General features: G+C 39.9%; 6 protein-coding genes, 1 non-coding gene and 1 pseudogene across 7 annotated transcripts in view; 5 read left to right on the top strand and 3 right to left on the bottom strand.

The window, feature by feature from the left end:
* The first annotated feature begins 26550 nt into the window (after window positions 1-26550).
* Window positions 26551-26657, top strand: LOC134495092 (U6 spliceosomal RNA). The gene has a single exon (XR_010067768.1). It is a non-coding gene; the product is annotated as a U6 spliceosomal RNA (small nuclear RNA).
* A 13118-nt stretch (window positions 26658-39775) lies between these two features.
* Window positions 39776-54053, top strand: LOC134494349 (calbindin). The gene is made up of 11 exons (XM_063299467.1): window positions 39776-39978; window positions 40583-40659; window positions 43718-43792; window positions 45187-45270; window positions 45377-45433; window positions 49009-49086; window positions 50327-50382; window positions 51232-51271; window positions 51361-51414; window positions 51542-51613; window positions 52890-54053. Exons 1-11 carry the CDS (start codon window positions 39897-39899, stop codon window positions 53001-53003), a joined length of 789 nt encoding a protein of 262 aa, XP_063155537.1. The 5' UTR covers window positions 39776-39896; the 3' UTR covers window positions 53004-54053.
* A 2444-nt stretch (window positions 54054-56497) lies between these two features.
* Window positions 56498-67873, bottom strand: LOC134494348 (2,4-dienoyl-CoA reductase [(3E)-enoyl-CoA-producing], mitochondrial-like). Its single transcript, XM_063299466.1, has 10 exons — window positions 67766-67873; window positions 64527-64726; window positions 63649-63706; window positions 63439-63525; window positions 62027-62174; window positions 58826-58925; window positions 58531-58603; window positions 57486-57632; window positions 57072-57134; window positions 56498-56640 (listed from the first exon to the last, which is right to left on the bottom strand). The coding sequence occupies exons 1-10, from the start codon at window positions 67835-67837 to the stop codon at window positions 56581-56583; spliced, it is 1008 nt and encodes a 335-aa protein (XP_063155536.1). The 5' UTR covers window positions 67838-67873; the 3' UTR covers window positions 56498-56580.
* Window positions 67874-72488: 4615 nt separating this feature from the next.
* LOC134494727 (calbindin-like) lies at window positions 72489-82144 on the top strand. Its single transcript, XM_063299973.1, has 6 exons — window positions 72489-72502; window positions 72772-72811; window positions 72901-72954; window positions 73082-73153; window positions 74429-74867; window positions 81427-82144. Exons 1-5 carry the CDS (start codon window positions 72489-72491, stop codon window positions 74540-74542), a joined length of 294 nt encoding a protein of 97 aa, XP_063156043.1. The 3' UTR covers window positions 74543-74867; window positions 81427-82144.
* Window positions 82145-86621: 4477 nt separating this feature from the next.
* Window positions 86622-98230, bottom strand: DECR1 (2,4-dienoyl-CoA reductase 1). The gene is made up of 10 exons (XM_063299465.1): window positions 98123-98230; window positions 94886-95085; window positions 94005-94062; window positions 93795-93881; window positions 92372-92519; window positions 89173-89272; window positions 88878-88950; window positions 87834-87980; window positions 87193-87255; window positions 86622-86765 (listed from the first exon to the last, which is right to left on the bottom strand). The coding sequence occupies exons 1-10, from the start codon at window positions 98192-98194 to the stop codon at window positions 86706-86708; spliced, it is 1008 nt and encodes a 335-aa protein (XP_063155535.1). The 5' UTR covers window positions 98195-98230; the 3' UTR covers window positions 86622-86705.
* Window positions 98231-98942: 712 nt separating this feature from the next.
* Window positions 98943-134548, top strand: NBN (nibrin). Its single transcript, XM_063299464.1, has 16 exons — window positions 98943-99068; window positions 103218-103351; window positions 104259-104407; window positions 107293-107452; window positions 109695-109798; window positions 117864-117981; window positions 119458-119648; window positions 120578-120675; window positions 122425-122575; window positions 123315-123581; window positions 123916-124360; window positions 125777-125845; window positions 126742-126894; window positions 128482-128595; window positions 130841-130890; window positions 133042-134548. Exons 1-16 carry the CDS (start codon window positions 99032-99034, stop codon window positions 133067-133069), a joined length of 2268 nt encoding a protein of 755 aa, XP_063155534.1. The 5' UTR covers window positions 98943-99031; the 3' UTR covers window positions 133070-134548.
* Window positions 134549-135255: 707 nt separating this feature from the next.
* On the top strand, window positions 135256-137024 carry LOC134494726 (growth factor receptor-bound protein 2-like; annotated as a pseudogene).
* Window positions 137025-142544: 5520 nt separating this feature from the next.
* The window catches only part of OSGIN2 (oxidative stress induced growth inhibitor family member 2), a 10476-nt gene continuing 8841 nt past the window's right edge, over window positions 142545-144179 (bottom strand). The window contains exon 6 of the mRNA XM_063299463.1: window positions 142545-144179. This exon is cut by the window's right edge and continues 578 nt beyond it. Coding sequence (XP_063155533.1) covers window positions 143740-144179 — 440 coding nt within the window. The 3' untranslated portion in view covers window positions 142545-143739.

The raw sequence follows: 144179 nt of genomic DNA, 5'->3' as shown, positions 1-144179 counted from the left end.
CATCAGTGGCCTTTAAATATGTAAGGCCAAGGGGAGAGTTGGTATTAATGCACCTTGCTCTATAGTGGTGGTCAGTGGAAAGGAACATGAAGATTAGGCTATGTATTAATTCTAGGAAAACTGCAAGCAAGTTGTAATACTGGATAAGGCATGTTATGGTAAATTGTATCTTCCTACCCTGTTCATATAAAATTTATTCTGACAGTTTTTGGAAACAGTGAGCAGCAGGGATGACCATTTCCATCATCCTCTGCTTATAGGAGCTCTTGGCTATCAGTTATTAGGAACAGGGTCTTTCAACCTGCTTTATGGTCTTTTGGCTTATCTAGCACTACGCCTGCTGTTTCTTCAAGGCATGAAAGTAGATTTTAGTCAGTACAGGTGAATAGTAATAATGGTAACACTGACTTGTTATTTCTGTAAGTTTCCTACCTTAGCACAAGGACAAGGAAACTTTCTTTTGATGAGGTATGGTTGAAATCTCAACCCAAGATGTTTTGATGAAATCACATTTATCTATCTATCTATCTATCTATCTATCTATCTATCTATCTATCTATCTATCTATCTATCTATCTATCAAATTTGTCACTGCCCATCTCCTCCCACCAGATACATATATAGTTGTGAGGTATGCTAGGCACTTTTATTCCCTAACTGGTACAAAGTTTCCTCCATCAATAACCTATTGATATATAAAATATCCCAATAATTGAATTTCAGGAAAGAGGTGCATCTAGAGAATAATGATTGACACTTGATCCATGGGATGGAATAAGTCACTCCATTTTAGGAGAAAGATAATTCAAAGAGCTTTCAATAACTAAGAATGGACCCTGGATTAGACTTTTAGTACTTGTAGGCATTTTCCCAGCTTCCCTTTCTGGTATGTTCATAGGGTTTTATACAATCAGAAATACTTCATCTGTAGGCGATCCTGATCATGTGCAACTCTCTCTGCATTGGCTTCTGTACTGAAGGTGTCCACAATGTGTAACATAGGGATGGAGGTAGACAGTTGTGCAGCATTGCAACTAGGTTATGTGAATCAGCACCACTTCCCTTTCAATGAATAAATTCCAGTTCTCAAGTCAGTTCATACAATATTCTAGGCCCAAACAAATAAATTGTCGTATTACTTAATGTGATAGCTTGGTTTATATGCAAAGGTAATGTCTACATTCCAATAATGCATTGGGTCAGAGGCTATCCAACATCATTTTAGCCTAGTCTGGCATGTTGTATGAACATTGCTGTTGTGTAGGCATCCTGCCAATGATTGTAAAATAGTGCAAATGGGACTGTTGGCTATACATGTCGAGCAAATGAAAGTGTAGGACCAACTCCTGGTAGGCTGATATGGGGTTAGTTGAAGCATATGTGAAAATATATTAAATAACTGAAATTCATTTATATGAGGAGGAAATCAGAATTTTCAGAGTAGAAGTACTGAATAATAAAGAGGAAAGGAATCTATAATTTACTTTTAAAGGAAACCAAATAGCAGTGGACAAGGGCCAGCATGGCTACGCTATTACACTATACTCCAAACATAGAACCTTTAGGTGTCTTTTCTGCATTATCTGAGATGCCTTTAATATAAACTTTTAGTGCTCTCTTAGCCATACAATACCTTTAAGCCTAACTGTAAATATAGCATCTCATGGTATTACTGGAAAGGGAGAAAACAAGGTGGGAAACAAAATGCAACTACATCAGTTTCTTCGATATTAAATGTTTAACACTTTCTCCATAGCAAGATGGCCAGATTTTAGAGTGGGAGGGGGGAAGGAAGTCAGCCTGGGCAGGTTAGACAAAAAGGAATGATGCACTGATCTTGGGATTGCCAAAATAATGCAGCAAACAAGTACAAAAAGAGACTGCCTTCTTGTGTAATTTGTTCAGATTTATTCCTTTAGCACATTTGCTTTGCTAAGATTTAAACACATAGCTACAGCAAAGTTTACCCCCACCCTCCAAAAGAGGGAGAGGCATACTGCATACATCAAAGAGCAAAAATGTATATAAAATGTGCATGAAAACAGAAAGCAAGCTTATGAATTTGCATCATAATGATCATCCTAACAGCTAGATTTCAACCAAAGGGTTCATTCTATCCTTGTTGCATATGTACTTCCTGAAATTAAATACAACAATGCTTGAATGTAATTATTGTGAAAGCTGGGACTGGAAGCAGTATATTCAGCTGAGGACTTGAACAAATTACTGCTTATGTATATCAGGGTCAGGCAATGTGATATCCAGATAACAGCATACATATAGATGCTCCCTTGATACCTGCCAGACTCCCTGCTCCATCTTTTTCTACATTCTTTTAATTAAAAAAAACAAATATATAGCCAGCTGAAATGCAGCAAAGCAAAGTGTCAACCTCTACCATCATCTTTATTAACTGGAATTCCAGAGTTCGGTTTTCATAAAAATGCAAATAGTGGATGGTTGCAGCTTGAGGCTGTATTTGGAAATGTGCTTACAAATAAAATTTACAAAGCTGGTAGAGAATATCATGAGGGGATGGGTGAGTGGCATAGGGTAACCTGCTTATGGTAAATGAGCGCTTTCTGCTTTGTGATAGGCCATGTTCAGCATGATAACTTTTTGCTAAAATGCCCTTGACATGCTTTCAAAATCCCAAATGTACCTACTAGGGGAAAAAAAGTTACCCATCCTTGACTATGTCATCCATAGTCCTTATACTGTATGTCTCCAAATTTATCAGTTCTCCTATTTATTAGACTAAATTGTAAGCTGATGTTTAGCTAGTAGGGTATCCTAATATGATTTACTCTCAAAACTACATTCAGACCTGTTGGAATTATTGATATAATTAGTGAAATCCTGACAAGAAAAAAAATCATGTTTGTATAGTAACATAAAGATGGTACTGTGATTAGTCAGCCTGTGTTCACAGTGTTGTAGACTCCTAGCCAGCCTACTTGCCAGATTGTGTCTGAGTTTGAATATACACCTTCTCTCAGATATGAGCTTTAGTAAGGAGATTTCCTTAATGCTTCCCCTTTTAAATAAAGAGGGGAAAAGATTCTTTTAAAAGAGAAGGGCAGAACTCTGAGAAAATCAGAGAAAATCTTGGGTTTCCCAAGATCAGCACATGTCACCCCTTTGCTCTGCGAGTTGCATTGGTTGCCAGTATGTTTCCGGGTCCAATTCAAGGTGTTGGTCATCACCTTTAAAGCCTTATATGGCACGGGTCCAGGTTACCTAAGGGACCGTCTCCTCCCCATCACATCAACCCGTCCCACCCGGTCGTGCAGAGAGGGCATGCTACAGACCCTGTCTGCAAGAGAATTCCATCTGGTGGGGTCCAGGAGGCGGGCCTTCTCTGCAATAGCCCCTACCCTTTGGAATATCCTTCCCCCAGAAGTGAGATTGGCTCCCTCCCTCCTGGACTTTAGGAAACAGCTAAAGACCTGGTTCTGTAATTACACCTGGGGCAGGAGAAAAAGTAGCCATTCCTGGGGACGGTTAGTTTCTTAGAAGGACCCTGCTCTGCTTGCAAATCATAAAGAACTTCCAGCCATCAAGGTTTTTATTATATTTATTTTATTGTGTATTATAGTGTTTTACAGTTTTATATTTTTATTTATGTTTTATTGTAAACTGCCCGGAGTCCCTTTTGGGAGATGGGTGGTGATAAATTTGATTAATAAATAAATAATAAATAAAATGGAACAAGCAACTTTTGTACCTGGGCTGGGAAAACAAATGTGGTATAACCATCTCTCCAGCAGCTCTGATAAATATCTGAAATTACCCAAGAAGTCATTGGAGGTCCAGGGGAAAGAAGCAAAGGACTTTGTTTTGGAATTCAACTTATCTATAAGAAATTGGCAATTGTTTTAATCAGATACTGCATTAAGTTTTCACTTCTTTTGTCTGTGTGTGTTAGTTAAGTCTTACTGTCTCTTGTTCCTATTACTCTGCACAAGTAGAGCATTCTATGTAATTTCAGACTGTTTTCTAGAAGATTTATTTTCTCTTTATTAACTTTTTGTCAGCCAAAATCTAATTTGGAAGCAGCAAGCTTCAGCTTGCCCTAGCTCACCAGTTATAGCAGATCAGTACCATATTAAGGTCTGGTAGGAACACTGCATGTATTTTGAGTTTCATATGTCATACCTTTGAATTTCTTTTTTTAAAAAAATAAAGTTTGATTTTATTTACCTCTTGAGAGATTTATTTATCTCCAAGCGTAGGGAAGAAGGCCTGAAACATTTAGCCATGTAGACTGGAAGCCTCATATGGAAAAAATCAAATTGATGATTTCAGGATTTGGGGATTAAAAAGGATAAAGAGGGGAAAAGTTTAAGATGAAAATTACTCGATAGAAAGAAGGATAGAAGGAATAATTGTATGGTTTTTTTTCTTATTTCTATTTATTTATTTATTTTCTATAGCTGCCCATCTCAGCAAGTGACTTGGGGCAGCTTACAATCATAATTTTTTCTCTATTTCTTATATTCTATCTTTGTTTTTGATCTGTATATTTTACTACACTGAAAAATCATATAGATGGTATATATATAGAAAGAGAGAGAGTTAGCCGTGTAGTCAATACTACATGGAGAGCCAGAGTATGTTGACCTAGTGGGCTTTGTGAAGTGGTTTGGGACCTCTAGCCTTTTACCCTATGAGCTAGCTATGTTGCAGCAGTTAGTAATCTCATTTTATGGGTGAGGAAGTGACATGAAGAGTCATTGGTTGCAGTATACCCACTGAGTCCATCCCTGTGCATGGTTAGGAATAGGCTATCCTAATCAAAGTCATGTAATGAATTTCATGACTGAACTAATAACTATCTCTTTACCTAGTCAATCTTTTAGTGTTGTGAGAGTAATACAGAAGGTGTTATCCAGTTGGTCCAGGAGATAGCAGATGTTTCATTAAGAGAGGGAGTGTGATGGTTGCCCTTATTCCAATAAAGCACAGACTCACTAGCCTGGGCTAAGGATTTCCGGTTTATTGAGAATAGAATGCATACACTGAGAAAGACGGGAATGAGTACATGGCGTGCGAGGTAGCCTGTAAATACCCGCGGTGCGGACGTGGTCCTTCCCCACCCCCCATTGTCCCAAAGTCCTGCCCGATGGTGAACCCGGAGTCTTGATGGGCGATCAGGGGGCGATTCAGGAGCCTCGATGGGCGATCAGGGAGATTAGCGCCGATTACTCCTGTCCTCTTCCTGTGTCCGGAGCAGGTGTGTCCCCCGTGGTAATGCAGAGATGTCAGGGAGATAGGATGATGGCTTCCCGGGTCAGGGCAAAGGTATGTTTCCTTTGTCCTTTGTCTTGTATTGTCTTTCGGTGCTTATGGGATTAGCCCTGATTCTTTCCTCCCCCTTCCTCTAAATCGGTAAGGCATGTTCCCCATTGTGATGTATGTATACATCGCAACGGGGGACATGACAGGGAGCAGTTCCAGCCTCTCTAAAAGAGGCAGTGACCAGGCCACTTGTAAAGAAACCAAATCTGATCCCAGAGGATGAAAGCAACTGTAAACTAGTGGCCATATTCACTTCCTCAGCAAGGTGCTTGATTGGGTGGTAGCCAATCAGCTACAGGCTCCTTTAAATGAAACCTATTTTCTAGAACTATTTGAATCCAGTTTCAGGCCTGGCTATGGACAGAAGCTGCCTTGATGGCCCTGTGGGATGAACTGTGCTGAGAAGAAAATGGGCGTGGTCCTCCTGGACCTCTCAGCAGCTTTCAGTAGCATTGACAGTAATATCCTCCTGGATAGGCTGTCGGAGTTGGGATGTGGGGGCACTGTATTATAGTGATTCCTCTCTTCCTTAGATGGCTGCTTCCTGAAGGTGGTGCTGGGGGACTATTCCTCTGCCTCATGGTGGTTGGGTTATGGAGTACCTTAGGGCTTCATTTTATCTTCCACACTTTTTACCATCTACATGAAACCATTGGGAGAGGTCATCCAGGGATGTGGGCTGAGATGCCATCAGTATGCACATGACACCCAGCAATAACCGCCCAGAGTCCCCTTTTCGGGAGAGATGGGCGGTGATAGAAATTTGGAATATAAATAAATAAATAAATATCTCTCCTTTTCATTTAGCACAGGTGAAGCAGTTGGCATTCTGAAGCAGTGCTTGGGCAAGGTAATGGACTGGATTAACTTGAAACTCAATCCAGACAAGATGGTGATGCTGTTCGTAGGTGATGCCTTTGTCCATTAAGTGGCGTCCTGCCTGTCCTGGAAAGGTCTGCACTTGCCCTAAAGGAGCAGGTTTACAGTTTGGGGGTGCTTCTAGATCCATCATTATCACCAGAGGCCCAGGTGGCCTTGTGGGGTGGAGTACCTTTTATCAGCTTCAGTTTATTAAACAACTGCAACCATACCTGGGCAGAGACAGCCTTGCAACAGTTATTCATGCTCTGGTAACTTCCCAGTTGGATTATTGCAATGTCTTGTACACAGGACTGCCTTTGAGAATGTTTTTGAAACTTCAGTCAGTTCAAAATAGAGCAGCTAGACTGCCCACTTATCACTGGCTGATAACAACATATTATACCAGTATTTTGTCATCTACCTTGGCTGCTGGTCTGTTTCCTGACCCAATTCAGGGTGCTGTTTTTGACCTTTAAAGACCTACATGGCTTAGGAGCAGGTTACCTTAGGAGCACCTTCTTCCATACCTACCCAGACCTTCAGATCATCTAATGAGGCTGTCCTTCATGTCCCCTCACCAAGTTATGGAGTTCCTTCCCCAGACACGCTTGGCTGGTGCCCTCACTGGGATCATTTCAGCATCAGGCAGAGACTTTTCTATTTTCCCAGGCTTTTAAATTAGGTTTTCATTATATCTTCATTGCATTTTAATTTATATTAATTTAGTCTTTGAATGACCTCTTTGCAGTTGCAAAGTTTATATGGTATTTTTATTTTGCATTTTAATGTATATGTTTTTATTCAAACTGTATTTTTAGAGAGTTTTCTTATAAACCATCGAGAGAGCTTTGGCTATTTGGCAGTTTTCAACATTTTAATAAAACAAGCAAACAAATTAAAGGGCTGTGTATAGTATTTTGAAGAAAACAAATATAAAAATGGAATAAAAGTATTCTTGGGGTGCATCTAATATTTTAACATTTGCCCTGTTTTGCAATTAAATTCTAGAAACTGACATGCAGCAATTAATTCCTCCTCCTCCTCCTCCTCTTCCTCCTCCCTTTTTTTTTTTTTTTGGTTGTTATTAAAACCAAGGTAAAAGATTATGTCATTCAGCAAATGAATAGCCATTGCTTCTCTCTGTATGTAAAGCACACAGTGGAAAAAGAGCAGGGCTGAGTAAAGAATACCTGTCACTTATCTCAGAGACAATGTGTGTTTTTGCCTTTAAGTAGTTTGCTCTTTAACATGGTAGTATAAAGTGTCTGGACCGGGCTATTAAAGCTAATTATTTTCTAGTGTTCCTGCTAAAGTCAGCAGGATTGTCTCTGCAGTTTGTGGTTTTACGGGGTTGAGAAGCCATAAACACCACTACAGACTTCAGCTCTGGGATTTGTAACCATTAGCTTAGCAGCCATGAGACATGAGAAAGCGATGACTCATGTCCAGGGCATCCATGCTATGAAAGGCTGTGCTCTTTGCTCCCTGATTCCACATGGCCCCCTGCTTGCCATGGACAGGCTGGCTTTACGTGTAAGGGAAAACTGCTGGATTTGCACTACCTGCATTGGTGGAGGGCTTTGTATGAACTTGTCAAAATCACAGCCCCATGCAGGCATTTCCATGCACATGAGGGGACCTGCTTGCTTTCTGATGGGGAGACTCTTCAGCATGTTCAATCAAAGAGACTTACATAATCTGTTGCAGGTGATGGGGCTAAATGTGTGATGGTTTCTCACTGAAAGCAGACATCCATATCTCCTCCCCAAGTCATCTCCTTTTGGGTGCAGGCAAAAGATTCAAAAAAGGTGTCCATGGGAGGAACTAGAATTTGCCCTCTCAGGAGAAAATCAGGGGGGCTCTGAGTGAGATTTTTTGAGAGAAGCTCTTGTTTTCTTTCTTTCTTTCTTTCTTAAATAATAAATCTGTACAAATTTACATTAAAAAACCCCTACCATTTGGCTTCCAGTCACCTTCTAAAATTTTCCATGTATATTCCAAATATATAATTTATGCCCAAAACAGATACAGAAAACATCCAATTAAATACAGATATAATAAGATAATAACAATCGGGTGTATTCATTATTTGAAGTACATGTCATGGCCACAAGTACATCATGTACTGAATTCTATGCTTATTTGTTGCACTGCTGTTGGACCTTAACTTCAATAGACTAAATGAGGCTAAATATTTGCAATTTCTTTCCCTCCTTCCACTGTCAACAAAATTAAACTTTCTCTCTAGGGAAAAAAACATATAGAAGTGCAAACATCAGAGGCTGGATCCTTTGTAAGAGAATGAAGAAATATAAGTCTTACAGGGGTAGTGTGGCAAGTATGATTTCTGACTACAGACAATGACTACAGTACCTGTTCTGAATACACCCTGATAGAAAATCAACTATCTGCAAGGCAGGTAGGCAGGAGAGAGAGGGAGAGAGAGAGAGATTGAAGCCCATCCCTCCCCAATCTGGCATTTATTATATGTGGACTGCAAGCCCCAGAATTTCCAATCAACATAGTTAATTTGTGTTATACTGTAATTCCAATGTATCTGGAGAATAGCAGATTGGAAAGATTCTTCTTTGTAGTGAGTTTTTCGGATTGTCAGGTCTTCAAAAATGGATTTTCCACACATGGTATCTGAAATTATTCCATCAGTACTACTATGCCACAATTTCACCATCTCATGGTCATTGCATTCCTACTTATCTTACATGCAAAGCTGTTATCCCCAGCAATTCTATCAAGTTCATTTTAAGATTGGGAGGTGCAATATAAAGAATCCACATAGGTACTCTTGTCCCTTTTCTTTATTTACTGAATCCTCTGTTAATAATATACTGCTTTCTCCTTTGTTTTTTCTTCATTGAAATCCATATCCACTAAACAGGAATGAGTGGGGAAAGGTAAAAATATTGATAATTCTTTGTCTTTCTTGCATGACCTCAAGATGTCATATATTTCTATGGGATAGGCTGAGCTGAACAAGAGAAAGATGGTTCATTCACATGTCTGTAGTTGCTCCCTTGCTATTCAACATCATTTTTAAGCCTCTGGGAGAGGTCATCCAATGGTTTGGGGTCTGCTATCATCAACATTCTGATGATACCCAATTTATATTGTAACCCCAGACCAGGCCAGAGATGCTGTGGAAGGCCTGTTCCAGTGCCTGGAGGCTGTACAGCTATGGATGGAAGAGAACAGGCTTAATCTAAACCCCAGCAAGATGGAGCTACCGCTTGTACATTGGGTGTGCTCTGCGCTCCCTGTTTTGTCTCTGGATGGGGTGGCACTGTCCTTGAAGAAGCAGTCTGTGCTTTAGGGTTCCTTCTGGACTTGTGGCTGCTGCTAGACCAACAGGTGGAAGCTGTGGCCAGGAGGGCCTTTACCCAGCTACAGGTAGTGTACCAGTTGTAGCCTTTCTTGGAGGTAGAAGATCTGAGGATCTGAGCTCATGCCTTCACTACTGCCTATTTAGACTGCTACAACATGCTCTGCATTGGGCTGCCTTTAAAGACCACCTCTTAGGCACGAAGCCAGCTGGGTGACCTTGGGCCAGTCACTCTCTCAGCCCTAGGAAGAAGGCAATGGCAAACACCTTCTGAAAAACCCTGCCAAGAAAACTGGAGCGACTTGTCCAGGCAGTTTCCAAGAATCAGACATGGCTGAACAGATTAAAAAAAAAAAACCCTGTCAAGCCCATTATGGCTTGGTGCCTGCTTAACTGCAGGACCACCGCTCTTCACTGCAAGTAGCCTGACCACTTTGTTCATGCAGGGAGAAGCAGCTGGTGGTTCCCCATTTTTGGTAGTTTTTTGGTGATGGGGCAATCTCTTTGGAATGACCTTCTTTTGGAGATCTGTTTGTCTCCAACATACTCTGCATTCCAGAGGATGCCACATAATTTGTTTTGGTTATATTGGTATTACTTTTTATATTTACTGCATTTTAATACCTTGTTAGCCAAGAGTTTTGTGATTGTGGAGACATGCAAATTTGATAAATAAGTAAATAATTAAATGTCCCACTAACTAGACCATGAACACACCATAGAAACCCTTTTTCTGTGCCATCTCCTTATGATGTTGCTTTTGTCACTCACTTCTGCCAACCCATTTTTTGCAATGTATACATTTTAATGTCCTTCATCAATGATGTGGTTGCTGATGTAGATAGGAGTGTGATCTGCCCAACTCCCACTGGCCACTTTCTGCACTCCCCCTCCCCTCTGACCATTGGGCATTGTCCTCCATGGCCATTTTGGCTTGGGCTGAAGGACAGAATGGATACCTGGCTTCTGCAGAGACATCTGTCCTTGTAAAGCCTGGTGGGCACTTCCCAAAGCACTTGCCAAACTTTATCAAAAAGGGTTTAGTGCTTTATTGAAAAAGTGCTAGATCTGTTTTTTAAATACCTCTAAACACGTTTTGAAAGTGCTCTAGTCCTGTGCTGCATACAAGGTTGATTCAAACCAGGAAATACAGCAGAGTGTCTTGTTTCCATTTTGGATGATACAGATGCAAGCAGGACAACAGATAGAAATAAATTTCACCCTTGAAGGGTTTTGTTTATTTCTTGACAGTTACATAGGTAGGGCTTTAGCTTTGCTGTCATAAATTCTTACTTCTAGCTACGTTCTACTCCTAGCCTAACTTACAGTTCTTTTCAATATTTTGCTTAGCATTATGAATTGAGTCCAATGATTATACTGTATAGTCTCTCCACAGAATCCTTCAGTACTTTCTGTATTGAGGTGATTTCTACACTCACTCCAACTTGCTTTCACTTTCGGGGTCAGCTGTCTACACCATCTTTTTCCTATCAGCTCTGAGCTAGTCTGTTTCTTTCCCTCGAAATTCCAGATGGAGTCAGTCACTTGATAGCTGCTTCTTCTGGACTTGTTGCTTCTTTTATGGCAAGTCCACTTCTCATTCCCAGCAGCGCACTCTCAGCTTCCTTGGCTTGTCTTCCATGACTCTTCTGGGCTGTCCCATCTCATCTTCCCAGACTCATGTTTTCTCTCTTCTTTAAAACGAAACTGTAGTTTCCCGACACATACGCATATGCCAGCTCCAGAAATAACTTCCAATTCTTCCACCTCACCTGGCTTCTGCCAGAGCCCTAGTTATCAGTTAGTTGGTTAACAGGGAGGTAGAAAATTCAGATATTCCTGTCATTTCTAGGACAGTTGTGAAATGTATTGTACTTAGAAGAACGTGCATTTTCTAGAGGTTCTGCGTTAGCTTTTAACCAAAAAAACAAGACAGAAGCAAAGGTTAAAGATTGCTCTTCTCCAGCATGTTACAGCTATAGACATACAGTATACGCAAAGAAAAGTTTCACATTTTTTACACTCTTCTATAAAAGCTTCCTTCCACACAGGGTTCTGCTACTTGTGTGTTCCTTGTGCTGTTACCACAGGGGGCATTACAGGTTTTCTGCTGCTTCTGCCAAGAAGTGGCTTTGTGTGGCTCTACTTGTTATTGCTTTTATCACTGGGAGTACAGTGGGGAGGAAGGGACTATTTTGCCTACTTCATTCCAGCTCCATGGAGGCTAGTTGTGGGTGTCTACCTACAAGGACAGAATTGGACTTGTTGCTAGCACTGTCATTCCCTTGCAACACTACTTAAGAATGGACCTCACTTGTTATTGACACTCCCTCCTGCTTCACCCTGTGTCCCTCCTCTATGCCTGAGAACTGTCAACCAGGCTAGTTTTGGAGACAGGTCTACAATTCTAGAAGAGTGCTACACCCTTGTTGAGAAACAGCCCAACTGACAGATTGTAGTACTGGAGCAGCTCCATGCATACGACCAAGTCAGATGACTCGACAGGTGTTTAAACTTGCCATTCTAGTTACAGCTATATTTGCCCTCTTCTGCTCTACTGCACATAAAGGCAAAGCATGGTGGGAAGGATACAAAGCAAGGAGAATCCACGAATTGCTTTCCTTAACTCGTTAATTGCATTAAAATTGTAATGTGAGCAGCAGGCACCAGCCTCATTACTTTAAATGATTAGGGCTCAGCAATCAAGGTAGCAAATTTTATTCCAAAAAGCTCTCTCAGTTAGACAACACTTTAACATGGTCACCTGGTGGTGCCTAGAAATTGGCTGAGTATCAGTCAGCACAAATGTACAAATTAGGACAGTCTTGAACTAGGTCTTCCCAGGCCTAAATTCAGCACCTTGACCACTACTTGGTGATTCACCACTACATGATTCACTCTCAAAATACTGGAATACTTTTGCTATTATATTTTAACTGATTTGATGTACTGCCTCAAATGAACACTATCTATACAGTTGATGACTTGAAAACCATACTCTGAATGAAGCGCCCTTCATCTGTGGGACCAGGGCAATGCCTCGTTTCCTCCTTAAAAATCTCCCTGAACTCTACTCTTTAAAAGGCACTTGATGCTAGTGGTTTAATTGATGCTAATCTGGGAAGAAATTCCACTGAGTAGAATAAGGGCTCCTAAGAGTCTTCCTAAGATTGTACTACTGATGTGTAAAGCTAGCCTTGGTCTGGAGTTGCTCCTGCTGTTATTTTCCTCTCTAACTCCCTACCAGGGCAGCTCTTGTAAAATTGACATTACGTAGAAATTAGCAATCTTATTACAATTTATACGGAAAGATAGAAGTGCTTTGATTCATGCTGAGGTGACCCTACTTAACCCCATCATAAGTACCTACAATAATTGTATCAGTGTTAAATGCAAACATTGAACATTTTCTTAATATAGTGTTTAGCTGATAATCTCCCCCCGCCCCCACGTCCTGTGCCCACATTCAGAGGCTTTCAAAACTGGCAATCCACATGCTGATTTTAAATAACACACTTCTTATTTTGACCTTATTATAAATGCGCGTTTCTTAACCATCTCTCCTGCAGTCAGCGAGGCAAGAGTTGAAATTTGCTCTTACTTAGAGGGAGAGTTGACTGCTGAATATAAATTGGAACATCAGCTGTCTATCCTGAATAAATACTTCTCCAATTAAAATAATTGCCCTTAGTTACCTCTTCAAAAGCAACAACTCTGTATGCTGGGGCAGTTTGGGCAAACTCTGGTGAGAAAAACAATGTAGAAATGTGTTTAGATGTTTAGATGGACAGGTACACATTTCCAACTTGAATTACTGGACAGTTAAATTGTGCTAAAAATAAGTACAGGGCACTTGTTTTGAAAAATGAAATTTCACTGCTCAGAAAAAATATTATTGTTGCTATTCACATTTTCTTTTCCAGATAATATGTTCTGTAGGTAAGAGGGCACAGTAGGGTGTCCAAGAGTACCTTTGCGTTTCCCAGGCTCCCTTCCCTAAGTTTAATTATTTAATATTCTTAATTATCATCATCATCATCAATAACAACAACATGAAGGACGTGACATGTTGCAAAGCTTCAGTTTGTAGCATCTCCTTATTTACTAGAGTGCTCTGATCCCATGGATATTCTTAAAATTAAAATCGTTAATGGCTGTTATCCAGCAGTGCAGCTTTGTTTGAAAGCATACCTATCTATACAAGAAAAATGGAAATAATAATCTGGGAAGATAGCAAAGTAGAATGTATGATAGAAGCATTGTTTTGCAACTAGTCATGCCCACCACAGCAACTGTTTTGTGAATAAACAAGCCATATTTTGTGACAGTCATTTTGTGAGAGTGCCACTGAGAAGCTGTCAAAATTCCAGATGTGGCCATCATCCCGAACTGAACTTGAGAATAGACCTGCTGGGTCAGGTCTAGGCCCATCTAGCCAACATTCTGTCTGACATGTGACCTACCAGATGCATCTAAGAAGTCCACAAATAGGAGATCCTGTTGTTTCTGTGCATCTAGTATGTAGTGACAAACTGCTCCTGTGCCTAGAGGCAGCACCTAGCCATCAAGGCTAGTAGTCATTGATAAAACTGTCCTCTAGGAATTTGTCTAGTCCCTTTTGAAGTCATCTAAGCTAGCAGCCAACTCCACATCTTGTGGCAGCATATTTCACAGGTTGTTTACATGCTAGGTAAATAAATGCTTCTTCTTGTGTTACTAATCAGCCAATAGTTCTAGTATTATAGGAGATGAATAAACACCTCCATTCACCCTTAATTTATCATACATAGTGCTATAAATCTCAATCAAATCTCCTTATATGCATTTTTCCTTCTAAGCTAAACAGCTCCAGTCACTGAATCCTGTCCTCATATGGAAAGTATTAAACACACCCCCACCCAGTCATCTTGGTTACCGCTCTCTACATCATTTCCAGCTCTACAATACCTCTCTTGAGATGTGGTAACCAGAATGATGCAGAGTATTCTGGATGTGGCCACACCATAGATTTGTATGGGGGTATTGTAATAACAACTGTCATGAGTAAGGATGGCGAGCAGGGGGCTCCCATCCAGACTGTCAAGCGCATGCGTAGCACTGAGGAATTGGTCAGCCATTCAAAGAGACACAGATCGGGACCGCCTTAACCCTTGGGGTTTATATGTCTGGGTTTTCCCACGCTTCTTCAGTTTGTTAGGATTCCTGTTAAGTACTAGCAATAAATATTAGAGACCAGTTCCTTGTCTCAGTGTGTTTCCTGGCTGTTAGGACAACAACAGACTTATTGTCTATCTGTTTTCTAATGATCCCTATTATAGAATTTCACTTCTTTATGGTCACTGCACACTATACAGATGATTTCATTGAACTATCTACAGTGACATCAAGAGCTGTTTCTTGGTTAGCAGTTAAAATGGCTATCATTCACTATCATTTTATAAATGAACCATGGAATCCTAGCTCCAATATGCATCACTTTACACTTCCTAAAGTGGTTGTCAGTACCTGCTGACAAGGAGTGAGTTCTGCTCACTACATTCTATCTACCAAAACAAAATTGGTCCTATCATTAGACAGTGCAAGGTGATTCCTCAGGCAGTTAATTTTTGGTTGTTATGGAGAGCATCAAATTCTTGTTTAATTATTATTGGTTATTTAGATTGCAAGGATTTCAGCCTAGGGGTTTATGACGTATCAAAATAATTTGGCTCCCCTTGCAGCAACCAATGTACTTGCCTGCAGAGAGCCTCATTTGCTATTCAACCTCTGGCAGTAAAATACCTTTTGCTGGCCCTGCACCAGATTAATCATGGTCAATATGACAATATGTAGTATTAACAGGTAAGAGATAATAGAGGAAAATTCACAATTCGGTTCCTATATATAGGAAGAAGTCCTCTGTATTTTTCAGATTAATGCCTCAGATCAGAAAATGTCTTTCTATTGGGTTTCTATCTTCAGTTACATTTTATTCCTAGGGCAAGGTTGTTGTGGAAGAGAAATCAGAATGTATCCAGAAACTCTCACTTAGATGTGGAAGCTTGATAATGCAGTTAATGATACACATCACTTTGATAAGGGCTTGCACATAGCATGCAAACTTATCAGTTTATTTTTCTTCCTTTCTCCTTGAATCTATTAGTTAAAAGTCAAGTTGATTACTCTCCAGGATTATAATTAAATTCAAGGTTAGCCAGTCTATCCATGATACTTATGTATGTTTTAATAAGGTGACACACTTAACTCTTTGGAATGGAAGAATACTTTCAAGAATGCTGCAGATAGAGCTTTATATTCCCCTCTCCAACATATTGCTTGTATTATGTTCCCATAGACAAATTTTGACTCATAAATGAATGAGGAATACTTACATAACTTTAACATAAATACACTAGCACAAGAGTGTTTGATTAATCTGCTCTTCATTAATTTGCATGGAAATCAGCAGCATCAGACCCAGCTGCATTTTCTTGAATTGAGAGTTGTGACAACATTTAATTATCCACTGACAAATGCTCCTTGTTTGTTTATATTTACCCATCTACTTTAGGCCAAACATGATAATCGCTGTACATATGCACAGTCCTTGAAGAATGGGCAATTTGATGAAAAGAGCTTGCCAGGCTAAAGCCAAGAATAATAGCCATTGGGTGCATGTTAAAAGTTTGATCAACTTCACAGTACACATGAGCTTCTAACTCTTTAGATGTGTCTCTGTTATAATAGAGATGCAGAAAGTTGGGAATGGCCCCATCTTCAGAACCAGTGGAGAATGATCAGAATGAAATCAAAGATAGATAAAACTGTCCTGATGGCTCAGTGTCACTGAAACCCTGAATAATTCACACAAACAGTAGAACAAGCGCTGAGTTATTTTTACAAGAGGAATTTGCTGTTTTAAAACTCATGTCCATTTGATTTACTTCTCAATGCTTTTGGATGATTAATAGTTAGAAATCTAGAATTCAATAACTAAATTTTTAAAATTATCTGTGGGAGTTGTAATGGTAAGTTCTTTTGATTCCACTCCAGCTAGAGTGCCTGCTTTGCTTTCTCTTAGATGAAGGGTTAACAATTAATTTACTCTGAAACTAGTTTTTTCCATAGTTTATGACTGCTGTCCCCAATTTGGAGTTCATCAGATTTGCTGGACTACAGTTCCCAAATTCCCAGCCAGTATAGGCAATTGCCATGTTAACTGGAAATTCTGAGAGTAGTGATCCAATATATCTGAAAGGAAACAGATTGGGAAAGGCTACTTTATGCACTATGGGCTGGTTAATCATATTTATAATCATATATATATATATATATACACACACACACATATACATATAATAAAATGGTTAATCATTTATATATATTTTCAGAAGGGTTATTAGGAATATACAGATCAGATCAGACTGGATTTGAATAATTTAGATTTCTGAATCAAATTGTTAAATAAATGTTGAATTGGTTCAGGAAAAAAAACTTTTGTGTGCAAAAGATGATTAAATCATCAGCTTGATTTATAAGCTAATTCATTCTGTCTGAACCAACTAGCTGCTTAGGAAAGGCAACTGATTTTGGAGATTCATTCAAACTGCTTTTGAATCAAATGTCCTAGTAACTATATCAAGCTATTACAGAAGAGCAACAGAGAGACTTGTGGTACCTTAAATATACACAAAAGCTTATTCTATAAGAGAATAAACTCTGTAGAACTTGATCCCTCTGAAGTCTTTCCACTTTCTAACTTAAACAAACAAGCAAACAAACAAACCAGGTCCCTGTGTGTCAGGGGAAATGGCGAAGAGAACCATGCTGAGACAGATGCAGACTCTAGTTTCTTTATTATTCTCTACCATACACAGAATCTTGCCATACTAAAGGACCCTTAACTGAGCTGAAGGGGAAAATCCTCTTGTGACTCTAAGGCAAGTCTAACTTTCTTCCTCGGCCCCTCCCCATTCTCCAAGGAAAGCAAACTGCGAGAACGCTTGTCAGCCTGGAACGCACTCGCCTCTCCCCCTGTTCTGATCTCCACCTCACTGTGTTTGATACAAATTTCACAGGATATTAAATGCAAACTCAGTTCCTTATTCACTTCTATGTATGTGCCTATGAAAAAAGAAAATTGTTGTGTTTCTATGTGAAACATGCTCAGTGAAAAACTTAACTGATGGGTTCCAGTTCATCCATATGAACTTTTTATTTATTTATTTATTTATCTGTTTGTTTATTTATTTATTTATATTTAGAATTTCGTCACCGCCCATCTCAAAGAGCAACTCTGGGCGGTTTACAATAAGTGACTTTGGGCGGTTAACTATACAGCTATTCCTATGGATTATAAGTATTCATGTTACATATGTTATATGGGCCACAATTATATGGGCCACAATCCATAAACAGAGCATTTTAATGTGTAGCAGTAGTGGTAATGGTGTCAGTCTAATACTTAATTTCTCTTAGAGCTCTAAAATTATAATACAAGGTCACACAATGTAAAGATCTACTTTGTTGTTCTATATAACTTCCTTACTGCATGCAGGTAAGGAATTTTTGTTGGGCTTCCAGAAGTATTTGGAAAGAAAGAAGCCGCATACATTCAGTTTTCCTATATAGGGCTCCTACTCTGTGCAGATTCATTCTGCATCAAACCTATTCTGATCTGATCTGCTGTTTCCATTGTTCGAATCTGCAAAACTTGTTTTACTTCTGAATGCAATGAAGTCTGGAAAGTTCTGAACACGCCAGATTCAATTTAATCATCAGGGCACTTCCAATACCATTGAGTTAAAAGGAAAATGTTTAATCACTTGAGCTTCCCAGTGCTTAATTATGGACTCAGTAATGTCACTAACTTTACTTCAAAGAGTTCTGATGCTAAGTAAGAGCGATAGTTGTGTAATGTGCATGCATACACATGCACTCACATTATTCTTTTCAGGCTGCTATAGTTGCTATGAGACCAGAGCAGGTCTGTGATGCCTTAAGAGAGAAGGAAGCCAGTTTATGGGGGAGACCAAAACTGCATTTGATTGAATCTGTGGTTTATATCTAAAATGCAATTCTAGCAACCCGTATACAAACTGGCATTTTGTGGAGCAGGCAGCAATGATTTTTCATATGATGTAGCTCAGAAACATGCACAGATGAAGAGTTTCCATAGCAATGCCCTGTAGAGTGTTCCACTAAGCTCCATATGCCAATCATTTTTATTAGCAGCAAGCCAAATGTTGCAAATGCAGGGCTCTTGCAGAAATGGCAGAAACAGTGTTTTGAAATATTATCCTACTGAGGCTGTGTCATAAATTGCAGGCAAAGTAATATAGAATCAGAGTATACTGTACCACTACCACTGTGAATATCTGCAACGTAAATAAAAATGGATGAACTTAGTATTAGCCTACATACGCACATATAACATACACAGACACATGCACTTGCTGAAGCCAACTCATATGATGTGCTTTATTTATCATCTACTCTTTCATAGCTAGAGGGCCTTATTGTAGGCACTACTTCACCAGCACTATAGCAATAAAAATTGGGTTACTCCCATGGTATGATTAGAGGTATTCTGCTGAGCATCCCAGCAAATGCAGCAATGATCTTGCAATTGGCAAAATAAAATACTCAGTACAAAAGGGTTGCTTCCCAAAATACCGAAAGGGCAGACTTGATCAAAAAATATTAAGAAGTTTACACTTTCCCCTTCTCCATCCCCAATTAGTTGCTTCTTTGGCAGTACCATGATGCATGGCATTGCTAAGTTGGAAACAAAATACTGGATGAGTCCATGAATGGTGACGTAGTATGATTTGTTGGACTTTGGTATACTTGGTGTGTGAACATTATGGGTTTGTAAACTATGGCTCTTGGCTTAGTGTGATGTCAGAACCAGGCCACTATGGCTTGCTCCATAAACCAGGGTTAAAAAAATATGACTTAGTGCAGCAGCAGGAAGTATTTTGGCTTCTATTAGGCACATTCAGCTGTACAATCTAAAAGGTTCTCTGAAGGCTGCAAAATGGAACTAGAGGCTGCATTTGGACCATGGGTTGCAAGTTGCCCATTCCTTGGTAAGTTTGGTATTCAAATCCCGGTTTTCAGCCAACCTTCCACTTATTTCAAGGCCAAAAAAGTCAATCAAGGTAGCAATCTAATTTATTCAAGCTATATATCTACTCTGAAAAATACTATAATTAACTTCTTTAATTTAGAGAGACAGTTTTAACTTTTGTTTATTATAAGGATAAAATCCTTAGATATACTCTGAGAAATACATATGTCTCTTCTATAACTGTATAGTATTCTAGTGAGGAATAACTCTTTTTAAGATCCTGTGCAGGAGAAAAGTACACCCACAGTGAATTCTGCAACAACTGTGTCACATGGAAACTGATCCTTCAAGATCCTTATCTGCAAATGATGGGATATTTTTTCCATTTTACGTCACAAGGATAAAAGTAGTCTAAAGTCTCAGGTTAGCCACTGGCATAGGATAAAACCTATAAAGCTGAGGAAGGATTTTATTGGTCATAAAAAATAAACAAGGCTGCTGTTCCTTGCTGGTTATAACAGCAAAATACTTTTAAATGAAAACTGTTAGGTTAAAATCTACCTGATGTACACTTTAGTTCTTTAACCTAAGAACTACTTCCTATCAGGCACTTGTAAGTTATGTATCAGCAACATTCACATTATATACAGTATCTTAAAAAAAATTCACTTACATTCAGTTTGCTTTAACTCTGAGGTGCATAAATTAACTATATTTAATTTTAATTAAATGTAAATATAAATGAAATAGTAAAATACCTTGAGGCTGCATATTTATTCTCATGTTTCACTCACAAGAACAGGTATGGTTCAGCTCAGGAAGGTATCCCAAGCATGAGAATATTTGGTCTACAAAGACTGAAACAGAAAGTCAAACATGTAATTGGGGCAGTATTACCATATCATCCATTCTTCATCACAATGACATCAAAATGACAAAAGTACATTGTGACATCACATTGCAAACCCCACCCTTTGATACTTACATCACAATGTCATACATAAGGGGCAATGTTTGTGTTGTCCACGTTTCATCGCTTCCTCCAGCCCATGGCTATAAGTGTTCGACACCCTGAAAGGACAATCTGAATTCCATTTATAAGGGTGTCACATTCTGGGTTAAGTCTGCTGTCCAGGCTCATAGGCTAAATCTGACACATAGCCAGAACTGATGAGATCATTACCACGAGTCAATATCCAAGCTCTGGTTCAGCCCTTAAGACACTGCATGTGTCCCCACAGGACATCCATGGACTGTATTAACTATCCTGTTACAATCTCCAATTCAACATTCATTTGACAATTCAGCTGCAGTCCTAACAGAAATATTCAGCATTGCCAGTGAACCACGATCAGCCTTCAAAATCAAATTAATTTTCTCTGTATTGACAGGAGATAATTAATTTTGCTTACAAAGGAAAGAGACAAGGTGGAGCTGGTAGAGTCAGCCACCAGTGCTATCTGTGACAATTAGTTTTTTGCTTTAAGAGTTCGGAATTATAATGAAAGTAAGGATGCATAAAGTCACTATGTTTAATATGAAGTGTTATAACTTCTTATAGCACAATGATTTACAGTGAAACTAATGCACTTACAAAACACTACTATGGGGGCAATAGGTTGAAATTTTGCTTGATGAGGATAACCCTAATCAGAATAGGAATGCATATTTAGATTTCATGCTTGGTTAATCTGTGGGCAGTGAAGAGCAACTGGTGTTAACCAGCTTGCTGGTATATTGCCTACAGTGCTACTAACTTGTTAATCAAAAGTTAAAAATAGATCTTGCACAGTAAGTGAAGTGAACTGTATCTGATCTGGCTAGCTAGATCCATTTCTTTCTGCTTTTAACATACAGTAGCACGGAATGCTGCAGATGGCCTCAGTTTGGTTAAGCAGGAATAATTTCGTGCACATATAGAAAGAGATATAGAAATACAGAATGCATGAATTTTATTGATTTATCTATTTCCTGGGGCTTGTCTGCTGCTCTAGTCCAACAAGGTTACAGTTGAAAGTGATTCTGGAGATCACCTGGTCTGGCTCACTAGCTCCACATCATGCAAAGGCTCATAGCCTCACATTCTGTGGTTGCATAGATGCCCCAGAAGCCCTCAAGTGTGATCCCCAAAGTCTTTTAAAAAGTTATTATCAAATTGTAATTTTACAACAGAAGAGGAAAATATTATTTGCACAGCAGGAAAGTAAGCATCTTCGCTATATTTAATCCAGTATAAATAAAATAAACCACTTTAAAGTTTTTGTCCAATCTCACCTACCATTTTTTGGGAATGTGGTCCCCAGCACATACTTAAAAGATATGTCCAGCATTCAACCCAGAAAAAACTTGTGCACCATGGATGTAATGATCATTTTGTTGCAGAAAAGTGAATTTGTCATAGGAAATTTCAGGAAGAGGCTGGTAAAATTCTTGATAGATTAACCTGTAGGATTTGTGACTCACCAACTCAGAGAAACAGCTACACCCCACCATTTGTGCCATCGGTGGCCCAATTGTTTTTGTGGTCTCAGGCAAGCATCAAGACTGAAGTTCATTGGCACTCTGGTGAGCATCTTCCATGCACAGTCAGTGGACTACATTCAGCTTGTTAAGTGGAAGTGGTGCTATGTATGCATTAAAGAGATGAAATGCCATAATCTTTTGGATAATTAGTTCATGAAATATACTGAGCCTGGTTAACAACCTGCATCCATTTGTGTATGGATGTCTGCAAAACTGCAATTAGCTAAAATTAAAAATTAGCTGTCTAAGGTATAGCATTTCCACAGTTTTAACATACCCTTGCACTATTCTTGGCCTAATGTTGCACTGTCTCAAGGTTATGAGAGATAATGTGCTTGAATCTTCCCTTCAGTGTTCAGTGGCTTTTTATAATCTAGTCCAGGGGTTTTCAAACTTTTTCAGAGAACAGAATCTATTAGTTAAATTAAAAAAAAATAAAAATCTCAGAACCTTCATCAAGAGGCTGTGTTCAAGTGAACTTCTGAAAAAATTATTTATTGATGATAGTCTCTAATGGAACCCATTAAGTTCTTGCAAAACCCTAGGTTCCATGGAGCACAGCTTGAAAACCCTTGATCAAGCCTATAGATGGTGATTTCCAACATTATAAATGATCATAAACTTTTAAAAATTTTCACTCCTGGGTGATTTTTTTTCACACTTGTGGAAGTGAAACCTTACACATATTTATAAAATGTATCCCAGGAGCCATTGATGTCACTGTATCAGTAAACTACTCAGGAATATTTGGGAGAGAAAGACAATTAAGTGTATACCCACACTTAGTGTATAAGCTGCTCCTGTCCTGTCCTCATGGTGCCTTGATTGTAAGCCAGTTTAAGAAAATACTGTCCCAAGTAAGACACTTTAGCAACAGTCTACAAAGTTTTTAGTCTGACCTTCCAGAGAACAATTTCCTTGGTCCTGTGCCTTCCCACTTTCTATTCTGTTTTTATGGAAAATGTGGACTTAAATACACACAAACACACACACACAGATACACACACAGGGAAAAGTGGGAATCTCGGGAAAGAAAAATAGTAATTTTAAAAAATCTGTTAGGTTTCGAAAGAACAATCTTTATTTGCAAGGAAAGCATTAAAGCCATTGTGCTGTTACAGCAGATGATGATGATGATGATGATGATGATGATGATGATGATGATGATCCTGAGATCTTGGTTTCACAGTGACAGGGGGATTAAAAGAGGGTCACATCATGTGTTTCTGTTCTGCAGAAATGGTTGCCTGCCTGTTCTAGTGATGGGTAACTCCATAGCGCAGATAAGCCACAAGAAGGTCAAGGCAGAAGTTCTTTGCATAGTGAATGATGTAAAAAAGCAGATCATTTTTGTTATTTTCTCATTCTTAGTATTAGAATGTGCTTTAGAATAGCTATTGGGACAGCAGCTTTATACATTTTCTCATATTTTTCCTACTGCTAATTACTGTTTATTTTATTAAAGTTATTAACTTCTAATTAATTTAAGTTGCAATCCACCCAGATAACTGTTGTTATTGAGGGGATTAAAGATACAATAAATAAATAAATCATAGTTTAGTTCAAAATTTAACAAGGACATCTTCATTTAATTAAATCTTAATGCATAAATCCAAGTCAACTTGTGCATATCAGCTGCTGGAGGATAAATAACAGAGGAGGTCTACTTGTGGGCTTCCTGGAGAAGAATTCCTGTAATATTTCAAGAGTATAATGCAACTAATTGTTATTTGTAGATTCTCCTTTTTAGACATTTTCAAATATAGGCTGAATGATTATCTGTAGAGATGATGTAGCTGGGAGTTCTTAGATTAGAATGAATCTTTCTTGTATCAGAAAGAATAGTTGAGAAACCTTCCAGAACTGTGATTATATTATTTGTTTGGCTTGCTGCCACTGAAAATAAAACAACGTGATTTGTTCTATTTTCTTAGAAACTTCACCTTTAATTTTGAGTTTTGTCCTCTTTCACCCCTTTACTTCCAATGCCCTCCCCCTTCTTTGAATAAGCTTAGGGGTTAGACTGTGATTCAATTCATGTATCTAAAACTTAATGGAATAGGGTGCAACTTGCACATGGTGTCCTAAGACTGATCATGAGATATTATCCCATATCTTGCAGCAGCTTACTGGACTGAAGCAAGGAAGTGTGTATATATTTAGATGGAGCCATACCTGAAATATTCCCATTCATAACTCGAAATACTGTACCAGTAAAATACAGTGCAGGGCAATTAATTCTGAGCCATGATGAATGGCAAGGACTTTATATGCAGCACTATATCTATCCTGATATAATGAACAATAAAGATAAACTTCTTTATGAATATTGAATACTGAGTCTAAGATACTACACGAGGATCCAGATAATAGTTGCCTCCATAACTTTGGGAGAAAAAAAACCTTTCTCACTAGATTCTCTTGGTTCTAACACGTTACTGAAATTTTCTGTGCCAGTAATGTTGTAGACAGCATTTGTTTCCATTAATGCACTGGACTGTCTTGAACTTTGCTTGCAAAGAGTTCATTACTGCCATTAGTTTCCTCCCCATTTCATTTTTGTATATATTTTAGTATATTGGAGAGGGGGGCTGCATTTATCTGTTGCAAGAAACACACTAGATTTTGAACTTCAGCACAAGTAAGGAAAGGGAAAAAGATTAAGCAATTCAGATGAATATGTTGTAACCTTTACAGTGCAATAGTATAGATATACTGTATCTATGAAGAAATAAGTTCTTTGGAGTGAAATTGTCATTCTCAGTTAATTGGCTATAATATAGTAAATTAAACAACCACTGCATGAGGGTCCCAGAAAAATAAACCCTTTTATATGATAAATGCAATAAAATATAACAAACTTTTGAAAAAAATTAATCTTTTTATTTATTAATTATTTGCATCCTAGACATACATACTTTTCTTAAAAATAGTAAATAGAATTGCAATCGGGTTAATCTTAAATTCATTATTTGCTGTTGATGTCCTGTCCTGGTGCCTTGAGGCTGCAAGAGTCTGGATGGGGAAAGACAGTCTTCTGCTGAACCCCTCACAAGACTGAGTGGTTTTGGGTTTTAGCACCTCCCAAATTTGGGGCTTTGCCATCTTTGGTACTGGATGGGGTGGCACTTCCCCAAACAGACCCTGTGTGCAACTTGGTGGTCCTCCTGGACTCATGGCTCCTGTTCGAGGAGCAGGTGGCAGTCGTGGCCAGAGGAGCCTTTGCACAACTTCGTGTTGTGTGCCAGTTGCACCCAATCCTCGATTGTGAGGTTCTGCTCACCGTTACTCACACCCTGGTCATCTCCTGAATGGACTACTGTAATGTGCTGTACATGGGGCTGCTCTTGAAGAGTATCTGGAAGCTCCAGTTGGTGCTAATGCAGTGGCGCAGGCAGTTATCTGTGCCTCTAGAGGGACACATGTTATACCTCTGCTTCATGAGCTGCATTGGTTACTGGTTTGCTTCCAGGTCCAATTCAAGGTGCTGGTTTTGACCTTTAAAGCCCTGCATGGCATGGGACCAGGTTATCTGAGGGACCGCCTCTCCCCAATTACATCTACCCATCCCATTAGGTCCAGCAGGAGAGGCATGCTGCGGGTCCCATCCACTAAAAAATTCTGTCTGATGGGACCCAGGAGATGAGCCTTTCCTGCTATGGCACCCACCCTTTGGAACATCATTCCCCCTGAGGTGAGGTTAGCCCCAACCCTTATGGCCTTCCAGAAAGCTCTCAAAACATGTTTTTTTTTCATCAGGCCTGGGGGATCCCCTGACAATACAAAGCCCGCACGGTGACTACATCATGCGTAACAGTCTGATTTTGACCCTTTTGTGATCTTGGTTTTAATAATGTATTAACTGATTTTAATTGATTTTATAATATGTGTAAATTGTTGGTTTTGTTGTACGCAGCCCAGAGTCACCTTGTGTGAGATGGATGGCCATATAAATTTAATTAATTAAATAAATAATTTATTGGCTGGGTTTATATTTCACATTAAGTCATGATTTTCTTATCTACAAGTTGCTAAACTAACCAGCTTAGTCCATAGAACATGCTAAGCCATTAACTGTGTTTTACAAGCCCCAATATCTGAGTTCACATAATCTATGATGAAATTAAACAAGCAACATAATAATTTTGTAGAATGTGTGAACCCAGCCTGGATCAAACAGCTGGTATGGCAGCTGATCTATGACATCCTATTAATATTTTATACAATGATTAGCACCTTCAGTGGATCAGAAAAAGAAATGCCACATCAATGTTGCTACAAGATTTGGGAAGAGATCAGGCAGGATGATAGGGTATTTTTCAGTTGTGTGATTCTATGGGGTAGAATTAGAGGTTAGATTGCAAAATATAAATCTTAATTATACACAAAATGTTAATAAATAGTCCAAAGTGACAATGGCTGGGGCATGTTCTACAAGGAAAAAGACATTTTAGAGAACAAGCCATGTCTTTATCTCATGCTCGCTTCGGCAGCACATATACTAAAATTGGAACAATACAGAGTAGATTAGTATGGCCCCTGTGCAAGGATGACACGCAAATTTGTGAAGTGTTCCATATTTTTTAACCGCCCAGGAACCCCCGTGTGGGGGAGATGGGCGGTGACAAAAATATGATAAATAAATACATAAAATCTCCCTTTACCCTGTCTTGGAACAAGTCATAACGTTAGGTGTATAACAATTTTTCAAACTTGGCAACTTTAAGATGTGTGGACTTCAACTCTCAGAATGACATAAATTGACACACCTGACATGAATCATTATGAATGATGTAAAATTAATATACATGTAACTGCTTCATCCAGATTATTTGAGATGCAACAGACATGTCCGTTGCTTCAGGGGGATGTTCAGATAGGAATGTAGTCTGTGCATCTGAAGCCTGCTAAATGAAAGATCTGTTAAATCAAGTTTTCACCACATTTGTAATGCAAATATAGTAAGTTATGCTCAGCCTACAGAAAATTGCCAATCTCTGGGGCAATGGAGTGTGTATAATAGAAGTAATAACTTCTAGTATTGAAGAGTTTGCATCATGTGTGGCAAACTCAGATCCTTTGCTTGCACAGATTGTTGGTGCTGATGGTCACATAATGGCAGGACCAGAGAGTATCCATTCCCCTGGCTTCCATCAGCAGCTTCTGATGGGAGCTAATCAGAGGGTATATGAAAGGGAGCAAGTAATGTCCAGGAAGAATGGAGCAGATAGAAAGCTGCTTCTTTCTGGCCCAGATACTGCCCGTGAATATGAATAAGCAGACCTTCTGTTTCTCTGGCATGAATTATTTTATCTTGTGGAATAAAATAGTTATCCTTCTCTTTTAAAAAAGCTATCTGTAGGATTGACAAACTAAAGTAGGAAAATATGAAACTTGGTCCTTAATAACCTACTCACATACAGGGGAATTGAACATTATTCTCTCTGTGTATATATGTGTATACCGATACACACTTTTTGTAAGAGACTATATAGTTGAAAATACATACAAAATAAGTTTATACTGCAGTAACAGAATTCTAGGGCAGTGCACAATCAATAATTAGTCATGAAAGCTGGCTGGGTGACCTTGGGCCAGTCCCTCTCTCTCAGTCCTAGGAAGAAGGCAATGGCAAACCACTTCTGAAACCTTGGCAAGAAAACTGCAGGGACTAGTCCCGGCAGTTGCCAAGGATCAGAAATGACTGAACAACCAAAAAAAAAAAAAAAAACCTATAGAGCCACTGTTCACACTTTTCTGAAGGTTTTCGGGTCTTAAGAAGCACTTTACCAGGACAATTTACAGAAATTTGAGGATCAAGGGTTTAGGTCAAGATTGTGGAAACATCTTGACAACCCCCTGAATCCATAACTATATAAATGTCTCCAAGCTGGGTTTTCCAAATATACTTTTAAACATTCAAATAAAATGGGCCTTATTCCTGTAAATCTTTGCCAAACCAACTGCCTGAGTGCCTGCAGACTTTATAAGGTGTGCCTAAAAGCAATCATATACATTTCCATCTCTACAAGTAATCCAGTTTTGTTGAGAATTAGCAGCTTGTCTAACTAAGACTCTAAGAGACTTTTATTATAGCAGCATTTACGACATTGTGCTGAATAAGAAGTTCAGCAGTGTTATAAGATGAACCTATTCACCCATGCAGTCTGTTTGCCATAGTTATTGGTTTTTCCATATTATGCTTTATTCAGACTTTAGTCAGGTAATTATGCTGTTTTTATGTCACACCAGTTGACCTGTAATAAAAGTATTTGGGATGAGATAACCCACTTTTTCCATTATTCTCCTGAGGGTGGAGAATATCTCTTAAAACATCTCACCATACTCTATAATTCTGCTTGAATGGATAACTTCTTAAACAACAATTAAGCAGTAATAAAGTGGATTCTTACAGTGTAGAGATTGTCCTGGACTGTACCGGCAAGAGTACAAAAAGGGATAAAATTCAATAGGTTACTATTTTTATAATGGAAACATATTTCTAAGGCAATAAATTTTATTTTATTACTCCATAGGCCACAGTCTTATATTATTGATTTTATGTCCTAGGAAGCTATAATAATTAGTATTAGCAAAGACAATCCAATACATGTTTTCTAATTCTGGTTTTAATCAGTCCAGTACCTGAAATTCTCTGTGTAGACTGTACCTGCTTCTCTGCAGTTAAGTCCCACTGTATTCAGTGGGATTTATGCTCTAGTAAGTGAGTTTAGTTGTGCAACACAAATCTTTCATAATGATATGTATGTTCTATTGCCATTAAAAAAAAAAAAAACTGTTTCCAGGGGTGTAGTGTATATCATGGCTTAGTTTTCTTTAGAAGCTGGGATAACTGGAGGTTTATGGCCATTTCTTCAAATCTGAAGATTTGATATAATGGAGGCAAAGATTAACACTTGAGTGGTTGCTATAAATTGCTAAAAAGTATTACGGAAAGGGGTAGAAATACAGCTAAAATGCAATAGCTCATGGGAAAAGCCATGGTTAGATAACTGTGTACTACTTGGTCTGATACCCAAATGCTATTGATTAATGAGCAGCTTTAGGATGGTAGATGCTCCTCTGGTTACAGATATTTTATTCTTAAACTGGTCTTGGCTGCAAATCTCTGTTTCATCTGCAGCTGCAGCTCTTTTAGATGTTTTATGATGAAAGAGAAAGAGGAAAAAAACCATGTATAATAAGATGTGTTAAGAAGAAACTTGCAAAAGGGTGAGGAAGCTGATTGGCACATCTGAATTTTCAGGTTTCCTTTCACACTAACCATGTTCATCTAATACAGCTGTAGAGTAGAGTTAAATGTGTCCCTCCAAGCTTGTGTTTTCTGGAAAATAGCATTAGGACAATGACTACACTCTAGAAGTCTTTATTTGTTTATTAATTTATGGACTTATAAATCACCTTTCTGCTCTCCCCCCAGATGAGGAACACTGAAATTTCTACACAATACACTTACAACTCATTATAGTATATAGGATTCAGATCTTTGAAACTCTGGAAGATTGTCACTTGGAGAATCTTTTTCCTGCATTTGCCCTGTGATTGTGTGTTCAGAGAAGATGCTGTCTACTGACACATGTTAGTTACTGCCAAACTCAACTGTAAAATCTTAGCTTTCCAGACACTTAACTCTTTATTCAACAATTGGTGAGCTTGTCAGAAGACTCTTAGGCACAACTTGGGTAGTTTGGTTTGTATATTGCAGACAAGAATAAAGCCATATACACACAAAGGATTTTGTCTCTACAGTACACATAAATCAAAAGCTTTATATAGGTCTATGCTCCAGGGTTTAAATTCCACACTTTTTCTTCCCACCTTTCTAAGGCAACAGATACCTGACCATTCTCTTGATAGCCTTGGAAGACACCTAATCTATGCTGACATAACATTTTCTCTCTAGGAACTAATTTCTGCCTTGCCAGCTTTATCCTGTACACTTATGAAGTATTTTTCTCTTCCTGTTGGTTCCTGTTACAGCTGCTCTTCAGTTGGTTCTCAATGTCCAACTGACAACTGAACTTTCCATGAGATCTCCTCACTTTGAATTTACTTTGTATTTGGAATTTATTTAAACTTCAGGTTCTAATTATTTAGGTACTGATACTGAATGTATCAGTAAATATACCTTCAGCTTGATTCCTGGTGACTATGTGGTCAAGGCATACAGTTTTCTTGGCAACAGTATAGAAATAATTTCCCATTGTTGTCTTTGGAGATTATTTTAACCTTTTGATAAAAGCCCTGGAATTTCCTTATGGTTTCCCATTCAAGTACTAGCCAGGCCTCATCCTACTTAGCTTCTAAACCCAGGCAGCATTTTTAGCTTGAACAATCCAGCAAAACTGTTTGGAATTGGGTAAAGCAACTTTCTTCATCTGGTGCCCTCTTAGAATCCCTGCCCAGCAGGCCCGTCTGAGAATTATAGTCCCAACAGTTCTGGAGGGCACTAGGTTGGGGAAGATCAAAATAAGGGAACCGGTATACTGTATAGTAAATCATTTGGCCTTTTTATATGTCTTGTACAAAAAGTGTAAATATGCTTACACATTAAATCACTGCTCAGATAAAAGGAAATATGAATCAGAAGTAATGAATAGCTTATTTTTCTTTATGCATTCCACATAGAAATGTTAGCTGTATTCATGAATCAAACAACCTTGAAGTTGCCCATGGAGGAAATGGAAATGCAGACTCCAAATGCATCTATTATTTCTGCCTTCAGTAGATTGGTGTCAGAGCAGAGTTGGCTGAAAAGAACAGCTTGTATGGAGCGCCTTGATGGATTCTTGCCTGAGTTGGGACTTGCATTTGGGATTCTGAATATTTAGCATAAACATCTAATTGTTATGTTTGCCAGATTTCTACTGTGCTAAAGCAGAATGAACAGCAGCCCTTCCTCTTGATTCCCTTCTCTTATATATAACCATTCCTGAATTTATGGAACCTTACTCTATATCTTAATTTTCCAGTATATGAGGTAAAGAAGGAAAGTTAACTCTGGATACTGCAAAGACTGACTTCATAAATCCAGGTGAAATATACTGTATGTCTCTGGGAAAGTAACCCCTGTGTCCCTCTAGAGCAGTTTGTTGGCTGAAGAATTCTGGGAGCTGAAGTCCACACATCTTAAAGTGGCCAAGTTTGAGAAACACTTCTCTAGAGGATGCTGAATTATAATTCCCAGCCACTCAAGCCACCAAAGTTACTGATGAGGGATGCTGGGAAATGGAGTTCAGCAATATTATTAGCGCCACAGGGGATACTTTATGGATGAAAAATGGATAAAACTCAACAGTTAAGAATGCACACTGGTGTTTTTAATAAAATATTTTCTCTTTGTTTTCAAATCTTCATTGTTAGGATGACATGACAGACTCACATCCCCACAATGCTCCTGAGATAAAATTAGGCTAAAAAACACTGGATGGCCCCAAGTCATCCAGCAAGACTAATGGCTCACCAAATCTTGCAGTTTGGCTCTCTGAAATCTGTGCTTCATATTTTACCCATAATTCCACACACTTTTCATTTCATTTTAACAACAGATAATCCTCAAAGATGAAGAGAAAGATAATACAATTTCCCCAGAAGGGATCTCTGTCTGAACTGTTTCTGTTCTCTTAAAAGGAAATGCATTTTTGCAGCTGCAGTGCAAAACTAACAAGAGACCAGCAGAGTCATGGAAGTGAGTTAATCTAGCCCCCATCCTGTTTCACAGAGTGACCTTTTAACTGCTTTTGGAAAGCTCATATATAGGGCACCACACTCCCCAGCAACTGATGTTCAAAGGCTTTTAATCCTAGATGTAGCAATAACTATCATGCCATATCCAACATCATAAACAAAGTGTATTTTAATCCAAGATAGGACAAGAAATGGCATCTGCGTAAAAATGGAACTGTGTATATTGAAGATCCAGACTTCCAACACAGGCTGAACATGACATCTGTGACTGCTGTATGATATTTTTCTCAGATAAACATTCCTATGGCTGTTTATAATGAAATAATAGATGCAGATGTTATTATTGGAAAAGGAATGAAAATAAGTATCAGGTAGTATCAGGGTCAACAGCTTTATCTCAGATAGACGTATTCCTGCTGTACTTCAAGTCCAGTTTGCCCTACTCCATCCCCAGAAGAAAAAGCCAAGCTACAGTTGCCTAGCAACCACAGGATAGATTCCTATTCATTTATTAGAAACTTTATTGTAAACATGAGGCCCCTCCTCCCCTATATATATATATATATATATATATATATATATATATATATATTAATGATCTTTTAATCAAATATTTATTTTAGCCCCCCTCAGTCTGATGTCCTCCAAATGTGTTGGACCCAAAGGTAAAAGGTAATGATTGCCTGGTGATTTCTTGGATACTGTATATGCATGCATTTTTCTTGGCAGCAATAGAGAAGAGATTTGTCATTGTCTTCTTTTGAGATGTGTTTAGGATGTTTATAGTTTAGCCTATAGCCCATGCAACTCCTAACCAAACTGAACCCTGTTTAGCTTTTTGAGATCAGCCAAGATCACCCAAGTTCTGCTGTGACTACTACTCCCATAAATTTTAAAAAGTTGTAGTCCAACATTTCAGGAAGACACCACATTTAAGAAGACTAATTTGGGAGGATTGGTGTGTTGAATTTAATGATATTAAGAGAATATTGTTCATGGAATTGAAAATTGGGAAAAATGTAAATAGATGTAATGTGTAGTACATTTCTTCACCCTTAAATGAATCACAGTGCTATATAAACTCTGCATATTCACACACTATTATGGTTTGAAAATATTTCAAGAAAAACCAACTTTTTTGCCAGCTCAGATGATGATATAATTCACCACATTTCTGAACTTCTTCTTTCAAGATTTATTGGAAGATTTATTCCACAAATTATTTATTTATTCCAGCAGGTTTATTCTGGAAGATTTATTCCAGAAGGTAGCTGTGAAGCCAAGCTTCAATTCTACAGATGTTTTATGTGCATGCTCAACACCAATTCCTTAAAAAAAACCTACAGTAAAATCAATAAAGTTATTCAAAGAAAAAGTCAAGCTTTGATGAAAATTAAGGTCTTTTCCTCATGTCCTTGAATTTTACAACCCAATTTACAGAGATAAAAAAACCTAAATAACTTCTGAAATATTCTGTATAATCAATTCTATCCCTCCCTATGTATATTTATATGATCCCTATACTGAGACATGGGAACCAAGTTTACATTTTTATCTTAAATAAAAAGCCACTGTTATTTTTAATATTGCATAGTATTTTGCCCTGCAGAGCTTAAAGGTATGATTTCCAGCACACAGAACTTTGCATCTATTATAATGGAAAAAGGGATATAGAAGCTTTATAATTTAGTTAATGTTTTCTCTACTTTTGAAATTGAATTTGTTACAAGAGTAACCCATAATTGAGCCATTAATACTTATGCAAAAATTTGGTATACTGTATGTTAATTGTTTTCTAAAAATAGATTGTCTGCTTTGTGATAATCCTTGCTCTCAGAGAACTTTTCCAGAGATCTCATGTTTTTAGATGCCAAAAGATATATTTTATACACAGGTTCTAATTGCTTTTTCCATTGTGAAAGGTAGGTATAATTACCTAGAAATATCTGTATCTATATATATTTTAAAGATCTGGGTTTGATTAGTTGTTTGCTAAAGCAGACAAAAATGGCAGAAATCCTGAAAGAAGGAAATTCAATTTCTTAATAAAATGTTTAAGTAATGATTTTCAGGCTACTTGGCTTTCTTGTAAGAAAGGCTATGAAGTTTATATAAACTTTGCTGAATTCTCTAAGCTAGGGGTGGGCATTCTTCTACCTCCAGATGTTTAAAAAGTCCACTTCCTGATAGCATGGCCAATGGCAAGAGATGGGAGGATCTGAACATCTAAAGGATGTCAGAGTGTCAAGCCCTGCACTGAGCTTACATTAATAATGAAATTCCAAAGTTTATGATGTGTTGTACAAAGGTATACTTGCCTCTAGTTCTCCTTATATTAGTACTAGTTATTTTTATTGGATGCTTCCCTATCCCAAGCTGTACAGTTATCTGATATAATTCCTATGCAGATATTAGATAATGGTCATAATGTTTCCTTTCTATCAGCTGCTCCGGGCATTTATAAACAGCCAGTAGACTGTGAAAAATATGATGGAATTTGTGGTTTCATTTTATTTGCTGTCCGTTTATTAGTTACATTGATCTTAGTGATGTTCAGTCTTTAATGTTTTAGTCTTTGCTACTTTAATCTTATTATTATATGCCTGGGTAAATAAATTTTTATAAAGGATGGGATGCAATGTGGGATGGCATGAGATACAATAAGTAAATAAATGCCCCACAACTGGCCTCGAAGTATGATAAATGGTACACTGTTAATTTATAGAAATGAAGTAGCACTACAGGGTTTTCCAGCCTGTATTGAATGACTAATTGGTCTTGTTTGGCTCTGTGTTAGATGGAAAGTTAGTACTGTAATATTGGTCTATTTTGTAAAACCAAAAGAATATCAAAGGTTCAATCCTATGAACATAGATTCATCAGCTGTGAATTATTAGGATGAGGTATTCATGGGCATCTCTACATGAGAGCTTTGATCGATGCTTCCTTTTTATAACAATTGCAGTGCCAATTGCAAAACTGACAATATTCTATTATTTTGCCTTTGCAAAATAAAGACAAGGGGATTTAAATGTAACTAGGATTGGTGGGAAGGCTGCTTGCATGCTTCTTTGTTTTTAATTTCAGGATGGATAGTATCATGGGTAGGGGTGAGGTATGGCACTGACTGTGTTGTTGTTGTTTTGTCCTATTGGTCAACTGGAAGGACTGCTGACTATGATAAACTCTCCATGTTCTCAGCATTTTGAGATTGGCAGGAGTGAAAACCATGATGGATCAGTTTCAACTATTTTGGAGAGGCTGTGGAATGGAAATAATAGTAATGGAATTGCCCCTGATACTAATGGAATTATACACTGCCCATGTATATGCATTGAAGTTTCTATGGCCAGCTGTTCCTGACAGTATAATACCAGCTGTGGAATCCAAAAATGAGATGGAATTGGGAGTAGGTTAATGGATGGCACAAACATGAATGAAATCTATGCAAAGACAATGTGAAATACAATGATATAGATAATTTCTCCCCATTGACACCAGTTGGGAGCCACCATTCTAAATTGTTCACTCTCCCTCTCCTAATCCATCACATTTTTCGAGGGTTATCTTTTTGAACACCTTTATCTAGTGCTTGCAAATTTCTCCCAGATAGTTTGGATGCCTGGATCTTCCATGGTCCTAATGGAAGTGGAACCACTCTCCATGGAAACATTACTATAGAATAGCTCAGTCCATGGAAACAGATAACCCTGAGCTTTTGCTATTTGTAGAAGATAATTATTTCTCTCTGTGGGTACTTTGCTCTCTTTTGCTAGCTAGAAAAATGAATGAAAGACTATTGCTGAAGAATGGAATAAAGATACTCAAGATAGTATACTAATCAAATCATAGATCATATAGCACCCCCCCCACAAATCCAGCTATTTATTCTAGATCCAGCGATGCAGAATAATTGCTGTGTCCACATTCCAAACTTATGATCCCTAATGAAGATTAAGGTAACATGATACAACTTCTAATATGTAAATTTTCCAATAAGCATAGTAACAGCTTACAAATAACCAATGATACTGTTTTATCTTCCTGTTTGCCCTCCATTGCCAGTCAACCTTTAACAGCTAGTGTAATTTCTGTTGGGGAACTAGCACAAGGGAAAAAGTTTAGTCATTTCTTAGTTCTGTTCCAAATTGGAGCTTGATTCTGCTCCCTCTCCTTCCCATGCATACTCTAACTGTGTTTAAGCATGAATATTTAGTCTGCTCTCAGAAGCTTTGAAACCATGGGTCTGCTCCGTTTGGATCCAACCCATATATGTTTTTATTCGCCTTTCATAAGCGTTTGATGTGTTTGCTCATGAAATACGATACAAATTGAATTTGCAGCCTTACAAATATTATGGTTTCTCTCTAAGGAGGATTAAAAGTTATTTCAAAGTTTATTAAAAATGAAGATTTGGAACAGAAACAATTATTTCTCCCATATAAATGCCTGGTTCCTTTATGTCCATGAGCAAAATTAGTTTTAATCCAGCAACAGTGCACTGGTTCATCTCTTTATATGGCTCTACAAGGAACATCAACACGATTTCTTTACTCGGCAATGAGAATGTGCACATGCATGCTGGAGTTCAAGAGTTGTAATTCCCACAATATGAGACAACTAGTACAGATTCCTTTTCATATGCATGAAAGCAGTGATTCATCTTTGGGGTATCATTATCCCTAACATTTCAGATGGATTAAACTACATCATCCCCACCCAGTAGAACTTAGCTAGATACAAATGAGCTGTAGGCGAACTCATATGTACATATTTGTTTGGTCACACTGATGCACATTTTTATTTTTGTGACTGCAACACTTCTGTTTTAATTTATTACCAACACATTGCATAAAGAAATATGTCTATTTCTGTAGAACATACACAAGTATTTTAAACTGCTAATCCTGAAGATATATACAAATTTAATTTTAAAATTATCAGTACTCTTTGCAATGCTATTTGAATATGTTATTTTCCATTTCTTCCTGTACTTCTACAATAAAAACAGAATTATTAAAAAATAGACAAAAGCCTAACCCCATCAACATTTACCAATAAACATTGAACTCAACAGGTTAATAGACTATAATTTGGGTTGCTTAATCTAATAATTAAACTAATAGTTGTACTGCAGATCAATCAAGTATTCAGTCTCAGGAAAGGAAAAAAGACCATCCAAATATGTGAATTCTGGAGGAAAGACTATTACAGTTAGTTATTACCTATGACAAATAACTTATTCTGAAAAATGTTCACTGTTCAGTGTAGGTCTAATTAAGAGTAATTGATCTGAACTCATCCAGCTTTCCCTGAATAAAGGATCAGAGAGACCAATGGAAGAAAATGCATGCACTGTGTTAACTGTGCACTGCCAGTTGTTGTTGTTTATTCGTTTAGTTGCTTCCGACTCTTTGTGACTTCATGGACCAGCCCACGCCAGAGCTTCCTGTCGGTTGTCAACACCCCCAGCTCCCCCAGGGACAAGTCCGTCACCTCTAGAATATCATCCATCCACCTTGCCCTTGGTCGGCCCCTCTTCCTTTTGCCTTCCACTCTCCCTAGCATCAGCATCTTCTCCAGGGTGTCCTGTCTTCTCATTATGTGGCCAAAGTATTTCAGTTTTGCCTTTAATATCATTCCCTCAAGTGAGCAGTCTGGCTTTATTTCCTGAAGGATGGACTGGTTGGATCTTCTTGCAGTTCAAGGCACTCTCAGAGTTTTCCTCCAACACCACAGTTCAAAAGCATCGATCTTCCTTCTCTCAGCCTTCCTTATGGTCCAGCTCTCACAGCCATATGTACTACGGGGAACACCATTGCTTTAACTATGCGGGCCTTTGTTGTCAGTGTGATGTCTCTGCTCTTAACTATTTTATCGAGATTTGTCATTGCTCTTCTCCCAAGGATTAAGCGTCTTCTGATTTCCTGACTGCAGTCAGCATCTGCAGTAATCTTTGCACCTAGAAATACAAAGTCTTTCACTGCTTCTACGTTTTCTCCCTCTATTTGCCAGTTATCAATCAAGCTGGTTGCCAGAATCTGCACTGCCAGTAGCTACTACCAATTATCAACAGAAGGAAGATGACAGTGGAAACCGATTCAGCCTTGAATTTCCACTAAGATGTACTGCTACAAGATGAAAGTTTGCACTGGGCTGAGAAGTTCAACTTACTTGGCAGATATAAAAGGCCATCACATTGGGAAGATCCTCATCATCCAGTACCATCTCTTAGCCCTCTAACTTTCTATCTTTCAGGCACATTGATTGGTCCCAGAAAGCCTTCTGACAAACATGATTTCATCTTTCATTGACAGTACTCCTCTCTTAGGCATTGCTGGGACAGTTGACAGCTAATTCCCTGCCATTTCTGTGCTTCTGTGGAAACCAAAATGCCTTTTAATCAGCAAATATGTGGCAAAGTTTCTTAAGGCACCTATGGATTTAAACACTTGTTAGCCACCAATTTCCTTCAAGTTTTCTTAATCAGGTGTCAGAAATTCTCCTGGGAAAGCTTCTATACTGGGGAAAGTGTTGTGCTGTATCTATTTAGTAGCACTCTGCAATGCTGGAATGATTGTTAAATATAAAACAAGCAGATTTACTTAATGGTTTTTGGAGATTTCATCTCAGGATGATTTCCAATTTCTTCTTTTACTCATGTGTGGCAAATTTTGTGGAATACATATGTATCAGCCTTGAATTCTTATGGTTCAGAAATTATCTGAGATGGCATAAACTTCTTCCTGCCATTTATCCTGAATTAATCATTGTGGGATAATAGTTCCTTCCTGGTTTCTCACGATGAATCAGTGTTTTACAAATAATGATTTGGGGAGGACAAGGTTGGGAAGAGCTGCTGCCTTAGATCGTTTTTTTTAACTGGTGGTATCAGCCTTTTCCAAACTTGTACCCACTAGAAGTATTAGACTTCAACTCCCATAAACTGAGAAAGTCCAGCAAGGTCACTTAGCTGGCCAAGGATAATGGGAGCTGAAATCTAGCTCATTTGGATAACACCAGATTGGGGAAGGATAGATTACATAACTCATGGAGAGAACTATATCAACAGCTATTATCTAAAGTACAGTAGGGAAACTCCAGGTCCTATTCCCCTCATTTAAATTCTTGGCTCACTGGAGCAGGAATGGCCAAGGTTTATATATTCTGAGTGACAGGCAAATAAATTGTCCTGTGTTTTCATTCAGTCTGCAGAAAGAGAATTTGCTTTAGATTGCTTTTCAAAGAAGTGGAAAATTTTGAAGAAAATCCCATGGGTGGAAGGTAGAATTCTTTAGATATGATGTAGCCAAGCTATGCACATGTAATACTGCAGTTAAATCCTGAGGAATGACGTCCTGAAGGAATTTCTCTCATGGATCTTTTTCCATTGCAGTGCTGTTCTCACCTCTAGTGGGAAATCCTGCCCAAGACAACTCGTTGGAGGATTTCTCCTACCCTTGAAAAAACAAAAATCAGATAAATTGCCTGCTCAATTCCTCTGTCCACAGACTGGATGGAGAACTTTAAAAGGCCTCTTACTCCTGGTATTCCAGAAGCATGATCAGTGGATGTATTTAAATTCACCCCAGCCTGGCCAACAAATGTGGAAGTCACATTCTCTCACATCTGGAAAGCACCAAGTTGAAGAGATGTTGGGCGACATGGATCTTTGTTCTCATTTATTTATTGAGGAAAATGTGGTTCTGTAGGGAGGAGGGTGAGGAGACTCCCAAACTGGGTGGTTTTCATTACTTTTTTTTAAAATAACAATAGGATGTAATGGCTACGGTTGAGTCCTTTGGACTCGAGGGGGAGGGGATTTGACTTTATGGAGGCGCTCCCGCTTTATCGTCGTTTACGAGCAGCGAAGCGCAGGAGAGGAGGACCAACGGGGTGGAGGGGGGAAGAGAGAGAAACGGGGGAGAAGGGAGGGAGCGCTCCAAGGGCGGAGCTCGGAAGGCAAAGAACTAGATAAATAGAGAGTCCTCGGCTGAGAACGAGGAGAACTTGTCCGGGCAGAGAGCAGGTCAGCACCGCGGACAGAGGCACCCAGCAGCCACGCCGTCGCCCTTCCGGCTTTGCTCTCGCCCCACGTCGCCCAACACTCGCGCCATGACCGCGGAGGCTTACCTGCAAGGAGCGGTGGTCTCGGCAAGCCAGTTTTTCGCGATCTGGCGCCATTACGACGCCGATGGTGATTGATTGCAGCATTGCCCCATGCTTCTCACCCCGTCGGGCTCGGAACTAAAGGCGGGGGTGGGCGGGGGCGGGGGTGGAGTGGAGGAGGTCTGAGAGCGCTCAGCTGCCAAGCTAGGCGAGGGAGTCGGCATCCTCCAACTTGCTCTGCTGTAAGCAGGAAACTTTGTCGGGCGCCAGTTACAACTTTTACCTCCTAGTCTGAAACGAAGGGAACGTTTGAGATACCGGCATTTTCGAGAGGACGGGAGCGGACCAGCTTCCGAGCGGCCGGTCGCTCGCTCCGGGGGCCTTGGGACTCCTGCCGTAGCCATCGCTCGGCGGCTGGAAGCCTCTAAAAGTCCAAAGCGCCTCCCATAAAACCCAGTCACGCAATCTAGAAGGATACCGAGCATTCTTTTTCTCGGGGAGGATGAAACCAAGCCTGCACCCTCCAAGTATTTTCCCAAGTCTCGTTGCACTCAATGGGACTTTGGTCTAAACACGGGATTGCGTTGTTAGCCTGCTTAGACAGGTCGGGAAGTATCGCTGTTTACCAGCAGGGAGGAAGGAGAGGAACCCTTAGAGCTGTAATCCCTATGTTCTCTCTCTCCGTGTTACAGGCAATGGATACATGGATGGAAAGGAACTGCAGAGTTTTATCCAAGAGCTGCAGCAGGCACGAAAGAAAGCTGGATTGGTAGGTAAAGATGGGGCTTTTTCCTTCTTTTGTAAATATAATAGTAATAGTAAAACCGCCCAGAGTTGCTGGGAGTTGGGTGGCATATAAATTTAATCTAAAAATAAATAAATTATTATTATTATTAATAATAATAATAATAATAATGAATTCCAGTAACCAAGCTCCAGGAATGGATGACTAGGACCATGTACATATTTGGCCATGCACTTATCAGCTTAAATGCAAATGGCTAAAACTGGACAAATGCAAAAGTTGCGGCCCAAAATTCTGGACTCAAGCTAAATCATCCCTCTACTAGAGCACTCCATCTTTGGGTTGATATTATAGACCTTACTGCATTGGTTGTAAAGAAATGTTCACTTGCACTTTGTGTTTCAGTGTGGATAAAGGAATAGGTAGCTGGACATAACCTTACTATGTAGGCTGAAATATGTTTCTGCCCCTTGGTGGCTGAGAAGCAGATCTGCACAGTATACACAGACACTCATGCACACGCAGAGATTCCCATATGCACACTCTCACACACATGCACATTTATTTGGTGTTGAAGAATTGGGATCATTAGGACTTCACCTAGTCTAAGGTAGATGTTGAAAACGCTTTCTAGAAAGAAAAATTAGAAATAAAATTTGGTGTTATTTGATATTTTAAAAAGTTGTTGAAGTTATTGACACTAGGAGCTTATAATATGTTTTTATGAATATTGCTGGGAATTATTCTTTTGGGGCAAGGTTTATCTGCAACAGCTCCCCTCATACTGAGACATCCTAGAGATGAGTTAGGATTACAACTCCTAGGATGAATATCTTGGCTGAGAATTGTTTGTCACTGTCATATTATAGCTAGATCATGGTGTCAGTTTAGGGAAGGAGGCTTGTTGAGAATTCACTTTCTGTTGGAGTTTATATCTAATTAATAAGTGCCCAGTAAAATGATCACAGTATGAACATAGCTTGGTGTTAACATTTAATCATTAGCTAGTTGCATGGCTGCAATTAGTTGCAGAGTCAATTTCATTCATGCCTCCATTCATTGCTCTAAGATCTGGATACCTTTGTCCCATTTCAGATTTTCTTAAATTATAGGGAGAATGGAAAAAGCTCCCTTCACCTCCTCCTCCTCTTCTTTTTGTTTCACTTTCCAATACCATGTGTACAAAAATTCAAGTGCAAATGTATTAAGAAGCCAAGCACTGATAACTCCAAGTGCTCACCATTACATTGATAAATAAGATTATAAGTGAGGATATATAGATTATTCCATATTCATAAGACTTAAGAAAATTTTGCAGGACCATCAATACATGCTCATCAATTGTACTAATTTTATACCTCCCGATAGCAATATGTTTCTCTTCAGGATCTATGAGAATCCTGTGTCATTAATCTGCACTGCACATTTAAACCATGATTCTTTAGTTCAACTGAGTATGGATTGTTGATTGAAAAGTTACATTAATGATTGTATTATTTTTATTTATCTTGTTGCCAAGTATATTTCTGCATAAAACTATAAACAGCTTGCAAGTAATAAAAAAGAAGCACAATAAAAACAGTGACATTAAATGTTAACATAAACCAAATAGCATAAAATAATAGTAATAGTAATAATAATAATGAAATCTTCCTGTATTGGGTATCCTGTATTCCTGTATTGCCTGGTATTGTGCAAGATTTGTCTTAAGTCCCATAGAATTTAGTGGGATTTAGTTTTATATAAGCTTTCACAGTAGTGCACGCAACTTGTTTGATCTCAGGCACACTTTGCTGGGAATCCACTCCTTAAAACCTAGTGGTCTATCTGGAGTGAGTATCATTGGTTCAGGAAATATGAGTGGTAACATTCACTGATCAAGGAACAATTGCCCTATATCGGAGGCACATTTCATTTATGCCAGGAGTCTTAGGGACACCACAGACTATGCTGACCTTTAGTTACAGTAAATGGTCTTTCAGCATTCACATACTCTCAGTATTCAGTACTGTGTAACTGACAAGTAAGGGTATTACCTGTTTTTATATATTCATGTCTTTGTCTGAGATTGTCAGCATTCACATGCATCATATGTTGCTCATTGGTAGTAACATATACTATAACTACATGTCGACTCTAAACATAGTTACGCCTAGGGCTAACCCACTAAAATCATAGGGAACACTAACCAGCTTAATGTAGCATGGCTTAATGTAGATTCACCCCAAGGGAAAAAACGAGCTTTTACAGTGTACCAGCCGCACCGAGTGCAGATTAAACCTTCCCACTGCCCCCATTCTGAACAGAAAGGAAATAAATGTTTTCCCAGGAAACTGGGTGAACACTTCTGATTGTACTCTGCTGTGCTGATGGTTTCATCGTTTCCTTGTGCTTCAGCATGGCATAACTTGTGCCAATATCTGGTTGTGGATTGTGGATGATTAGTTTATGCAAAAGAGAGGATCATTTGGCAATGGGCTGATCCACCCTCTCTGGGTTACTTCTATTGCTGTGTGCATTTAGAAGTAGGTCTGAATGGATATTCTCACCCACCTTCTGCATACTTAGTTGAACACATACGGCTGAGGGGGTCTAACTCCCTTTCTGGAACACTCATCATAAGGGGTCTGTCTCCCTAACTGGAACACTTTTCACACATTTTGTCAAGAGACGCAAAGCTCTTTTAAAAAGGAATACCTTGAAAATGTGAAAATGACAAGACTATACAGTAGTGACTACTATTCATTATAGCTAGATAGAACAAGAATCCTGATTTTGTTGTTGTTTGTTTATTTAAATCTTAATCTGAAATTTAACCGAAATCTGAACAGAGATTATTCACTTCATAAATTAATTTCTCAGCCATTCATGAACTTAATTTTTATCAAGATACCTCTGACTGTGACTATTCTTGATGAATTAGGCTGCACCTTTTCTTTTTTAATGAGGTTGGCCTCAGTCTACTTTGCAGAGCAATAATTCATTGCTTTGGAATTTGGGCAGACCTTTCTGCGATGGATTGTGCTCTTGCTTCCTATTTGACTTTTCTTAAAAAGATAACCAACGTGCTTTATATTTACAGGGCTTAACCCCAGAAATGAAAACTTTTGTGGACCATTTTTCAAAGAGTTCTGATGGAAAAATAGGAATTGTAGAGGTAAGATTGCTTCTTTTACTGCGGTAATTTATATGTATCAGTCACAGCTGATTATATATATATGTATGTATGTATGTATGTATTCTCCTTTCTGTTCAGAATGGGGACAGTGGGAAGGTTTAATCCACACTCAGTGTGGATAGTAGTGAAAACTATATACAGTATATATTAGTGTGGTAGTAGTGGTTATCATTAGTGAAATACAAAATTATACAACCACCTCCTTTGGAGGGGAAGTCTTGAGGCTGCTAGTATGAGGCCCAATCAGATTATAATTCTCTAGTCTGAGGGTGGAAAGGAAGTGGTACCATTCATATCATCTATTTTTTTTTTCTATTCAGCTGTTCCCATTCTGAAGTGAATTCATTTCTCAGTTGCATGTCATCTTGAGATGATTTTATAAAATAGTAGTGGGGAGGTGGTGGATTGAATTTGTCCTGATATACTGTATATTCAATCAATATTTCTGAGCAATCTCTATGAACCCTTAGCTGTGTGTCTCTACTTGCCATTCATGAAAGTTGACATTAGTAAGATTTCATCACAAACTAAAAGAGGAGAGAGTTGATACCATTTACTCCCTTTCAAAATATTAGTATAATTAAAGCTTTCATCATATCTTGATGAGCATAAATTTAAATCTGTGTTCCCCAGTCCAGTATGGTAGCTTGCTTTGGGATTTGCTTTGTTCAAGCAAAAACAGGAAGTATGTTTTTTGAAGAAATCCAGAGGAGAGTATTTAAGAGGATGAGAATTATTTTCTGATAAACCATGGAAAGATATAAGACCATTTTAGTTAGATATATATTCAGGGTGCAGTAATAATCAAGACAGATGATCTTCTCGGGACCACAAGATGGTTTGAAAGAGACCATCTTACAAAGTTTGTGACCTTTCTTGGGGATCTGTTTCAGACAGTGGAGTTTCATCTCTTGGCCATTGCTGCATGACAAAGTGAGGTATCTGCGTTCCTTCAGCAGCTGATGGACCACAGTAACTGTAGACAGAGTAGTTAGGCTGATGAGAATTTGAGTCCAAAAACATCTGAAAGGAAAATAGGCTTCTGACCCTTGCCATACAATAATGACCAAGGATTGACCAACTATTCCATGACATTTATAAAATGAAAAGGCTAAATACACATATTGTCCCAAGTCAAAACAAAACCAATCACATTAGGACTCCTATCATTTGATACTTCCAGTTTAGTGCTGTGATAGTTCAATATATTAGATACAAAAGAAATTACCCATGGATTGTACCTGGTATTCACAGACTACTATATAGGTGTGTGAACTTTTTCCTGTTTCCTTCTGGGAACCTAGTGCAGTAAATCCTATTTTTACTTAGAACAATAAATTTAAATAGAATTTAAATGTTTTTTTTTTCTCCAGCTTGCTCAGATACTGCCAACAGAAGAAAACTTCCTATTATTCTTTAGATGCCAGCAGCTGAAATCTAGTGAAGACTTCATGCAGGTAATCCATATAAATCTTCTCTTGCAAAAAATTACGTTGCCAAGGTGGAAAACTTTGCATATGGATATATGCAATTTTTTCCCAGTAGTTACTTTCTCAATTCCAGACATGGCGAAAGTACGACAGTGACCACAGTGGGTATATTGATGCTGAAGAGCTTAAGGTAAGGCAATCTTTATAATAATTTCTTAGATGTATGGGCCATTCTATATCAAAAGTATTTGCAGGAAGAAGCTGTGAAAACAACAAAACAAACAAGTTTTAAAACATAGAAGCCGTACAACACAGATGTACTGATTTATTTTCCCCACCCAACCACTCAAAAGAGTTTTTGGAAGCATTGGCTTTTGTTTTTATAGGTCTGAAGAGTGAGTAAATTTATTGATTTTGATAGTAGCAGGGATCTATCAAAGATGTTTCTCTTTACATCTTTTTCCCTGAACCTAATACAAAGAAAGCATTACTAGGCTGCATTTTGGGGCATTTCAGGGAACCCACACTCCCATTCCCCAGCTATCCTAGCTAGTTCAATCAATACAAATAATCATGAAGGAATCTAGAAGTATCTGGAAGGCTACGTGTTTTGCCAAACACTGTTGCAAGAGAGTTCATGGGAAGTCGCTCTCTTTGAAGTAGATGGTCTGAGCCATTGATGTTAGACCAAAGAGTTTATATCTATGCTGTGCTGTTTCTGTCCCCACTATACAATACCAGCAACAGTAAATGTAATAATAATTGCAAAAAGGAACACTTGCACAGAATTCAACTACAAATTGCTTTAGTGCTGAATGTTTGCCAGCATCACTTCAATGTCTCCAGACAACTGTTTCTGGATTGTACCATTGTTCTTGGACTGACTCCTTCTGAGTGGATTGCAGAAATAAATATTGTCCGCACGGGAAAGCAATAAAAAACAGAAAGCTGAACACCAGGGAGATAGGCCTTAGTTCAAATTTCTTAAGAAATGCTTCTTTCTATATGAAGGTAAGGTATTCATTTGTGTAATTACTTCTTCCTGGCGTCTGAAGAAGTACAGCCTAGGAATTTATTTATTTTTACTAAAGATATTTTGCCTTTCAGCCAAATTTAAAACCATAAACATATAATAAAGCAGTGATAAAAACAATATGATATAAAATTAACAAATAAAAACACTACATGCAGCCTAGCACTTCTTAAAGTCCTAAGCCAAATAAAGCCAAGATATATAAATAAGTTTTTCGTATACTATAGTAGATGTCAAGAGAGCCAGTTTGGTGTAATGGTTAAAGCTTCTGGCTAGAAACCAGGAGACTGTGAGTTCTAGTACCACCTTAGGCACAAAGCCAGCTGGGTAACCTTAGGCCAGTCACTTTCTCTCAGCCCTAGGAAGCAGGCAATGGCAAACCACTTCTGAAAAATCTTGCCAAGAAAACTGCAGGGACTTGTCCAGGCAGTCTCTGAGAATCAGACACAGATTGAACAAAAGGTGATGTCAACTGGTATAAAGTTCTACAACAATGGGTGACTACTGTACTAAGAAGGCCTACAGCCAAATTGCTTTCCCAAGCATAGACACACAAGTATCATCAGATCCCATCAGATCTTCCAGAAGAGGTATGCTAAGGAACTCATCTGCTAGGGAGCTACACTTGGAGGGGCCCAGGAGGTGGGCCTTTTCTACCATGGTGTGCACCTCATGGAACATCCTATCCCCGAAGTGAGGCTGGCTCCATTCCTATTGATTTTCCAGAAGTCCCTCAAAACCTGGTTATGCTATCAGGTCTGGTGGCCTAAGGGACCAGCAAGATACTGAGGTGGCTCCATTATTGTTAACATCTGGTGCCCTCTCTTAGCCTTTAATTGCAATTTTTAATTTTTTTCTGGAAAATAATTGTTTTTTATATATTACTGTTTTATAGTTTTATTGTATGCTGCCCTGAATCACTTTTTCATGAGATGAGCAGCCATATAAATTTGATAACTAACTAACTAAATACGTAGGGCATTCACTATTGATTGCAGAGGTGGACAGATTATATTGAGTTATGTTTTGAACACTGTCGGAGACAATCTAAGGAAATCCTCACAGATTATATGCTGTTTTTGACCTTAAAACCTCTCCAAAGTTTTCTCAGATAGAATAATCAGAATATTCTTGGCTTCTGTTTAGCCAGAACATGACCAGCCTAGAACAGTCTGGATGAATTTCCAACACATTTTCCCATTTGTGCACATTCCTATCAAAAAGCAAAAACACTCCCAAGAATAATACTAAGAAAGAAATTTAGAACAGGCACATGTGTTTTTTGTGATAGCCTTCATAATTCCCCAGCTCTCAAAACTTCTAGCTTAATAAAGAATTTTATCATGTCACTAAAGTAGGGCAACTGGCTGCCCTTCTGGGAAATAAAGTTTTCTTGCAAGGTCAGAAAAGCAACTTGTGCTTTTTCTTCAGCTTACTAATTGATTATGGAACCTGCATTTAAAAGCACAGGCACTGTCAGAACTGAGTGATCAGGGATGGGAAGCCTGTAGCCTTAGGGTCACACAGAGCCCACGGCCCAATTTGAACAAACTTTTGAAGGGCCAAGGCTTCTCCTAAGAGCTTGATGTCCCTTTCCCAAAAGCTGTTGCTTGGAAGGGGGAGAAGCCAATACCAGAGAAAAACAGGAGGGTTTGATGAGAAATGGCCTTATCCACATTAGCTCTGACCTCACCTACTGCTTATCTCAGTCATGCCCAGCCTACAGCCATGGCTTTCGTTACCTAAAGGGATTCCCATCCTTACATAAAGTTCTATGCAGAATACCAAACTCATTCAAATGACAACATTTAGAAACCGAAGAAGCACTGTGTTTAGCAAACAAAATTATACCTTCAAGTTGAGGACCAGTTGATGGGGAAGCACTAAAGCAGGGCTCAGTAGCCCATGGGTCACATGCCCCCTTCCCCTAACATTTGGCTGCAAAATGCTCCTGAACCTACATAATCCCTGTTGATCTGATGTGTTTTTCCCAGCCCGGTGCTCTTCAAATGGTTGAGAATTGTGGGAATTATAGTCTTATTATATCTGGAGGCCACCAGGCTGGAGAAGGTTATCCTGTGACCAGCTAGATTTGATGGTCTCTATTCTCCCTAAGTGGAGCTCAGTTCTCTGTGATTTCAGGGATGCATTCCCTGAAATTTGCAACGTACAATAACATAAGTGGTTGGGAATTGCATTTTTCCAGGATGTTTTTTTTCAACTTCCCATTCTAGCCCAGAATTATAGTATTTCCTGGGGGCCTCTCACACATGTACTAACCAGGTATGACCTTGCTTAACTTTTTGAGATCAGGTTTAGCTATATATGGCCACCTGCTGTAGATGAAACTTTTATAAACATTAACCCAAAGCTTTTTCTAAAATCTACTTGAGCTTAACCCTAACCATACCTCCCAATCCATTTCATGCTGCATTCATTGCACCAATATTAATTTATATGTCTTCATCTAATTTCATTCTCCTCCCTCCCTTCATATGCCAATAAAACACAGATTTATAGGGAAATTCATGATTACTTAGAAAGAAGACCTATTAAGGTCAATGATTCTTACACCCAAGGAAGTATGAATTAGGATTGCAACCTTTATGCTTTAATAGAAAAAAAGAAAGAAAATGTTATTTTTCTATTCATAATTAACCAGAAGAAAAAGATCTTATCCTGCAAGTGGATAGGATAAAGCATTGCTTTTTGACATATTCATTTTGTTTCAGAGCTTTTTGAAAGATTTGCTACAGAAAGCAAACAAGCAGATTGATGATTCAAAGCTATCGGAATACACAGATATTATGGTAAGAGCTATACTATTACTTTCTAGGAATAAATTGCCCTTGCCCCATTTTAAGATACACAGAACCTAAAGTAATATCTCATCACTGTATTTGGACCCTGACACCTCACTCTTCGAGTTACGATTTAGTTGGCCCCATAGGGTTCATAAACTCTGGGCAACAAAAGAAAAACTCAGATGCCCAGCTGAACAAAGCCAGCTAAAGAAATCTAGCAGGCTCATCTGTAATGCAGGCCCATTTCACATGTACGAGAACAGTCCTCTACCACCTTACTGCATTTCAGATGCATGGATTCAACTCCCAGAATTGTCTGCAATGGCCATCCCAGCTGGGAAATCTGGGAGTTGAGGGCACCCGGTTAGGAAAGTCTGCTCTAGAAGTCTTTTGGAGATAAGAAATTGAAACTCAAGAGTTTCATGCCATGTATTGCATACACATAAAATAGCTCCAGATGTAGTAATGATCCATGGCTGTACCAACTGCCATTACCTTGGTAAAATTTTGGCATAACCAGCCTCAGAAGAGTGGGCTTGGGGAGATGGGGGTGGGGAATGCCATTGTAGTTACTGTAGAGCAGTTATTTTGAATCTCTATCTTTGGTTTTTTTTGGGGGGAGGATAAATAGTAAATTTAGTTTCAACCATTTAATTCTTACATTTATGCAGCATTTAAATTAATTTTTATCCAACTTTCCTTTGCTGACATACACGTAAAGTGGCTCACAATTCTTAACTAGTAAGAAAAACTTCTTAGAAAAGTCAGACTAAAAGATTGCATTGCAAAGTGTTTTTCCCTGAAAAGAATGAGCTTGGATCTGATGGAGGCTTTGAAGTGAGAAGATGATAGCCAACAGTTCTCCCTGCATAACCCCCCATGCTTTCCTGGAGATCTTCCAGGCTTTCAGAAATGGACCCCAAGTGTGCAGAACTCCAACACTAGGATTTTGGATCCAACCTAATCAAAACAAAATGTAAAAGGAGATGTAAAAGCTGCTGCAGAATAAGATATAGTAAAGGGTTTTTTTAATCCATTCAATTCTGTCTGATTAAATTAAAATTAAATTAAAAGGCCTGAGACCCAACCATTTTCAAATAGGTGAGCTGACAATGGCTTCATGGGAGGCTTCTCTGTTGCATTGGTTAGCATATTCCCCAGACATAAGAGGACTATGCTTTTAGTTAAATGATTTTGTTGATTTTTCAATTCAAAAAAATTATAGACTATAAATTAATTTTTTCAGCTCAAGATGTTTGATGAAAACAATGATGGAAAGCTGGAACTGACAGAAATGGCCCGGTAAGAATATTTGGAGAAGAAAGTAGAAAATTTCATCAATTGGTAGGGGAACATGACACAACGTGGGTGGGCAACGGGAATGTCTTTACAATGCTGGTAGTTAGTACAAACTGCAAAAGCCAATGCTGTAGGATGTGCTGGATTGGTCCCTCCAAGGATAAACTGAGTGGTCCATCCTTGGATGGGAAAGGTCAACCCACACAAGCAATTATCAAAATGTCTGCATCCAGTGCTTCTCTGATGTTGGGAAGAAGAGGGGAAGGAGGCCTTCCAAGAGAAGAAACGAATTCACAGCACTTCCAGGCCCAGTTAGCAATATCCTCCTCTTCTCGCAGCAGTTCTCTTATCATTCATTCATATATATATATATATATATATTTCTCCCAAATACTATTCTGTTTCTCCATCCCTACTTAATTCTATGCTTGTTATAAATAGGCATTTTTAAAAAAATGTCTTGAATTTTGTCTACAAAATACAGGAGTTTTCAGCTCATTTGACTCTTTCTCAGCATTTGTTATCTTTAAAGATAGTCAATCATACTGTATGTGTGCAAAATGTTTTGGAATCAAAGTATTTGAACTAGAAACAGTTTCAGTTTGAAATGCTCACTTTTGAGTTCAACCAGCTGTTCACTGAAGAAATGGCCTGAGCTGGAAATAGCTTCATTCCTAGTGGAAAACACCTGCATGAAACATTGATGTTTTCAACTTGAAATAACTCTAACAAACAGGATATGGATTGTTTTGAGCTCAGAACATTTCAAATCTGAAATGATTTGGTTACCTCTGTTCTCTGTTTCTTTAATCACTAACGAATTGTTCTGAATTACTCTCGTTTTCTCCCAAGGTTACTCCCAGTACAGGAAAACTTCCTCCTTAAATTTCAGGTATGCATGTTTAAATGTGTTCTATATATTCCTATACTGATACCTTGATTTGTTTCTGTTCTAATATTTGTCCTTCTTTTGAACATTAGGGTGTTAAAATGTCTGCAAAGGAATTTAATAAAGCCTTCGATACATTTGATTCAGTAAGTAGGATTGTTTTTAAACGAAGCCTGTCAGCCAAGTTTTTCAATGCATTTCTGAGCTGAAACAAGTCAATGAAAGCTGCAGAAACGAACAGTAGGAAAGCACAAGTGCTATTTTTCTTTTCAGGATGGGAATGGTTACATAGATGAACATGAATTAGATGCTTTGCTAAAAGATCTCTGTGAAAAGAACAAAAAGGTAATTCTAAGATTTCCATGTAAATTGGATTTAGTGGGCTTTTTCTTTTCCCATGCCAGTTCAAGTAGTTCTTCTGAAATACACTATATTCAGAATTCTGGGTACAAGAGAATGAAATCATATATGTGATGCCAGACAGCCTAGTTTACTCCTACATGAACTCAGTTCGCATCACTGCTTTAGTAAAACAGCCACCATTTCTCTGAGATGTGTCCCCAGGCTGAGCAGCATAGGAGCTGCCATACCTTCTTCCTGCTTTGAACTGAATACCTATTAACAATGAACTTTGAAAAGGGACACACAATGCCCTGCCTTAACCAATGACAAAAATAGCCACTCTTTCCCCAAAGCCTCTTCCACGGTTTCTTTCAAGCAACCCACAGGAAGCCGCAATTAACCATATTCCCTCAGAGGACCATAAATGTCAAACAAGAAGCCCAGATCTAGCAACACCACTGGTAGTTAATTAGTAGTAAAATGGTAGGGAAAATGCCTTTAGTGACAAAAGAATGGAATCACAGCTGCCTGTGTGGTACAGAGTCACTCCTGGGGCTGGGTTCACATAGCCTGCTACGGTGAGGGTCAGCATCCCATAGTCAATAGGCGGTATGCAGCTTCCCAGACCAAAATTCAGTAGTAAAACAGTGACTTTTGTTCTTTTCCCCCCTAAAAGTACTTTCTTTTACAAGTTTTGCAGACATAATTTTGAAAATGTGTGCAGGAAGCATGTCAGGTTTAACACAAATGTTTTGATTTGATTGCCCTGCCCCAGAAATTCAGCCTTTCTCACTCCGTGGCATCGCATCACTGGCTGCTCCCACTGTGACCCTTTAGAGGCAAATTAAAGAAACAAACAAACAAACACACAGATAAATCACCCTCAGCTGCCCAAGGACCATTGCACCAAGCAGTGGTTTTTCTCAGCCACTGACTTTTCTTATAAACCACAGCTGGGTGGGTTTATGGCTTGCACTGAACCATAAAGCATGGGTTATAATCCACAATGGCTGAACTCATATTAACTATACTAAAAGCAGACAGTATTTTTGTTTAGCGCAACACATAAATACAATCCCAGAAATACAGGGAACGGCTTCTCACTCTCACAAACTTCTCTAAACTGTCTCCCTTCAAGCGGCTTGGACTAGAACTGCACCTTCTTCCCAACCACGTCAGTGTAAATTTGGGAAATGCAATTCAGTGCTACTGAAGGATGTCAAGTCGAGAGGAATGACAACTAGTGACTTCAAAATGCATTTTCTTTTTTTAAAAACAGGAATTAGATATCAGTAACCTTGCAACCTACAAGAAGAACATTATGGCCTTGTCTGACGGAGGAAAACTTTACAGAACAGAACTTGCTCTCATCCTCTGCGCTGGGGAAAATTAGAGTCTGCCATCATTTCCACTCCAACCAGTGATATATTGTATCTTTAAAAACAAAAACAAAATTAACTGTGCACTATAAGGGAGTAGGCTTTACTTTCTTTTATACCTTGTAAATTTAAAATTGCATATAGATAATTAGCCAGGTTGTGTGGCACATTCTTTTCAGCTTGTTTCTACAATGTTCGTAATGTACAGCTTTTGTAACTAAAGAGGATGTCTTAATTATTTGGGCCAGTCTGTCAATACATTTACCAATAAACATGGCTGTGTTTTCATGAGACAAGGGAGAAGGTTTTAAGAGCGTGGCTGAGATTGGTATTGGCTAGGTCTCCATTAAGCAAATAGGCTTTTGACAATGTCAGAGAGAAACATGAGTTCCAAATCAATTTAGGAAGATGGTGGATTTCTTCTTTTTCTTTTTCCTTCCTTCCTTGTAAAGGAATGTAAGTCGTGGGAGGGAGGCTGTTGGAATCCAACAGAATCTTTTGGTGGCATCCATCTTCTAGAAAGTGGTGGTCAGCCTTTTTTGGCAAGTGTGCTACAGGTCAATCAGTCCAAAACGACTGGTCACCTCTTTTTAGGAGATACCTGAAACCATTGAGAAATGTTTAAGAAGTCCCTTATTTGCAAACCAGTTTTAGGTAAGAAAGGATTCGTGGGATAGAAGCATCGGCAGTGCTGTAGTCTACTTTGATCAGGCCAACTTCAGACATGTTATGTCTTTGCCCTGCAACTGTCTTAAATTCACTACCAAGGTCAACAGAGGCTCTGGATGTGAAGGTACTGAACACCCTGAGGAGCTTTTAAGCTTCCCTGATTGCCTGGCAAGAGCAACACTGTATTTTTACTGGACAAATGGCAGGTTTCTAATCAGTTAAAAGTAGATAATTAATACATAAATTTGCCTATTTTAATCTTTAGCATTTGTAAATGCTATGTCAGAGAATGTATCAGTCCGTTTTTCTAAAACTGTTTCCACATTTAGCAGAATAATTCTATCATTCTGTGTAATCTATAATTAAATTTAATATGCTAATATATTGGCAGCTAACTTGTCTATTTTTGATATTCTGTTCCGCCACAGGTAATAATAAAGCTACCCAATTGTATGCATCAATCCACAACCCAGCTAATTTTCAGATGCCCCAAATCCAGCAACCAGCCCACCCCCCATGCCCCACTTAATTAAGTTTACTACTTAATCAGGTCAGAAGGCCATTTTGTTCATTCCACTTCAAGCATTAACCATTTAAACAGTGGTAATTTGTATGGGCTTTGGATGTTTCAAAATACCTCTTTCAAAGGATTTGCATAATCCTAATATTTCAGCAGAAGGCAGCTTCATATGGCTATGGAACTGCTTAATTATTCACATTTAACAATACTGTTAAAGGTAAAGCTACAGTGAAATCTTTTTAGCTAACTGGTAAAATTATGCAAGACATCAATAAGTTGCTAGAACTTGATACATGATTATGGCTTTTGGAAAAGCTCATCTTATAGGATTCTATATTTATTTAGCAGTACAGGATCAATGCTCCTATTGATCAAAATATCAATCCTGGGTGACTCAAACATTACTCAAGAATCATCATCTATAATTGTCTACATATAAATGCCCTAATTTTTGCTAATACCACGTGGCTACAAAACTCACTGATATTTATTAGAGCAGCTGGTGCGCTGAACCTTCAGAAATCAGCCTAATGAATATTAATTACCATTTCACCCTAGTGTAGCTTATTATCATAAAATAAAGCACAAAGGGTGCATGTTATATTTTGCTGGGTGTTCCATCCCAACTCTTGAAAGAAAAAAAATCCTACTCCAAGAATGTGATCAACTCAAAAAGGAGTGGAAAGCATGAAGATAAAACTGATGGATTGTATAGCATGGAAGGTCTTCCATGAACAGAGACCCAGATAGGCAGGACAAAATTTGCTATCCTATCATATCCAGTCTTTCTCAATTGCATTGCTTGTTTTTGGTGTCATGTAGGGAAACACACTTTCATTTAAATTATGCACTCTAGAATAATCCCAGCACCCTTAGTTTTCCTTCTGTTAACAACAGCTTAGTGAGAGAAGACATGCTTGCCAGGTAAGTTTCCAAAGTCTATATACGGCCTCAGCAGGTAGGGCTGAGAAAGATTCCTGATGAAACCCTGGAGAGCTGTTGCCTATCAGCTTAAAATGAGGTGATAAATCTGTGGCCTTCAAACATTTTTGAACTCTATTACGGGCCATGATTATTGGAAGTGATGGAAACCGGCATCTGAAAACAAAGGAAGGCCAAATGTTTCTCCCCTATTTAGACAGTGCCAAGCTAGACAGAACAACAGTATGATACTGTACTGTATTTAAGTTATCAGGTGTCTCTTACATACTATTTGGTTTAGTTTAGTTTTCTACTAAGGCAATGACAATTATTGAGAATGGAGTCTGCTCCCTCCTGCCTAACCACATTCTGTTCTTGGTCTGTGACAAAGTTAGAATTCAGCAGTTGCCCATTAAAGCAGACACCAGCACGCACAGATTTCAATGCCCAATCCAGTCTACCCCCAATGCCCTGAGTACCAAATTAGAGGCAAGAGAACTATCATTCCCATCTGTTCCTGTAACTTCCAACAGATCATTCATGTTTCTGCCAAAATTCACAAATTTCAATCCAAAGACGTTTTCCAATAATCGTCAGCATCATAAAATCATGGCAGCACCAACTCAAGATGGCATGTGAATTTAATCCATTGCATCAGAGTGAGGTCTGCATGGTGTTTTTTGATCAAGGAGAATGTGATACAAACTGTCAAGTATTTTCAGGCACTTATAACCAGAATATTGTGTTATGGTCCCCTCTAGTGGACACTGCTCCTTCAATATTGTCAACATAAAATCAAGGTAAGATTGGGAGTGCCCATTTCTATACTAAATGTAGGAGTTCTCAGACTTACTCTCTCCTTCCTCTTCAACTTCTTTAATAAATGGTACAATATCTCCTTTAAGCAGACTGCAGCGTGATGTTTCCTCTAACTTAAGCAAACACGTCTTTCGCTTCCTTCACAGTAGATGTTTTTCAATATCTTCTTACCAATGCTATAGCTACAATAATGATATCATGTTATCATTGTAATTCAAATGCAATTCCTTCCGAAGGATTATGAACATGTCTGATTTTCATCTGGTATGAACATCAACTGAAAAGGCAGTGTACTGTCTCACAAGCCTGATATTACATGGTAGTACTGTCATACCAAACTGCCTGATACAAAGGCAACTCGCATTCAAGCGTCTTACGATTCTAGAACTAGAATTCAAACAAGAGAGAAATCCACATTCTAAAGTTAGGCTGCTGGCCGTAAAAAATAATATATCAAACTAAACTCATGAATACATTAACATTTAATAATTTGTATATGTCCGTTACAATGTTAGTTACAGAGAATGCAATACTGTGCTTTGTTGACTTAAACTGGATACACACGCACATACACGTAAGTATCAGTATTTGTGCATTTTATTTATAGGTTACAGAACATTTTAGAAATAATCTGTGTAAAAAAAATCACATAAAAACATAAATTATGAGCCTTTTGTTTTTCTTATAATTTGTTCCATCACATCCCACTGTTCGTTGGTGACCTAGGATAGAAAAGAAAACATTAGTTGAGATGCTGATTTTTCACTATCATTAAGTAATGTGTAGATATAATGGGTACGGCCCAGCCAGGGATAATGTTCTTAAATTGCACTGATCAGCAGTAGAGCCAAACATAGCCTTATATTTCCCCCAGTGCAATTAATGGGATTTAAGCTTAGTACTCAAATCAAAGTATATAATATTAACATTTTAAGAGGAAAAATACCTCTTAAAAGTAGGTGGGTGAAGGTGGGTATAGCCTAATAAGGACCGGATGTTTTTACCAGGCATGAAATGCTGATATTGTGAAGAGAAAGAGAAATATGATGGGAAGCATAACAGAATGGAGGGCAGGGCTGACCAATTACCACAACCGACAGGCGTTTTCCACCTTGCAACATTCTCTTACAAGGTGTTCCTTGTAAATTATTACCTTACGTAATTCATTGAATTCTCCAGCCATAGACACATATTCACCACCATCCATTCTAATGACCTGCAACATTAATGCAGAGTTTTTTTCATTAAGAAACTCAAATTATCAGCTGAACTAGTTTAGTTAGGTATCACTTCTAAAGAACTTTTGTAAAGAAGAAATACCGTTCAAGTACTCGACTTCAGTGACACCCTGAACTGTACTAAATTTGCCCACAAAGCATTCTTTCCACTAGGCCGTAGGTAGCTTTTAAAAAGTTAAAGAGTGATTGATAAAGCATTCTCATCAAGCCCACAGAGCCCCACAAAAATGCTGGCATTAAATGCCTTAAAGGAATCAGGTGGCACTTGTGGGTAATTACACTTTCCTAACGGAGCAGCGGTGAGCTTCATGCACCCAGGATCAACTTACTGTTCCAGTAACCCAACTTGCATAATCACTACAGAGGTAGGCGGCAAGATTGGCAATCTCTTCCACTGTTCCCAGGCGCCCACAAGGAATTCTCTGGATAAGTTCTTTCTCAAATGCACCAGTGGGGTCCAAGCGGCTGAATGCTCCCTGAGGAAAAACGGGGGAAAAATGGTTGCTTTTAAAATTCCATTACAGCCCTTGGGTGAATGTATTATATTTACAACTAAGTTAACCTAGCAAGGAAGTTCATGGCTTGCAAAACAAGAACAGTAACATAACAGGAAAAAGTGATCTCAAGGAAGCACTGCTCCACCCTTCCCAAAGGGTTCCCATTTCTAGAAGGTCTCTCACAATTAGCAGGGAAGATGAAATGCAGTAATTTGCACTTTCCTGTAATTGCAGCTGCCCATCGGTAAAAGTATCCTCGGCAATATAATAAGTGGATTAAATCATTCTTCATTTCAGGGAGCATGGTGTTCCAAAATGTAGGGCAGCCACTGAGAAGGCTTTCCATTTTCTTCATGTGAGGAGGGAACACTCAACATACCCCCCCTTAGAGGCGGCACAAGCCAATCCAAATCTGGGTGAGAAATCAGCCCCTGGAGGGACCTGGGTGTCAAGCCACTTAGACCTTTAAAGGTAAAACCAGCACTCTGGGTTGGATCAGCAGCTTTCTGTCACACCAAGGAAGGAGAGGCTGGTTTCCACCCATGGGTTCTGGCCCTGTAGATTTAACAATCTCTTCTGTGTGACAACCCTTCAGGTATCTGAAGACAGCTATCATACTGCCCCTTAATCATGTCTTTTTTAGGCTAGCTCCTTTAATTGTTCTCCCTAAGGCTTGGTTTCTAGACTTCTCACCATCTTGGTAGCCCTCTTCTGACCACTCCAGTCTGTCACTGTCCTTTCTGTTACCCAGAATTGGACACAGTATTCCAAGTCTCCAGGGCCCAATGTAACAGCCATCCATACCCAACCCTGTGTGGGGCAATACTTCTGGTCACTGCAAGGATCTCAATTAATTTCTTAATGTCCGAAAATGTACCTTTGTCTTTATTAGACCTGGCTGAATCACGTTGAATCTCATGCCATATCTATCCCATTCAGCTGCAAGAGACCTAGAAATCAGCAGAATTTAATTAAATACAGCAGCAAAACATAAGACTACTGTACTTTATGAGCAAAGACTATGGATCTGCAAGAAGTGGGTGACTTTTTATATAAACATATCTTAAAAGACTTTTAAGGTTTAAAGGAGAAGCAGGGAAACAGCTCAACATATTTCTCAAGGGAGAGAATCAAAGGCATCAAGAAGTAAAGCACTCTTAAATAGTACTCACTTGTACAGTGCTTCTACACCTGCTTTGGCAGAAGCACTCGGTACTACGAAGCCAGACCCGCTTTCTGCGTAGACTGTTGTAATGGCCAGAAATGCTGCCCCTGAAAAATTCAGGAAAACAAATGTTGGCTGTAAGTCACAACTTTGATCTGACAACTGACTGTTTCTTACGTTTCTTGTAGAAATAAGGAGAGCATTTGAATTTGTAAATCTATATGTATATGCATGTATCTGTGTATACATTCATACAGACATACACAATACAGTAATTTCCGTTTTCCGTTTTGTGGACTTTAGAAGCCTCCATTTCAAAAAAGTTTAAGAATACAGGTTTAAACCAGGAATTCATACCCACATTTCCAGCACCGTTTTGGCAAGAGAGAGAGATGGTAGATACTTAATAATTGTAATTATTGTGGAGTCCTTGGCACTCTCTGAGCTTGGCTGTTTGCTTGCAGACATTTCATTACCCAACTAGGCAACATCATCAGTGCTGGTGAGTGTGGGGTTTGCTCCCTGTTTATATACAGCAGCTTGCCCTGCCAGTGTTGGTGGGGGTGTGGTTTTGTCCTCGGTAGTTCCTTGATTAGGGTATTGTTTTCTGCTTGTTTGTCTGGTGTTAATCCCTGCTTATCTGGGTGTTAGCAGTTAGTGTCTATGTGTCTGTTGATGGCTGATTTGTCCGAGTGCCAAGCTTCCAGGAATTTCCCACTGGTTTTGGATTTAGCTTGGTCTAGGATGCTCAGTTTCCCACTTGAAACATTGGTTGAGTCTGTTGTGAAATTAAGGAGTTTTCATTGTGTCTTCTGACTGCTAGTTGGTGTTCACGGATGTACTCTGCTAGTCTTCTGCCTGTGTGTCCTACATAGTGGCTGTTACAGTCTTTATACTGCTTGTTGTAGATGACTCCTGTTTTTTCTTCTTGGGCTACTGGATCTTTGGTTTACTTAAGACGTTTTGGAGGGCTTTAGTTGGTTTGTGTGCTATGGTGATGCTGAGTGAGTGTAACAGTGTGTTGGTTGTATCTGAGATGATGCTGATGTACAGTATGGCAGTGTTACCCTTTTCATTGCTTGTGTTGGTTGTGCTGTAGTGGGCTGTGTGGTCAGGCACTTTCTGATAAAGTTATATGGGTATCCATTTTGTTGGAAGATGTATAGGTGGTCTGTTCCCTTTTTCTGGTGTTCGGGGCTGCTGCAGTGCTTTTGTGCTTATCTGAATGATGTTCTTACACAGCTGCTCTTATGGGAGGTTTGGCTATTACTTTGGTAGTGGTGCACTTGGTTCATGTGGGTGGTTTTTTGATAGACTCATGTTTCTAATTTGCCACCATTTTCCCTGCTGATGAGGATATCCAGGAAGGGTAGTGTGTTGTTTTCTTCTTCTCTTGTGAATTTTATTCCTTTTAAGATGTTGTTGATTGTTTCATGTGTTTTCTCAAGATGTTCCTTTTTTATTATGACAAAGGTGTCATCTACATACTGGATCCATACTTTTGGTCATATGTGTGGGAGCGCTACAGTTTCTAGACGCTGCATTACAGTCTCTGCTGAGTCCTGAGAGTGGTGATCCCATGGGTGTTCCTCTGATTCATTGGTTTGTTTGTCCATCAAACTGAAAGTAGGTGGTGAGGCAGAGGTTGATGAGGTCCATGATACTGGGTATTTCAACCTTAGTGTATTTGGTTAGGTCGGGTGCATTGTGTAGTACTGCTGCCATGGATTCTTTCCCTAGTTCTGTGTCTGTGAATGTAAAGGGTTGAATGAAACCATCATCTCTTCTTCTATTATTAGATCTTTGATTTTCTGGAAGCACTGAAATGGGGAGTTGATAGAATATTTGCTCCCCTCAGTGAGATAGCCAAAGAACTTACCAAAAAGCTTGGACATGTTGTATGTTGGGGTCCCTGGTAACGATACAATTGGATGATGAAGTATGTTGGGCCTGTGTATTTTTGGGCATCCACTGCTTTCCATCCACCACTGTTCTTCTTTTGCGATGTGACTTTTCTCAGTTAGGTTGTTAAGGTTTCTCTTGATCAGCTTGTCTATTTCTGTATTAGATTAGTGTTTATTGGGATGTAGGTTTCTTTGTCTTCCAGTAATTCTTTGGCTTTTTTGTAAGTATTGTGATCTGTCCATGATAACAGTGGTTCAGCCTTTGTTTGCTGGGAGGATGATGATGGTTTGATCCTTCTTCAGGTTTTTGAGGGCCGCTCTGTCCTCTGCTTTGCGTTGGTTCTGATTCTGTGTTCTTCTGGTCTGTGGTATGACTGTCTGCCTTACGTTTTCTTGGGTCTCTCTGGCAAGTCCTGTGGTTTTAAACACTGCAATTGCTGTGGTTTTAAAGGCTGCAAAGAATTTTAACTGATTAGCATCATCTGTGTTATAGTTGAGGCCTGTAATAATTATTATTTGCAGTATTTGTTGTTTGATAATAAGCTACCATCTATCAGACAATTAAATGAATTACTTTATATCTTTTATTTCTTTACTTTGCAGCACAACTCCAAAGGCTGCAGTTTTGTTGACCAGCTATTAATAAAACAGAAACAGAGCATACCTTTGACCACACGTTAGTTAAGCAATAAGTATGCACACTTCATGTTGAACTTCGGTTACTGGCAATATAAAGTTAAAGAGAAAACTGTGTATTTAATTGTATGAGATATAACGGCTAAATTGCAAATAATATTTAACACAATTAATAATGATCTCAACTTTGTTAAAAAAATTAAAAATATGTGCTTTACAAATGGTACGCAGTTGCGAAATAATGTTTAAGCAGCCATATAAAAGTGATGCAGTGTTTCCTTGGTCTTGCTTGGCTTGTACAGTGCCAAGCAAGATAAAGTCAAGATGTTCTGTAGGAGTTAGATAATGATAAAAAGTGGCAGGTTTTCAATAAAGCTAATATTACAAGGGTTATGTGAAAACTGCCTAGCATTCCATAAACATGTCTGCATACTTTTATATCTACGTAATTGTGAGTTGGCTCTTTTCCTCTCCTCCAGAAGGTGGACAGGTAAAGAAAGCTGCCCCACCTTCCCCAAAGGGTTTGTTTTAACCAACAAAGTACGAGGCTTATTTTCACAATAATGAACTACACTGAAAACTGAAATTTCCAGACATCTGCAAGGAAATAAAGATAGACATCACTTGCATTCAGTGACAAATGGTGATGTTCATCAATCTGAGTTTACCTTTTTGGGCTTTGATCAATTCTTTCCCAATTTGCAGAGTTACAAAAGCAGTACCATTCAGAACAATATCAGTGATAGCCTTCCATGCATTTGCAGAAAGGCGTTCAGAAGGAGAAATAAAATTTCCAGCAGCATTATTTATTATAACCTGAAATAAAGAAAAACACTTTAGATCTGTGTTAAATTTGATCTTCAGCTTACTGAAGATAACTTGTTAGTATTTTCAAACGATGCAGTAAAAGTTAAGACAGAAACAAATAATCAGTTACCAATTTCTACATAAGCAGAAGTGTAGCAGTGAAAAAAGAAAGCTTAAAGTTGTCCTGTCAAGTAATACTTCTGGCTTTAAAAGCTTGTAGACAATATCTGGCTCTTTCAACATAGTCATGTGAAAAAGAAGGCACACCCAATGTAAAGCTTTTTTTTAACATATGTGGACATATCAGTATTTTATATTCATTCAAACACTATGTAAAGTTGAAGGTGATATAACTGAAAAACAACAAAACTATGAAAAGTTGACTGCAATCATTTATTCAATAAAAATTTAACAGATATTTCTCCAGCCAGCAATTTACTTAGATAATTGCCTTTCCTGTTTGTTCATCTCTGCTTACATGAGTGTACTTTTGTAAAGAAAACAACACCCTGACATATATATCATATTATTACGTGTCAGAGGGGCAATAAAGATGACATGTTATGAAATTATGCAAACCGTTGGATATGGATCTCAAAAGATGTCCAAAATTGCTACTAAATTGTAAGTTGTAATGTGTCAAAATGAGAACAGGAAAGAAATATTAGATAATTTTAATTATATTTAATAGAAATGGAATGCAATCAAAACCAGTTTTTGTCATGGCTACATCAAGGGTTTGAAGTACAAATCCTGACATGTCACTCTAAGATGAACACCTTGATGTAACAGACCACCCCAGATCTTTACCCAAAACAATTTGCAGAAAATTCTACCAATATGGAAAGCGGTCTGGGAATACGTGAGAGAAGGAATGCCCATAGGACAAGTCAAACTTCCTTCTGGAGGTACACACAGTCAAGAGAGAAAGAGCAACTTCTCCCTGAATCTTCTTGACTCGTTTTCTGATATATTAATAATTGTTCACGAGATTCTGGTTTGCGGACCTTAAATCATACTGTGTCCCATTTCATTGGATGGGGCTTTATGGGTATTATCAACTACTGTAGACGTGAGAGTTAACATTACTGTTGAAACTACATAAAAGGCAACTTGTATTGCCTGTTGCTTGATGAGTTTTTCTTATGTGACATTCTTCTTTGTTATATCATGCAGGATATTTGAGTGAGAAGGGCGGTGACTAAATTTGAAATATAAATAAATATAAATAAATAATTCCAGGAATAATAAATCAAGCTTTTCAATTGCTTACATCAGGATGCCCAGCCACTTCAATCAATTGAGAGACTGCACTGGTGACAGACGCTGGATCTCTCACGTCACACTGAACCGCGTGAACCTGGCAATAAAATAAAATAATTACATGCCACCAGCAGCAAAAAGAAGTTTAAACAGGAATTCAAAATATGGCCTTGCATCCTAGATTCAAAGGTTGTGCACAGATATTAACAATTTTAAATACCTTATTTCCAGTTTTAGAAGATATTTCTTCTGCTGTTTGTTTCAATACATCAAGTTTCCTGCAAGTAGTTATAAATTATACAACTGAGTTTTTATAACTTACACAACCTTCCTTATAAAATATTATTCTTTTGTTGACAAACTACAAAAAGATATTACATATATCGTTATATGATTTATAAAATGCACTTATGGATTCTTCATACTGTTCCTTATATAATGGTTAAAGGTAAAGGTAAAGGTTTCCCTTGACATTAAGTCCAGTCGTGTCCGACTCTAGGGGGTGGTGCTCATCTCCGTTTCAAAGCCGAAGAGCCGGCGTTTGTCCGTAGACACTTCCGTGGTCATGTGGCCGGCATGACTAAACAGAATGCCGTTACCTGCCCACCGAAGCGGTACCTATTAATCTACTCACATTTGCATGTTTTCCAACTGCTAGGTTGGCAGGAGCTGGGACTAGCAACGGGAGCTCACCCCGTCATGTGGATTCAAACCGCCAACCTTCCGATTGGCAAGCTCAGCAGCTCAGCGGTTTAACCCGCAGCGCCACCGCGTCCCTATATAATGGTTACTATGTGCTAATTCATAGCATACTGATATACCAAAGGGACCCAGAGCACAATTTTAGGTCTTTAGGAGGCTACCTCAGGTGCTTTGAGAATTTATGGATTTCTCCAGAAAATGGAGAGGCAGACATGCCCTTAGGAACTTCTCTGCACCGGTAGCAAAAGTCTGTCACTGAGGCGTCTTATCCAGCACACAACATCAGAATGCAAACAGGGGCCTATCCAGCAAGGAAGACTTTGTTTTTATCATCCAACCAGAATGAGTGGGAAGTAATGAGAACGTGGAGCTGTGGTAAGTTTTATTTGTTTTTACCGGCTTGCTATAACACATTCTGCTCCCAGATTAGAGAGAGCACTTGTCATCCCTTTTCCAATGCCCGTACCACCTCCTGTGATAAAGGCCACTTTCCCATGAAAAGCATCTGGTGACAACATCACTTTCTGAAGTGGTGAGAAGAAGGTGCCTTGAGGACCACCAGGCTGATGTAGTATGTTTGTTCCATGGCTGAAATGCTGAAAAAGAAGGATCATTTTAACATAGAGATACTTTTCAACAGTAGGCATCACACCAAGGCAGCTGCTACAGTCAAAAATGGTAAGTGATAATGTGTATCAGTGTTTTATGAGAGCCCACTCATTATATTAAGGCATGGTTCATTTAACTATGTTTAGTCAATAAGTCTCTGTTGGTTTATGGAACAGTATAAAATGCTTTATAAAATAGAACTGGGTTCACACAACATACTAAGCCATAACCAAACAAATAATATTTGACAAAGTAAGATTTCAGTTCATAATTGATCTAATGCACCCGACATCTATAATGTGCACCAAAATGATGTCCTTTCATTGTTTTCTGTTTGGAGGATGTTATTCTGACAACTGTGAAGTGCCCCTGAAACATCATGCTCCAGCAGAAGTTCAACATGGTCTGCAGTGGGACAGGGGTGCTCTCCAGAAGGCTCCTTTCCTGAATTGGTGATCCTTATTTACATATCCCACACATATTCCACACATTTCTGCAAGATGCTCTGCACTGTTACAACAGAATCATAATGTAGGCTTTCATTTTAAGAACCTGTTCCTATTTTAACAAGAGGCATTACTTGTAGAATGGGATGGCCTTATAGTTCCCTTTCAGATGACACAGGAAGACTGCTTCAGGACTTTAAGGTTGGCATCCAAGTAAGAATTACATGCTGTAGAGATAAAATGAAGAAAGGCATTTGCCCTGCCCTGACGTTTTTGGAGGAAGCTGAGAACAGCCCTTTGACTTAAGCTAGCTTTTTCTTCATGTTGGAAAAGTATATAAACCGTTTCAATAAATATGTCCTTAATACAGTTAATAATTTATATTTCTACCAAATAATCCAGTCAGTGCCAGCCTTCAATCGTCATTGACTATTTTCCTCCTAATTTTGAAATAAGTGTTATCTTTTTTTTTATTCTGTTAGTTCCAGCTTTTGTCACACTTAGAACAGACCATCAATTCAAATCCAAATAATCTCAATGGGTCTGCTCTCATTTATGCTTTAAAGTTAGGATACACTAGATTTTGGAGAATGAGCCAAATTCAAGAAGAAGCATATTGGTGACTCTTCTTCTATTCTCCACTTGGGAATGGATGAAAAGTGCACCTCAAATTCATTCCCTTCAGCACAACCTTACACATATTTACTCAGAAAAAAGCCCCATGGAATACAGTGAAATAAAATGGTTTAGTGCATTTCGAATGCATGGATTCTTATTCAATGTTTTCCTAAGAAAAGATTGGCTCCTGAAAGGCACAGGAACAAATACAATCCTAAAATTACTCTGGCAGCCATTTTGGGTTTTTTTTTTCTTGCAGTACTTTTTATTACAGCTGCTTTGATCCTATGCTACAAACACTCATGCTGTAATGCCCCACTTGTGGATTCCATTTTAAACATCCACATATGAACTCATTCTTCTGTTGCTGGTAACTGGGCTTTCAGGTCCCTAATACACAACATAATCATTATCGGCAGAAAAAAATGATTACTCAGCCTGGACAACAGGTAAAATTGCCTCACCATCTGAACTAAAACCACCCTTAGTTTTGACTGAGAATGGATGGGAGAAGATTTTACTGGCTATTAAAGAATGGTCCCTATTAAAGAAACAGCCTGTGATTAAAAATAAGCATTGAATTAAATTCTATTCTGCTTACGTGTCAATTTGGAAGTAAATAAGGAACAGATAGCAAATCTACAGTGTTTAAAGAATGTTGTGATGGGTATCCCATATAAAAAAATTGGATCAGTTTGAACAAGCTGCAATTTGAAGGCAGTGGACATGTTGGCCCAACTGTGCTCCTTTTCCTGAAACCATTAAATTGAGAAATATGGGTAAAGGTGGGATAAAACCATCGCTGATGTTATAAGGGGATGGTGGTAGGCGAATTAGAATATACATATCCTTACCATTAGGCTACAGTAGTCCATCTAAAAATTAGGCAAATCATCTACACTTTAAAAAATCACAGACAGTTTACAGAGGAGTTTCAAGTTATTAGCAAGCTGCTTCTTTTGGTTGGGAAACAGCATTACCCACAATTTGAGCTGCCTTTATGGGCAACATTCCCAGTAAAACTTCTGCTTAGGAGGAATTTTTTTCTTGTTCTGTTAAGTGGATTCATTAACAGAACAAATGCCTTGCTATTTGGTTTATTTGAATTTTTGTAATATCTGTAGTTATTGATTATTGATTACAACTGAAATGCAACATAAGCATTTTAGATAGAGCATGAATAGAAGAATAGACAAAATAGATCATAAAGCTGTATACAAAAGGACTATATGAGAAATGGGGTCAACTGGAAAAAAGAGAAGATTCTAGGCTGCTAAGGAGATAACTCCTTAGTTAATGATCAATAAAGACAATGATTATCAGCAAGCTAAAGAATTTGCTAAAAATTACAAAGGTTTTACCTGAGGAACGATTCCCAGCCAGAGCTAATCTGAGCAACACCAGCAAAGATTTTTGAACCCCCTAGTGCCCAACCAAAGCTCAATCCTTTGAAAAGCCCACCATACTCTAAGAGTTAGCTGTAGGAGTATTAACAAGAAATATTACGTAGAAAAATCTTTCATAAAATTTAGCTTTATTAAGTTTAGGTGTTGGCCTTATACGAGGATGGTTCAGTACCGCCCTCTAACGATCCCGGACAGCGGGTAACTCGATGAAGCAAACTTAATTCTGTGCACAACAAAACCCCAGCATCTGGGGGCAATCTACCCTTCCAGCGAAGTGAGGCGGGACTCCTATTATTTGTGTAGCAGACTGAGGTTACCAACTGAATGCTTTCTGGATATGTATGGATTTTATTTTGGGGGCGGGGGGCGCAGAAACGTAACTTTCATTATTCCACGTCCGGCCAGAAACGGTGTACAATTCACTGCTGCCACAGTACTGCGCTGCCGGGGTCTCTCTATTTCGGGACGCATAAGCAACGACAGCTGTGAAATCACAGCCTCCCCCAGGGAACTGAAGCGGTGCCCGAAGGGGGACGAGAGGCTTGGAGCTTCTTACCCGCAGAGTCGCCAGAAACCACCGCGGGGCGAAGGTCTGCGAGCCGCACCGACTCAACACCCTCGCAGCCATCTTCCTCTCTCCAGCGGCGCTCCGGAAAGGCCTCCTCAGTCGGGACAGCGGGGCGGGGGGGCGGGGGCGTGGCAGTGGGCGCGGCTTAGAAGGGAGCCGCACCCCCGTTTGCCCACCTCCTGCGGAGCAGAACAAGCCACGCCCCTCCCGGAAGGCAAACTCGATTCGTTCTAACAGGATTAAGTTCCTTTGAGCGATTATTATCACGTTGGGCAAAGACCCCGCCAATCGTCGCGCCCAGTTCTGAAAACTTCACGCGCAGTTCCTCATTCTCAGCACTGAGATAAGGGTCGGTTTTTGTTTCCAGCTGCCCATGAGCAGAATTGCTTCATTCATTTAATAAACTTTTCAGCTAACCACTACCAATAGTTATTATTATTATTAATTAAATGTATATGCCGCCCGACTCCCGGAGACTCTGAGCGGTTTATCATTGTTACAATATTTAAAAACAATACAAAAAACAGAATAAACTAACAAAGAATAATAAACTACCATCTCCCTCAAGTCTAGTCCGACTCCTGATTCCTTCGGAGCAACATCCTTGTAGGTTCTTTTACCGGTTTGCCTTTCTTCCAGGACGTTTTTCCGAAAAACCCTCTTTTTTAGCCTACGCCAAGCGACGTTCCAGACGCAGGGCGAAACCTTCCCCCTCGCTGCCAGTAAGTGGCGCTGTCCCCTCTTGCCGGCTTCGTCCAACCTCGAGATGGGCGGCCCCGGCAGCGCGCAGGCGCAGTGTTCTCTTCTGCCTGCTGGGTTGAGGGCGAGGGAGAAGTGCGCGGAGACCCGCTTCCTGGCTGGGGGAAGCGGCACCCTCGATTCTTCTCTAGGGTTAGGATGTGGAAACTGTGCCCGGCCGATGAGGCCGGAGGAGGTAAGCAAGACGACTGAAGCGGGTGGGCGGAGAAGGGTAGGGCGAATAAGTCTGGGCTGCAACACTCCGGACCATCGCCGGACGGCAGGAAGAGAGAAAGCGTGGTGAGTGCTCTTGGCACCTTGTAGTGGCGGCCAGGCTTGCCTGTCAGATCGCCCTACTCTAGAGGAGGGAGAGGACGCGTTTTCATACGTGGACTTCCTCCGGTTTGGTGCCTGTTGACCCTGCTGTTTTGCGCGTTGTTTGGTTCATCCTAGACCGGTGTTTCTCAACCTCATCAACTTGATGCTGCTGGCTGGGGAATTCTGGGAGTTGAAGTTAATGAGGCTTTGAGACGCTCTACCTGGATGAATCTAGCAAGTTGGCCGGATGAAGAAACTGCGTAGTCCCTTGAAGTTCAGATTCACATGCACGTAAAGTCCAGCAAATCAAATACGTTTCGGAGAACACTTTTGTGGATTACATCCCCTTGATCACAGGCTACGGGTATGTGAGAGAGGAGTGTGTGTGTGTGTGTGTCTGTACCTACCTTTGGGAAGTAAAATGCAAGAAGTTTAGACAATATAGATGACCTGGAGCTAATGGCCCCTCAGAAGTGAAGAGCACAGTGCAGATGTTCTTGCAATGTTCAGGTGGTTAGCCGTGAGAAGAAAGTTCAGTTTAAAGTTGCTAGAAATTGGGTTATGATTCCCAGTGAATTCAGTGTAATTACTTATTTGGCAGTGCAGTGTAATAGTGATTGCACTATGAGGTCAGAAACAGAGCGTTTGGGGGAGATGAAATGTAGCCCCACTGGTTTGGGGATATTGTTGTTTGATATTGCTTCTTTCCCCACCTATACAAAAAGAGGAACAAAATGGTTGTGTATGCCAGAGGTTAATTCACATATCAGCTTATTAAACTAGAATAAGGCTGCATGTTGGGTGTTTGTCTTTTAAAAGCTAGTAGAGGGAGAAAGATTGAAAATAATTTTCAGGATAAATTTTATTTATGGAGTTTTGTCTAGTTTCCTCAGAAAGAAGAGGGCTGTTGTTTCGGTGGCCTCCTAAAGTAATCTATGTCACTGGAGACCTAAGCGGCCTCCAGAGCTAGGGGTACCCACTGCCAGCTTTAGTTGGTACGCCAACTGTGCCTTTTCCTGGGCAGGTACAACCTAGTTGCATTTGTTCACCTGCTGGTAACCTCACGTTGATCTTATCTATCTATCCTGAAGGGCTGTATTTGTGCTTGGCCAGGAAGCTGCAGCCTGGCTAGTAGATGAATGGAGGTTTGGCTGTGCGCATGTTTCACCTTTGTTGAAGACGGCCCACTGACTGCCAGTGAGTTATCGAGCCAGGATCAAGGTCTGTGTTACGACATGCAAGGCCTAACCAACTTGGGACTGGGATACCAGTCAGATTACCCTTGTGGTATAGGCTTGGTCACGCACTGAGTTCCTATGGGGACGTCCTGGTCCATGTACTGAGATCCATTGAATACCACCTGGAAGCTGCTTGCAGGGGCGCCTTCCATGTTTGCACCCGCATTCTGGAACACTCTCCCCCTCCTAGGCCGTCTTTATCTCCATCGCTTTTTAAAGGAATAAGTTAACTTTGTTCTTGTAGAGGGTATTATATTTTAGGGTATTGTCTGTCAGGTGCATTTTCTTATTATTTTATGTGTCAGCGTGGTTTAGCATAGGAAGTGGTATGTAAATGTATTATGTAAAAGCAAGGTAAACAAAATATATCCAAACAATTAACTGTCCTTCCAACCTGTTCTTATTTTCTGGGCTTTGAAATCCGATAATAAAGATAAACTTGACAAATATTTGTCAATTTTTTATTTTTCTGTTTAGGCCAGCTTTATAACTCTTCACCCAGGCTTTTGGTGAGGGAGAGTGAGACCCCTCCCTTCATTGCACTTGCCATCTTTTATCTTTAATTTTTACCTTTTATTGATTTTATTAAATTTTCTTTCTTTGGTTGCTGTGAGCTTTCCAGAGTGGGCAGTATACAAGTTAAATAAATTATTGTTATTATTATTATTATTATTATTATTATTAAACACAATAGCGTGAAATGACCACTGCCAGTTCTTTAGTTGGTGTTGGCCCTCATTCACATCGGGTTCTTCCCAAGAACCTAGGATGTCATAATGTATCAGCGTAGCATATATGCGGATCCAAGCAGTGTGGCCTTTTGTACTTGACGGATGGAAATATTGTCAATGCGCAGATTTTCCAAGTGTCGTCCAAGGCTTTTTTGTATGGTACCCAGCGTGCCGATAATCACTAGGACCACCATTGCCAGTTTATGCCATAATCTTTCAACTTCAACTTTCATATCTTGATATTTTGTGATCTTCTCCAATTCTTTGTCTTCCATTCTACTATCCCCTGGTATTGCCACATCAATTATCCACAAGTTCTTCTTTTCAACCACAATTAAATCTGGTGTGTTATGCACCAACACTTCATCAGTTTGTATTCGGAAATCCCACAATATATCATCATCATCTGTATGGTATTTATTGAATATTATTATATATATAAACAGGGAGAGGGCTAACATACCACTCTTATTTTGGATGCTTTGATATGAGAAGGACATTTCTGTAGCAGCATGTTAGTGTTTGTGTGTGTATATGTGTATGTCGTATAGCTGTCACAAATGCAGGTCCATATATTATTAACATTTTTTTGTCTTTATTTAATAAACAGAGGAAAAATAAAACAATTACAACCTTTCTACATGAGATACCGAGCTCTAATTATAAGCATATGCTTATTCAGTGACACTCTAAAATTTGACTTGCTTATTTATTTAGTTTCAGTCTTTTAACATTTTTTCCACTGCATATTGTTACAGTGGATGATAGTACTTTTTCTTGGTTATAATCATCTTTGAAACTAACATTTTCTTTAATTTCAGGACAGCTGTATCGGCTTCTAGTTGGAGTCGAGTATGTTGTTGGACGAAAGAATTGTGGAATTTTAATTCAAAATGATCAATCAATGAGCCGAAGTCACGCAATTCTTTCAGTTAATCATTCCCAGGTGAATCTTGTAAGTATCACATTCAATCAAGCTACATGCCTCAGCAAAGGTTTTTACTGTCTGCATATAAAACTGTATCTGGACACAACACATAAACTTCCAGTTTGGCTATATGATAGAATATTTCACTTTTCAATTAACTGTAGTCTATCATTACCTCTGACCTGGTTGGTCCAAACAAACTGATTCCAAGCCATTGTTTAAGATCCTGGCTTGTCTGCAAATACCATAATTAAACCCAAGCACAGTTCTCCGTTTAAGCAACAGACCAAACTATAATCTGTTAGTTGAAGACAGGATTGTACCTTTTTTAGCAGCTCCCCAGGAAACTAAAGGAGGTGAACCATTACACTAATATTTAGAGGTTCATCCAAACCAACTGTCTAGTTGACTGTGCTCATATTTCAGATACTTTCCTTAAGAATATATATATCAGATGACTAATGTGGCTACCAAGATAGATTGTTAATACTAGAAGCAGATAAGATAAATTATGCTTGGCATTTCTGGTGTAAAGTACTGTATAAAATGTTCAAGGAAAGAAAGTGTTCCTATGAAAGCATCTAAATCTTTGCAAGTAAAAATAAGTGCAGTAAAGCTAAACTGTGATTCACCTGGATGATTTACTGGCTTCTGTAGAATAACAGTGTACTGTGTCATTCTCAGGAACTGTTAAAGCAATTGAGATATTACGAAAAAAGGGTGAATCCTTAAACTCATTTAACAAAAATAGTGTTTGAATGGCAGCGAAATGGTAATGTTTCAGTTTCAGTTTGAAATGCTCAGTTTTGAGTTCAACCAGCTGTTCACTGAAGAAATGGTCTGAGCTGGAAATAGCTTCATTCCTAGTGGAAAACACCTGCATGAAACATTGATGTTTTCAACTTGAAATAACTCTAACAAACAGGATATGGATTGTTTTGAGCTCAGAACATTTCAAATCTGAAATGATTTGGTTACCTCTGTTCTCTGTTTCTTTAATCACTAACGAATTGTTCTGAATTACTCTCGTTTTCTCCCAAGGTTACTCCCAGTACAGGAAAACTTCCTCCTTAAATTTCAGGTATGCATGTTTAAATGTGTTCTATATATTCCTATACTGATACCTTGATTTGTTTCTGTTCTAATATTTGTCCTTCTTTTGAACATTAGGGTGTTAAAATGTCTGCAAAGGAATTTAATAAAGCTTTTGATACATTTGATTCAGTAAGTAGGATTGTTTTTAAACGAAGCCTGTCAGCCAAGTTTTTCAATGCATTTCTGAGCTGAAACAAGTCAATGAAAGCTGCAGAAACGAACAATAGGAAAGCTCAAGTGCTATTTTTCTTTTCAGGATGGGAATGGTTACATAGATGAACATGAATTAGATGCTTTGCTAAAAGATCTCTGTGAAAAGAACAAAAAGGTAATTCTAAGATTTCCATGTAAATTGGATTTAGTGGGCTTTTTCTTTTCCCATGCCAGTTCAAGCAGTTCTTCTGAAATACACTATATTCAGAATTCTGGGTACAAGAGAATGAAATCATATATGTGATGCCAGACAGCCTAGTTTACTCCTACATGAACTCAGTTCGCATCACTGCTTTAGTAAAACAGCCACCATTTCTCTGAGATGTGTCCCCAGGCTGAGCAGCATAGGAGCTGCCATACCTTCTTCCTGCTTTGAACTGAATACCTATTAACAATGAACTTTGAAAAGGGACACACAATGCCCTGCCTTAACCAATGACAAAAATAGCCACTCTTTCCCCAAAGCCTCTTCCACGGTTTCTTTCAAGCAACCCACAGGAAGCCGCAATTAACCATATTCCCTCAGAGGACCATAAATGTCAAACAAGAAGCCCAGATCTAGCAACACCACTGGTAGCTAATTAGTAGTAAAATGGTAGGGAAAATGCCTTTAGTGACAAAAGAATGGAATCACAGCTGCCTGTGTGGTAGAGTCACTCCTGGGGCTGGGTTCACATAGCCTGCTACGGTGAGGGTCAGCATCCCGTAGTCAATAGGCGGTATGCGGCTTCCCAGACCAAAATTCAGTAGTAAAACAATGACTTTTGTTCTTTTCCCCCCTAAAAGTACTTTCTTTTACAAGTTTTGCAGACATAATTTTGAAAATGTGTGCAGGAAGCATGTCAGGTTTAACACAAATGTTTTGATTTGATTGCCCTGCCCCAGAAATTCAGCCTTTCTCACTCCGTGGCATCGCATCACTGGCTGCTCCCACTGTGACCCTTTAGAGGCAAATTAAAGAAACAAACAAACAAACACACAGATAAATCACCCTCAGCTGCCCAAGGACCATTGCACCAAGCAGTGGTTTTTCTCAGCCACTGACTTTTCTTATAAACCACAGCTGGGTGGGTTTATGGCTTGCACTGAACCATAAAGCATGGGTTATAATCCACAATGGCTGAACTCATATTAACTATACTAAAAGCAGACAGTATTTTTGTTTAGCGCAACACATAAATACAATCCCAGAAATACAGGGGAACGGCTTCTCACTCTCACAAACTTCTCTAAACTGTCTCCCTTCAAGTGGCTTGGACTAGAACTGCACCTTCTTCCCAACCACGTCAGTGTAAATTTGGGAAATGCAATTCAGTGCTACTGAAGGATGTCAAGTCGAGAGGAATGACAACTAGTGACTTCAAAATGCATTTTCTTTTTTCAAAAACAGGAATTAGATATCAGTAACCTTGCAACCTACAAGAAGAACATTATGGCCTTGTCTGACGGAGGAAAACTTTACAGAACAGAACTTGCTCTCATCCTCTGCGCTGGGGAAAATTAGAGTCTGCCATCATTTCCACTCCAACCAGTGATATATTGTATCTTTAAAAACAAAAACAAAATTAACTGTGCACTATAAGGGAGTAGGCTTTACTTTCTTTTATACCTTGTACATTTAAAATTGCATATAGATAATTAGCCAGGTTGTGTGGCACATTCTTTTCAGCTTGTTTCTACAATGTTCGTAATGTACAGCTTTTGTAACTAAAGAGGATGTCTTAATTATTTGGGCCAGTCTGTCAATACATTTACCAATAAACATGGCTGTGTTTTCATGAGACAAGGGAGAAGGTTTTAAGAGCGTGGCTGAGATTGGTATTGGCTAGGTGTCATGCGCTGCCTGCCTCTGAATAAGACTCAGACACTGGTTCGTGGATCAGCCTCTGATTTATTCACAGCGCAGTTACAGCGTCGGAAGAAAAAAGCTGAGAGTGACAGGAGCGCGCCGGTGCGGGGTTTAAATACCCCGCGCCGGTCAGCGCCCCCTCACTCGCGGTCACGTCACCCCCCTTTGTCCAATACGTTGCCCTGCCGGTGGGTGAGGGGTTCCGGGGTCGCCCATCATCAGGTTTTCTATTCCTCTGGTGATTGCTCTCAGCTGGGCGATCTCCGATGTATTGGCGCTGATGGCTTGGGTGTGCTCCGTGATCCGTTTAGTTATTGTTTGTTGGCCGTTAGTCGTTGTGGGTTGATGGCTACTTATCTTGAGCCCCTTCACCTATTTCCTTGCTATTGTCATGTGTGCCATTGCGCTGATGACTTCAGCTCAACGGCACTCATGACATACTGCCCCCTTTCCGAATAGTGCTCCCCCCCGGTTTTCTGGTTTTTTTTTTTTTTTTTTTCCCCTCGGTGGAGCTGTCAAACGGCACTTTTTTTTTTTTTTTTTGAAATTCCCGCCGGAGTAGTTGTCGCCCCTCCCTTTGCCCCTCCCTCTACCACGTGCCTTCCCAGGGTGTGTCCATGGTGCGCATGCCCGGGTCCCGTCCTGGCGTGCGCATGCTCCAGCCACACCCTGTTTGTTTGGCTCAGTTCGGCGAGGAGAGAGGCGTGGCTGGTCGGGTGCTTATCAGCTCCAGGTAGGGCCCTTCTTTTTTTTCCAATTTAAAGTGCGTCGCCTTTGTTGTATCTCCTGGGCGTTGCCCCCAGGTTGCCCTGTTGACTTGCTTGCCACTCCCCCGCGGCCGGGGGGGCGGGGGGGAGGGTGCTGGCGAACGCTTGTCATCACCTCGTGGGCCCGGGGCGGGGGGAGTGAGTCCCGGGTGGGGGAGGTCCACCCAAGTCGCGGGCTTGGGGGGGCCCTTTCCCTTGGGGCACGGGAGGCGGGGGGGGTCTGCGGGGGGGGGGGTTGGCTTGCTGACCTTGGTTGTGGCTTGTCGGGGTATGCCCGGTGAAATGCTCTGGTTAGGTCAGGCGCGTTAACGTTGTGCGCCACCACCCATTCCGGGTGGGGGAAGTGTTTCCACCTGACCAGATAGTGTAGAGTTCCTCGTTGCTTGCGGGAGTCGAGAATGTCCCTTACCTCGAAGTGGTGTTGCCCGTCGATCATCAGCGGTGCGGGATGTGGCGTGCTTGGGTGCCATCGGGAGGTGGTTGCCGGTTTCAGGAGGCTGGTGTGGAACACCGGGTGGAGTCTCCGTAGGTTGTGTGGCAGGTCCAAGCGTATTGCTACCGGGTTCACTATTTGCGTGACTCGGAACGGCCCGATGTACTTAGGCCCCAGTTTTTTCGAGGGTTGGGTTGACTTTAGGAACTTGGTGGATAGGTAGGCCATATCCCCCGTTTGGAACGTCGGTTGTTGGCGCCGGTGCTTGTCGGCCTGCTCTTTGTAGGCTGCCTGTGCATCCTTCAGCGCCGCCGTGATTACTGGCCATGCTTCCGCGATCTTCCGTCCCCAGTCGCTAGCGTCCACCTGGGGTTCCGGGGGTTGAGGTAGCTCCGGTATGGGGACGAAGTCGCGCCCCGAGACTACTTCAAACGGAGTTTTCCCCGTGCTCGTGTGGACGGCGTTGTTGTATGCGACTTCGGCGAACGGGAGCAGTTCAGCCCAGTCGTCTTGGTGGTAGTTAGTATATGATCGTATGAATTGCTCTAAGGTGGCATTAAGAACCTCTGTGGCTCCGTCCGTCTGGGGGTGCCAAGCCGTAGATAGGGCCTGTTGGGTCCCCGTCAGCTTTAGGAAGGCCCGCCAGAATTTGGAGGTGAACTGTGTGCCCCTGTCGGTCACCACACGTGCGGGACATCCGTGTAGCCTGTACACGTGGATGAGGAAGAGTTTGGCTAGCTGTTGTGAGGATGGGACCGACGTGCAGGGGATGAAGTGGGCCTGCTTTGAGAAGTAGTCCTTCACCACCCAAATGGCCGTTTTCTTCTGGCTGGGTGGGAGGTCCACTATAAAATCCATAGAGATTTCCTCCCATGGGCGGGAGGGTTCTGCCACCCGTTGTAATAGCCCCGCGGGTTTGCCTGGTGCCCGTTTGGCCCTAGCGCACGTTGGGCAGGATGCCACGTAGGCTTTTACGTCTCGCCTGAGCGCGGGCCACCAGAATTGACGCCGTGTTAGGTGTAGGGTCTTGAGGAACCCAAAGTGTCCCGCTTGTTTGGCGTCGTGTGACCTATGCAAGATCACCTGGCGTTGCGAGTCCGGGACGTAGATTCTGCCTTCCCCCCATGCCAGGTCCTGTGCCATCGTTACCTTGTCGGGGTTTGCCAGGAACCAGGGGTCGGTTTTGAGGGCGGCGGCGAGGTCCGCGCGCATTCCCCCTGGTAGTTGCGGTTGGCTTCTTCCGGTCGCCGGTTGTCCCGCCGTCGGCTGCGCCGTAGAGTCGAGCTGCCTCCGCGCGCCGCTTCGGGTGGTCACGGCCATCCCCAGTTGCGAGGCGGATAGGACCGTCCCAATGGTGTCTGGGGCGGGCTCTTCGTCTTGGGGCAGTCGGGAGAGGGCGTCGGCCAGGAAGTTCTTTTTGCCCGGCATGAACTTCAGCTGGAAATTAAAGCGGCTGAAGAATTGGGCCCATCGGACCTGTTTTGGGCTAAGGCGTCTAGGCGTTCGTAGGGCCTCGAGGTTCCGGTGGTCAGTCCAGACCTCAAATGGCTGGGTGGCTCCCTCGAGTAGGTGTCGCCATGTCTCTAGCGCTGATTTCACCGCGAAGGCTTCTTTCTCCCAGACGTGCCATCGCCTTTCTGTCTCGGAGAACTTCCTTGACAGGTAGGCGCATGGTTTCAGGAGTCCCGTGGGGTCTTTCTGTAGCAGGATGGCTCCCAGGGAGAAGTCTGAGGCGTCGGCTTGGACCACGAACGGCCGTTCTGGGTCCAGGTGCGCGAGGATTGGCTCCGTAGTGAACAGCGCTTTCAGCTTGTTGAATGCGGTCTGGCACGCGGGAGTCCAATTCAGCACTGTGCCTGGGTTCTTGGCGCGTCGGGTGTCCCCCACCCCTTTGGTTTTGAGGAGGTCCGTTAGGGGGAGGGCTATCTCTGCGAACCCCCGGGCGAATGACCTGTAAAAATTCGCGAATCCGAGGAAGCTCTGTAGTTGGCGTCTGTTGCGGGGGCGCTCCCAGTTTAGCACCGCTTCGACTTTTGCGGGGTCCATTTCGATGCCGTCCCCGGAGATTCGGTACCCCAGGTAGTCTAGGCGCTCTTTGTGAAACTCACACTTTGTAGGCTTGGCATAGAGCTGCGCCCTTCTGAGCTTGTCGAGGACTTGCCTGACTAGGGTCACATGTTCCTCGTGCGTTTTTGTGTAAATGAGGACGTCGTCGATGTAGACCAGGACCCCTTTGAACAGATGTTCATGCAGTACCTCATTGATGAGCTGCATGAACACCCCAGGGGCCCCCGCGAGTCCGAAGGGCAGTACTTTGTACTGGAAGGCGCCTAGGGGGCAGTTGAACACCGTCTTCCATTCGTCCCCTTCCCTGATTCGGATGCGATAGTACGCCTCGCGAAGGTCCAGTTTGGAAAAGACTTTGCCTGTGGACAGGTGGGCGAGCATGTCCTTCACCAGGGGTAAGGGGTATTTGTTGGACAGGGAAGCCGCGTTTAGGCCCCGGTAGTCGGTGCAGAGCCGTAGGGTGCCGTCTTTCTTCTCCCGGAATAAGACGGGGGCTCCGACCGGTGAGCATGCTGGCTCTATGAATCCCCTGTCAAGGTTTTTATCGATGAACTCCCGGAGGGTTGCCATCTCCTTCGGGGTCATCGAGTAGATCTTTGGTCTAGGTAAGGGGACGTCGGGCAGTAGGTCGATCCGGCAATCCGTCTTGCGGTGGGGGGGTAGTTGGTCAGCTTCTGCCTCTCCGAAGACCTCGGAGAAGTCGGCGTATTGTTCCGGTAGGTCTGCGGTGGTAGCGGCGTTGTCTTGTGTGGTCGCCTCCGCTCGTCCTACAGTGGGGTTGGTTCTGCCCGCTGGAACTGGTGCTCGATACTCGCCGTCGCCGAATGTGAAGGTGCGGGTCTCCCAGTTGATCCGCGGGTTGTTTGTCGCGAGCCATGGCATCCCCAGGACTGCAATGGGCCGTCCGATGTGCGTAACGACGAACGATGTGCGCTCGGTGTGAGTGCCCATTTGCAGGGTGACCGGCTCGGTTTGTAGCGTGGCTGGTTTCCCTCCCGCTGTGGAGCCGTCCAGCTGGTGGAATGCCAGCGGCGTGGGGAGGGGGAAGCAGCGGAAGTCGAGTTTGGCGACTAGGTCGGGGTGGATGAGGTTTTTTGAGCACCCCGAGTCCACTAGTGCCGCGGCCGTGGTGGCTCCGTTGCCGGCAGAAAGTTTGATTGCTGCCATTATTACGGGGCTTTTGTCGTTCCGTCGAGGTGGTCCGCGCTGCTGTCCCACCGCCTGCCTCGCCACGCGTTTCAGGGCAGGCGGGGAGCTTTTCCCGCCGGCTGTTCGGGGTCTGCGTTATCCTCTTCCCCCCAGTAAGCGTCCCAGCCTTCCTCTGGTGTCGCTGTGGCCACGGTCATTCGGCGGTGAGGGGGCGGCCCCAGGTTGAGTGGTTTGGGGCTAATTTTCGGGGTGGGTTTGGGCGCGCTGGTCGGCGGTCGGTTGGCGAAGCAATCCACCGTCTTGTGCCCTAATTTGCCACACCTCCCGCAGGGCTCCCGGTTGAATTTCTTTTTTGGGTATATGGGGCCGGCCATCCCCACGTGTGGTGCGGGTACCTTTTTTCCGGCATAGTTTGTGTCTTCCGTGGTTGTCATGAGGAAGGTGCGGTGCGCGTGTTCGGCTTTCCCCGCAAGGTGGATCCACCCGTGTAGCGTTTCTGGGTCGTCGCGGTACAGGGCCCATTGGAGAACGTCGCGGTTGAGCCCCCTTTTGAACATTTCCAGCAGGGTGGTCTCGGACCAGTCGCTGACCTTCCCCGCGAGGGCTTTGAACTCCAGGGCGTAGTCAGGGACCGTGCGTGTGCCCTGTTTAAGTCTTTGGAGTGCGCTTTTCGCCCTTACTTTGGCTAGGCGGTCTTCGAAGTAGTTTTTCATCTCATTGATGAAAGCAGGGAAGGTGGCGAGGGCGGGGGAGCTGGACTCGTACAGTTGGACGTACCAGTCCGCCGCCCTGTCTTGGAGTTTGATCGCCACGGCGGCGATCTTGTCGGCCTCGGAGTCGTAGGAGTGTCCGTGCCTCCCCATGAACTCCCTAGCGTTCGTGACAAAGAACGAGAGTTTCGTGGGGGTCCCATCGAAGAAGATGGGGAAGTCCTTTGGGGCCCGGGCGTTTTGCGCGGCCCTGCCTCTCGCTTCCCGGTCTGTGGTGTCGTCCGCCTGTGCCGTCTGCTGACCCTCCGCTGGCCCGTGGGGGTTCGGTGCTTCGCTCGGGGTGTGGGCCTGTGCGGGGACGTCGTTGGGTGGCGCGGGGGGCATAAGCGACTGGAGCATGGTCCGGAGTTCCGTCAGTTGAGCCCGCATGGCCGCGAGTTCACCTCGTGCCTCCTCGTCCACAGCCCGCGCCGCCGCTGGGGCCGGTTCCGCTGGCGCGTTTTGGGGGTGGGTTGCCGGCGGGGTTCCTCCTCCCTCTGCCGCGGGTCCGCTTCCTCCGCCGTCTGCTGGGTGTCTCCATCGTCCTCCTCCGTGTTGACCGCCGTTGGGCTGTCGCTCCACGCCCGTTGCTGGGGTGTGATGTGGGGCGCGGGGTCCTCCGCTGGTTTCGGAAGTCGTGCTGCTCCCTCCTGCGGTCGGGTTGCCTCCGTCGCCATCTCCCCTTGGGGTTGGAGCTGAGGCTCGGGTCGGGTGGGGTGGGCGTCCATGGCTCCGGGAGTCCGCGGTGCCTCTGGCCTTGGTCGGTCCTCCTCTGTCTCTTGCCGCGCGGCTCGCCCTCCTTGCCCGCGCCGCTCCGGCCTCATCTTGCTGGTCTTCTCGCCGTCTACTCCTCCCGCGGCTCGTTGTCGTCCGGTGGGGCTCGGCGAGGCTGAGTTTATGACTCTCAGCTTTATGTCATGCGCTGCCTGCCTCTGAATAAGACTCAGACACTGGTTCGTGGATCAGGCTCTGATTTATTCACAGCGCAGTTACAGCGTCGGAAGAAAAAAGCTGAGAGTGACAGGAGCGCGCCGGTGCGGGGTTTAAATACCCCGCGCCGGTCAGCGCCCCCTCACTCGCGGTCACGTCACCCCCCTTTGTCCAATACGTTGCCCTGCCGGTGGGTGAGGGGTTCCGGGGTCGCCCATCATCAGGTTTTCTATTCCTCTGGTGATTGCTCTCAGCTGGGCGATCTCCGATGTATTGGCGCTGATGGCTTGGGTGTGCTCCGTGATCCGTTTAGTTATTGTTTGTTGGCCGTTAGTCGTTGTGGGTTGATGGCTACTTATCTTGAGCCCCTTCACCTATTTCCTTGCTATTGTCATGTGTGCCATTGCGCTGATGACTTCAGCTCAACGGCACTCATGACACTAGGTCTCCATTAAGCAAATAGGCTTTTGACAATGTTGGAGAGAAACATGAGTTCCAAATCAATTTAGGAAGATGGTGGATTTCTTCTTTTTCTTTTTCCTTCCTTCCTTGTAAAGGAATGTAAGTCGTGGGAGGGAGGCTGTTGGAATCCAACAGAATCTTTTGGTGGCATCCATCTTCTAGAAAGTGGTGGTCAGCCTTTTTTGGCAAGTGTGCTACAGGTCAATCAGTCCAAAACGACTGGACACCTCTTTTTAGGAGATACCTGAAACCATTGAGAAATGTTTAAGAAGTCCCTTATTAGCAAACCAGTTTTAGGTAAGAAAGGATTCGTGGGATAGAAGCATCGGCAGTGCTGTAGTCTACTTTGATCAGGCCAACTTCAGACATGTTATGTCTTTGCCCTGCAACTGTCTTAAATTCACTACCAAGGTCACCAGAGGCTCTGGATGTGAAGGTACTGAACACCCTGAGGAGCTTTTAAGCTTCCCTGATTGCCTGGCAAGAGCAACACTGTATTTTTACTGGACAAATGGCAGGTTTCTAATCAGTTAAAAGTAGATAATTAATACATAAATTTGCCTCATATTTTAATCTTTAGCATTTGTAAATGCTGCTATGTCAGAGAATGTATCAGTCCGTTTTTCTAAAACTGTTTCCACATTTTGCAGAATAATTCTATCATTCTGTGTAATCTATAATTAAATTTAATATACTAATATTGTTGTTTATTCGTTTAGTCGCTACCGACTCTTCGTGACTTCATGGACCAGCCCACTCCAGAGCTTCCTTTCGGTCATCAACACCCCCAGCTCGCCCAGGGATGAGTCCGTCACCTCTAGAATGTCATCCATCCACCTTGCCCTTGGTTGGCCCCTCTTCCTTTTGCCCTCCACTCTCCCTAGCATCAGCATCTTCTCCAGGGTGTCCTGTCTTCTCATTATGTGGCCAAAGTTTTTCCGTTTTGCCTTTAATATCATTCCCTCAAGTGAGCAGTCTGGCTTTATTTCCTGGAGGATGGACTCGTTTCATCTTCTTGCAGTCCAAGGCACTCTCAGAGTTTTCCTCCAACACCACAGTTCCAAAGGATCTATCTTCCTTCTCTCAGCCTTCCTTATGGTCCAGCTCTCGCAGCCATATGTTACTTCTGGGAATACCATTGCTTTAACTATGCGGACCTTTGTTGTCAGTGTGATGTCTCTGCTCTTAACTATTTTATTGAGATTTGTCATTGCTCTTCTCCCAAGGATTAAGCGTCTTCTGATTTCCTGACTGCAGTCAGCATCTGCAGTAATCTTCGCACCTAGAAATACGAAGTCTTTCCCTGCCTCTACATTTTCTCCCTCTATTTGCCAGTTATCAATCAAGCTGGTTGCCATAATCTTGGTTTTTTTCAGGTTTAGCTGCAAGCCAGCTTTTGCACTTTCTTCTTTCACCTTCATCATAAGGCTCCTCAGTTCCTCTTCGCTTTCAGCCATCAGAGTGGTATCATCTGCATATCTGAGATTGTTAATGTTTCTTCCACAGATTTTAACTCCAGCCTTGGATTCCTCAAGCCCAGCATGTCGCATGATGTGTTCTGCGTACAAGTTGAATAGGTAGGGTGAGAGTATACAGCCCTGCCGTACTCCTTTCCCAATCTTAAACCAGTCCGTTGTTCCGTGGTCTGTTCTTACTGTTGCTACTTGGTCGTTATACAGATTCTTCAGGAGGCAGACAAGATGACTTGGTATCCCCATACCACTAAGAACTTGCCACAATTTGTTATGGTCCACACAGTCAAAGGCTTTAGAATAGTCAATAAAACAGAAATAGATGTTTTTCTGAAACTCCCTGGCTTTTTCCATTATCCAGCGAATATTTGGAAATTTGGTCCCTAGTTCCTCTGCCTTTTCTAAACCCAGCTTGTACATCTGGCAATTCTCGCTCCATGAATTGCTGAAGTCTACCTTGCAGGATCTTGAGCATTGCCTTACTGGCATGTGAAATGAGTGCCACTGTTCGATAGTTTGAACATTCTTTAGTGTTTCCCTTTTTTGGTATGGGGATATAAGTTGATTTTTTCCAGTCTGATGGCCATTCTTGTGTTTTCCAAATTTGCTGGCATATAGCATGCATTACCTTGACAGCATCATCTTGCAAGGTTTTGAACAGTTCAGCTGGGATGCCATCGTCTCCTGCTGCCTTGTTATTAGCAATGCTTCTTAAGGCCCATTCAACCTCACTCTTCAGAATGTCTGGCTCTAGCTCACTGACCACACCGTCAAAGCTATCCCCGATATTGTTATCCTTCCTATACACGTCTTCTGTATATTCTTGCCACCTTTTCTTGATCTCTTCTTCTTCTGTTAGGTCCTTGCCATCTTTGTTTTTGATCATACCCATTTTTGCCTGGAATTTACCTCCAATGTTTCTAATTTTCTGGAAGAGGTCTCTTGTCCTTCCTATTCTATTGTCTCCTTCCACTTCCACGCATTGCTTGTTTAAAAATAATTCCTTATCTCTTCTGGCTAACCTCTGGAATTTTGCATTTAATTGGGCATATCTCCCCCTATCACTGTTGCCTTTTGCTTTCCTTCTTTCTTGGGCTACTTCTAGTGTCTCAGCAGACAGCCATTTTGCCTTCTTGGTTTTCTCTTTCTTTGGGATGTATTTTGTTGCTGCCTCCTGAACAATGTTGCAAAGTTCTGTCCATAGTTTTTCCGGGACCCTATCTCCTAAGTCCAGTCCCTTAAATCGATTCTTCACCTCCACTGCATATTCCTTAGGAATATTAGTGAGCTCATATCTAGCTGATCTGTGGGTCTTCCCTAATCTCTTTAGTTTGATCCTAAATTGTGCAAGAAGAAGTTCGTGATCGGAACTACAGTCAGCTCCAGGTCTTGTTTTTACCGACTGTATAGATGCCTGCCACCTTTGGCTGCAAAGGATGTAGTCAATCTGATTTCGGTGTTGTCCATCTCGGGAAGTCCATGTATAAAGCCATCTCTTAGGTTGCTGGAAGAGAGTGTTTGTTATGCAGAGTGAGTTGTCTTGGCAAAATTCTATCAGCCTATGTCCTGCTTCGTTTTGTTCTCCCAGGCCATGCTTACCTGTAATTCCAGGTGTCGTTTGACTGCCCACCTTAGCATTCCAGTCTCCCATGATGAAAATAACATCTCTTTTAGGGGTGTCATCCAGTAGGTGCTGCAGATCCTCATAGAACTGCTCTACTTCAGCTTCTTCAGCATCTGTGGTTGGGGCGTATATATGGATCACTGTGATGTTAGATGGCTTGCCCTGAATTCGAATTGAGATCATTCTATCGTTTTTTGGATTGTATCCGAGCACTGCTTTAGCCACTTCACGATTAATTATGAAGGCTACTCCATTTGTTCTGTGGTCCTCTTGTCCACAGTAGTAGATCTGGTGGTCATTTGATGTGAAGTGGCCCATTCCAGTCCATTTCAGTTCACTGATGCCCAGAATGTCTATCTTTAATCTTGACATCTCACCAATAACCACATCCAACTTACCCTGGCTCATAGATCTTACATTTCAGGTTCCAATGGTGTGTTGATCCTTAGAACATCGGATTCGCCGTTCACCACCAGCACCGTCGGCCGCTAGCCGTCCTTTCGGCTTTGAGCTAGCTGCGTCATCACGTCTGGGGCTAGTTGAACTCATCCTCTGTTCCTCCCCAGTAGCGTTTTGACCATCTTCCGGCCTGGGGGTCTCATCTTCCGATGGTATACCGACATATCTCTGGTTGTACTGATCCATTTAGTTTTCACGGCAAGAATACTGGGGTGGGTTGCCATTACCTTCCCCAGGGATCGCATTTATTCTGACCTCTCTGTCATGACCTTCCCGTCTTGGGTGGCCCTTCAAGGTTTAGCTCATGGCATCATTGAGGTGCTCAAGCTCCAGCACGACAGGGTAACGATCCTTTGCTGAAGAATATACTAATATACTGGCAGCTAACTTGTCTATTTTTGATATTCCGTTCCGCCACAGGTAATAATAAAGCTACCCAATTGTATGCATCAATCCACAACCCAGCTAATTTTCAGATGCCCCAAATCCAGCAACCAGCCCACCCCCCACGCCCCGCTTAATTAAGTTTACTACTTAATCAGGTCAGAAGGCCATTTTGTTCATTCCACTTCAAGCATTAACCATTTAAACAGTGGTAATTTGTATGGGCTGTTGCATGTTTCAAAGTACCTCTTTCAAAGGATTTGCATAATCCTAGTATTTCAGCAGAAGGCAGCTTCCTATGGCTACAGAACGGCTTAATTATTTGCATTTAACAATACTGTTAAAGGTAACGCTACAGTGAAATCTTTTAGCTAACTGGTAAAATTATGTAAGACATCAATAAGTTGCTAGAACTTGATACATGATTATGACTTTTGGAAAAGCTCATAGGATTCTATATTTATTTAGCAGTACAGGATCAATGCTCCCATTGATCAAAATATCAATCCTGGGTGACTCAAACATTACTCAAGAATCATCATCTATAATTAAGTGTCTACATATAAATGCCCTAATTTTTGCTAATACCACGTGGCTACAAAACTCACTGATATTTATTAGAGCAGCTGGTGCGCTGAACCTTCAGAAATCAGCCTAATGAATATTAATTACCATTTCACCCTAGTGTAGCTTATTATCATAAAATAAAGCACAAAGGGTGCATGTTGTATTTTGCTGGGTGTTCCATCCCAACTCTTGAAAGAGAAAAGAAAATCCTACTCCAAGAATGTGATCAACTCAAAATGGAGAGGAAAGCATGAAGATAAAACTGATGGATTGTATAGCATGGAAGGTCTTCCATGAACAGAGACCCAGATAGGCAGGACAAAATTTGCTATCCTATCATATCCAGTCTTTCTCAATTGCATTGCTTGTTTTTGGTGTCATGTAGGGAAACACACTTTCATTTAAATTATGCACTCTAGAATAATCCCAGCACCCTTAGTTTTCCTTCTGTTAACAACAGCTTAGTGAGAGAAGACATGCTTGCCAGGTAAGTTTCCAAAGTCTATATACGGCCTCAGCAGGTAGGGCTGAGAAAGATTCCTGATGAAACCCTGGAGAGCTGTTGCCTATCAGCTTAAAATGAGGTGATATATCTGTGGCCTTCAAACATTTTTGAACTCTATTACGGGCCATGATTACTGGAAGTGATGGAACACGCACATACACGTAAGTATCAGTATTAGTGCATTTTATTTATAAGTTACAGAACATTTTAGAACTAATCTGTGTAAAAAAAAATCACATAAAAACATAAATTATGAGCCTTTTGTTTTTCTTATAATTTGTTCCATCACATCCCACTGTTCATTGGTGACCTAGGATAGAAAAGAAAACATTAGTTGAGATGCTGATTTTTCACTATCATTAAGTAATGTGTAGATATAATGGGTACGGCCCAGCCAGGGATAATGTTCTTAAATTGCACTGATCAGCAGTAGAGCCAAACATAGCCTTATATTTCCCCCAGTGCAATTAATGGGATTTAAGCTTAGTACTCGAATCAAAGTATATAATATTAACATTTTAAGAGGAAAAATACCTCTTAAAAGTAGGTGGGTGAAGGTGGGTATAGCCTAATAAGGACCGGATGTTTTTACCAGGCATGAAATGCTGATATTGTGAGGAGAAAGAGAAATATGATGGGAAGCATAACAGAATGGAGGGCAGGGCTGACCAATTACCACAACCGACAGGCGTTTTCCACCTTGCAACATTCTCTTACAAGGAGTTCCTTGTAATTACCTTACGTAATTCATTGAATTCTCCAGCCATAGACACATATTCACCACCATCCATTCTAATGACCTGCAACATTAATGCAGAGTTTTTTTCATTAAGAAACTCAAATTATCAGCTGAACTAGTTTAGTTAGGTATCACTTCTAAAGAACTTTTGTAAAGAAGAAATACCGTTCAAGTACTCGACTTCGAACCTAGCAGTTCGAAAACATGCAAATGTGAGTAGATCAATAGGTACCGCTTCGGCGGGAAGGTAACGGCGTTCCGTGTCGTCATGCTGGCCATATGACCACGGACGGGTCCTTGCGGACAACGCCGGCTCCAAGGCTTAGAAACGGAGATGAGCACCGCCCCCTAGAGTCAGACACGACTGGACTTTACGTCAAGGGAAACCTTTACCTTTACCTACTCAACTTCAGTGACACCCTGAACTGTACTAAATTTGCCCACAAAGCATTCTTTCCACTAGGCCATAGGTAGCTTTTAAAAAGTTAAGGAGTGATTGATAAAGCATTCTCATCAAGCCCACAGAGCCCCACAAAAATACTGGCATTAAATGCCTTAAAGGAATCAGGTGGCACTTGTGGGTAATTACACTTTCCTAACGGAGCAGCGGTGAGCTTCATGCACCAAGGATCAACTTACTGTTCCAGTAACCCAACTTGCATAATCACTACAGAGGTAGGCGGCAAGATTGGCAATCTCTTCCACTGTTCCCAGGCGCCCACAAGGAATTCTCTGGATAAGTTCTTTCTCAAATGCACCAGTGGGGTCCAAGCGGTTGAATGCTCCCTGAGGAAAAACAGGGGGAAAATGGTTGCTTTTAAAATTCCATTACAGCCCTTGGGTGAATGTATTATATTTACAACTAAGTTAACCTAGCAAGGAAGTTCATGGCTTGCAAAACAAGAACAGTAACATAACAGGAAAAAGTGATCTCAAGGAAGCACTGCTCCACCCTTCCCAAAGGGTTCCCATTTCTAGAAGGTCTCTCACAATTAGCAGGGAAGATGAAATGCAGTAATTTGCACTTTCCTGTAATTGCAGCTGCCCATCGGTAAAAGTATCCTTGGCAATATAATAAGTGGATTAAATCATTCTTCATTTCAGGGAGCATGGTGTTCCAAAATGTAGGGCAGCCACTGAGAAGGCTTTCCATTTTCTTCATGTGAGGAGGGAACACTCAACATACCCCCCCTTAGAGGCGGCACAAGCCAATCCAAATCTGGGTGAGAAATCAGCCCCTGGAGGGACCTGGGTGTCAAGCCACTTAGACCTTTAAAGGTAAAACCAGCACTCTGGGTTGGATCAGCAGCTTTCTGTCACACCAAGGAAGGAGAGGCTGGTTTCCACCCATGGGTTCTGGCCCTGTAGATTTAACAATCTCTTCTGTGTGACAACCCTTCAGGTATCTGAAGACAGCTATCATACTGCCCCTTAATCATGTCTTTTTTAGGCTAGCTCCTTTAATTGTTCTCCCTAAGGCTTGGTTTCTAGACTTCTCACCATCTTGGTAGCCCTCTTCTGACCACTCCAGTCTGCCACTGTCCTTTCTGTTACCCAGAATTGGACACAGTATTCCAAGTCTCCAGGGCCCAATGTAACAGCCATCCATACCCAACCCTGTGTGGGGCAATACTTCTGGTCACTGCAAGGATCTCAATTAATTTCTTAATGTCCAAAATGTACCTTTGTCTTTATAGGACCTGGCTGAATTACGTTGAATCTCATGCCATATCTACCCCATTCAGCTGCAAGAGACCTAGAAATCAGCAGAATTTAATTAAATACAGCAGCAAAACATAAGACTACTGTACTTTATGAGCAAAGACTATGGATCTGCAAGAAGTGGGTGACTTTTTATATAAACATATCTTAAAAGACTTTTAAGGTTTAAAGGAGAAGCAGGGAAACAGCTCAACATATTTCTCAAGGGAGAGAATCAAAGGCATCAAGAAGTAAAGCACTCTTAAATAGTACTCACTTGTACAGTGCTTCTACACCTGCTTTGGCAGAAGCACTCGGTACTACGAAGCCAGACCCGCTTTCTGCGTAGACTGTTGTAATGGCCAGAAATGCTGCCCCTGAAAAATTCAGGAAAACAAATGTTGGCTGTAAGTCACAACTTTGATCTGACAACTGACTGTTTCTTACGTTTCTTGTAGAAATAAGGAGAGCATTTGAATTTGTAAATCTATATGTATATGCATGTATCTGTGTATACATTCATACAGACATACACAATACAGTAATTTCCGTTTTCCGTTTTGTGGACTTTAGAAGCCTCCATTTCAAAAAAGTTTAAGAATACAGGTTTAAACCAGGAATTCATACCCACATTTCCAGCACCGTTTTGGCAAGAGAGAGAGATGGTAGATACTTAATAATTGTAATTATTGTGGAGTCCTTGGCACTCTCTGAGCTTGGCTGTTTGCTTGCAGACATTTCATTACCCAACTAGGCAACATCATCAGTGCTGGTGAGTGTGGGGTTTGCTCCCTGTTTATATACAGCAGCTTGCCCTGCCAGTGTTGGTGGGGGTGTGGTTTTGTCCTCGGTAGTTCCTTGATTAGGGTATTGTTTTCTGCTTGTTTGTCTGGTGTTAATCCCTGCTTATCTGGGTGTTAGCAGTTAGTGTCTATGTGTCTGTTGATGGCTGATTTGTCCGAGTGCCAAGCTTCCAGGAATTTCCCACTGGTTTTGGATTTAGCTTGGTCTAGGATGCTCAGTTTCCCACTTGAAACATTGGTTGAGTCTGTTGTGAAATTAAGGAGTTTTCATTGTGTCTTCTGACTGCTAGTTGGTGTTCACGGATGTACTCTGCTAGTCTTCTGCCTGTGTGTCCTACATAGTGGCTGTTACAGTCTTTATACTGCTTGTTGTAGATGACTCCTGTTTTTTCTTCTTGGGCTACTGGATCTTTGGTTTACTTAAGACGTTTTGGAGGGCTTTAGTTGGTTTGTGTGCTATGGTGATGCTGAGTGAGTGTAACAGTGTGTTGGTTGTATCTGAGATGATGCTGATGTACAGTATGGCAGTGTTACCCTTTTCATTGCTTGTGTTGGTTGTGCTGTAGTGGGCTGTGTGGTCAGGCACTTTCTGATAAAGTTATATGGGTATCCATTTTGTTGGAAGATGTATAGGTGGTCTGTTCCCTTTTTCTGGTGTTCGGGGCTGCTGCAGTGCTTTTGTGCTTATCTGAATGATGTTCTTACACAGCTGCTCTTATGGGAGGTTTGGCTATTACTTTGGTAGTGGTGCACTTGGTTCATGTGGGTGGTTTTTTGATAGACTCATGTTTCTAATTTGCCACCATTTTCCCTGCTGATGAGGATATCCAGGAAGGGTAGTGTGTTGTTTTCTTCTTCTCTTGTGAATTTTATTCCTTTTAAGATGTTGTTGATTGTTTCATGTGTTTTCTCAAGATGTTCCTTTTTTATTATGACAAAGGTGTCATCTACATACTGGATCCATACTTTTGGTCATATGTGTGGGAGCGCTACAGTTTCTAGACGCTGCATTACAGTCTCTGCTGAGTCCTGAGAGTGGTGATCCCATGGGTGTTCCTCTGATTCATTGGTTTGTTTGTCCATCAAACTGAAAGTAGGTGGTGAGGCAGAGGTTGATGAGGTCCATGATACTGGGTATTTCAACCTTAGTGTATTTGGTTAGGTCGGGTGCATTGTGTAGTACTGCTACCATGGATTCTTTCCCTAGTTCTGTGTCTGTGAATGTAAAGGGTTGAATGAAACCATCATCTCTTCTTCTATTATTAGATCTTTGATTTTCTGGAAGCACTGAAATGGGGAGTTGATAGAATATTTGCTCTCCTCAGTGAGATAGCCAAAGAACTTACCAAAAAGCTTGGACATGTTGTATGTTGGGGTCCCTGGTAACGATACAATTGGATGATGAAGTATGTTGGGCCTGTGTATTTTTGGGCATCCACTGCTTTCCATCCACCACTGTTCTTCTTTTGCGATGTGACTTTTCTCAGTTAGGTTGTTAAGGTTTCTCTTGATCAGCTTGTCTATTTCTGTATTAGATTAGTGTTTATTGGGATGTAGGTTTCTTTGTCTTCCAGTAATTCTTTGGCTTTTTTGTAAGTATTGTGATCTGTCCATGATAACAGTGGTTCAGCCTTTGTTTGCTGGGAGGATGATGATGGTTTGATCCTTCTTCAGGTTTTTGAGGGCCGCTCTGTCCTCTGCTTTGCGTTGGTTCTGATTCTGTGTTCTTCTGGTCTGTGGTATGACTGTCTGCCTTACGTTTTCTTGGGTCTCTGTGGCAAGTCCTGTGGTTTTAAACACTGCAATTGCTGTGGTTTTAAAGGCTGCAAAGAATTTTAACTGATTAGCATCATCTGTGTTATAGTTGAGGCCTGTAATAATTATTATTTGCAGTATTTGTTGTTTGATAATAAGCTACCATCTATCAGACAATTAAATGAATTACTTTATATCTTTTATTTCTTTACTTTGCAGCACAACTCCAAAGGCTGCAGTTTTGTTGACCAGCTATTAATAAAACAGAAACAGAGCATACCTTTGACCACACGTTAGTTAAGCAATAAGTATGCACACTTCATGTTGAACTTCGGTTACTGGCAATATAAAGTTAAAGAGAAAACTGTGTATTTAATTGTATGAGATATAACGGCTAAATTGCAAATAATATTTAACACAATTAATAATGATCTCAACTTTGTTAAAAAAATTAAAAATATGTGCTTTACAGATGGTACGCAGGTGCGAAATAATGTTTAAGCAGCCATATAAAAGTGATGCAGTGTTTCCTTGGTCTTGCTTGGCTTGTACAGTGCCAAGCAAGACAGTCAAGACGTTCTGTAGGAGTTAGATAATGATAAAAAGTGGCAGATTTTCAGTAAAGCTAGTATTACGAGGGTTATGTGAAAACTGCCTAACATTCCATAAACATGTCTGCATACTTTTATATCTACGTAATTGTGAGTTGGCTCTTTTCCTCTCCTCCAGAAGGTGGACAGGTAAAGAAAGCTGCCCCACCTTCCCCAAAGGGGTTGTTTTGACCAACAAAGTACGAGGCTTATTTTCACAATAACGAACTACACTGAAAACTGAAATTTCCAGACATCTGCAAGGAAATAAAGATAGACATCACTTGCATTCAGTGACAAATGGTGATGTTCATCAATCTGAGTTTACCTTTTTGGGCTTTAATCAATTCTTTCCCAATTTGCAGAGTTACAAAAGCAGTACCATTCAGAACAATATCAGTGATAGCCTTCCATGCATTTGCAGAAAGGCGTTCAGAAGGAGAAATAAAATTTCCAGCAGCATTATTTATTATAACCTGAAATAAAGAAAAACACTTTAGATCTGTGTTAAATTTGATCTTCAGCTTACTGAAGATAACTTGTTAGTATTTTCAAACGATGCAGTAAAAGTTAAGACAGAAACAAATAATCAGTTACCAATTTCTACATAAGCAGAAGTGTAGCAGTGAAAAAAGAAAGCTTAAAGTTGTCCTGTCAAGTAATACTTCTGGCTTTAAAAGCTTGTAGACAATATCTGGCTCTTTCAACATAGTCATGTGAAAAAGAAGGCACACCCAATGTAAAGCTTTTTTTTAACATATGTGGACATATCAGTATTTTATATTCATTCAAACACTATGTAAAGTTGAAGGTGATATAACTGAAAAACAACAAAACTATGAAAAGTTGACTGCAATCATTTATTCAATAAAAATTTAACAGATATTTCTCCAGCCAGCAATTTACTTAGATAATTGCCTTTCCTGTTTGTTCATCTCTGCTTACATGAGTGTACTTTTGTAAAGAAAACAACAACACCCTGACATATATATCCTATTATTATGTGTCAGATGGGTAATAAAGATGACATATTATGAAATTATGCAAACCGTTGGATATGGATCTCAAAAGATGTCCAAAATTGCTACTAAATTGTAAGTTGTAATGTGTCAAAATGAGAACAGGAAAGAAATATTAGATAATTTTAATTATATTTAATAGAAATGGAATGCAATCAAAACCAGTTTTTGTCATGGCTACATCAAGGGTTTGAAGTACAAATCCTGACATGTCACTCTAAGATGAACACCTTGATGTAACAGACCACCCCAGATCTTTACCCAAAACAATTTGCAGAAAATTCTACCAATATGGAAAGCGGTCTGGGAATACGTGAGAGAAGGAATGCCCATAGGATAAGTCAAACTTCCTTCTGGAGATACATATAGTCAAGAGAGAAAGAGCAACTTCTCCCTGAAACTTCTTGACTCGTTTTCTGATATATTAATAATTGTTCACGAGATTCTGGTTTGCGGACCTTAAATCATACTGTGTCCCATTTCATTGGATGGGGCTTTATGGGTATTATCAACTACTGTAGACGTGAGAGTTAACATTACTGTTGAAACTACATAAAAGGCAACTTGTATTGCCTGTTGCTTGACGAGTTTTTCTTATGTGACATTCTTCTTTGTTATATCATGCAGGATATTTGAGTGAGAAGGGCGGTGACTAAATTTGAAATATAAATAAATAAATAAATATAAATAAATAATTCCAGGAATAATAAATCAAGCTTTTCAATTGCTTACATCAGGATGCCCAGCCACTTCAATCAATTGAGAGACTGCACTGGTGACAGACGCTGGATCTCTCACGTCACACTGAACCGCGTGAACCTGGCAATAAAATAAAATAATTACATGCCACCAGCAGCAAAAAGAAGTTTAAACAGGAATTCAAAATATGGCCTTGCATCCTAGATTCAAAGGTTGTGCACAGATATTAACAATTTTAAATACCTTATTTCCAGTTTTAGAAGATATTTCTTCTGCTGTTTGTTTCAATACATCAAGTTTCCTGCAAGTAGTTATAAATTATACAACTGAGTTTTTATAACTTACATAACAACCTTCCTTATAAAATATTATTCTTTTGTTGACAAACTACAAAAAGATATTACATATATCGTTATATGATTTATAAAATGCACTTATGGATTCTTCATACTGTTCCTTATATAATGGTTAAAGGTAAAGGTAAAGGTTTCCCTTGACATTAAGTCCAGTCGTGTCCGACTCTAGGGGGCGGTGCTCATCTCCGTTTCAAAGCCGAAGAGCCGGCGTTTGTCCGTAGACACTTCCGTGGTCATGTGGCCGGCATGACTAAACGGAACGCCGTTACCTGCCCACCGAAGCGGTACCTATTAATCTACTCACATTTGCATGTTTTCCAACTGCTAGGTTGGCAGGAGCTGGGACTAGCAACGGGAGCTCACCCCGTCATGTGGATTCAAACCGCCAACCTTCCGATTGGCAAGCTCAGCAGCTCAGCGGTTTAACCCGCAGCGCCACCGCGTCCCTATATAATGGTTACTATGTGCTAATTCATAGCATACTGATATACCAAAGGGACTCAGAGCACAATTTTAGGTCTTTAGGAGGCTACCTCAGGTGCTTTGAGAATTTATGGATTTCTCCAGAAAATGGAGAGGCAGACATGCCCTTAGGAACTTCTCTGCACCGGTAGCAAAAGTCTGTCACTGAGGCGTCTTATCCAGCACACAACATCAGAATGCAAACAGGGGCCTATCCAGCAAGGAAGACTTTGTTTTTATCATCCAACCAGAATGAGTGGGAAGTAATGAGAACATGGAGCTGTGGTAAGTTTTATTTGTTTTTACCGGCTTGCTATAACACATTCTGCTCCCAGATTAGAGAGAGCACTTGTCATCCCTTTTCCAATGCCCGTACCACCACCTGTGATAAAGGCCACTTTCCCATGAAAAGCATCTGGTGACAACATCACTTTCTGAAGTGGTGAGAAGAAGGTGCCTTGAGGACCACCAGGCTGATGTAGTATGTTTGTTCCATGGCTGAAATGCTGAAAAAGAAGGATCATTTTAACATAGAGATACTTTTCAACAGTAGGCATCACACCAAGGCAGCTGCTACAGTCAAAAATGGTAAGTGATAATGTGTATCAGTGTTTTATGAGAGCCCACTCATTATATTAAGGCATGGTTCATTTAACTATGTTTAGTCAATAAGTCTCTGTTGGTTTATGGAACAGTATAAAATGCTTTATAAAATAGAACTGGGTTCACACAACATACTAAGCCATAACCAAACAAATAATATTTGACAAAGTAAGATTTCAGTTCATAATTGATCTAATGCACCCGACATCTATAATGTGCACCAAAATGATGTCCTTTCATTGTTTTCTGTTTGGAGGATGTTATTCTGACAACTGTGAAGTGCCCCTGAAACATCATGCTCCAGCAGAAGTTCAACATGGTCTGCAGTGGGACAGGGGTGCTCTCCAGAAGGCTCCTTTCCTGAATTGGTGATCCTTATTTACATATCCCACACATATTCCACACATTTCTGCAAGATGCTCTGCACTGTTACAACAGAATCATAATGTAGGCTTTCATTTTAAGAACCTGTTCCTATTTTAACAAGAGGCATTACTTGTAGAATGGGATGGCCTTATAGTTCCCTTTCAGATGACACAGGAAGACTGCTTCAGGACTTTAAGGTTGGCATCCAAGTAAGAATTACATGCTGTAGAGATAAAATGAAGAAAGGCATTTGCCCTGCCCTGACGTTTTTGGAGGAAGCTGAGAACAGCCCTTTGACTTAAGCTAGCTTTTTCTTCATGTTGGAAAAGTATATAAACCGTTTCAATAAATATGTCCTTAATACAATTAATAATTTATATTTCTACCAAATAATCCAGTCAGTGCCAGCCTTCAATCGTCATTGACTATTTTCCTCCTAATTTTGAAATAAGTGTTATCTTTTTTTTTATTCTGTTAGTTCCAGCTTTTGTCACACTTAGAACAGACCACCAATTCAAATCCAAATAATCTCAATGGGTCTGCTCTCATTTATGCTTTAAAGCTAGGATACACTAGATTTTGGAGAATGAGCCAAATATAAGAAGAAGCATATTGGTGACTCTTCTTCTATTCTCCACTTGGGAATGGATGAAAAGTGCACCTCAAATTCATTCCCTTCAGCACAACCTTATACATATTTACCCAGAAAAAAGCCCCATGGAATACAGTAAAATAAAACGGTTTAGTGCATTTCGAATGCATGGATTCTTATTCAATGTTTTCCTAAGAAAAGATTGGCTCCTGAAAGGCACAGGAACAAATACAATCCTAAAATTACTCTGGCAGCCATTTTGGGTTTTTTTTTCTTGCAGTACTTTTTATTACAGCTGCTTTGATCCTATGCTACAAACACTCATGCTGTAATGCCCCACTTGTGGATTCCATTTTAAACATCCACATATGAACTCATTCTTCTGTTGCTGGTAACTGGGCTTTCAGGTCCCTAATACACAACATAATCATTACCGGCAGAAAAAAATGATTACTCAGCCTGGACAACAGGTAAAATTGCCTCACTATCTGAACTAAAACCACCCTTAGTTTTGACTGAGAATGGATGGGAGAAGATTTTACTGGCTATTAAAGAATGGTCCCTATTAAAGAAACAGCCTGTGATTAAAAATAAGCATTGAATTAAATTCTATTCTGCTTACGTGTCAATTTGGAAGTAAATAAGGAACAGATAGCAAATCTTCAGTGTTTAAAGAATGCTGTGATGGGTATCCCATATAAAAAAATTGGATCAGTTTGAACAAGCTGCAATTTGAAGGCAGTGGACATGTTGGCCCAACTGTGCTCCTTTTCCTGAAACCATTAAATTGAGAAATATGGGTAAAGGTGGGATAAAACCATCGCTGATGTTATAAGGGGATGGTGGTAGGCGAATTAGAATATACATATCCTTACCATTAGGCTACAGTAGTCCATCTAAAAATTAGGCAAATCATCTACACTTTAAAAAATCACAGTTAGTTTACAGAGGAGTTTCAAGTTATTAGCAAGCTGCTTCTTTTGGTTGGGAAACAGCATTACCCACAATTTGAGCTGCCTTTATGGGCAACATTCCCAGTAAAACTTCTGCTTAGGAGGAATTTTTTTCTTGTTCTGTTAAGTGGATTCATTAACAGAACAAATGCCTTGCTATTTGGTTTATTTGAATTTTTGTAATATCTGTAGTTATTGATTATTGATTACAACTGAAATGCAACATAAGCATTTTAGATAGAGCATGAATAGAAGAATAGACAAAATAGATCATAAAGCTGTATACAAAAGGACTATATGAGAAATGGGGTCAACTGGAAAAAAGAGAAGATTCTAGGCTGCTAAGGAGATAACTCCTTAGTTAATGATCAATAAAGACAATGATTATCAGCAAGCTAAAGAATTTGCTAAAAATTACAAAGGTTTTACCTGAGGAACGATTCCCAGCCAGAGCTAATCTGGGCAACACCAGCAAAGATTTTGAACCCCCTAGTGCCCAACCAAAGCTCAAACCTTTGAAAAGCCCACCATACTCTAAGAGTTAGCTGTAGGAGTATTAACAAGAAATATTACGTAGAAAAATCTTTCATAAAATTTAGCTTTATTAAGTTTAGGTGTTGGCCTTATACGAGGATGGTTCAGTACCGCCCTCTAACGATCCCGGACAGCGGGTAACTCGATGAAGCAAACTTAATTCTGTGCACAACAAAACCCCAGCATCTGGGGGCAATCTACCCTTCCAGCGAAGTGAGGCGGGACTCCTATTATTTGTGTAGCAGACTGAGGTTACCAACTGAATGCTTTCTGGATATGTATGGATTTTATTTTGGGGGCGGGGGGCGCAGAAACGTAACTTTCATTATTCCACGTCCGGCCAGAAACGGTGTACAATTCACTGCTGCCACAGTACTGCGCTGCCGGGGTCTCTCTATTTCGGGACGCATAAGCAACGACAGCTGTGAAATCACAGCCTCCCCCAGGGAACTGAAGCGGTGCCCGAAGGGGGACGAGAGGCTTGGAGCTTCTTACCCGCAGAGTCGCCAGAAACCACCGCGGGGCGAAGGTCTGCGAGCCGCACCGACTCAACACCCTCGCAGCCATCTTCCTCTCTCCAGCGGCGCTCCGGAAAGGCCTCCTCAGTCGGGACAGCGGGGCGGGGGGGCGGGGGCGTGGCAGTGGGCGCGGCTTAGAAGGGAGCCGCACCCCCGTTTGCCCACCTCCTGCGGAGCAGAACAAGCCACGCCCCTCCCGGAAGGCAAACTCGATTCGTTCTAACAGGATTAAGTTCCTTTGAGCGATTATTATCACGTTGGGCAAAGACCCCGCCAATCGTCGCGCCCAGTTCTGAAAACTTCACGCGCAGTTCCTCATTCTCAGCACTGAGATAAGGGTCGGTTTTTGTTTCCAGCTGCCCATGAGCAGAATTGCTTCATTCATTTAATAAACTTTTCAGCTAACCACTACCAATAGTTATTATTATTATTAATTAAATGTATATGCCGCCCGACTCCCGGAGACTCTGAGCGGTTTATCATTGTTACAATATTTAAAAACAATACAAAAAACAGAATAAACTAACAAAGAATAATAAACTACCATCTCCCTCAAGTCTAGTCCGACTCCTGATTCCTTCGGAGCAACATCCTTGTAGGTTCTTTTACCGGTTTGCCTTTCTTCCAGGACGTTTTTCCGAAAAACCCTCTTTTTTAGCCTACGCCAAGCGACGTTCCAGACGCAGGGCGAAACCTTCCCCCTCGCTGCCAGTAAGTGGCGCTGTCCCCTCTTGCCGGCTTCGTCCAACCTCGAGATGGGCGGCCCCGGCAGCGCGCAGGCGCAGTGTTCTCTTCTGCCTGCTGGGTTGAGGGCGAGGGAGAAGTGCGCGGAGACCCGCTTCCTGGCTGGGGGAAGCGGCACCCTCGATTCTTCTCTAGGGTTAGGATGTGGAAACTGTGCCCGGCCGATGAGGCCGGAGGAGGTAAGCAAGACGACTGAAGCGGGTGGGCGGAGAAGGGTAGGGCGAATAAGTCTGGGCTGCAACACTCCGGACCATCGCCGGACGGCAGGAAGAGAGAAAGCGTGGTGAGTGCTCTTGGCACCTTGTAGTGGCGGCCAGGCTTGCCTGTCAGATCGCCCTACTCTAGAGGAGGGAGAGGACGCGTTTTCATACGTGGACTTCCTCCGGTTTGGTGCCTGTTGACCCTGCTGTTTTGCGCGTTGTTTGGTTCATCCTAGACCGGTGTTTCTCAACCTCATCAACTTGATGCTGCTGGCTGGGGAATTCTGGGAGTTGAAGTTAATGAGGCTTTGAGACGCTCTACCTGGATGAATCTAGCAAGTTGGCCGGATGAAGAAACTGCGTAGTCCCTTGAAGTTCAGATTCACATGCACGTAAAGTCCAGCAAATCAAATACGTTTCGGAGAACACTTTTGTGGATTACATCCCCTTGATCACAGGCTACGGGTATGTGAGAGAGGAGTGTGTGTGTGTGTGTGTCTGTACCTACCTTTGGGAAGTAAAATGCAAGAAGTTTAGACAATATAGATGACCTGGAGCTAATGGCCCCTCAGAAGTGAAGAGCACAGTGCAGATGTTCTTGCAATGTTCAGGTGGTTAGCCGTGAGAAGAAAGTTCAGTTTAAAGTTGCTAGAAATTGGGTTATGATTCCCAGTGAATTCAGTGTAATTACTTATTTGGCAGTGCAGTGTAATAGTGATTGCACTATGAGGTCAGAAACAGAGCGTTTGGGGGAGATGAAATGTAGCCCCACTGGTTTGGGGATATTGTTGTTTGATATTGCTTCTTTCCCCACCTATACAAAAAGAGGAACAAAATGGTTGTGTATGCCAGAGGTTAATTCACATATCAGCTTATTAAACTAGAATAAGGCTGCATGTTGGGTGTTTGTCTTTTAAAAGCTAGTAGAGGGAGAAAGATTGAAAATAATTTTCAGGATAAATTTTATTTATGGAGTTTTGTCTAGTTTCCTCAGAAAGAAGAGGGCTGTTGTTTCGGTGGCCTCCTAAAGTAATCTATGTCACTGGAGACCTAAGCGGCCTCCAGAGCTAGGGGTACCCACTGCCAGCTTTAGTTGGTACGCCAACTGTGCCTTTTCCTGGGCAGGTACAACCTAGTTGCATTTGTTCACCTGCTGGTAACCTCACGTTGATCTTATCTATCTATCCTGAAGGGCTGTATTTGTGCTTGGCCAGGAAGCTGCAGCCTGGCTAGTAGATGAATGGAGGTTTGGCTGTGCGCATGTTTCACCTTTGTTGAAGACGGCCCACTGACTGCCAGTGAGTTATCGAGCCAGGATCAAGGTCTGTGTTACGACATGCAAGGCCTAACCAACTTGGGACTGGGATACCAGTCAGATTACCCTTGTGGTATAGGCTTGGTCACGCACTGAGTTCCTATGGGGACGTCCTGGTCCATGTACTGAGATCCATTGAATACCACCTGGAAGCTGCTTGCAGGGGCGCCTTCCATGTTTGCACCCGCATTCTGGAACACTCTCCCCCTCCTAGGCCGTCTTTATCTCCATCGCTTTTTAAAGGAATAAGTTAACTTTGTTCTTGTAGAGGGTATTATATTTTAGGGTATTGTCTGTCAGGTGCATTTTCTTATTATTTTATGTGTCAGCGTGGTTTAGCATAGGAAGTGGTATGTAAATGTATTATGTAAAAGCAAGGTAAACAAAATATATCCAAACAATTAACTGTCCTTCCAACCTGTTCTTATTTTCTGGGCTTTGAAATCCGATAATAAAGATAAACTTGACAAATATTTGTCAATTTTTTATTTTTCTGTTTAGGCCAGCTTTATAACTCTTCACCCAGGCTTTTGGTGAGGGAGAGTGAGACCCCTCCCTTCATTGCACTTGCCATCTTTTATCTTTAATTTTTACCTTTTATTGATTTTATTAAATTTTCTTTCTTTGGTTGCTGTGAGCTTTCCAGAGTGGGCAGTATACAAGTTAAATAAATTATTGTTATTATTATTATTATTATTATTATTATTATTATTAAACACAATAGCGTGAAATGACCACTGCCAGTTCTTTAGTTGGTGTTGGCCCTCATTCACATCGGGTTCTTCCCAAGAACCTAGGATGTCATAATGTATCAGCGTAGCATATATGCGGATCCAAGCAGTGTGGCCTTTTGTACTTGACGGATGGAAATATTGTCAATGCGCAGATTTTCCAAGTGTCGTCCAAGGCTTTTTTGTATGGTACCCAGCGTGCCGATAATCACTAGGACCACCATTGCCAGTTTATGCCATAATCTTTCAACTTCAACTTTCATATCTTGATATTTTGTGATCTTCTCCAATTCTTTGTCTTCTATTCTACTATCCCCTGGTATTGCCACATCAATTATCCACAAGTTCTTCTTTTCAACCACAATTAAATCTGGTGTGTTATGCGCCAACACTTCATCAGTTTGTATTCGGAAATCCCACAATATATCATCATCATCATCATCATCATCATCATCATCATCTTTATGGTATTTATTGAATATGACTTCAGCAGTTCATGGAGCGAGAATTGCCAGATGTACAAGCTGGGTTTAGAAAAGGCAGAGGAACTAGAGACCAAATTGCCAATATCCGCTGGATAATGGAAAAAGCCAGGGAGTTTCAGAAAAACATCTATTTCTGTTTTATTGACTATTCTAAAGCTTTTGACTGTGTGGACCATAACAAATTGTGGCAAGTTCTTAGTGGTATGGGGATACCAAGTCATCTTGTATGCCTCCTGAAGAATCTGTATAACGACCAAGTAGCAACAGTAAGAACAGACCATGGAACAACGGACTGGTTTAAGATTGGGAAAGGAGTACGGCAGGGCTGTATACTCTCACCCTACCTATTCAACTTGTATGCAGAACACATCATGCGACAAGCTGGGCTTAAGGAATCCAAGGCTGGAGTTAAAATCTCTGGAAGAAACATTAACAATCTCAGATATGCAGATGATACCACTTTGATGGCTGAAAGTGAAGAGGAACTGAGGAGCCTTATGATGAAGGTGAAAGAAGAAAGTGCAAAAGCTGGCTTGCAGCTAAACCTGAAAAAAACCAAGATTATGGCAACCAGCTTGATTGATAACTGGCAAATAGAGGGAGAAAATGTAGAAGCAGTGGAAGACTTTGTATTTCTAGGTGCGAAGATTACTGCAGATGCTGACTGCAGTCAGGAAATCAGAAGACGCTTAATCCTTGGGAGAAGAGCAATGACAAATCTCAATAAAATAGTTAAGAGCAGTGACATCACACTGACAACAAAGGCCCGTAGTAACATATGGCTGCGAGAGCTGGACCATAAGGAAGACTGAGAGAAGGAAGATAGATCCTTTGGAACTGTGGTGTGGGAGGAAAATTCTGAGAGTGCCTTGGACTGCAAGAAGATCAAACCAGTCCCTCCTCCAGGAAATAAAGCCAGACTGCTCACTTGAGGAAATGATATTAAAGGCCAAACTGAAATACTTTGGCCACATAAGGAGAAGACAGGACTCCCTGGAGAAGATGCTGATGCTAGGGAGAGTGGAAGGCAAAAGGAAGAGGGGCCGACCAAGGGCAAGATGGATGGATGATATTCTAGAGGTGACGGACTTGTCCCTGGGGGAGCTGGGGGTGTCGACAACCGACAGGAAGCTCTGGCATGGGCTGGTCCATGAAGTCATGAAGAGTCGGAAGCGACTAAACGAATAAACAACAAATTGAATATTATTATATATATAAGCAGGGAGAGGGCTACCATACCACTCTTATTTTGGATGCTTTGATATGAGAAGGACATTTCTGTAGCAGTGTGTTAGTGTTTGTGTGTGTATATGTGTATGTCGTATAGCTGTCACAAATGCAGGTCCATATATTATTAACATTTTTTTGTCTTTATTTAATAAACAGAGGAAAAATAAAACAATTACAACCTTTCTACATGAGATACCGAGCTCTAATTATAAGCATATGCTTATTCAGTGACACTCTAAAATTTGACTTGCTTATTTATTTAGTTTCATTCTTTTAACATTTTTTCCACTGCATATTGTTACAGTGGATGATAGTACTTTTTCTTGGTTATAATCATCTTTGAAACTAACATTTTCTTTAATTTCAGGACAGCTGTATCGGCTTCTAGTTGGAGTCGAGTATGTTGTTGGACGAAAGAATTGTGGAATTTTAATTCAAAATGATCAATCAATGAGCCGAAGTCACGCAATTCTTTCAGTTAATCATTCCCAGGTGAATCTTGTAAGTATCACATTCAATCAAGCTACATGCCTCAGCAAAGGTTTTTACTGTCTGCATATAAAACTGTATCTGGACACAACACATAAACTTCCAGTTTGGCTATATGATAGAATATTTCACTTTTCAATTAACTGTAGTCTATCATTACCTCTGACCTGGTTGGTCCAAACAAACTGATTCCAAGCCATTGTTTAAGATCCTGGCTTGTCTGCAAATACCATAATTAAACCCAAGCACAGTTCTCCGTTTAAGCAACAGACCAAACTATAATCTGTTAGTTGAAGACAGGATTGTACCTTTTTTAGCAGCTCCCCAGGAAACTAAAGGAGGTGAACCATTACACTAATATTTAGAGGTTCATCCAAACCAACTGTCTAGTTGACTGTGCTCATATTTCAGATACTTTCCTTAAGAATATATATATCAGATGACTAATGTGGCTACCAAGATAGATTGTTAATACTAGAAGCAGATAAGATAAATTATGCTTGGCATTTCTGGTGTAAAGTACTGTATAAAATGTTCAAGGAAAGAAAGTGTTCCTATGAAAGCATCTAAATCTTTGCAAGTAAAAATAAGTGCAGTAAAGCTAAACTGTGATTCACCTGGATGATTTACTGGCTTCTGTAGAATAACAGTGTACTGTGTCATTCTCAGGAACTGTTAAAGCAATTGAGATATTACGAAAAAAGGGTGAATCCTTAAACTCATTTAACAAAAATAGTGTTTGAACGGCAGAGAAATGGTAAAGTGTATGTAGAGCTACAGCACATTAATATTATACTGAGTAGTTTGGTGGTTTATACTGAGTAGTGATGAGGTTTTAAAAAAAGGAGCGATATAGCCAGTTGAATAAGCTTGCTGATCTTGAAACTTTAAATGCTATGAGTTTTATTCTAATTTTCAGAGTCAATCCTCATCATTTCCTGAATTAACTTTGAAAGACACTTCAAAATATGGTACCTTTGTTAATGGAGAAAGGCTCCCCAATGGTAATACCATGACCTTAAGATCTGGTGACAGAATCACCTTTGGAGTCTTTGAAAGCAAGTACAGGTATGATAGATTTGTGCTAGTTTTGAAATGATTAAGGGGAAATCTATGAGCTTGTTGTGTATTTCAGAAGCCATGGATTATGGTTATGGATAAAGTAAAAATACAAGACAAAATGTTATTCGTAGCCGTGAAACTTACAGAAGACTGAAATTAGTTGGGAAAAGGAAACTTTCAGTATCCCATTTAGAAGCATATTTACTGATTGTGCAGGACTTACTGCCAAATAAGTGTTAGAGCCTTACTGTGAAATAAGTCTCAGCGAATTCAAGAAGCCATCCCTGAATTTGGCTGTTTTGGACAAGTTTAGACTTGTTTCCAATCTTTCTTTTTTAGGAAAAGTTTTGGAGAAAGTGGTGGCCTTGCAACTGCAGAGAGCCTTAGAAGAAATAGATTATTTAGACCCTTGGCAATCAGGGTTCAAGCTGGGATATGGCACAGAGATTGTATTGGTCACTCTTGAGGATGACCTAAGGAAAGACCAGGATTGGGGGAGTGCAACCCTCTTGGTCCTTCTTTCTCTCAGCAGATTGCAGTCAATACCATTGACCCTAGTATCCTCCCAGAGTGTCTCCAAGGGATTAGAGTGGGTGGCACTGTCTTGCAGTGGTTCTCCTCCTTCCTGAAAGGGTGGTTTCAACGGGTGGTAATGGGGAGGAGAAATCTGCCCAGAAAGTTCCATTTTGTGAGTGTTTCTGTCCTCTATCCACTTCTTTTTAACATCTACATGAAGCTACTAGGGGAGGTCACCCACCAGCACAAAGTTAGATATCAAGCTATACTTCTCATCTCAGAGCCCAAGAAGTGATGTGGTGGAAGTGCTGACTCAGTGCCTGGAGACTGCTGTCAGGGTTTGGATGGGGAAGAGCAGACTCCAGCTGAATCCTTCTGAGGTGGAGCGGCTTTGGGTTTGTGGACTTAACAGTTCCATCTTTGACTCTGAATGGGTTCCACTTCCTTTCTCAGAGGTGATCCACAATTTGGGAGTTAGAATCACTGTTCCTGCTTGAAAAGCAGGTGGCAGCTGTGACTAGGATGGCTTTTGCAGCTGTATATTGTTTGCCAATTGCACCATTCCTGGAATGGGAGGCCCACAGTCACTTATACTCTAGTAGCTTATACAGCTGCTTATATCCTGTTTTGATTACTGCGACATGATATACATGTGGCTGCCCTTGAAGAGCATTCAGAAGCTACAGCTGTATAGAATGCAGCATCCCAGACTGTGATGGATGAGTCTTGGGTGACCCCACAGCTTTGGGAGCTGCACTGGTTTCCAGTTGGCTTCAGGGTGCTCTTTAAGCTACTGGTTATCACCTTTAAGGCCCTACATGACTTGGATCTGGTTATCTGAGGAACCACCTTCTCCTGTATTCATCTTCTCGTCCAACCAGATCAAATAGGATCAACTCCTTTCAGGTCCTGTCTATACCAGACTGTCACCAAATGAAGTCTTAAAAGTGGGAGTTTTCAGTAGCTTTTTTAGGAATGAGTGGCATACAAGCAAAGTAAAAGATAAATAACTAAATAAACTCAGGGAGGCTTGTTTCTTAGCAAATTCATGTAGGATTGAACTGTGAAATGTTGGTTAGTTGATACCTACATTTTTTGTTTATGACCAACCTTTATTGTAAGATTTGTAAGGATCTGGTTTCAGGATGTGATGAACAAAATGGAACATGGAGAGTTTTTTCCACATTTTTTTCCAAAAATTGTATTAGGCAAATAGCCTAATATTAACAGTTCATTTGTAGATAACAGAATTGATTGCCTGCACACTGCTATACTCTGAAGAGATTGTCTATGGATATAATTACTGGAATTCTTGATTAGTCCCAAGAGAAACTTCCTGCAGATGAAAGATTTAGTTCAGTTTTTGGGAGGCCTTTCAGCTTTCTAGTAGGATGAATAGGAAAGAGAGTGTTTGCTCTCATTTCCATCCTGAAAACCTGCTTGGAAGAATTGCCAGGCCTAGCTATGGAGCAAGGGGAATAATTGGAAATAATTCAATCTCCTTTCTCTCAGGGAAGGCATTTTGAGCAGAACTACAGACAGGAAGAGTCCTTATGGGGAGAGAGAAAAAGAAAATGCTACTATAGTTTTGCATTGCCAGGTTCACTAAGCTTTGAGATATCTGTCTAGAAAGACAAATTTTTCATCTTTCCTCTTTTCCAATTCCAGCTTTGTCTGTATGCCTTATGTATCCACTGATAATGTTAAATCATTTAACCTTGGCTTTATCTTGGTTTTCGCTCTTGCCTACCTCCTTTGTTCATCCTATTGTCAAGTCATATTGCTTCTTCCTTTCCAAAATCACAGAAACCACCCTCATTCTATCCTTTTGACCCAAATTCTGGTCCATTTTTTAAAATCTATCTCCCCTAACTATTGATATACAAAGTGAGAGAAATACTTCTCTCTAGTCTTATCTCCTGTATGACTCTTGAGTAATATGTTGCCAAATAAATCGCCTATTATTCTGATCTCATTATGTCCTCTGAAATCCAATTTTTCACTGCCTCTTTGATGTGGATCCAGCATCAAGTTTCTTTCCTGTACCATGATGTGTCCCTGGTTCCTCCATTTATTATCTTCCATAACCTGAAACTGTCCTCTCAAAGATTCTAGTATTTGTCTCTTGGCCTGCTACTATCTCAGTGGGGACTAATGCAATGCCACTTCTTCAAATCTCATCTTTTTGGGGGAAGCCTTTGATTCAGTCTCCTGATATATATGCCTTACTTAACGCAGCCTAACCACATGCAACTGAAACAAACACCAATTGCTTTCTTCAGTGCCCCACCTGCCTTACATCTTCATTTTCCCTAACAGATGGTGAGCTGTTTGGCACTATTTATATTCATGTTCTGTTTTATTGTATTTTGCAGAGTAGAATATGAGCCACTGGTTGTGTGTTCTTCATGCTTAGATGTTTCGCAGAAAAGTGGTTTAAATAAAAACATTCTTCAGCTGGGTGGCCATGTGGTAAATGAGTGGAAAGAAGACTGTACCCATCTTGCTATGGTTTCGGTCAAAGTTACTGTGAAGGTGAGTATATTTCTGATATGTAAGCATGATATAAATTTTTAAAAGTGTCACAAAAAATGTTCTGTAGTCCTACATGTAATAGTGTTTCTGTATTCTTTTCCTATTGGACTACTTTTAATTCTTGATTTGAAAATGAAGGCATCCCAGCAATAGCAGCAGAAGGCTGGATAGAGAAGAATGTTTTATGTGCACTCCTACACAATGTTTTCTAAGAAGTAAGTTCCTACGTTCATCTGTGCATAGGAGTGCAGGCTTGGATGCCTAGTAAAGCAGTAAGGAAGGGGAAGGGAATTTTTGGCATATAGTGAAAAGAGTAGCTGCCACTCCTTGTTTAATATAGGATTTCTCAGGATGAATGATGATGTTAGGATATATAAACATTTGAACATTAAGAATGTAATTAATTAACTTAATAAAAAATCACAGAGAAGGTCAGATTATATTGGATCAGCAAAGAAGCTGGGGAGAAATGCAGAGTATAAGAGTAAGGAGATGAGTGATTCAGAGGTATGTAGAAGAATTGATTGGATGAGATAGTTAACAGTTGTTGACCACAAAAAATTCTGGGGTCAACATTTTCAACTTCAAGTGAGTTTCACAGTTTCATAGTGGTAAGATGATTGTTCTAAAAAATTGAAAAGCTAAAAGTATATTGGAGCTGCATATTATATGGCTTACTGACCAGTAGTATTTTCACATTGCAGTACTAATAATTGGATACACATATCAAAGTTTTTAAGTTTCTTTGGAATGTAATGTTTCAACCTCATAAAATAGACTAATTTAAATAATGTACTCCAAATGATTGCACAGACTGTGGACACGGAGACAAATACAGGTAGTCCTCGGATTACTTACCATTTGTTCAGCGGCTGTTCAAAGTTACAACCATGCTGAACAAATGGTAGTTATGACCAGTCCTTGAAGTTCCAGCTGTTGCAGCACTGCTGCAGTCAGGTGATCAAAATTTGGGTACTTGGCGACCAGCCCGCATTTTCGACCAGTCACAGAGTCCCATGGTCATGTTCTCTTGTCCTGCATGAACTGCCTCTGCTTCAACTCCCCCCACCCGCCTATCTCTCCCCCCATGCTCTTTTGGCTGCCCTGCACCCTGCCACCTATCCTTGCTGCCGCCACCCCACTGCCACCCCCACCACCTGATCTTTTCCGTCTTCCTCCTGCTGCTGGCCTGGGATCCAGGTGCTGGGCGAAGGCACAGCCCTGGGACACACACAGTGAGCGCGTCATGGTGGCAGAGCCTCATCTGCCGAAGTGAGCTTGCCAGGCCTGGCCAGGGAGGAGGCAGGGAAATGGAGCTGGGAAAGGTCAGTTGGGGTTGGTGAGGGGGTAGCAGGGATAGGTGATGGAGTGCAGGGTGGCCAAAAGGGCAGTGATGGGAGGGGCATAGGCAGGTGGGGAGAGTTGAAGCAGAGGCAGTTCACGTAGGGTAGAAGCATGAGGTCCTTGCCTTATGACCACACAGTCCCAGCCCAGCAACCACAATCTGGATTGCTGGGATTGCCATTGCTAAGCAGCGTGGTCACATGATGTTTTGATTAACCACCACTTCGCTTAGCAATGGAAATTCCGGTCCCAGTTAGGGATGTAGCCCAAGGACTACCTATATGCTAACCTGAATCATACTTGTTTGCATAAAAACATTTTCCAATTCAAATTTTTCCAGAAAACCAACATCTCTAATAGTGATAACTGAAAATACAGGTAGACCTTGTTTAGCGACTGCCTCATTTTGTGACTGTTTGCAGTTATGATGGTGAAACAGTAACTTTGCAACCAATCCTCACATTTACAGTTCTGTAAAACAAAGGAAAGCTGAAGTAAGTTCATAAGCATAGTCTTGGTTTCCCTTAGCAACCCTTCGCTTAACAACTGAGTTGCCAGTCCCAATTGTGGTCACTAAACCAGGACTACCTGTACTGATGGGAGTCCTTTTGTAGCAGAATTTGCCGCCATATTTTAAAATTAAGATATTGACTGGAAGAATAATAAAACAGCGCAAATTGTTCTGCAATGATTATAGAATTTGTCTATAGGACATAGGGCACAGGCAGGTGGGGATTTTCTTTTGTAAGGGGATCTCAGTTTAGAATATCATCAACCAACGAATGAGTTTAGAAACAGAAAGGTTTGTACTAGGATGAGGAACCTGAATCAAGATCAGAGAGACTACATGTTTTGTATTACTATGAATTATTGTTACAATTTCCTGCTTTATTTGTAGACAATATGTGCACTGATTTGTGGCCGACCAATTTTGAAGCCAGGGTATTTTGATGAATTAATCAAAGCCATTCAAGCAAAGCAACAGTTACCACTGCCTGAAAGGTAATAAGCTCTAAGGTACATCCTCATTTTTAAAGTTTTAATGTTTCGTGTTATAATAATATACCATGTAACATTTGCTAAGATTACATTAGACTTCAAAAAACTCCTGAAGTATGCCTTGCTTAAATATAATTATCCCAGATACATTAATCATGCTATATATTGATGGTGTGGTGGGTAAGGCACCAGGCTAGAAACCGGGAGACTGGGAGTTCTAGTCTCGCCTTAGACACAAAGCCAGCTGGGTGACCTTGGGCCAGTCCCTCTCTCTCAGCCCTCAGAAGGAGGCAGTGGCAAACCACTTCTGAAAAACCTTGCCAAGAAAACTGCAGGGACTTGTCCAGGCAGTCTCAAAGAATCGGACACAATTGAATGGAGATAGATAAATAGAGCAGTACGGTAAAATTTTGTAGATTGAGCTATAATACATTTTAATTTGTTCCCTGTTCAACATGTTTTTGACTGTATATACAGTTTTATTTGTTTAATTGTATTAGAAATTCATTTTACATGAAATGCTACTTCCTTTATTTTTTCATAAGAAAACAGCTTAAATTCTCATATTGGTTATTTCTGGCCTTGTGCTACTGAATGGCATTAGTTCTTCCTGCAGCTAGTGTTTATCAAAGCAGGGAACAATAAAACATAAAAATAGTAATTAAAACAGTAAGGACATTAATAATGAGACAATGGCATTCAGCTCCACACGTATCCTAGTATCTTTTAAGGATTAAAACTCCAAAAAGCCCAGCTGCATTCTTAAATCAGTGAAGCTCCTGGATTTGATAAATCTCAGATGGTAAAAGTTTACTCAGATGGTAAAATCTCAGATGGTAAAAGGGACGTGGTGGCGCTGTGGGTTAAACCGCTGAGGTGCTGAGCTTGCCGATCAGAAGGTCAGCGGTTTGAATCCACGTGACGGGGTGAGCTCCCGTTGCTAGTCCCAGCTCCTGCCAACCTAGCAGTTCGAAAACATGCAAATGTGAGTAGATTAATAGGTACCGCTTCGGCGGGCAGATAACGGCGTTCCATGTAGTCATGCTGGCCACATGACCACGGAAGTGTCTACAGACAAACGCCGACTCTTCAGCTTTGAAACGGAGATGAGCACTGTCCGCTAGAGTCAGACAAGACTGGATTTAATGTCAAGGGAAACCTTTACCTTTACCTAAAAGTTCTGCAAATCCATTATTAGTGAAATAGATAATCCTGACCCTGATGGAAGATGAGCCTATCACAGATTTTTGTTTCTGGATTTTGCCATAGCAAAGAAACATTTCAGTCCTGTTATAGGCCCAATTTTAGTCTGGATTATCCTGATCAATGAGTTAACATGGGAGACAAGCAAGGAGGACAGCAATTCCTTATTTGTCTTGATCTCTGAGTAGGTTTTAATACCATTGATAATTATATTTTTCTGGACTGTCCCTTAAATTTGAGATGGGTAGCATGAGGATAGGGTTATTTTACTCCTGTCTTTAGTTTTTGTTCCAGAAAATAATTTTGTAGGTTGAGGATTACTCAGTTCTCTGGCATATATATGTCCTGCAGAGTTTCATCCTGACTTTAAATAAACAGATTTTTTTTTAAACATCTCCAAAGCAGATCACATCAGTTAAAAGAGATAGACTCAGCTCTCAGTTTAGAAGCTAGGAATATCCCTTGATGACTGTCCTCTTTTAGTTGAAAAAGTGATATTACTGAAAGGAATATCCAGAGCTATGGACACATAATTATAATAAGTCTATTATATGTGTAAGCATCACAAAATTCTTAGCATGTAAGGAGTAAACATTTCTCCTGGGGCCACACTAAAAGTAACTCTGAATTGCCTGGATTGTATTTTAATTAGAGAATATTTGTAGCTCACGGTTGAACTGTGGAGTCCTTGATGCTCTCTGAACCTTGTTGTTTTCTTGCAGAAGTTTCATTGCCAGACGAGGCAACATCTTCAGTGCGATGAAGAAGTTGCCTAGTCTGAAGATGTTGCCTCATCTGGCAATGAAATGTCTGCAAGAAAACAACAAGGCTCAGAGAGCACCAAGGACTCCACTGTATTTTAAATTATTCACACATACCTAGCCTATTAAAGACTTCAGGATGTTACTCAGCCATTATACCAAGTTCTAATAGAAAAAAGTTGAATATCATCCATTTATTAATAACAGCTCTTTCTATAACTCCCAACTAGTACTCCCAGTAGTTTCATGGAAACAGAAAAGATTCCTCCTAATATCAAGTACTGTAACTCTCCACTGAGAAAGGAACAGAATCCACAAAACTATTCTCGTGTTCCACAAAGCTATTTGATTGATGTTCTTGAAGATTGTGAGAGGTGAAAAGAGATTTAGTTTGTACTACCACTGCCTCTTCTAGTGAAGGTTGTTGTTAAAAGATGGGTGCATAGTGTTTTGAGGTCTAAATATTCTGCCTTCCTGCTGCAACCCCTTTGGAAGTGGTCTGAAAGAGGCCATTCTACATGTAATGGAAATGGTCTGATCTTGAAATGGACTGTTACAACCTATGTTTTACAGTTGAAACTGTGTTTTCAGAGTTGGGTCAATTAAGCAGAACAGTCCAGAGAATATTTCTGGTGAGGTTGCAATAGCTGGAGGTGGGATTGTGGGGTTTGAGGGTTAGAACATTTTGACTTTGTATGCTTCTACTTGTCAGGCAGCCTCAGTAGATGACAGCACCTGGCTGATCTTGTCTGGACTTAGAAACTAAATAGGATTATCCCTGGTTAGGCTAGTATGGAAGATAATCAGGTAATATGAGGACTGTAGGATAGATTGGGAAATTGAAGAAAAATGGAAAAATGCAGTGGCAAAACATTTTGCACTGCTGTCAAGTGAACAAAATGATTGTATCTGTGTAATCATTAGGAGTCTAGGTCAACTAGAGGACATCTTTAACCTCTTTATTTGTCAGAGAATGATGACCACAGTCATTTCTGTCTAAGAAACTCTACAGGACTTCAATTAAAATGGTCATTACCTATGCCAACTGTTCTCCACTTTTTTCTTTATGAGGACCATTACATAACTAAAATGTTTTTCTGGCCATCGCATAAACCAGAGAGGAAAAATACAGTTGTCAAGATCCCATAAAGACCCCAATTTTGATGGTCTTCATGGGACCCCAACATTAAATAAAATTGAATTTATTTTTTAAAATGAGTGGAATCTCAAAGGATGACCGAATCATGTTCTCACCTTCTTTAAAATATATTTTTGTTTTGCTAGCTGCACTTATTTCTTCTTTCATGCTGGATGCAACTTCTTAATACAGATTTTAATTTGCAGTGTATATTACATTTATGATACATTTATGATACATGCACTTTTGGGAGGCCACCAGGTGTTTTCAGATATTATAAGAACAGCATTGACTTAATTTCACCAAGTTGCTATAGAGATCTCTATGGTAATATCTTCAAGCCAGTGTAGGTCTTCTTGGGAATATGTACACTAACCAAGATTGTTTTAAATAAAACTTTGTAGCATATTCTTAGTGCAGTAAATAATATCCTGTACAATATGAATACTGTATATATTTGTGTGTTTATGTGTATCCAATTTCAGCTGTAAGCAACAGCTTAGATTTATTTAGCAACAGAAAATTCAAATGATTTTAAAAGTTACAGTTTGGTGAAATTTGATACATAATTAAAATTGAAATGAGCATTTATCTTTAGAGAGGATCTCATATTTGAACATTTTAGTTTGAATTTCTGTAGGCTCTACTCCTTCAGCAAAGGATCGTTACCTTGTCGTGGTGCTGGAGCTTGAGCACCTCAATGATGCCATGAGCTAAACCGTGAAGGGCCACCCAAGACGGGAAGGTCATGACAGAGAGGTCAGACTAAATGCGATCCCTGGGGAAGGTAATGGCAACCCACCTCAGTATTCTTGCCGTGAAAACTAAATGGATCAGTACAACCAGAGATATGTCGGTATACCATCGGAAGATGAGACCCCCAGGTCGGAAGATGGTCAAAATGCTACTGGGGAGGAACAGAGGATGAGCTCAACTAGCCCCAGACGTGATGACGCAGCTAGCTCAAAGCCGAAAGGACGGCTAGCAGCCGACGGTGCTGGTGGTGAATGGCGAATCCGATGTTCTAAGGATCAACACACCATTGGAACCTGGAATGTAAGATCTATGAGCCAGGGCAAATTGGATGTGGTTATTGGTGAGATGTCAAGATTAAAGATAGACATTCTGGGCATCAGTGAACTGAAATGGACTGGAATGGGCCACTTCACATCAAATGACCACCAGATCTACTACTGCGGACAAGAGGACCACAGAAGAAATGGAGTAGCCTTCATAATTAATAGTAAAGTGGCTAAAGCAGTGCTTGGATACAACCCAAAAAACGACAGAATGATCTCAATTCGAATTCAGGGCAAGCCATCTAACATCACAGTGATCCAAATATACGCCCCAACCACAAATGCTGAAGAAGCTGAAGTAGAGCAGTTCTATGAGGATCTGCAGCACCTACTGGACAACACGCCTAAAAGAGATGTTATTTTCATCACAGGAGACTGGAATGCTAAGGTGGGCAGTCAAATGACACCTCGAATTACAGGTAAGTATGGCCTGGGAGAACAAAACGAAGCAGGACACAGGCTGATAGAATTTTGCCAAGACAATTCACTCTGCATAACAAACACTCTCTTCCAACAACCTAAGAGACGGCTTTATACATGGACTTCACCAGATGGACAACACCGAAATCAGATTGATTACATCCTTTGCAGCCAAAGGTGGCGGACATCTGTACAGTCGGTAAAAACAAGGCCTGGAGCTGACTGTAGTTCAGATCACGAACTTCTTCTTGCACAATTTAGGATCAGACTAAAGAGATTAGGGAAGACCCACAGATCAGCTAGATATGAGCTCACTAATATTCCTAAGGAATATGCAGTGGAGGTGAAGAATAGATTTAAGGGACTGGACTTAGTAGATAGGGTCCCGGAAGAACTCTGGACAGAAGTTGGCAGCATTGTTCAGGAGGCGGCAACAAAATACATCCCAAAGAAAGAGAAAACCAAGAAGGCAAAATGGCTGTCTGCTGAGACACTAGAAGTAGACCAAGAAAGAAGGAAAGCAAAAGGCAACAGTGATAGGGGGAGATATGCCCAATTAAATGCAAAATTCCAGAGGTTAGCCAGAAGAGATAAGGAATTATTTTTAAACAAGCAATGCGCGGAAGTGGAAGAAGACAATAGAATAGGAAGGACAAGAGACCTCTTCCAGAAAATTAGAAACATTGGAGGTAAATTCCAGGCAAAAATGGGTATGATCAAAAACAAAGATGGCAAGGACCTAACAGAAGAAGAAGAGATCAAGAAAAGGTGGCAGGAATATACAGAAGACGTGTATAGGAAGGATAACAATATCGGGGATAGCTTTGACGGTGTGGTCGGTGAGCTAGAGCCAGACATCCTGAAGAGTGAGGTTGAGTGGGCCTTAAGAAGCATTGCTAATAACAAGGCAACAGGAGACGACGGCATCCCAGCTGAACTGTTCAAAATCTTGCAAGATGATGCTGTCAAGGTAATGCATGCTATATGCCAGCAAATTTGGAAAACACAAGAATGGCCATCAGACTGGAAAAAATCAACTTATATCCCCATACCAAAAAAGGGAAACACTAAAGAATGTTCAAACTATCGAACAGTGGCACTCATTTCACATGCCAGTAAGGTAATGCTCAAGATCCTGCAAGGTAGACTTCAGCAGTTCATGGAGCGAGAATTGCCAGATGTACAAGCTGGGTTTAGAAAAGGCAGAGGAACTAGAGACCAAATTGCCAATATCCGCTGGATAATGGAAAAAGCCAGGGAGTTTCAGAAAAACATCTATTTCTGTTTTATTGACTATTCTAAAGCCTTTGACTGTGTGGACCATAACAAATTGTGGCAAGTTCTTAGTGGTATGGGGATACCAAGTCATCTTGTATGCCTCCTGAGGAATCTGTATAACGACCAAGTAGCAACAGTAAGAACAGACCACGGAACAACAGACTGGTTTAAGATTGGGAAAGGAGTACGGCAGGGCTGTATACTCTCACCCTACCTATTCAACTTGTATGCAGAACACATCATGCGACAAGCTGGCCTTGAGGAATCCAAGGCTGGAGTTAAAATCTCTGGAAGAAACATTAACAATCTCAGATATACAGATGATACCACTTTGATGGCTGAAAATGAAGAGGAACTGAGAAGCCTTATGATGAAGGTGAAAGAAGAAAGTGCAAAAGCTGGTTTGCAGCTAAACCTCAAAAAAACCAAGATTATGGCAACCAGCTTGATTGATAACTGGCAAATAGAGGGAGAAAATGTAGAAGCAGTGAAAGACTTTGTATTCCTAGGTGCAAAGATTACTGCAGATGCTGACTGCAGTCAGGAAATCAGAAGACGCTTAATCCTTGGAAGAAGAGCAATGACAAATCTCGATCAAATAGTTAAGAGCAGAGACATCACACTGACAACAAAGGCCCGCATAGTTAAAGCAATGGTGTTCCCAGTAGTAACATATGGCTGCGAGAGCTGGACCATAAGGAAGGCTGAGCGAAGGAAGGTCGATGCTTTTGAACTGTGGTGTTGGAGGAAAATTCTGAGAGTGCCTTGGACTGCAAGAAGATCCAACCAGTCCATCCTCCAGGAAATAAAGCCAGACTGCTCACTTGAGGGAATGATATTAAAGGCAAAACTGAAATACTTTGGCCACATAATGAGAAGACAGGACACCCTGGAGAAGATGCTGATGCTAGGGAGAATGGAAGGCAAAAGGAAGAGGGGCCGACCAAGGGCAAGATGGATGGATGATATTCTAGAGGTGACGGACTCGTCCCTGGGGGAGCTGGGGGTGTTGATGACCGACAGGAAGCTCTGGCGTGGGCTGGTCCATGAAGTCACGAAGAGTCGGAAGCGACTAAACGAATAAACAACAACACAGGCTCTACTCACTGTCACTCATGTCCTCATGACCTCCTGTTTGGACTACTGCAAGGGGCTCTACGTGGGGCTGCCTTTGAAGAGCATTCAGAAGCTTCAGCTGGTACAGAATGCAGCTGCCCGGGTTGTAAATGGTGTTGGCTACTCGGCATATGTATCACCACTGGTTTGGGAGCTGCATTGGTTTCTAGTGTTTTTCCAGATGCAATTCAAGGTGCTGGTTGTCTCCTTTAAAGCCCTTCATGGCTTGGGACTGGGTTACCTGAGGGACCATCTTTTCCCAATTGTTTCTACCTGTCCAATCCAGTCTGGCAAGATGGGCATACTCTGGGTCTTGTCAGCCAAGGACTGTCGGCTGGTGGGGACCAGGAGATGTGCCTTTTCTGCTGTGGCGCCTGCCCTCTGGAACATCCTTCCTCCTGAGATTAGGATGGCCCCGACGCTTCTGGCTTTTTGGAAGGCCTTGAAGACCTGGCTTTGAGCCTGGGCCTGGGCCCCTGAGCATGTGAAGGGCCCCATTTCATGGTTGTGCTGACACTGATGGTTTTTAAGATCTCTTGGCTGTATTTATATTTAATTTTTTTGTATTGTTTTAATTGTTGATTGTTTTAATTATTGTTAGCCGCCCAGAGTCACTGGTCTGAGATGAGCGGCTATATAAATTGAATAAATAAATAAATAAATAATCTTTGTCTCCCAGTCCAACCTATCTCAGAGTGTTTTAACTGTGGATTAAAATAGGAGGAAGGAGCACTGAGCTCCTGAAAGAAAGGTAGGACATAAATCAAATAAATACTTTTGGATTTCCAGATACTTGGCCGTATTATAGGGGGAGTAATAATCTTTGTGTTCATCCAAGGCTTGCTTTAATAACATGCCCGAAAGAAAGGGCTGTGCCACGTAATATCTCAGTCTGGGATGTAATACATCCCTCTGAGATGGTGAGAAGAGGATGTGTTCTAAGTTTTTATATTAAAACATACTAATTTAAATGTTGGGGAAAGGTTGAGGGTTGGGGAAAAACTATTTTGTTTTTAAATAAGGTCTTCATTTATAATGTAAGTTATGTTTTTATACGTTTCCTCTGTTTTCAGATTTTTTCCACAAGTTGATGAACCAAGTATTGAGAATGAAAGAATAGATCTGACCAAGTGTCCTCGAAGAAGAACTATCTTCAGAGGAAAAACTTTTATTTTTCTTACGGCAAAGCAGGTAACTGGCTCACTGTTCAAAGCTTTGTCTAGCCCAGAAGGGCTAAGTGGTGTTGGAATTAATTAGTACCCGGATGGAAGGCCTCCCAGGCTGTAAGCTAGACAGAGTGAGAAGCTGAAAAGCATGTCGGAAAAAGGCAATTGGAACTTCAAGAGTGCCACGAAAAGAAGTTGAGGGATCTTTAGTTTTATTCAAAGCATGATAAACAAAGAATTGAAAGTATTTTTATGCTAGAAGTTCTGTTTATAGTATAGATTCATCATATTTTTAGATAAGTTTACACAATATACTGTGGCCCCTAATTGAATTTGTTATTTGAGAAGAAAAAAGGGAGTACAGTATGTATTAGATTTTCAATAAGGTTAATGTACTGATTTAATTAAAAGCAACCCCCCACTCCAATGGGAGGAGGAAGGAGCAAAAATACTGGCTCCTGCCATTTGTGGGGACCTGTTCAGGGTACCCTCATATCCCTTACTGTTCTTACTCATTGGAAAAAAATCAATAAAGTATGACAACTAGTTAAATAAATGTGGCCTCCTATATGTAGGGTCTCCATGTGAGCGATGAGTGGGACTGAACCTTATTGTAGATTGAATGACTGTGGTGGGGTGCATATGTGTAAGCAAGTGATTGCACCCAGAGACCCTTCAAGTAGACAGAATATCTGAGGTGTCCACTCATTCATATAGATGCTCCTTGCTGATGTTTTGTGTGGGTGTTGAGAAAATGGAACTAGCTTAGGCATAGTCATGTGGATGGACCAGAAATTATTTCTATAGATCTCATGCATGTGTTCAAAAATTAACAAGGCCTAATAGCCTTGACCAAAACATCAGTATTAAAATTTGATAGGAATCCATGTTAGTTTGTGGTCTTTCTAAAGGTGTGTAACAAATCTGATTCCTTAATAGATAATTGCATAAACACACACACACACACCATTTGTGATTTAAGAGGAAAGTTTTTTGAACTTCTTAGAACTCTGTCCTTGACTTTTCAATCAAATATTTGTTTTGGTTTATTTAAAGTTACCTGTTGAGTTTCCCTCATTAACCAAAGGCAAATGAACATACAGTTTTTATGTGTCTAGTAGCAAACTGCCTGAAAGGTAACAGATTCCGTACTTGTTCTCATGCTTATGACTGTGAGGAGATATAAAGTGGCACCGGGCATATATATTTTCTCTCTTGTTTTCTACTCATGTTATTACAATATAGTGCTAGATAACAATTTTAAGAAGGTATCTTTGTAGACAGAACAAAATAATAAAACTGGGAAACATGAACACTTTAAAACCATTAATAAACATGCTTGTCACAATATATTTTCTGTATTTAACGTTTGTTTACTGCAGCTTGAAGAGGCCTCATATTTGCTGTTCTAACATTTAAATTTTGAAATGACTGGTATATTCATTATAAAAAATTCCACAATATCAGCTCTGTTCTTTACATTTCATTGATTTAATTCTAGCATGCAAAATTGAATTCAGCGATTAAGCTTGGAGGAGGAGAGGCAAAACTGTTGACTGTCAAAACAGAAGAGGCTGCTGCTTTGATAGCATCTAACACTTGTGTCATTGAAGTAGGATCTACAAACTCTCAACCATCAGTTTCTGCCTGGGATAAGAAATGGGTTGATGACATCACAGCTGCCTTGCAGAGGTGTGGCTTATTGTTTATTTATTATTTATTTATGAAACAAATTTTTATGGCTGACCAACCCACACATGGCAACTCTGGGCAGCTTTCAAGATTAAAATCCATAAAACAAAGCACTCTGTGATTAAAACAGGATGGCTGAGTCATCAACATTTTGTGATATGGTGCAAAATTATAAATAGAAAGGTAATACATCTAATGCCGTAGTTTGTTATCTTGTGCAGGAAAATATTCTGTTTGAATTTGATTAAGATCTTTTTCATTGCATCACACAATTTGTCCTGAGGATGTTCTAGAATAGCTTTTGCTGTATTTAGTAGGATTTCTGAAAATTTTTACTAGGTAACCCACTATCAGTTGTAGAGTGAAATATATTTTGACAGAAGAAACTTTTAGGAATTTTTTAAAATAAACTTTCCAGATATTCCTCAATCATGATGACATTTGTATTGCCATGTGACATTCTAAGGTACCTGTCACCTCCAAAACCTTCTGAAAATATTTATTCATTTACCATCAAGGTTTTGGATACATTATAACCATCCGATGTGAAACAGTAAAAGAAAATGGTTGCTAAAGGGTTGACCAATTATAGAAAGTCATCTTTAATTTTTCATATGAGAAACCTTAGGTTTAAAAACTGAGCACAGGATTGTAGACCTAAAACTACACATTAATAGAATTAAATGGTTCGCTGATAGTTCCCTTTAATTTTTTCCTTGCTGTGAGTGCTTACAAGGGTGGGCTTTAGAGGGTTTTGTACCTATAATGCCTTTCAAGAAAGTGTTTTAAAGAGTAGGAGAAGATTGAGCAAGCCACTTGAATGTTTTTGTGCTACTTTGAATTATGTGTTGGAAGTCTGTTTTAAATATTTTTCATGGATGTTTTTAGATGAATGATACTTTTTTCTGACTATGTTTTATTTCTGTTAGGAAGAACTACAGAGCAATTTCAGAGGCAGAAATTGGTTTAGCAGTTATTTTTGCATCTACAGAAAGATACTGTAATCCTCAAACTTCACCCAGTGGAGGTAACAAAAATGCTTCTTTCATTTTGTTTGATCTTTCCTTATTGGTCTTTTGTTTAAGAAATTGATATTTAGCCAATAGCACTAAAGATGGCTGAGTTTATCTGTTTTACTAAATTATAAAGTGGTTTGATTTTTAATTAGTGTACTGTTTGAATGTAGGCAGTTGTAATTTACTCAACAAACTATGACTGAGTAAACCGTGCTTAGCCCAATATATAAAAACAGTCATTGTGGACCCAGTCATTTCATCCATTTTCCATTTTATTTCTAGAGGTATAATCTGACAGTCCTATTTTCTGTGTTTACGCATTGTGTCACTCCCTCCAGTTACTTATGAAAGCACCCCTCAGAATTCATAATCTATAGCAATGTTTCTCAACCCTGGCAACTTTAAGAAGTGTGGACTTCAACTCCCAGAATTCCCCAGCCAGGGTAATTTGAAATATAAATAAATATTTATATAGCAGCAGACATGATCCCTACCCTCTATTACTCATTTTATCATCCCAGTAGTCCTGTGAGTTTGATTAGATAGAACTTGGAAGGGTCAGAGATAAATCAATACATTTTATGAGTAAGTGGGGTTTTGATTATAGTTCTTCACATAGAATGCTTGCAAATGACATTTTTATTGTAAACTTGCATTGTAAAGTTTGTAATTTTCCTCTTTTTTCCAAAATGTCATCTTCTTTCTCTTTCTCTTCTAAATTTCAGGAAGAAATGCAGAGTAAATGTGTGCTTTTTCATTGGCAGTGCTAAGCAGTGCTCATCTTTGGAGCACCCCTTAGTCCAATGCAAACTATCACTTTTACTGTGAGCCCATTATCTGCCTGTGATTAAGGTCGCAAAACCACGGGCTGCATCACGCCTTCTGTATCTGAATTCCTCCTGGGTCACAATGCTAGCTGTTATAATAGTAGTGGATTTCATTGTAGATATTTTGATTTACATTGGGAACTGATATGGGCTTGTCTGTATAGAACTGTGTGGGTTACAAATACAATAAACATAATTTATTAGATTTATATTCTGCCTCTCCTTTGGGAGCTCTAGGCAGCATAAGTAGTGCTCCCTCCTCCCATTTTCACCTATATCAGCAACCCTGTGATGTAGGTTAAGCCAGTGAAAGTGACTGGCACAAAGTTATGAGAAAGACTGAACATTAATCATTAATGATGGCTATTGTTAATTGCATATCAGCACCAACATTAGGATGCTTAGATGGTGGGTAGTGTTTATTTGCTAAAACAGAATTCTTTAACACTAAGAGCGGATCAGAGAAGCTAGATTTGAGATTTGAATATGTAAGTCAAGATTTTTAGATGTTATGGCTTGGTTAATTTAAAGCCTGTGGCTTGAACACATAGTTTCTTGGATTTCCGGCATACAATTTGATTGATTGAATTTAAGAATAACTAAAAGCTTGATTTTAATGATAATATTGTTGTATTTTTAGCAGCACTGAAAATAATTATATTGAATATGTTAATATTTAAGACACAAGATACATTTAAGAGAATACGTAGAATGAAAATATTGCCAGGAATAGTAGAAATAACATGTTAAAATTTTTTTTTACTTAGTAACATGTTAGCCTTAGACATTCTGAATTCTGTAGAGCAGAAATGAATGTAGGTATTGTAAAACAACATATATAAACAAACATAAAACATCAGAATTATACGAATTTAATTTATACAACTCTGATAAAGTGGTTATTCATTCTTCCTTGATATATTTAAACTGCAGATATAAAAACTGCTACAGCAGCATCCCATGTCTCTGGACAAAGTCTTTCTCAGAGTGTGATAGTGGAGGAAACAGCAATGCCTTCTAACCAAGATGACATCAGTCCATATGTAGCGGATGCAGAAATGGACAAACTGATGGACACATTACTGTAAATTATTGTTGGGATTTCTTTTTAGTTGCTATTAAAACTATAATTTCCTACCTTCTGTAATTGCTGAACCTAGGGACATTTTGTATATAGTTTCAAATGATTATTTTAAAAATTAAGCTGCATATTGAAGAGAATATAGTTGCATGGTTCATTCACCTAATCCTAGATGGGCATCTAAGTAAACATGCCTAGGAGTTGGTTGCTGAAGTTAATTATTCACAATGAACAGGGCTTTTTTTTTTTTTTTTTTTTTACAAAACAGGAGCCTACACTTAGAATGTCAACATTAATTGCGATGGAATATTATTTTGATTACATTTAAATTCATGTATTTTAGGCATTGTATTTTTATATTGCCTTTGTGTACACTTTACACTCCAGGCAGTTAAGAAAAACATTTTAACTTTAGTTAATCGACTTCATCCCATCTTTCTTGAAATAGCATGGAGTCATATGATCTTAAACAGTAGTCTTTTTCTCATATTAGATTATAGGAAAAAATTAAAATCCCTGAGTGTCAGTAAGGAGGCAAACTTTGATAGGGGTTACTATCTAAGGATAAGGCTTTAGAATATCACACATTGTTATAGAGTGCTAACATTTTCTTAGATGTCAAGATAATTAAGAATTCTTCAGTTATTTCCAGGTCTCCACATGGATTACAGTTAAAGGAGTGTGTTTTATCTTGGTTTTGATTAATATTTTTTTCTGACCTGTTCCCTTTTCTTTCATACAGTATGGAATTATCAGAAGAGAAAACAAAGAAAGAAACTCCTGTAATCCAGTCACAGGATATAACTACCGTTAAGGAGACTCCAGCAGGAACAGGCAGTATAAACAGAGGGAGAATCTTGCCTGAGCTGAAGAAGACACTCCGAGCTGACTGCACCAGTCTGGCATGCTCAGCTTCTGAAATTTCGAGTCATAGCAGGAACAGAGAGAGAGATTCACAGCAACAACTGAATTCAATTAAAAATTACTTCCAGACCACTGCTAAAAAGAGGTACAGTAATTCTTTTTCTAACTTAAGTCTTAAGGGTAAAAAATAAGCTCCCTTTCTTTGTATTTATTTTTACATTAGCTAACTTAGCTCCTAAGGTTTTAAGGGGAGCTGTCATTTGAAACTCATTCCGATAATAACAGTTATCATACAGTGGTGTGGGCTTGGAAGAATTTAGAATTGGCGTTGCTTATGAAACAGGGATCCAATCTAAGCACCCCCTTGTCTTGCTGGAATATCCATAGGTCCTCTAGTTGTACCCGTTTAGTCACCTATTGTTGACCAGAAAGGTATTTCAGAATAAGACCAACTATCAGTCTCTTTTATCTATTTTAAGAGAAAGGAATGAGGAAGTAGAAACACCATCATCGAAACATGCAAAGATGGAGAAGACGTCATCCCAGGTTTCCCATCAAACACCATCTGTACCTTTTTTGCTATGGGAAAACAGTATGGATTCTCCAAAAGGACAGTGTGCATCAAAACGAGTAAATGACTCATACATGGACTCAAGAAAATCATTCATAATGGAAAATAACAAGTCAAAGCAAACAGATATGGAAAGTATCCCTGTTGAAACGCCTGAATCAAAAAAGAGAAAAGAATTAGAGGACTCCGTTGAAGATGAAGCGTCATTAGAACTTGTATTTGCAAGCCAGGAGCTGAGCCCAGAAGAGGATATAGGAGATCAGGATGAGGAAAATGCTCAGAATGCAAAGAAGAAAATGAAACTGGACAATAAAGGAGAAATATCAACAAAAATAGAAGCCACTAGATTTTTGGTAAGGCTTGTTTTTCTTCATGGGATCTATCTATATGACTGCCTGCCTGCCTGTTAGCTGCTTCAAATTGCAAATGCCTCACTGTATTAATCAGTTAGCATATATATAATTTCCTTTTTACCTTTCATGTATCTATTCTTGCATACATAAATACTCTCATTTTGTTCAGGGATGGCTTCATACATTTCATACTTTTATGTAGGCTTTTGTGTTGAATAGGTGTATTTGAGTAAGCATATTTAAAATGTTAAGCTGCTGATTTACTGTCTCCACAAACATAAAAGGGTTTGAATGCATTCATGGAGGATATTAATGGCATTCAGTTATTATACTTGAATTATCTCTAGTCCTGGGAGCAGTGAGTCCTGGATTAGCAAAGGGAGGATGCTGTTGTACTCTTAGTCTGCCAGCAGGCTTTATACAAGCAAGTGCCTGGTTGTTATAGGAAAAGAATCCAGGAATAGATCTGCAGGCCTGAATAAGCATGGCTATTCTGATGTTTATGTTTGTGGTAGTTGCAAACTGCAGCAACTTTAAGTTAAATTGTTCATAAATGAAAGCTATCCTTTTTTGATGTTATGCTTTAACAATTCAGAAATATCTTGCTTGTAAAATGGAGAACTAGGTACCAAAAATGAGGGCTGGGGGATGGTGGTTATATATAAGTTACGTGGAAGGAAATCTTTTGGGAGGCAGTGTAGCGTAATAGCTCAGGTTTTGGAGAAGTTTCCAGTAGAAGAAAACATATGTAGCTTAGGATTGAACTATGGAGTCCTTGGTGCTCTCTGAGCTTGGTTGTTTGCCTGCAGACGTTTCATTATCTGACTAGGTAACATCATCAGTGTCAGGGAGTGTGGGGTTTGCTCCCTGTTTATCTACAGTAGCTTGCCCTGCCAATGTTGGTGGGGGTGTAGTTTTTCTCCTCATAGTTCCTTGGTTAGGGTATTGTTTTCTACTTGATTGTTTGTTTGGTGTTCATCTCTGCTTATCTGGGTGTAGGCTGCTGGTGAGGATGTGTTCTGATCTTTTTGTTTCCTTCTTAGCTTTCTTATTGTCTCTTTTGAATGGTGTGTAAATGTGGTTTATCTCTGTGTGCATCTCTGTGGTATGTGGTATATCTCTATTGTGGTATATCTCTATTGGAGATATGGAGAAATGTGGTATACCTCTATTGGAGAAGGGCTGGGGAAACCCAGGTTAAGTTAGGTCCACTCTTGGTCATAGAAAGTCACTGGTGACTATGAGCCAGTTGCTTTTAGCTCAGCCTACCCACAAGGTTAGGTGTGGAGAAAATGGAGGAGGGAGTACTATATATACTGCCTTGAGCTTTTGAAGGAAAGGTGAGATATAAACCTAACAAATAAATAAACATTGGAGTAACAGAGACACACACAAATGTACCTTTTTGTTAAACAGGAAAAAAATGAGGAACCCATTCCAGCAGAAAACCAGAAGGAAGATATCAAAGAAGAACCGCCAGAACCTGTAAGAATTCAGATCTAGGGAATATATTCATGTTTATCTCAAGCTCCTTCACAGGGTTGTTGTGAGGATAAAATTGGAGAGCTGTGTATGGTGCCTTGAGCTCTGGAGGAAGGTGGGATGTAAATACAAGGAATAAGTTTAGTAAAAGGTGAATATGGAAGGGAACTTATTTTTAAATTTAAAAAATACCCAGGGTATTAAGCATAGCTTTTTAAATAATTGCTTCTTACCCAAAATAATATTGGAGGTAGCTTTAAGAAAATACTTAATGTGCTTTCTATCCCTTTTCTTCTCTCTTGCCGTTATTTGTCAAACCTTCAAACTAACTATTCCATTCGAGAATTAGGAGTATGGAAGGAGATCTACTTTGTTTTGATTTAAAAAGAGAATGTCCTTTAGAAAGAAGATGTTGAGACCATTAGATCAGAGGTGGATAATCAACAGCCTGAAGGGTTGCCTGTAGGTTCCCCAGACCAGAAAGAGTCCCTAGATTGCACCAACTTTGGTGATTGCCCACCTTTTTGCCTCTAAAACATGTAATATTTTTATCTTCCTATTTCTCCAAAAGGAGAAAAAAAGATCAAGAGTTGTCAGAGTGACTCTGTCACAGAATGCTGATGTTTTTTTAAGGGAAAAAAAAACCTGTGTGTATATTAGATGAATTAACTGGTAGAGAGGTTTCATAGATCATGACTCATTATATGAGTACACATTGTTTCAGTTTTTCATGATAAGATGAAATGGGATGGGTTTAATAAAAAATTTTGGGAAATATTGAATTAGGATATAAGCCCTAGGGTAGGGGTAGGGACATATTTCTAGTAATCTCACTAATAATAGAGAATTTTAACTAGAGTGTCTTTACTAATTGCTCTTCCTTTTTCTCACTCAATAAGAATCCAGATAAATGTATGGATGATTCAAGTTATCTACCCAGTAAGCTTTTGCTAATGGAATTTAGATCATTGGTTGTTACTCAGCCAAGGAAAATTGGTTGTCCAGCAAATTCAGATTATGGGCATCTGAACAACTTTAAACAATTTAAAAAGGTTTGTATACATTTTTAAACAATGTTTGGCCCTGACAAGAGGGCCTTCTTTGGAATATTAATTAAATTTTAAGAATGTTTGTTAAATTCCATTTTGTTCCACTTTTGATTTTGTGTATGTACAGTTAGTTCTGTTACAAGATATTCACCTCCTTTTGATTTTTCTGAATTTTTGCATACGCGTGCCACCAAATGTTATCAGAGTTACTGAGGGTTCTGCTGACATATACAGGAGCTTTAGTGAACAAGTAACACCAAAATTTGGTGCTTGTTTCCTTTATTTCATAAACATAATAATCCAACATTCAATGTGCCAGTGTGAAAAAGAAATCCTCCCAAAGTTCAATTAGTTCGATTAAAGGGCATGTATGAGTAGATCATTAGAAAATCAAGGCTGATGTGGGCCAGCCTGGATCTATATAAATCTCACAAACCTTTGCTTCCCTTGTCACAGTGAAGTTCTCACCATACCAATTCTAGAGGCGTATGATGCCTCACTCAAAGAAAATTTCTGAAGTTTTCGATTAAAAAAAAAGCCATTGCCTACAATACGGAACAAGTTATAAAACTATTTCTAAAGCTTTGGGACTCAGCTGATCCACTGTCAGAGATACAGTCCTGGGATGAAGAAAATTTAGAACAATAGTAAATCTTCATAGCAATGGTTGTTTTGTCAAAATCACTCCAAGGGCATAGCACAAAATTATCCCAGAAGTCATAAAAAAAAACTCAGAACATCCAGAAATGTGTTGGTCTCTGTTGCCTTGACTCAAGTCTGTTTGTAACTCCACCATCAGAAAAATTCTGGGTAAAAATGGGATTCATAGGAGATTATCAAGGTGGAAGTCATTGTTCACTAAGAACATTGCCAACTGTCAGGATGACTGGAGAACTTGTTCTATGGACAGATGAGTTAGAAGAAGAACTTTTGGGGACTACATTAATGTTGTTATGTCTGGCAGAAACCAAGCACTGCATTCTATAGCAAGAACCTCTTACATCTATCACACATCAAAGTGGTTTGAGGATCTTTTCCTGATACATGGAGTATTTGTGATACATGGAGAATCATGGCTTGAGAAAGCTTTCCTGACTCAGGACCTGAATGATTTGCCATAACAGAAGAAAACATGAATTCTGCTTTGTATCAGAGAGTTTTATCAGAGAATATTAGGCCATCTGTCCATCAGCTGAAGATGAAATACAAGTGAGTCATTCAGCAAGATAGTGATCCCAAATCTACAAGCAGGTCTACAAGAGAATGAAAGAATAAATTCAGTGTTTTGGAACAGCTAAATTAAGTCCAGACTTAAATCTCATAGAAATGTTGTGGCAGGAGCTGAAATGAGCAATTCATACTAGAAAACATTGAAATGTTATTGCTTGAAACAACTCATCATGGAGGAATGAGCCCAAATTCCTACATAGTGGTATGAGACTGATTTTTTCATGCTGGCATATAGTGTATTTAATTACTTTGTTTATGAAATAAATGAAACAAGGACCAGATTTGCATTTATTTTCTTCTGCTTCTGCAACCATTTGTGGTAATGTAATGTTTCTGCTTGTTTTTTTTTTTTTTTGACAGATAGCTTATCCTGGGGCAGGAAGACTTCCAAACATTATTGGAGGATCAGATCTGATAGCTCACCATGCTAGAAGGAATTCTGACATGGAAGACTGGTTGAGACAAGAAATGGAGGTAGGAAACACAACCATTTGTTCTACAAGGGAAAACATTTTTAATAGCTAAAACAAATATTAATAATAGTTTATTAAACTTGTATGCTGCTCAGTGACTGGGAAGCTGACAATAGTCAAACAAATAAATTGCAATAAAACTAATAAACTTAAAAGATAAAGATAAAAGGTGGCAAGCATGATATTGTACAATTTTTGTACAATACAATAATATTGTACTATTTTTAACCTTAACATAGTTACCATTTCTTTTGTTGTACAGAATCTGAGCTTGCCTTTTTCTGTGTGTATTTTTAGTTTAACAGTTTTTGAAATTATCTTCTAAACAATGGTTTGAATATTGTGAACATTCTGTTGCAAATTTTGGCTTGACTTTTCCATCTGTGTTTCCCTTCTCCTTTGAGTTTAAGAGATTAGAAACTTACCTAATTTGCAGCAAACCATATTTTGCTGTTTCACTTGAATGCAGAGATGGCAGACTATACATTTTGTGTTTCCTATTTCCATAATTTATTTTTAAAAAGGGGAGTCCTATATTTACTAAAGTTGACTGTCATAAAGACAAAGCATACTTAGTTGCTTTCTCTATAATTGCAGTCATTGTAATTATTGTGCTTTTAGTTCCCAACTACAGTACGTGTTTCATACTGAGTTGAAAAAAGACAATATCTGTTTGTGTGTGTAACATAAACACAAATAAGAAACTTAGATTTTCATTCCTGCTCTTTTTCTGATGTATTTATTTATTTATTTTCTATCCCACCTTTATTTTTTTTATATAATAACTCAAGGTGGCGAACATAACTGATACTCCTTCCTCCTATTTTCCCCACAACAACAACCCTGTGAGGGGAGTTGGGCTGAGAGAGAGTGACTAGTCCAAAGTCTCCCAGCCAGCTTTCATGGCTAAGGCGGGACTAGAACTCTCAGTCTCCTGGTTTCTAGCCCATTGCCTTAACCACTACACCAAACTGCCTTCATTATGATACCAAAGTGGCAAAAGATAGACATAGATGTGGTACAAATTCTGGAAGCAGAATAGGAGTCAGAATTTTACAATTTTTAAAATCTTAGCCCTTAATCTAGATTGTTGAGCATGCAGCTAATGACCGTTTAAGTTCATCCTCTGAGTCAGGTGAATCGGGTAGCATAGAAAGCTTTTCAATCAATCAATTAAAAAAAATCTAGTATAAACACCATTGACATTGTTAGTGCTTAAAATATTTTGAAAAAAAATTGTTAAGCTTTGAAAAGAGGATATGGTTTTGTAGCATGTACACGCAGAATATTTATTTCTTACCTTGATTTTTAACCTGACTTCTTTACCCTAACTTTTCTCATAGAGTTTAAGGTGTTGTAAGTGGGGTATTTTCCTTAATTACATTCCCACAACTAGACCAGAAAGAGGGTTTATAACTCCAAGCTCCATGGTTCAGTGGGGACTTAAAACAAACCTCTAATTCAGTGTTACTTTTTAAAATTATTGCTAACTTTGTTGAGGAGAAAAGTTAGGAAATATATCTCTGAAGGCTTTGACCCAATATAGTTGTTTTCATGTTTTTATTGTAAGCCATTCTATAATGGGGTAGAAGAGCAGTAAATGGATGTCTATAGTAAAATAGTGTTTCAAATAAATCAGGAATCTCAGAGAACATGTGCTTACCCACTAGTGTGCAGCATAGGCTAGACTGAATCTTCATCTTGCCTGATCTAGGCTCTCTTTATGCTGCTTGATATGATGTTCTCTGTGGAGATAACAAACCTCAACTATCTAGAAGCTCCCATGACTATGACTGATGATTATGTGCCATCAAGTCATTGACAATTCTTAGGGAGATACCCTTGCTGTGAATGAGAGTCCTTAGGAACCCACGTATTTAGTTTGTATTACAGGCAACCCTTGTTCCTTTCTGTATATAGCAGAATATTGAATGCAATTATTAGAGTCTTTCATGCACACAGCATACAGGCATTGCAGTGAGAATGGACAGAGGGGCATTGTAAAAAATCAGACAGGTTATATGCTACTTCCCTGCACCCCCTCCCCTCCCCATTCATTGGAAACCTCAAGTATCAGGAAAGACTTGATACTGGCTTTGATTGCAGTAGGAAGGAAAGATTGTGAACATGAATGGCATTGTGGTTGTACAGCACAGGGTATTATTTATGAATGTACCTATTTAAAATTGATATGAAAAACTTTATCTTTGCTATTGGTTCTTAAAGAAACATCCACTTTTTTCTAGGAGCAGAGTCGCCAAACAAGAGAGGAATCACTTGCAGATGATCTGTTCCGGTAAGGACCTTATTTTTAATAATGGAGTCAGTAGCACTTAGATATTCTTCAGAGCATGTTAGTGATTCCTGTCCTTCTGTGCTGACAGACAAATAATAATCAGCATTATATAAGTAAGTTTGCATATACTGTATAAATAAAAACACTAAATGTATAGCCGTTTCTTCAAACCAAAGTTTTTGGGCCATGTATACTTTTAGAAGGAAAGTTCTTGATTTTCTTTTCCCACTGATCATCCTGTAATTTTTGGTACCTGTTTTGCTCCCCATTGAGTGAATTTGGGCTTTGAACCTATATAGCCATCCAAATATCTGAAGAAGGAATGCATACGGTAAAGATGATTTCCAGTATGTCAATTGACTGGCTAGCTATGTGGGATTCCACACTATTTGAGAGTATTAAAACAGTCACCATAAATAAATTGTTTTGTTCTGTTTGGAACTGTACATGTTCCTGGGCAATGGGTGGGTGCAGAACTCTACTTTGGAAAGAAAATGTTAAATTACTTTAAGTATTATGTTGAAATTATGAAGGATATAGTAAAATATATGAAAATTGGAATCCCACATATTGGAATCAGTGAGGAGGAAGAGTGGTTTAATGTTATGTGCATGTGTTTACATCAGCACAAGAATTGTTTAATATTAAAGTTAAATTATATTAAAGTTAAATTATGTTAAGTATTATGTTGATATTATGTTACATATAATCAACAACAAATATCTGTGTGAATGTTGCTCATCTGCAGCCTTTGATATGTGACCTAAACTCATGAATATAGTAGAGCTCAACAAACGCAACTTTTTATACAGTGTAAATACGGTTTATACAGTGTTTTCATGCTGCTGTTATTAGTGAGATGACTTCTGGGTAAAGCTGCAGGAGACAGTAAATATGTGCTGATTATCTCATACAGCATTATCCAGAAGTCACTTCACCAGTATTTAATTGGTTGTTGTTTAAAGCAGAAGTTTGGCTTTCTTAATAAAGCATACTTCTACGACTTTGATAGTAGACAAAACTATGCTATACTGCTGAGTTAATATATGAGATTAACTAAGAAGATAAAAAGAGTTATGCTAGATCAGGGTGCCTGGTTAAGTGCCAAAGGAGATCTCTTGGACACGTTACGTCCATAAGCACGTTATTTACCCTTATTCTGATGTATATAAATATATCTTTTTATTGTTGCTCTTAATCTTATTAATGAGATGCTTCTTAAAACCCTTTCCAAATTTCTCACTATCTGTTTACATTTCTTTAGCGTAAGTTTGTGGTCCTCTTTTTTGCATCATTTGGTCAATATTCCTGTTTTCTGAAGGAATCCCTTTTACTTACTGCTTGGCGTCAGTTGTTAACTAGGCTAGTGGGGTACCTTTTTGGTTTGCTGTCTATGTCCTGACTGAACTTCCCTGATCAGTGGCAGCTCATGCTCACCTAGGCTGGGGAAGCAAGGTTATCATTGCCATGTCCATGTGATCCTCTATATTTTCTTACAAATGTGTAATAGAGACTCATACTATTCTCTTTTAGACCAAATGTGCATATTGGAATCAGTGGGGAAGAAGAGAGTGGTTTAATGTGCATGTGTTTAAATCAGCATCAGAATGGTTTTTTATTAATGCACCCAATCTGATACACTCCCAAGAGAAGCCTGCATGATCTCATCACTTTGGTCAAGCAAAATATTTCAGGAGACATTTTATGTTTCTCATTGATAAAAAATTCCAACACTTATTTACCACCATTATATCCCATCTTCCTTTTAATGATCTCAGGAGTGCCTAAAGGTTTCTCATGTTCCTGTTGCTATTGTGACCTGGCAACAATTTTATGAGATTAGTTAGGCCATACATTCATGGTAAAACTGAAGTCACTCAGGATCCTTTATGGCTTATGTAGGGATTTGAATAAGTTCTTGTTCTACTGTAGTCAGATTTCCTAATTCCTACATTGTGTTATCTCATTTAATATTTTTGTAGGGTTTCTTGTTACTTTATTGTTTCCTAATTGTCTGATTTGTTAGCCAATTTAAGGTTCTATTTGTTAAAACAAAAATTAAGTCTTAAAAATCTCTTAAGTAATCTGGGCAACTCCATTTACTTGGTATTCAAACGCAGGCATTTACATACTGTTTTTCTCAATTTACAGGTATGATCCGCGAATAAAAAGAAGATAACTGATACCTTGAACTGCTTGCTAATAATAAACTGCAGTATCAAAGAGTTACTTTATAATCAACCATATCTGCTGAAAACGTGACTTTTTAAAAAGAACGTTTCTGTTTATAAGAAACAGAACTTGAGACTAGTTCCAGTTAGTGATGGATCCAAAAACTAGCCAATTTTCTGGTAGGTTTTGAAAAGTTAACTCAAAGGAAAATATTAAAACTCTCAATCAGAGCCAGAGAGGAATATAAGCTTCCTGCATTTGCATAATCTTTCAAGCCTCCTCCAGCTTGGTTACCATTTATTGCAATTCTCCCACCCACATTTGTGTCTGCATGACAGGTCCAAGGAATTGTGGGAAACATAGTCTTCCCAGCATAGAAAGCCCATTGAATGGCACTGAGAACCTGGCATTCAGCACACTTTTCTTTAAATACACAATTGCAGCATGTGCTGAAAACTAGAAGACAAGGGAGCACACCTTCTCCTCCTGCCGTACTGCTGTTCTTGGAGTAGCTAGAAAATGTAGTGAGAGAGGCAGGTGAGAGGCAGGTGACTCTGAAAGGATTGCCATGTGTCTGTAGCAGTGTTTCCCAACCTTGGCAGCTTGACGATATGTGGACTTTAATTCCCAGGATTCCCCAGCCAGCAGGGTTGAGAAACACTGGCCTATAGGATTGTGGGAGCAAGATATCACACTGATGTCAGAGATACATCAAAACAATCTTGGAACTGGGCTTGAAAGAGCCAAGTTCTTATCAGTGTTCCAAAGTAGCAAAGTTTTGTTTTTGGTTTTTGCTGACCAGGAGTTTGTCCATTGTTAGTTACAGAACCTAACAAGTTTTATGCCTTTAGGATTCCTTTTCAAGCCAAGCTTTAGGAACTTTACTATGAAAGCCTTTGTTTTTATAAAAAAAAATGGAGACCTCACATTTTTAAAAGGTATTTTTTTAAATTTATGTATTGCAACTATTTCCATTTATGAAAGATGGCTCTTTTATTAAGTCACACTTGATTAAGTCAAAGATTGTCCTTGTAATATTTAGTTGCCTTAACCAGTTCTAAGAAAAAGATCCCGATTGGGGAATTAGAAGAAGTAGGATGTGTTCCAAATTCCTTACTCTGGCATGGCTGGCTAGGGAATTCTGGGAGTTGAAATCTACATATCTTAAAGTTGCCAAGGTTGAGAAACACTGACATACACTATGTGTATGTTCTCCAAATTCCTTACACTATGGGCTTTCAGGGAGATTCTCTGCAATCAGCTCAATTCTGTTACAAAAAAAGTGCTTTTCCTCCACTGTATCATATCCATGTTTTAAATTTAGGAGTCTTCGCTGTCAATTTGAATGACTCCAACATAGAATTGCAGTGCTTATTATGCTGGATAAATGAACACTCTATTGCTTTAACTGAGTTATTTGCAACTGGAAAGTCATACTGAGAAGCAGCCATTTGTGTAATCTAACCAATAAATGTTTTTTGTGAGGGGTGTACTTTTTGTCCAAAAGTGTCCAGCTTAGATTGTTTTCTAATCTGAAGAAGAAGAAAAATACCATTTTCAGGTATTGGTGACTTCTTAAAATACAGTCATCCTCTAAATACTGGTAATAATGAGTAAATGCTAAAGCGAAGGCTGAGAAAGTGAGAAAGCCTCCATTGCTTTCAGCTCAGCAGTTGTCTGATTTGCAGAAAATTCAGCAATATGGTAAGGGTAGAACCATATATCTGATGATTATATGTTATTTTAAAACAGCGCCAACCTGAAGAAGTGAACTAATGAGGGTAGCAATGCAAAATGTTAATCCATTTCCTTGAGGATATGAGGACCCTTCCTGAGTGGGGACTTATAATTCAACTGATTTTCCAAACATCACTCCCTTTTGCCCCCCTGATCATTTGCGATCATTGTTCACATTTATCCATTCCATTTTTCCAATCCACGCAGCACCAGGAATATAAATGTCTAAAACCCTATGTACAGAAACCATGGATTCTTGAAACTGCTGGGTACATATTCTGTTTCATTTTCTGAGATTCACATTTCTCCCCAGATTCCTCATTTATTCCTTTAAACTACAGTGGATATAAAAAGTCTACACACCCCTGTAAAAATGCCAGGTTTTTGAGATGTAAAAAAATCAGACCACTGCTGAGAGGATGAATTGGCCGTTGCTGTTTTCCTTGTCTGTGCAAAATGCAGAGACAGAGGTCAGGCAGAAAGGGCAGCACAGATGAGATGCAAGACTGAACTGGGCATCCCCTGAGAAGGCTTCAGCTTTGGGGGAGAGTGTCTTTCCCCTTTAATTGCCATCCCAAGCAGGAAAGCTGTTGCCATGTTTAATTTTAAAGTAACCATAGACAGTTTCAAACAGAATGTACTTAAAGTTTTAAAGAAGGAATGCTATCAAAGCTGATACATGGCTGAACTCAGTGATCAAGATGGCTTCATTCCCTAAAATTATATTAAAATGGAACCACACCTTGTTTTTGGGGCAGATGCCTCAAGCAAAGGTTGAAATGTTGGGTAAACAGAGACACCATGGTTCTTTCCTCATCAGGGAGAGTGGGAATACTGGAGATTTCTCCCTCTTAGTCAAATTCAGAAATGCTGTGTAGCACCTAAAGATACTTCTAGATAGTTCTGGCAAGTATTTCCTCAGGGTGAGAAAGTTAATTTGTCTGTATGAGTTGGTAGACTATCACAGATCAATCTCTGCCTCCAGGAATCACCAGATATTCCTCCAAGACGTTGAGCAAGTGCCTCAGCAGGGCACATCTGTGCAGGCTTTTTTGATTTCAACTCTTGGGAGGAGAGGGAGTTTAGCTTCCATTGTGGAGATTTTATCTAGGTCCTTGACAATTCTGATCCCAACAGGATGGCAGGCATGTTTCCACACAACTACATAACCCCAGTGAACCAGAACATCTAAAACAAATTACTACCTGCCTCTTATCATTCTAAAACCCCAGAACCTTTGAAGGTCATTCCCACTCCAAACTATAGGAAGGACTCAGGCAAAATTTAAGTTAGATTTAATTTCAGTTTACATTAAAATATAAATACAATTTGCATTATTTTCCATTGATTTAATTTCCCTGCTTTTGTCATCTTAAAACAACAATTTAACAGCAACTTTGCAGAGGCTTTGAAGGAGATACAATTTGTACATTCTACTCCCTGCCAAACTTAATTTGTCAGATTATTCCAAAATAAACCTGGCCCCAATATCAAAAGAAATTCATTGATTTGTATAATCCATTAGCACAAAATTCCTTGCCAAAATGACTAAAGAAGGTGAACTTTCTAAATTAAAGATGACAGTGTCCCAAGTGAGATTTCAACCTACTGAGTAAAGTGCTAACCTCAGTATTTAAATCTGAAAAAAATCATTTTCAGCCCACTTCACTTAGGTAGCAATTTATTTTAAATTAAACCTTGACACTAAAACAAAGATTACTCTATGTGGGTTGTAAAAATCATGACCAGAAGAAAACAGCAAATCTTCACACTTGTCAAGGGGTAATCTGGAGGGGTTTTGCAGCATAGCCTCATTGAGAGCAAATCCTAGCCAGCAACAGCGAAGTGAATCCAAGCACAGTGCCAGATTTGTTGGAATAGGTTCATGTTATTAGAAGTAGTTCTCTGCCCATTTATGGGGAAAACATTTGTTTGAAAATAGTCCCGTTGCAGTTTCCTGCATATTAGAATTGGTTCTTGGATAACAATTGAAGTTATTGGAACAAACATTTATCTTAACCTCAGTAAGCCTTATTATTTAAACTATTCATACAATTGCATCTAATGGTAACTAAGGAGCTGCTTTTGTGAAATGTCCAGTCTCTTTAACTGTCATAAAGAATAGTTTGGTTTTACCCATAGCACGTTCATCTTTCGTTTGGTTACCTATATCATAGCTGAAAATCTTGTAATAAGTTGATCTAAATAAAGGTTAGCTTTGTGGAGTATGTGAGGTTTTTTTTTTTCCTACATTGGAATTGACCTTATCCCATAATCATAGAATGATTATTTCCAGGTATCAAGCCCATCCAATGGAACAAAATGATTTTTGTTGTCTTTCCACATATCTGAAGTCCACACATCTAAAACTCCAGCCACACAGAGGAACTGTACTCACTAATAAAAGGGTGGGGATATTCCACCTTGTTGTAACTCAAGCAAATTGGATAGTGTTCTCTTCAAATACTACATGCTCTAAATTAGATTATTTTAAAAAATTTCTGTTGAAAGATATGAGTAACAGAATCTGGAGCTAGTTTGGTCTAGTGGTTAAGGCAATGGGCTAGAAACCAGGAGACAGAGAGTTCTAGTCCCACCTTAGGCATGAAAGCCAGCTTGGTGACTTTGGACGAGTCACTCTCTCTCAGCCCAACCCACCTCATAGGGTTGTTGTTGTGGGGAAAATAGGAGGAGGAAGGAGAATTAGGTATGTTCGCCGCCTTGAGTTATTTATAAAAATAATAAAGGCGGAATAAAAATAAATAAATAAAAATAATCATTGCTAGAGGAATAAAGTAACTAACCTTTTTTCCATGGTTCTCTGATCTATGTAGTTTAATGATGTTATTTTCTCCTTCAGGTATAATTGGGTCTCTAGACACACTTTTATTATAGCAGTTTAAATTTATGCATCAGGCTTGCCTCTAAGGAATTAATTGCAATTAGAATAAAGAACATCACTTTGCAAAGCCATATCTTTCCAAAAGTACTACATGCAATTCCGTTTTTTTAATCAATTTAATTTTCATTTATGTCAAATCACTGTATAAATTCTTGGCCCGGGTTCAAAAAAAAAGTCTAGTTTCAGTATTTCTTCAAAAACTTTAAATTCATATTGAAATATTAATAGCTTAATGAATTTCAGTTATGTAATCGTATAGTGAAATACCTTAAAAAAGAGGAACAGTTTATTATTAGTGCCTGCTCAAAATTCAAGACTGAGGACTTCCGATGTAAGAGGTTAATGAAGCACATGTTAAGTTAGCTCCTTCAATTTGTTAATGTGTTTGCAAAACAACTGTGATAATCATATGTTCTCTCTCTCTCCCCCTCTCGTACTTACATGTTAACATCTTCATTCCCTTTACAACATTATAAATTCCTACTGTGCCTGAGCATAAATGCACATTGGGCATACCAGCCACAATGTAACAGCAACATTACACACAAAGGGGGGGTTCACACATCATGGTAAGCTTAGCTGTAAGGTTGCTTTAAATGTAGACATGACATATCCTGGTTCTGCCTGTAAGAGCATGTAGCTGAGATGTGTGCGCTTTGATTAGCTCTAGAGAAAGTGCAAATGTGGGAAGCCATTAACAATGTAAAACCACAACTTTGTTTTCTGGTTTTTGCTAGGCGGGCAAAATATATTTCTATATTCACATCAAATTCCACTTGACTAACCAAGCAAGCCATGATGGGTAGCTTTTCAGCTATAGACACTGTTAGGCAAGCCACTATATGCATTTTTTCCTCAGCTATGTACAGCTTCACATGACATCCAAGTGGCTAAAATCATGCCAACAGTACAGGGGCATTTTGCAGGTTCTTGCAAATTTGATTTTTTAGTAGTTTATCATCCTTCTCCAGGCCCTTATCTAGATTGCAGGCATTCCTGTCTTGAGCCTTAACTGGGCATTTGCTGCTCCATTGGGAGCAGCAAGGATTGATCTCAAAAATTTGTTTGCACTGTTTCCTGTGCACCCTTCTTCACTGTTTCCTGTGCACCATAAAGTCTTTGGGCCAGTGGTTTGGCATCAAAAAGTTTTAATGCTGCAGGGATTAATTGGCCTCCGCTTGTGTAAAAGAAGCACTTAACAACACTTGTGGACCTAAGAGCTAGCTGCACTACGTGATTCCGGTACATGTTCCAGGTGCCTTTACAGTGGAAAACCACCCCAAGATATTTAAATGCAGTAACCTGCTCTAACTTGTGCCCTTCTACTCTCCAGGATTGTTGGGTGGCCTCCTTAGCAAAGACCAGAATTTTGGATTTTTCAAAATTAAGAAACAGCTGATTTTTGTCTGCAGTACCAAAATATAGCTGCTATTGCTCTTTTCAGCCCTATAGGGGTTTGTGAAATTATGGCAGCAGCATCAGTGTAGAGGAGTACAGGGATTTTGCGCCCTGCTAGTTTAGGTGTGTGGAAATCTGGATTATGAAGAAGGCCCACCACTGAATTGATGTACAATTTGGGGGGGGGCAAGAATTCATCCCTGTCACACTCCTTTCTGAACACTGTGCCAGAGAGGGACCCTTGGGGATTGCACCTCACTCTTAAGGTGGTGTTGGAGTATAATTTCTGTATCAGAAAGAGGAGGCACTTGTCAATACTTGTGTTTTTCCATTTTTCCCAAAGAACGTTCCTGGAAATTGCGTCAAAAGCGTGCTTAAAACCTAGGAAGGCCACAAAGGAGGAGGATTTCTTTTTAAGAATGTATTTTTGTGCAAGATGGTGGAGCACAAAAATGCAATCCAGGTAAGGGCTTGGAGGATGATGAAAAAACACTGGCTGAAAACCCAGTTATTCCCAGTTGGATTAACCCTTCTAGTTTTAATAGAGAATTTGCCTTCTCCCTGGAAACAGGCTGTAGAGTAGAAGTTGGCATTATATAGGCTTTCTGCACCATTCCTAATTTCTTTAGGGTATGACTGAGCCAAACTACTGCTTGCTCAAAGAGTAAGGGATATGGAGCTTCAGACTGAAGTTAATAGGCTGCTCCAACATGGCAGAAATTGTATTAATGAGGGCACTTGGGAACCAGCAAGATATCTACAAAATCTAACTTTCCCCAAGCTGAGAATAGTGTTTTTCAAAGCCAGGCATAACATCTTAACATCCTCACTGCTGCAAGGCAGATACTCCAAAACCCCATTAACTGAGCATACCAGCTCATGTCCATGTGGTAACAAGGAGATCAACATCATTTCACATGTGTCACTACATTGTAAATTCTACAGGGATATCAGGTCTACTTATATTCTGCCTCTAATCTGTAAATTTCCAGGAAGGCCAGACAATTTCTGTGTGAACAATCTTCTAGAAGATTCAAAATCTTTTTATCACTTGTGCAGCAGCCGAATTGTGTGTTGCCACAGTGAAAATAAGGCATAACTGGTCACAGAAATAGCCACTTCTATTTATCATTTCAGGTTTAATACATACTAGCTATCTCGTTTTAGGTGACACACATATTTTACTTCATAGATTGTAATAAATTTTAGATTTATACTTGCGCAGGCAATCACACCATTATAGTAGTGTATGTTACATTTTTATTTGTTATTTTATCTTTGTTATGCAAGTATTCTATCACATCTGCTTAATTTTACTTTGGTGGTGTGTTTTTTTAAATTTGACTGGTCATTGCCTGAATAACAACATTTCTTTCTTTCATTTGCTAGTGTGTATGATTGTGAGAGGGTTTATTTATTTATCTATCAAAATTATATAGCAGCCCATCTCACAGATGTGATTGTGGGTGGTGTACAATAAAACAAAATTATTAAAACAAGTCTTAAATAACCATTAAAAACAATCTTAAACCAATAAAAACAATTAAACATAAATATAAATAAGACCATTGGAGAATGTACCAAAATCTCATACACAATACAGCCATCTCGCAGGCTCCCTATTTCCATGGGATCCCTAAGCTTATTATAAATATAACACCTAACAGTACATGATTTTGATACTTAGGTCCTAAGCTTCTAGTTAATAAATGAAAATTAACTTCTAGTTAATTTCTGTTCCAACAGTGCCAAATCCTGTGGGAAAAGGCCACAAATACTGTAATCCTTTTTCTGACTTTACTGAAGAGATCATAGAGGAATACCGATTTCTGGACTGTATCACTGAATTCTGAAGTGCTTAATCTTAACGTTATTTGTAAGAGTATTAAGAAATAAACCTAGATCCCATGCATGGCTGGCTTTAAGGCTTTCCCATCCCTGAACTCGATCTGGCTTTTTCAGGATACCACAATGGCATGGTCTGTAAATATATAAAGTAATTTGAACTTTCTTTTGTTCTTATTATACTGGAATAGCTAATAACCTGAACAGAGGAGAATTGGAAATTAATTTCTATACTTCCCATTGAGAATTGGATTTGTTTCTGTTGACTCCACAGGCTTTTTGTAGCAGGTTGAGGGCAGCACACTAAAAGGCATGAAATAGTTTTAGGTACCTGCAAGGATCAAGGCACCTGTTTTGTCCCTGTAACAGACTGAAAGTACCCAAACAGGAAGTCTGAATCTCCCCCCCCCCAGCTTGGGCAGGGGGGCTTTGTTTTAAAAAGGATATTTCTCCTACATGCCAATTTTTTTAAATTTTATTTTTTATCCCTTTATTATTTTTATAAATAACATACCTAATACTCCTTCCTCCTCCTCCTTTCCCCACAACAACCCTGTGAGGTGAGTTGGGCTGAGAGAGAGAGAGTGGCCCAAGGTCACCCAGCCGGCTTTCAGGCCTAAGGCGGGACTAGAACTCCCAGTCTTCTGGTTTCTAGCCCAGCGCCTTAACCACCAAACTGGCTCTCTGCATGCAAATTGCATGAAAATGTTGAAGAAGAGTGCACACAATCACTGTGATGAGTTAAATGCTACTCTGGATTACAATAATTTCATATTCAATAATAAATTATTAATTCAGGGAGGTCCCTCATAATCAAAGTATAAAAAATGGTTTCTACTTTATTGTAAATGGTAATCAAACAAAGCAATACCACTACATTCAAATTCAGCTGTTGCTTCCAACCAGCTCTACTATACTAAAAGTTTTTGCACTAACAACCTATCTAGAAAATGTAGTATTTAGAAAATTGCAAGTTTGTAGTGATTATACAGACAGATTTGGGCAGGTAATATTCCTTAAGTCTTTGCAGATACTGTACTTGGTTACTGTCCTGACTAAGCAAAGACCATGCCGAGACAAGGAGAAAGTCTTTAGTGTTTTATTTACTGCTGTTGTAGACAGAAAATCCTACCAAACTGAAGCAGTGTGGGAAAACCCAGACAGATAAACCCCAACATTCAAGGCGGGTCTGCTCTGGGTCTCTTTGAATGAGAGCTCAAAGTTTCTAAACTACGCATGCGTTTTGCCCCCTGGATAGGGGCCGCCTCCTGCTCACCATCCACACTCGTAAGTTACTTTTAGAAAGTTCGTTACCCCTAATTTGCTATTTAAATGATCCAGATTAAAAAAGTCAACTGCTGATTTGAAGGGGCCCTCTTTAAAAATACTAAAATAGTTTAATGAACCTTGATATAGTCCCTTTATTGCACAGTTGCTTGTCTTACAATGAATTTAACTTGTGTGCCTTTAACACTGAGGCTGCTAACCTGAGTTTGTAACAGTTCTGATTCAAATTGATAGTGATGAAGTATAGAAGCCAACGGGTGAGTTCAAAAGAAGTCTTTGTAAGAAAGGGAAGAGACAGATCTTTGGAATACCATGCTTTTATTTTAAAATTATTGGCAACCCTGAAGTTCATCCCTACAATGAAAAATAGGCACACTTTAAATGCTGGACATTCATTTAATTCCACACGCAATTTAACCCAGAATTACTGTTTCATACTCCATAATATACATAAGGGAAAACTGAATTAAAAGTAAATGCCTTTCATTCTTGCCGACTTTTATAATAATTGGTTAGCGATCCCAGTTCTATATATTTAGTACATTAGCAGTAAATTGCATTTTGTTCTTTTTTTCTCATCTTACCTAATAGTAAACATCCCAGGTTTAAAGGGGGCAGGGGGGCAGGACTGACAAAAAATTGAAGGGAAGATTAGGAAAATAATCTGCCACACATGCATCTTGATGTCCATAGGAATTGCAGCCAATGTACTTATTAAAAGTTTAGGATGCTAAAAAATAAGCATTCATAATTCATAAAAATTAAATACAAAGGGAACCACAAATTATCCTTGTAGTTTCTATAGCAATAGCTCCCATAATTAACAAGCTATTTTGCCTCAGAACTGTAATGGAATTGTAATAGAAACTACAATAAATTATGGGCAAGTTCTCCCCATCTCCACATGCTTCTCTGGAGCATGACTTGTGTGTGAAATGTCAGATTTAGCTGGATTGTACTGCATGTATTTGATTAATGACTGGTGCCTTCATTAGACTCAAGCACTAGTTGTGATTCAGATGTAAGAGATTAGGCACATCTCTAATTTGTAACTCCTTGAGATTCTGAATATGCAACATTCTCATGTTGGCTTTATAAAATCTTTGCTGCAAATAACTGGCTGAACATTTGCCTTAATCTATGTTAAGGAGAAAATTCTATTCTTAAATACTCATCTAGTTTTGTATAGCAAAACAATTAGCTTATGAGTAAAAACTTTTTCTATATATACATACATATGTATTTCTAAGCTTTGATACCAAAGCAAATTGGCATGCATTGTTATCCATTACAGTTGCCTTAATTAGAAGCAATTCCAGAAAAACTGCTTTTTTTTTTTTTGCATTGTGCAAGGCTGCAATACTGTTGTAGCATCTTCCTCTATGAGGCAATGCAAGCACAAAAAAACTGGTATGCATAACAAAACCAAGACTAATCACTTAGTTATTAATGGACCAGTTATTAGCATATGCCTGCAGATCCTCAGATCATGTCTATGTCTATTTGCTTTAGGGGACTCCATCTGCGTCTCTTTCAACTATAAATTGATGTTTCTTCTGCTTTGCAACTAAATGCCGTGTAATTCCCAATGCTCCTCCTTTTAAAAAGCGTACAAAATTGTCTCCAACCAGTGGACCAAGCGCAAAAAGGTTGGGTTCCTTTATACACTCATATGTATATGGATCAATTTCAATGGGGTTGCCCTTGCACGTAACTGGTTCATTTGGATTATGGCATATGCTCTGGCCTTGGTCCTTTAGAAAACATAAGTTAGGATGAGAACCTATTAAGACTACAGCTAAAGAGAATTTTAAGATCTTCTTTAATCCCGATGTACTCTGTAGGATACATTTCATATCGGGCTGAAAAGAAAGTACTTGATGTTCAGGGAAACTGGTATAAGCAGGATGCAAATTGTAATCCAGAGTAACTGACTGAGTACACATCA

Source organism: Candoia aspera, chromosome 3 (genome assembly GCF_035149785.1).
Source record: "Candoia aspera isolate rCanAsp1 chromosome 3, rCanAsp1.hap2, whole genome shotgun sequence".
Classification (NCBI taxonomy): domain Eukaryota; kingdom Metazoa; phylum Chordata; class Lepidosauria; order Squamata; family Boidae; genus Candoia; species Candoia aspera.
This window is presented reverse-complemented; position numbering and strand designations above follow the sequence as displayed.

Excerpts from the sequence above, each read along its gene's own strand:
- LOC134494727 (XM_063299973.1), top strand. Across the intron at positions 72,955-73,081 it reads CTTTTGATACATTTGATTCA|GATGGGAATGGTTACATAGA; the intron begins GTAAGTAGGATT and ends TTTTCTTTTCAG. Across the intron at positions 73,154-74,428 it reads TCTGTGAAAAGAACAAAAAG|GAATTAGATATCAGTAACCT; the intron begins GTAATTCTAAGA and ends TTTCAAAAACAG.
- LOC134494348 (XM_063299466.1), bottom strand. The coding sequence starts at position 67,837 with ATGGCTGCGAGGGTGTTGAGTCGGTGCGGCTCGCAGACCTTCGCCCCG. Across the intron at positions 63,707-64,526 it reads GAATGTGTTATAGCAAGCCG|GAAACTTGATGTATTGAAAC; the intron begins GTAAAAACAAAT and ends AACTACTTGCAG. Across the intron at positions 56,641-57,071 it reads AATTCAATGAATTACGTAAG|GTCACCAACGAACAGTGGGA; the intron begins GTAATAATTTAC and ends TTTCTATCCTAG.
- LOC134494349 (XM_063299467.1), top strand. The coding sequence starts at position 39,897 with ATGACCGCGGAGGCTTACCTGCAAGGAGCGGTGGTCTCGGCAAGCCAG. Across the intron at positions 43,793-45,186 it reads GAAAAATAGGAATTGTAGAG|CTTGCTCAGATACTGCCAAC; the intron begins GTAAGATTGCTT and ends TTTTTTCTCCAG. Across the intron at positions 45,434-49,008 it reads TTGATGCTGAAGAGCTTAAG|AGCTTTTTGAAAGATTTGCT; the intron begins GTAAGGCAATCT and ends ATTTTGTTTCAG.
- DECR1 (XM_063299465.1), bottom strand. The coding sequence starts at position 98,194 with ATGGCTGCGAGGGTGTTGAGTCGGTGCGGCTCGCAGACCTTCGCCCCG. Across the intron at positions 95,086-98,122 it reads GGTTTCTGGCGACTCTGCGG|CATTTCAGCCATGGAACAAA; the intron begins GTAAGAAGCTCC and ends CTTCTTTTTCAG. Across the intron at positions 87,981-88,877 it reads CAGGTCCTATAAAGACAAAG|GGAGCATTCAACCGCTTGGA; the intron begins GTACATTTTGGA and ends GTTTTTCCTCAG.
- NBN (XM_063299464.1), top strand. The coding sequence starts at position 99,032 with ATGTGGAAACTGTGCCCGGCCGATGAGGCCGGAGGAG. Across the intron at positions 117,982-119,457 it reads TTTTTCTTACGGCAAAGCAG|CATGCAAAATTGAATTCAGC; the intron begins GTAACTGGCTCA and ends ATTTAATTCTAG. Across the intron at positions 119,649-120,577 it reads ATCACAGCTGCCTTGCAGAG|GAAGAACTACAGAGCAATTT; the intron begins GTGTGGCTTATT and ends TATTTCTGTTAG.